The 124,944-nt window shown below is 40.7% G+C and overlaps 4 protein-coding genes and 1 long non-coding RNA gene across 11 annotated transcripts; 1 reads left to right on the forward strand and 4 right to left on the reverse strand.

Moving 5' to 3' along the window:
- The first annotated feature begins 10,513 nt into the window (after nucleotides 1–10,513).
- On the forward strand, nucleotides 10,514–14,341 carry LOC110960778 (protein ABHD15). The gene is made up of 3 exons (XM_051937245.1): nucleotides 10,514–11,594; nucleotides 12,946–13,175; nucleotides 13,279–14,341. Exons 1-3 carry the CDS (start codon nucleotides 10,863–10,865, stop codon nucleotides 13,946–13,948), a joined length of 1,632 nt encoding a protein of 543 aa, XP_051793205.1. The 5' UTR covers nucleotides 10,514–10,862; the 3' UTR covers nucleotides 13,949–14,341.
- Nucleotides 14,342–16,857: 2,516 nt separating this feature from the next.
- On the reverse strand, nucleotides 16,858–43,790 carry taok1b (TAO kinase 1b). Of its 4 annotated transcripts, none has more exons than XM_051937240.1 (21): nucleotides 43,044–43,790; nucleotides 33,870–34,128; nucleotides 33,239–33,310; nucleotides 32,259–32,360; nucleotides 32,136–32,181; nucleotides 31,928–32,024; nucleotides 31,689–31,802; nucleotides 30,188–30,279; nucleotides 29,828–29,921; nucleotides 29,444–29,525; nucleotides 27,593–27,760; nucleotides 27,132–27,338; nucleotides 25,732–25,866; nucleotides 25,234–25,470; nucleotides 24,974–25,102; nucleotides 24,434–24,517; nucleotides 24,068–24,187; nucleotides 23,750–23,989; nucleotides 23,421–23,633; nucleotides 22,853–23,035; nucleotides 16,858–20,949 (listed from the first exon to the last, which is right to left on the reverse strand). In XM_051937240.1, the coding sequence occupies exons 2-21, from the start codon at nucleotides 33,999–34,001 to the stop codon at nucleotides 20,440–20,442; spliced, it is 3,057 nt and encodes a 1,018-aa protein (XP_051793200.1). In that variant the 5' UTR covers nucleotides 34,002–34,128; nucleotides 43,044–43,790; the 3' UTR covers nucleotides 16,858–20,439. The 4 variants fall into 4 exon arrangements, with proteins under 4 accessions (XP_051793200.1, XP_051793201.1, XP_051793202.1 ...); XM_051937241.1 differs by lacking the exon at nucleotides 43,044–43,790 and adding an exon at nucleotides 42,567–42,690; XM_051937242.1 differs by lacking the exon at nucleotides 43,044–43,790 and adding an exon at nucleotides 42,467–42,571.
- Nucleotides 43,791–46,609: 2,819 nt separating this feature from the next.
- On the reverse strand, nucleotides 46,610–63,794 carry smg6 (SMG6 nonsense mediated mRNA decay factor). 4 transcript variants are annotated; one of them, XM_022197043.2, is made up of 19 exons: nucleotides 63,681–63,794; nucleotides 59,327–61,679; nucleotides 58,976–59,168; nucleotides 58,448–58,558; nucleotides 58,118–58,224; nucleotides 57,761–57,839; nucleotides 55,793–55,903; nucleotides 55,214–55,429; nucleotides 53,926–53,987; nucleotides 53,645–53,790; nucleotides 53,156–53,269; nucleotides 52,392–52,566; nucleotides 51,177–51,393; nucleotides 50,845–51,021; nucleotides 50,458–50,625; nucleotides 49,909–50,053; nucleotides 49,449–49,711; nucleotides 49,227–49,308; nucleotides 46,610–49,087 (listed from the first exon to the last, which is right to left on the reverse strand). In XM_022197043.2, the coding sequence occupies exons 1-19, from the start codon at nucleotides 63,769–63,771 to the stop codon at nucleotides 48,957–48,959; spliced, it is 4,941 nt and encodes a 1,646-aa protein (XP_022052735.2). In that variant the 5' UTR covers nucleotides 63,772–63,794; the 3' UTR covers nucleotides 46,610–48,956. The 4 variants fall into 4 exon arrangements, with proteins under 4 accessions (XP_022052735.2, XP_022052734.2, XP_051793412.1 ...); XM_022197042.2 differs by having other exon boundaries at nucleotides 51,177–51,396; XM_051937452.1 differs by lacking the exons at nucleotides 59,327–61,679; nucleotides 63,681–63,794 and having other exon boundaries at nucleotides 51,177–51,396; nucleotides 58,976–59,295.
- A 10,248-nt stretch (nucleotides 63,795–74,042) lies between these two features.
- On the reverse strand, nucleotides 74,043–78,471 carry LOC110953175 (uncharacterized). The gene is made up of 2 exons (XR_002595841.2): nucleotides 78,284–78,471; nucleotides 74,043–76,631 (listed from the first exon to the last, which is right to left on the reverse strand). It is a non-coding gene; the product is annotated as an uncharacterized LOC110953175 (long non-coding RNA).
- Nucleotides 78,472–84,453: 5,982 nt separating this feature from the next.
- Nucleotides 84,454–89,058, reverse strand: ovca2 (OVCA2 serine hydrolase domain containing). The gene is made up of 2 exons (XM_022197044.2): nucleotides 88,647–89,058; nucleotides 84,454–86,104 (listed from the first exon to the last, which is right to left on the reverse strand). The coding sequence occupies exons 1-2, from the start codon at nucleotides 88,798–88,800 to the stop codon at nucleotides 85,581–85,583; spliced, it is 678 nt and encodes a 225-aa protein (XP_022052736.1). The 5' UTR covers nucleotides 88,801–89,058; the 3' UTR covers nucleotides 84,454–85,580.
- Nucleotides 89,059–124,944: the final 35,886 nt, after the last annotated feature.

Raw genomic sequence — 124,944 nt, forward strand, 5'->3', positions numbered from 1 at the left:
TTAGCATGTCTTCCGAAAACAGACAAAAAACATCATTTTTTGACCGAAAATGAACAGCAACCATCATAGTTTAGCATGCCGTCCGAAAATTGTCTTAAAACATCATACGAAAATGTCGTACGAAAATGGAAAAAAACATCATAGTTAAGTATGCAGTCAAAAAATAGATACAAAATGGGGTGTCAGTATAGCTCAATGGGTTAAGCACGGGAATCACGTGTAAGTGCTGGTCTCCGATGCAGCGGCCCGCGTTCAATCCCCGCTGCATGTCTTGCTTCGTCTATCTAAGAAAAGGCCATAAAAATAATACTAAACAAAGTCATAATTTTGTATGTTGTCTGAAAATGAACAAAAAATGTCATAGTTTAGTATGTCAACCAAAAACTGGGTACCTGTATAGCTCAACGGGTTAAGCAGGTATACCATATGTAAGGGCTGGTCTCTGGCGCAGCGGCCTCGGTTTGATTCCTGCTTGCAGCACATTGCTGCACGTCTATCCCCAGTTTCCTGTCTCTCTTTTTCCAATAAAGCAAAGAAAAGGCCATAAAAACAATACTTAAAAAAGTCGTAGTTTAGCATGCTGTCCGAAAATGGTCTTAAAAAAATCATAGTTTAGTATGTTGTCCGAAAATGGACAAAAACATCATAGTTTAGTATGTCGCTCAAAAACGTACAAGAAGTGTCATAGTTTAACATGGCATCTGATAATGGTCTAAAAACATCATAGTTTAGTATGTCATCCGAAAATGTCACAAAAATGTCATAGTTTAGTATGTCGTCCAAAAATGTCACAAAAATGTCATATTTTATTATGTCTTCCAAAATATGACAAAAACATCACAGGTTAGTATGTCGTCCAGCAAATTGGAGCAAGGTGTCTAGATAGCTCAACTGGTTAAGAAGGTGATCCGTAAACAGAACTGTGTCAGAGATGCAGGTTCGATTCCAGCTTGTGATCCTTTACTGCATGGATTTCCTGTTTTCCTCTCTATCCTTGGCGGAGGTCAGTACTCTCTGAGCGCTTTTCTAGTTTAGTATGTCGTCCAAAATGGACAAAAAACTTCATAGTTTAGTATGTCATGCGAAAATGGAAAGTTACTTTTTGTCCGAAAAAGGACAAAAAAGTCATAGTTTAGTATGTCGTCCGAAAATGAAAAAAAAGTTATCTTTTTCCTGAAAATGGACAAAAACGTCATAGTTTAGTATATCATCCGAAAAAGTTTTCCTCAACTCCAGTCCGGTCCACTTTTTTGGAGCGATCCGGTCCACATTTTCCTCAACTCCAGTCCACTCCACTTTTTGGAGCGATCCGGTCCACGTTTTCCTCAACTCCAGTCCACTCCACTTTTTGGAGCGATCCGGTCCACGTTTTCCTCAACTCCAGTCCGCTCCACTTTTTTGGAGCGATCCGGTCCATGTTTTCGTCAACTCCAGTCCGGTCCACTTTTTGAAGCGATCCGGTCCACGTTTTCCTCAACTCCAGTCCGGTCCACTTTTTTGGAGCGATACGGTCCGGAAAACGCCATAGTTTAGCATGTTGTCCGAAAACGGACTAAAAACATAGTTTAGTCTGTTGTACAAAAATGCCACAAAATGTTACAGTTTAGTATGTCGTCCAAAATATCACAAAAACATCATAGTTTAGTATGTCGTCCAAAATGTCACAAAAATGTCATAGTTTAGTATGTTGTTCAAAATATCACAAAAATGTCACAGTTTAGTATGTCGTCCAAAATATCACAAAAATGTCATAGTTTAGTATGTCGTCCAAAATATCACAAAAACGTCATAGTTTAGTATGTCATCCAAAAAATGTCACAAAAACGTCTTAGTTTAGTATGTCATCCGAAAATGAACGAAAAACATCATAGATTAGTATGCTGTCCAAAAATGGACGAAAAACATCATGGTTTAGTATGTCTTCCGAAAATGGACAAAATCGTCATTTTTTGCCCGAAAATGGACAAGCATCATAGTTTAGTATGTCGCTCAAAAATGTACAAGAATCGTCATAGTTTAGTATGTCATCCGAAAATGGACAAAAAACATAATTTTTTATCCAAAAACGGTAAAAACGTCATAGTTTAGTATGTCGTCTAAAAATGGACAGAAAACATCATAGTTTGGTATGTCTTCCAAAAATGGACAAAAAACATCATAGTTTAGTATGTCGCCCGAAAATCGACAAACACGTCATAGTTTAGTATGTCGTCCAAAAATGGACAAAAACGTCATAGTTTAGCATGTCTTCCGAAAACAGACAAAAAACATCATTTTTTGACCGAAAATGAACAGCAACCATCATAGTTTAGCATGCCGTCCGAAAATTGTCTTAAAACATCATACGAAAATGTCGTACAAAAATGGAAAAAAACATCATAGTTAAGTATGCAGTCAAAAAATAGATACAAAATGGGGTGTCAGTATAGCTCAATGGGTTAAGCACGGGAATCACGTGTAAGTGCTGGTCTCCGATGCAGCGGCCCGCGTTCAATCCCCGCTGCATGTCTTGCTTCGTCTATCTAAGAAAAGGCCATAAAAATAATACTAAACAAAGTCATAATTTTGTATGTTGTCTGAAAATGAACAAAAAATGTCATAGTTTAGTATGTCAACCAAAAACTGGGTACCTGTATAGCTCAACGGGTTAAGTAGGTATACCATATGTAAGGGCTGGTCTCTGGCGCAGCAGCCTGGGTTTGATTCCTGCTTGCAGCACATTGCTGCATGTCTGTCCCCAGTTTCCTGTCTATCTTTTTCCAATAAAGCAAAGAAAAGGCCATAAAAACAATACTTAAAAAAGTCGTAGTTTAGCATGCTGTCCGAAAATGGTCTTAAAAAAATCATAGTTTAGTATGTTGTCCGAAAATGGACAAAAACATCATAGTTTAGTATGTCGCTCAAAAACGTACAAGAAGTGTCATAGTTTAACATGGCGTCTGATAATGGTCTAAAAACATCATAGTTTAGTATGTCATCCGAAAATGGCCAAAAAACGTAATTTTTTGTCAGAAAATGGTAAAAACGTCATAGTTTAGTATGTCGTCCAAAAATGGACAGAAAACGTCATAGTTTAGTATGTCATCCAAAAATGTCACAAAAATGTCATAGTTTAGTATGTCGTCCAAAAATGTCACAAAAATGTCATATTTTATTATGTCTTCCAAAATATGACAAAAACATCACAGGTTAGTATGTCGTCCAGCAAATTGGAGCAAGGTGTCTCGATAGCTCAACTGGTTAAGAAGGTGATCCATAAACAGAACTGTGTCAGAGATGCAGGTTCGATTCCAGCTTGTGATCCTTTACTGCATGGATTTCCTGTTTTCCTCTCTATCCTTGGCGGAGGTCAGTACTCTCTGAGCGCTTTTCTAGTTTAGTATGTCGTCCAAAAATGGACAAAAAACTTCATAGTTTAGTATGTCATGCGAAAATGGAAAGTTACTTTTTGTCCGAAAAAGGACAAAAAAGTCATAGTTTAGTATGTCGTCCGAAAATGAAAAAAAAGTTATCTTTTTCCTGAAAATGGACAAAAACGTCATAGTTTAGTATATCATCCGAAAAAAAAATGCCACAAAATGTTACAGTTTAGTATGTCGTCCAAAATATCACAAAAATGTCATAGTTTAGTATGTCGTCCAAAATATCACAAAACGTCATAGTTTAGTATATCGTCCGAAAATGGAAAAAAACTCATTTTTTGTCATTTGGAGTGATCCGGTCCACATTTTCCTCAACTCCAGTCCGCTCCACTTTTTGGAGCGATCCGGTCCATGTTTTCGTCAACTCCAGTCCAGTCCACTTTTTGAAGCGATCCGGTCCACGTTTTCCTCAACTCCAGTCCGATCCACTTTTTTGGAGTGATACGGTCCGGAAAACGCCATAGTTTAGCATGTTGTCCGAAAACGGACTAAAAACATAATTTAGTCTGTTGTACAAAAATGCCACAAAAATGTTACAGTTTAGTATGTCGTCCAAAATATCACAAAAACATCATAGTTTCGTATGTCGTCCAAAATGTCACAAAAATGTCATAGTTTAGTATGTCGTCCAAAATATCTCAAAGACGTCATAGTTTAGTTTGTCGTCCGAAAATGGAAAAAAAAACTCATTTTTTGTCATTTGGAGTGATCCGGTCCACATTTTCCTCAACTCCAGTCCGCTCCACTTTTTGGAGCGATCCGGTCCACGTTTTCTTCAACTCCAGTCCGGTCCACTTTTTTGGAGCGATTCGGTTCATGTTTTCGTCAACTCCAGTCCGGTCCACTTTTTGGAGTGATACAGTCCGGAAAAAGCCATAGTTTAGTATGTCGTCCAAAAATGGACTAAAAACATAATTTAGTCTGTTGTACAAAAATGCCACAAAAATGTTATAGTTTAGTATGTCGTCCAAAATATCACAAAAACGTCATAGTTTAGTATGTCGTCCAAAATATCACAAAAACATCATAGTTTAGTATGTCGTCCAAAATATCACAAAAATGTCATAGTTTAGTATGTCGTCCAAAATATCACAAAAACGTCATAGTTTAGTATGTCATACAAAAATTTCACAAAAATGTCATAGTTTAGTATGTCGTCCAAAAATATCACAAAAATGTCATAGTTTATTATGTCGTCCAAAATATCACAAAAACTTCATAGTTTAGTATGTCATCCAAAAATGTCACAAAAATGTCATATTTTATTATGCTGTCCAAAATATCACAAAAATGTCATAGTTTAGTATGTCGTCCAAAAATGTCACAAAAATGTCATAGTTTAGTATGTCATCCAAAATATCACAAAAGCGTCATAGTTTAGTATGTCGTCTGAAATATCACAAAAGCTTCATAGTTTAGTATGTCATCCAAAAATGGACAAAAAACATCATAGTTTAGTATGTCGCCCAAAAATTGACAAAAAATATCATAGTTTAGTATGTCATCTGAAAATAGAAAAAAATCATTTTTTGTCCAAAAATGGTCAAAACGTCATAGTTTAGAATGTCGTCCGAAAATGGACAAAAACATCATAGTTTAGCATGTCTTCCGAAAACGGACAAAAAACATTTTTTGACCAAAATGAACAACAAGCATCATAGTTTAGCATGCCGTCCGAAAATTGTCTAAAAACATCATACGAAAATGTAGTACGAAAATGGAAAAAAACATCATAGTTAAGTATGCAGTCAAAAAACAGACAAAAATGGGGTGCCTGTATAGCTCAATGGGATAAGCACAGAAGCCATGTGTAAGTGCTGGTCTCCGATGCAGCGGCCCAGGTTCGATTCCCGCTGCCGGTCTTTTGCTGCATGTCTTTCCCCCGATTCCTGTCTCTCTCTTGCTTCGTCTATCCAAGAAAAGGCCATAAAAATAATACTAAAAAAACGTCATATTTTTGTATGTTGTCCAAAAATGAACAAAAAATGTCATAGTTTCGTATGTCAACAAAAAAATCGGGCGCCTGTATAGCTCAACGGGTTAAGCAGGTAAACCATATATAAGGGCTGGTCTCTGACACAGCGGCCCACGTTTGATTCCCGCTCGCGGCACTTTGCTGCATGTCTTTCCCCCATTTCCTGTCTCTCTTTTTCCAATAAAGCAAAGGCCATAAAAAAAATACTTTAAAAAAGTCGTAGTTTAGCATACTGTCCGAAAATGGTCTAAAAAAATCATAGTTTAGTATGTTGTCCGAAAATGGACAAAAACATCATAGTTCAGTATGTCGCTCAAAAATGTACAAGAAATGTCATAGTTTAGCATGGCGTCTGAAAATGGTCTAAAAACATCATAGTTTAGTATGTCATCCGAAAATGGCCAAAAACATCATTTTTTGTCAGAAAATGGTAAAAACGTCATAGTTTAGTATGTCTTCCAAAAATGGACAAAAAACATCATAGTTTAGTATGTCGCCCGAAAATGGACAAAAAAGCATCATAGTTTAGTATGTCGCCCGAAAATGGACAAAAAACATCATAGTTTAGTATGTTGCCCGAAAATGGACAAAAAAACATCATGGTTTAGTATGTCGCCCGAAAATGGACAAAAACGTCATCGTTTAGTATGTCGTCCGACAATGAACACAAAACGTCATAGTTTAGTATGTCATCCGAAAATAGAAAAAAAAATCATTTTTTGTCCAAAAATGGTCAAAACGTCATAGTTTAGTATGTCGTCCAAAAATGGACAAAATGTCATTTGTTGTCTGAAAATGGACATAAGCGTCATAGTTTAGTATGTCGTCCGAAAACGGACAAAAACATCATTTTTTTGACCGAAAATGAACAATAAGCGTCACAGTTTAGTATGTCGCCTGAAAATGGACAAAAACGTCATAGTTTAGCATGTCGTCCGAAAATGGAAAAAAACTCATTTTTTGTCAGAAATTGGACAAAAACGTCATAGTTTAGTATATCATCTGAAAATGTTTTCCTCAGCTCCAGTCCGGGTCCACTTTTTGGAGTGATCCGGTCCACATTTTCCTCAACTCCAGTCCGCTTCACTTTTTGGAGCGATCCGGTCCACGTTTTCCTCAACTCCAGTCCGGTCCACTTTTTGGAGTGATACGGTCCGGAAAAAGCCATAGTTTAGTATGTCGTCCGAAAATGGACTAAAAACATAATTTAGTCTGTTGTACAAAAATGCCACAAAAATGTCATAGTTTAGTATGTCGTCCAAAATATCACAAAAACGTCATAGTTTAGTATGTCGTCCAAAATATCACAAAAATGTCATAGTTTAGTATGTCGTCCAAAAATGTCACAAAAATGTCATAGTTTAGTATGTCGTTCAAAATATCACAAAAATGTCACAGTTTAGTATGTCGTCCAAAATATCACAAAAATGTCATAGTTTAGTATGTCGTCCAAAATATCACAAAAACGTCATAGTTTAGTATGTCATCCAAAAAATGTCACAAAAATGTCATAGTTTAGTATGTCGACCAAAAATGTCACAAAAATGTCATAGTTTAGTATGTCGTCCAAAATATCACAAAAAAGTCATAGTTTAGTATGTCGTCCGAAATATCACAAAAACTTCATAGTTTAGTATGTCGTCCAAAAATGGACAGAAAACATCATAGTTTAGTATGTCTTCTGAAAATTGACAAAAAACGTCATTTGTTGTCCAAAAATGGACATAAACATCATAGTTTAGTATGTCGTCCGAAAACGGACAAAAACATCATTTTTTGACCAAAAATGAACAACAAGCATCATAGTTTAGCATGCCGTCCGAAAATTGTCTAAAAACATCATACGAAAATGTAGTACGAAAATGGAAAAAAACATCATAGTTAAGTATGCAGTCAAAAAACAGACAAAAACTGGGGTGCCTGTATAGCTCAATGGGATAAGCACAGAAGCCATGTGTAAGTGCTGGTCTCCGATGCAGCGGCCACAGGTTCGATTCCCGCTGCCGGTCTTTTGCTGCATGTCTTTCCCCCGATTCCTGTCTCTCTCTTGCTTCGTCTATCCAAGAAAAGGCCATAAAAATAATACTAAAAAAAACGTCATATTTTTGTATGTTGTCCAAAAATGAACAAAAAATGTCATAGTTTCGTATGTCAACAAAAAAATCGGGCGCCTGTATAGCTCAACGGGTTAAGCAGGTAAACCATATATAAGGGCTGGTCTCTGACACAGCGGCCCACGTTTGATTCCCGCTCGCGGCACTTTGCTGCATGTCTTTCCCCCATTTCCTGTCTCTCTTTTTCCAATAAAGCAAAGGCCATAAAAAAAATACTTAAAAAAAGTCGTAGTTTAGCATGCTGTCCGAAAATGGTCTAAAAAAATCATAGTTTAGTATGTTGTCCGAAAATGGACAAAAACATCATAGTTTAGTATGTCGCTCAAAAATGTACAAGAAATGTCATAGTTTAGCATGGCATCTGAAAATGGTCTAAAAACATCATAGTTTAGTATGTCATCCGAAAATGGCCAAAAACATCATTTTTTGTCAGAAAATGGTAAAAACGTCATAGTTTAGTATGTCTTCCAAAAATGGACAAAAAACATCATAGTTTAGTATGTCGCCCGAAAATGGACAAAAAAGCATAATAGTTTAGTATGTCGCCCGAAAATGGACAAAAAAACATCATGGTTTAGTATGTCGCCCGAAAATGGACAAAAACGTCATCGTTTAGTATGTCGTCCGACAATGAACACAAAACGTCATAGTTTAGTATGTCATCCGAAAATAGAAAAAAAAATCATTTTTTGTCCAAAAATGGTCAAAACGTCATTTGTTGTCCGAAAATGGACATAAGCGTCATAGTTTAGTATGTCGTCCGAAAACGGACAAAAAACATCATTTTTTTGACCGAAAATGAACAATAAGCGTCACAGTTTAGTATGTCGCCTGAAAATGGACAAAAACGTCATAGTTTAGCATGTCGTCCGAAAATGGAAAAAAACTCATTTTTTGTCAGAAATTGGACAAAAACGTCATAGTTTAGTATATCATCTGAAAATGTTTTCCTCAGCTCCAGTCCGGGTCCACTTTTTGGAGTGATCCGGTCCACATTTTCCTCAACTCCAGTCCGCTTCACTTTTTGGAGCGATCCGGTCCATGTTTTCCTCAACTCCAGTCCTGTCCACTTTTTGGAGTGATACGGTCCGGAAAAAGCCATAGTTTAGTATGTCGTCCGAAAATGGACTAAAAACATAATTTAGTCTGTTGTACAAAAATGCCACAAAAATGTCATAGTTTAGTATGTCGTCCAAAATATCACAAAAACGTCATAGTTTAGTATGTCGTCCAAAATATCACAAAAATGTCATAGTTTAGTGTGTCGTCCAAAAATGTCACAAAAATGTCATAGTTTAGTATGTCGTTCAAAATATCACAAAAATGTCACAGTTTAGTATGTCGTCCAAAATATCACAAAAATGTCATAGTTTAGTATGTCGTCCAAAATATCACAAAAACGTCATAGTTTAGTATGTCATCCAAAAAATGTCACATAAATGTCATAGTTTAGTATGTCGACCAAAAATGTCACAAAAATGTCATAGTTTAGTATGTCGTCCAAAAATGGACAGAAAACATCATAGTTTAGTATGTCGTATGAAAATTGACAAAAAACGTCATTTGTTGTCCAAAAATGGACATAAACATCATAGTTTAGTATGTCGTCCGAAAACGGACAAAAACATCATTTTTTGACCGAAAATGGACAACAAGCGTCATAGTTTAGTATGTCTCCTGAAAATAGACAAGAAACGTCATAGTTTAGCATGCCGTCCGAAAATGGTCTAAAAACATCATAGTTGAGTATGTCGTATGAAAATGGAAAAAAACATCATAGTTAAGTATGCAGTCAAAAAACAGACAAAAAATATGGTGCCTGTATTGCTCAACGGGTTAAGCACGGGAACCATGTGTAAGTGCTGGTCCCCGATGCAGCGGCCCAGGTTCGATTCCCGCTGCTGGTTGTTTGCTGCATGTCTTTCCCCCGTTTCCTGTCTCTCTCTTGCTTCGTCTTTCCAATAAAGCCCTAAAAATGATACTAAAAACAAGTCATAGTTCCGTATGTTGTCCGAAAATGGACAAAAAATGTCATTTTTTTGTCAGAAAATGGTAAAAACGTCATAGTTTAGTATGTCGTCCAAAAATGGACAGAAAATGTCATAGTTTACTATGTCTTCCAAAAATGGACAACAAGCGTCATAGTTTAGTATGTCGCCTGAAAATGGTAAAGAAAGTTCATAGTTTAGTATGTCGTCCGAAAATGGACAAAAATGTCATAGTTTAGTATGTCGCCCGAAAATGGAAAAAAACGTCATTTGTTGTCCGAAAATGGACATAAACGTCATAGTTTAGTATGTCATCCAAAAATGGTCAAAAAAACGTCATTTTTGTCCGAAAATGAACAACAAGCATCATAGTTTAGTATGTCGCCTGAAAATAGACAAGAAACGTCATAGTTTAGCATGCCGTCCGAAAATGGTCTAAAAACATCATAGTTTAGTATGTCTTCTGAAAATGGACAAAAAACGTCATAGTTTAGTATGTCATCCGAAAAATGAATAAAAAGCGTAATTTTTTGTCCGAAAATGGTCAAAACATAGTTTAGTATGTCGTCCGAAAATGGACAAAAACATCATAGTTTAGTATGTCGTCCAGAAATGGACAGAAAACGTCATAGTTTAGTATGCCGTGCAAAACGTGGAAAAAACCTCATAGTTTTAATATGTTATCCAATACATCACTAAAACATCATAGTTTACAAAATTGTAAAAAATGAGACACACAACTCCAAAGCGATTCAAACCAACTGAAATCAGATACAACATGACTATAATTCCAAGCAAAATTCCAAAAAGTAGACACAAACCAACTACAACAAGACATAAAATAACAACAATCGGACACAAAATGACGACAATGGGAGAGAAAATTACTAAAAATAGACACAAATCAACTACAATGACACACAAAACAACTATATATATACTAACTATATGTATATATATATATATATATATGTTTATGACCTCTTTATGCAGTCATAGTGAGAGTGAATCTGTGAAATACACATTTACAAGAACTGCACCATCAATAGTCCAGCATTGTAACTCCCCATATTTGCAGGTAAACTGAGGTGAAGAATGCAACAGGAATAATCCCAGTCATGCAACAAGGTCAGACACTATAATCACATAGTATGAATGGGACAGATTTGTGGTCTGTGTTTGTTTAGTTTCTATCAGAGCTTGTAGTAAATGATTGATGGAGGGAGGAGAAGGAGTCCAGACACCACAACTTATATTTCCTCCACTTCTCCTTTTGTGTCAGTCAGCCTGGAGTTTAACATGGGTTCCTGAAGCATTAAGTGGTTGATTTTCAGTACAAAACTATGATCTTCTCTGTTTACTAATGGCGTCATTTCTATGGGACTGTTTCCTCTTTTTGCTCCCGTCCCTGCTACTCGTCCTGCTGTCGGTGGTTCTCCGCTGTCCCAGAGTTCAGTGCTGGATGAGGTCGGCCGTCCGAGCTGCAGCCTGGAGGCTCTGGGTCATCATCTGTCTGATCCTGGAGCTGCCACTGGATACAAGAGCATGGACAGAGGAGGCCAAACCACCAGGGTCGGAGTCAGGGTCAGCTCCGGCCTCAGACGGACCCCGACTCATCTGCAAACCCACGGCGTTGGCCAAATATCTGCTCCGACACTGCGGCTCTCTGGGCAGGTCCAGACTGGCCGGCTGGCCCAGAGGAGACCCCCACCTCCAGACCGTATCCAGCCTGCTGTGTGGACAACATGGGGAGACGCTGCAGTTCACCAGAGACCACCTGCTGTTGAGGGACGGGGGCATCGTGGCTCTGGACTGGGCCGTGGGGACGAGGCTGGGGGAGGCCAGGAGGAGGTGGGAAGGGAGGAAGGAGCAGCAGTCAGGGGGGAAGTCTCTGGGCTGCTTCACCCTGACGCCTCCCGTCCTCCTCCTCATCCCTCAGTCCTGGGGAGGGATGACCCCCCACCTGAAGGCTCTGAGCCATCAGGCCATGCTGCAGGGCTTCTACGTGGTGGTGTTCCACCCTCGAGGCACGGCCAGCTGCCCGCTGACCACTGCTCGACTCACCGAGTTCGGAGATCCGGCTGACCTGGAACAGGTACAGAAAGAGAATCTGGGTCCTTATATGTTCAGAGGAAGTATTGCACATTGTGTTGTGCAGAGACAATGGAGTTATTTTCTCCAGGTTCATATCACTGTAAAGTAAATAAATTTGGTCACAGCTGCAATTTAAAATGAGACATTACAGGAGAAATTTTACAAAATAGAAGTTAAACGTTCATTCCACTGTGCTTAAACTAATTGACTAATTATGCAAATTAGCACATGTTTAATAAGTTAATAGTTTATCTGCATATTTAAACAGCATTTTAGAAAACGTGTTTGTAAATGATCAACTAGGGAAGTTTCTTAGTGACATCCACAAGCTCATTTTTACCTGTGAACAATTTCATACAATAAATATGAATGAAATTTAAAGGCTTTTTTTCTTCTACACTGAGCAACAAATCTCCACTTCAGCAGCACCAAACTTTCCAATTTTATTCTTATCTATATTCTGAAAGTTTTGACATTCATGTTTGTTCATGTATCAGTAACAGCCTGATTTAAAGAGTTTCTTCCCCCTATAAACATGACAAAAATGTAATTTTTTTTGGACAATATTTTCAGATTTAATTAAGAGATAAATATACAAATTCCACTCTGAAAAAACCTTCGACTCTAATATGTCAAAAATGCAAATGAATGCACTTTTAAAGATAAAATACCTGATGTGCATCTTTAAAGAAAAAAATCTGAAAACCTGTAATACCAAAAATGAATAGGAAGCTTCTTGTTGACATCTATTTGTTTATTTCTAAATGTAAACAGTCGTTTCCAATAACAATATATGGAATTTAGAGGCAAATTCTAAATTTTATTCCTAAAAATATTATTAAAAAGATTTTTTTTCCGGCTGCTGACAGTATTCTCTGAATTATGGAACAATACAAAGAAATATCCCAAATTTTCTCTGTGAAAACTTTTATTTTAAACCTGGTTTTAAGTGTTTTTTTTCCTGCAATGTAATGCATACAAAGCATACCTTATTTGCAGGTTTAAACATACAATTTCATAAAACTCACTGAAAGTAATCAACTGGGGAAGTTTCATGTTGATATGTACATAAAAATGTCACTAGATTCACTTGTAGCTTTGCTCAGTGTCAAATCATATTTTAGCTCAGCAGTAGCTAATATTGTTTAATGATTACTAGACATACAAGTTAAGCTCAGGCTGTTGGGTATGTATATAATTTGTTTTACAGGAATTTGTTCAACAAACATTGGATATACAGAGATTTAAGGAACCCTTATGTCTTAAGAAAATGTCACTGAAAGCCAATTTTATTCAAAAACCTGGCATTTTAACCTGACAGTGACTGTATCTTTGACGTCTTCCCTCTCCAGGCTGTATCTTATGTCCACAGCCGCCACCCGTCCTCTGTGCTGGTAGCAGTGAGTGAAGGTTCAGGTTCGGGGATCCTGCTCTCCTATCTGGGTGAATGTGGATCCAGCACTCGCCTGACGGCAGCTGCAGCCATCTCGCCTGTGCTTCAGGGTCAGCTGTGGTTTGAAACAGGCATTCCGCCTGTTTATCAGTGGGGGTCACTAGTTCACCGGAAACTGCAGCTCAGCAGGTGAGAGAAATCAGAGCAGAATTAAAATATATTACAACGCAGATATGAATGTAATGTTGTGATAGTAACGTAGATGTTTGTGCTTTCATGTCTCTGGTTTAAGATATAAAAGTTCCTTCAGAGGAGTTCTGGATGTGGATCGAGCCCTCAAATGTTCTTCCCCCAGAGACTTTGAAGAAACTCTTTTCTGCTCTTCAGTCCAGCTTCAGTCAGAAGCTTCTGAGCTTCCAAACTCTGGACTGAAGTCAGGATCTCAGTCCCCGCCAAGCCTGGCGCCCTCAGCGGTCTGGGCACTGGGAGAACGAGCTTATCAAGCCAAGGACTGGGAGAATTACTGGGAGAGGAACGAACCGCTGAGGGATGCAGACGAGGTGGCGGTTCCTGTCCTCTGCATCTGCAGCAGCGACGATCCTCTCCTCCCGCCGGCCTCCACGCTGCCCCTTCAACTCTTCCTGAGCAACCCCTACTTCCATCTGGTGCTGACTGACAGAGGAGGTCACTGTGGGTTCACTCTGGAGGAGGAGAGGGAAGGTAACTGGAGTCACATCGTGGTTCTGGAGTACTTCAGAGTGGTGGCTGATTTCCTGAAAGGGGAGCAGAGGGACGGAGTGCTGGAAGAAAACAGTCCGACCGGGCAGAGGAGCTGGATCAGAAATGTGGTTCCTCAACGTAGGAGGCGAGCCGCCATGATGAGGAGAATGAGAACACAGAATCCTGAGTACATGGACGCTGAGGAAGGAGAGTTCACCTGGAAGAGGTCGTATACACGCTGAAGCAGGAGATCTGCAGAGATATTTGATCAACTACGGACAAATTTGTGCTTCTTACTACACTGCAAAAACAAAAGTTGTTGTTTTTTTTGGTAAAATTCTGGCAGCTGTGGTTGCCAGAATGCTCCCGTAAAATTACCATTTTATACATTTATGGTAAATAAATAAATTGATGTTGTTGATTTTACGGTTAAAAAACATGCTTCATTCGATATTTTACTGTAAAAAAAAGTTTCAACCTTTAAAAATATGAAAATTTACATGAAAATACAATATAAGGTTCGTGTGACTTATAAATATTACTGCATTTTTCCATTATCAGCACAACAGTTTGTGTATTTAACATTAAATATACACACGTGGACAAAATTGTTGGTACCCCTCAGTTAAAGAAGGAAAAACCCACAATTCTCACTGAAATCACTTGAAACTCACAAAAGTAACAATAAATAAAAATTTATTGAAAATTAAATAATCAAAAACAGCCATTACTTTTGAATTGTTGATTAACATAATTATTTAAAAAACAAACTAATGAAACAGGCCTGGACAAAAATGATGGTACCTCTATAAAAGATTGAAAACTATTTGACCAGAGTGACATGATTAACTCAGGTGTGTCATTTAATTGACATCACAGGTGTTTCCAAACTCATAATCAGTCAGTCTGCCTATTTAAAGGGAGACAAGTAGTCACCCTGCTGTTTGGTGAAAAGGTGTGTACCACACTGAACATGGACAACAGAAAGCGAAGGAGAGAATTGTCCCAGGACATCCGAAAAAAAATTATAGACAAACATCTTAAAGGTAAAGGCTATAAGACCATCTCTAAACAGCTTGAAGTTCCTGTGACAACAGTGGCTCATATTATTCAGAAGTTCAAGACCCACGGGACAGTAGCCAACCTCCCTGGACGTGGCCGCAAGAGGAAAATTGATGACAAATTGAAGAGACGGATCGTTGGAATTGTATCCAAAGAGCCCAGAGCAACCTCCAAAGAAATTAAAGGTGAACTCCAAGGCCAAGGTACATCAGTGTCAGATCGCACCATTCGTCGTTGTTTGAGCCAAAGTGGACTTCATGGGAGACGACCAAGGAGGACACCACTGCTGAAAAAAACTCATAAAAAAGCCAGACTGGAATTTGCAAAAATGCATGTTGACAAGCCACAAAGCTTCTGGGAGAATGTCCTTTGGACAGATGAGACCAAACTGGAGCTTCTTGGTAAGGCACATCAACTCTATGTTCATAGACTCAAAAACCAAGCATACGAAGAAAAGAACACTGTCCCTACGGTGAAACATGGAGGAGGCTCAGTAATGTTTTGGGGCTGCTTTGCTGCATCTGGCACAGGGTGTCTTGAAAGTGTGCAAGGTACGATGAAATCTGAAGACTATCAAGGCATTCTGGAGAGAAATGTGCTGCCTAGTGTCAGAAAGCTTGGTCTCAGTCACAGGTCATGGGTCTTCCAACAGGACAACGATCCAAAACACACAGCCAAAAACACCCAAGAATGGCTGAGAGAAAAGCGTTGGACTATTCTAAAGTGGCCTTCTATGAGCCCAGATCTGAATCCCATTGAACATATGTGGAAGGAGCTGAAACATGCCATTTGGAGAAGACACCCATCAAACCTGAGACAACTGGAGCTGTTTGCTCATGAGGAGTGGGCCAAAATACCTGTTGACAGCTGCAGAACGCTCATTGACAAATACAGAAATCGTTTAATTGCAGTGATTGCCTCAAAAGGTTGTGCAACAAAATATTAAGTTATGGGTACCATCATTTTTGTCCAGCCCTATTTCATTAGTTTGTTTTTTCAAATAATTATGTTAATCAACAATTCAAAAGTGATGGCTGATTTTGATTATTTAATTTTCAATAAATTTGTATTTATTGTTACTTTTGTGAGTTTCAAGTGATTTCAGTGAGAATTGTGGGTTTTTCCTTCTTTAACTGAGGGGTACCAACAATTTTGTCCACGTGTGTATGTATTTTTTTTTGCAAAAATTGCAGTTAAAGCTGTCATAAATACTAAAGCATAGGTCCATTAGTAACACAAAAGCACCTCAATTTGACTGGCAACAAACTGTATTCTTCACATGCAATAAATGCAGAAATTGTCATGTTACTTGTTATAAATATTGCAGCACGTTTCCATTACCAGCATGACAATATCATTTAGCCATGAGAAATTGTGTTCTTTTCGAGAATTAAATCAAAAAATGACAGTATTGTTATACATATTACTGTATTTTTCCATTAAAAATTGTGCAGGAGTCGGGAAATGTATTTAAGAGAAAAAAATTCTAAAAACACGCTTTTCTTTCTTTCTTTTTTTATCGTGTTACATATCCTATATCAAATTGATTCGGAGTTTACAGATTTTTACCATCATGGTTTGGCCATTTTTCACTGTAAAATGTACAAACATTTTTTACAGTGTAAATATTTTTGAAGTTGTCTGCAGCTGGAGTTTTAGGACGATGAAAGAAATGGAAAAGGGAAACAACAAAAACAGACAAAAAAATCTTGAGAAAGAAAAATGTACACGAACTACAGTTTTGGAAAAGACTGCTAAACATTCAAACAAAAATTCTTTGAACCTAGATTTTAATACTAGGATAATCATTTTGTATTTATTAGAATTTATCCAAACATGTTACTTAATAAAGCAACAAGTTCTCAGGTGATTTTGCTGCTTTTATAAAACCTTCTGTTATAAAAAAAAAACAAAAAAACAAAACAGGTTACACAACCTGAAGAAGTCTCTCTTTGTCTGGGTTTGAAACCAAACTAAATCAATTAAAAACATTGTTCCTCGGGCATTTCCAAACAGCATTTAAGCTTAGAGTAAAGGTTTTTTGAGGAGCCTGCTGACCTCCTCGCACACAAAACACCATGGGACCAAGAAATATTAAAATTACTTTATTACAGATGATTCTTTATCCAGTAGCCCTCTTCCAACAAAAAATAGTAATTACAAACAAAATATTACATTTATCCCCTAAATTTTGCTTCTGAATTTCTTTTATACATTTTTAAATCACTTTGTCATCTGTAAGGAATATCTTTTCTCTTCTGCTATGCGACATTCAGCTTTTTTTTTTCTTCGTTTTTTTTCTTTGCACAATCTATACAATTTAATACAGTTTAATACAGATCTCTGGACCAGGGAGAATAAAACAGCAAGATCCACCAAAATGACAGGAGATAAAAGGAATACTGATAAACAGACTGTACAGACGTAACCCTGCCTCCCGCCTACTTTCAGCCAATGGCGGCCGCCCCTCAGCTCGCCGAGGGGGGGGATCACAGTAGACTCTTTAATCTGGTCAGTCACTTGTGCAATCAGTGCAACCGATCCAGTTCAGAGCGACCAAGGTCTAAAGCTAGACTCTGCCCCCCGTCCGCCTCGCAAAACACCTGGGAGTTCTAGTAAACACAAAAAGGTCTAAAGAAAAAAAATCTGCCACTCGTTTGGCCCTCTGGAGACATCATCTGGAAAATAAAATAATAATGATCTTTTTCTGGCATAAAAACACTAAAGAGCTGGAACAAAAAAAAAAAAAAAAAAGGTTGATAAAAGATGTTCGGTACAACTTCTGTTTCCAGAACTGAGCCAAGAAAAACAACAGGATTATACGTTTTGAGTGCAGGGTGGGAAGATTTTTCTTGTTTTTAATAAAAAGGCAAAAATAATTAAGTGCAGTGTGAAAATAGTTGGCGTGAAATCTGAAATAACAGTCCAAATAACGCCACTGGACCCCACATGACGGAGAGTAACCATTTTCAGAAACAGAATTTCGCTGTCTTGTGCAAGAATTTGGAAGCAAATCGAGGCGGCAGAGTGCATCAAATATTGTTTTACAATCTTAAAAGACAGCTCTTTTTCGATGTTATTACATCCTTTAACTTGAGGCCTGAGAGTCTTCTAAAAACCACGAAGCTCCTAAACAGAGAGGTCCAGTCTTCTATGTTGGGTAGAATAACGTCAGTAAAACACAGCCGATGCTACAGCAAAGGCTACACCCTAGCTAGGTTTCAAATTATGTGCAAAAACATCCTCATACGCTATTAAACAAAACGTTTGCCGTTTCCTCAAGGCAATCTGACCTAAAGTTGTGTTATCATTCACAACAGAATATCTGTAACAAGTTTTAGAACTCGCAGCTGCAAGTAAGACAGTGAAAACTCAGCGGCTGTAATTAACGTTCATCCCACCGCCGCTGCTCTAAAGCCACATCATTGTGCCCGCATCGCAACTTAATTTGTCTTTGATTTGTCAATTCGATTTCCATATGTTCAAATTCAAAATATACACTATTAACACATTTCCTGTACATTCCACCACTGACAAAACAAAACAAAAAAATCATATAATGCATAATCTTTGCATTTCTGCAATAACACTTCCACCTTTATCTTCTCTATAATCCTTCTTTTTTTAATAGACTTATATAATAATACATCTATATATATATATTTCTTTCTTCTTTTTTTTTTTTCTTTCACTTGAATTGCTCCTTAGATCGGGGAGGGGGCGACGACCACAAAAGGCTCAGGAGGGGAGGAAACGGAAGGCGGGAGGGAAGCAGGGAGATCGGTGGTCAGAACGTGACTTTGTGGTCATCGGGGGGTGAGACAGAGCGGGGTGTCAGACCGGGGAAGGTTGCAGGGGCATGGCAGCGGAGATCACAGCATCACCGCCCATCCGTCCGCGGACGCATTCAGCAGCCACCAACCAGCAGAGGGCCGGGGAAGCTCCTCCTCACACTGTGTTCGTTTGTTTTTGTTCTTTAAAGGGATTCTTAAAGAAAAAGGGGAACGTTTTAGGCAATGTTGCTGCTAAAAGAGACGCCCCGACGCAAACAGTTAATGAGCGTTTCACTTTACATTCGCCTGCTGCTGAGTTTCGTACTCATTTACATCCAACTCAGCTTCTAAATCTGCTATTTTTCCCCTCAAGTTTTGACATTTTACACTTCCAGTCCCACTTTCTTTGCACATGCATCTATCAGCCACATTTGCAAACTGTTTGACAGGGGAATAAAAATCAACAACTTGTGTTTGCATGAGTGTGTGTGAATATGTCTGATTTACTGGGACTGAAGGCCTGCGCCAAAGTGGAAGTCATTGTTAAGTCTTAACACATTAGTTGTACTAGAGGTAGGCAAGCAGGCGTGGATCAGTTTGTCAGGTTTTTTTTTACTGTATCATTAGGAAGGTGCCAGATTAAATGGATAAACTACAGCAAACAAGTGAAGAGAGTGAGCGAGAAAGAACAACAGTTGTGAAGCTTTTCAAGTAGAGGTTAGGTGCTGCTGAAACCCATCCCTGTCCTGAGGGCTGTGGACTCATAAGGCTACAGCGTCCCTCAGACTGTCCGTCAACTGGGCAGGTGTGAGTGAAGCGCAGAGGTCTGTGGAAACCCGAGAGCTGAGCCGATAAAGCTGCAGGAGATGAATGACTTCTTTCTTTCTTTCTGTCCAGCAACACATGCGTCTACTTGGCCATTAACTAAACTGAGCTACTCTGGCACAATTTCTTTAAATACAAAACATGGCTTGAATAGTTATTATGACAAATCTGACTTCTGCACCTTTGCTTTTGGCATCGTAGCATCCTTGCTTTCAGTCCACACATAATTCCAGGGACTGAGAACCTGTGGGGCATTTATACCTGCTAGTATGAGGCTTTATGCTCCAACAAATCACTGCACCACAACTTCTGCACTGCTAAGATTTCCTCTCTGCTGCAGATTAAATGATAGCATACTGCTGCAAATGTAAAGTCAGCGATACACACTTACACTAACTTACAATGACCTTCGTTTTCTGTCTACCATCAGTTTTAAACGCCCTCAGTACCTCCTGAGCCGTTATTTTCCTGTAACTGCACACAAACAATAATCTCATCTGTAACATTCAAACATTAAATCTTGAACTTGAAAGAATCTGCACATCTGGACAAATTTGCAAATGCTATTTTAAAATCTGCACGTTGAACACCAGTTCTCCCCTTACTGACCCTTACTGCATGACATCTTCAAAACTCTGATGCTGCCCACTTAAATGTGGAACAGCATACTGCAAAAAAACTGCAAGCAAACTACTCTCGATAATAAACTCTGGTAGATAATGTGAATATACTACTTTTGTGTCTATGGCAACAGAGACTAACATGGCATAAACAAACACATTAATCAGTACTGCAGGAAAAATGACACTATTGCACTGTGGCATACTGTAAATGGCCCTCAGCCATGTTGGATCAGTTTCAGCTCTTTGGGGTTTCCACAGACGTCTGCCTGCTGTACACTGATGTGAGAGAGAAGAACTGGGCTGAGTTCACCCCGTCTCAGTACGTTAAAGTGTGAGATGTACTGACAGCAAGTGTATGTAAAGGGTGTGTGTGTGTGTGTGTGTACAGTGTAACCTCGGCGCACAAGAGTTTAACTTTAAGACAATTACTGTGTTGCTAGTGTGTGTGTTCTAGGTGTAGGACAGGTGGGATCCGTTGGAGATCTGAGAGGTGATGCTGGCGCTCCTGCTCATGCCCTGTTCATTCCTCCCCCCTGATGACGTCCTCCTCATAGCCTGTGGGCTGTTCCTCACCCCTCCCGCGCCCCCCTGGCTGCCCCTCTGACTCCCTCCTCCGGGGTGGTGGAGACTCCACGGCGGTGGGCCGCCAGCCAGCATCGGGTGACCCCAGGGCTGCTGCGAGCTGGAGCCCCCCTGGTGGTGATGACTGTGGTGGCTGCCTCCTCCGCTTCCTCCGCTTCCTCCGGGCCAGTGGCCTCCCCCCTGAGCCCCCTGGCCTCCTCCGCCTCCTCCCCCCCAGCCTCCCTGGGAGTCAGGAGCCAGGTTGGTGAGCACCATGTTGCTGAAGCCCAGCCTCATGGACTCCGAGTCGAAGGCCTCGATCTCTCGGGCCTGGCGCTCCAGCAGCGAGCGGATTCGCTCCAGGCGCTCGTTCTGCAGGGAGAGCATTTCCTCCTCGATCTGGGGTGAGAAACACGGTGAAAAAAATCATGTTAAAATGACGGTGAAGTGACCCTGCACAGGACAAAAAATACTGTATACTAAAGGTGTCATGGTGAGAAAAACAAAAGAAATACTTCATTTATTAGAGCCTGAAATGGTAAAAACAGAAAAAAACGTCAGATTGTCAAGTTTCCATGAGCCCCTGAACTACTCATCTGTGACATGGAAAATTATCCAGAGCTAAACTTTTTAACAAAATCAATTTATTCTACAAAATTCGCCAAAAACAAACCATTTTCACTAAACAAATTCTGCAAAAAAAAAAAAAAAAAAAAAGAAAAAAATTCAGGGGCATTTTTGCTCAACTGTCAAACATATAAATAGTAAAGTTTCTATGGAGTCACCATTTTTCCACACTTGACACTTGGATGCTGTACATGTTGATTTCATTTTTGTAGGGCATTACAATGGTTCACTCAAAGAAGACATTTTTCAGTTTTAGCTACTTCTAGTCACAGCTGTGTTGTCTCCTTAGAGCAAGGGTGTCAAACATGCGGCCTGTGGGCCAAAACCAGCCCGTCAGAAGGTCCAATCCGGCCCACAGAACGACTTTGTAAAGTGCAAAAATTTCAGAGAAGACATTGACTACAAATTTTGCATTTGTAAAGCTGTAAATTTAAAATAATTTACAGACCTTGACACGTTTTTTGATCATAAAGTAAAATACTAGATTGTTCATTGTTCTTTTGTTTTTTCTCCTCTTCTTGTTTTTTGTCCGACTTGTCATTTGCCTCATGTTTTTGTCGTTTTGTGTTTCGTTTGTCTTGCTTGTGTTTTTTGTCTCATATTTATCATTTCGGGTTTGACTTTATTTGTTGTTTTTCTGTCTTGTTGTCATTTTGTGTCTTTTTTTGTCTTGCATGTGTTGTTTGTCTTATTTTTATTAATATTTTTATTTAATTTTATTTATTTATGAATCGTAGCCCTCTCTTTACTTATTTTTATTTTATTACTTTTAAATGATATTTTAGCCATTTGTTAGTACTTTACTTTATATTTTATTTCATTTTTTATTTAACTTTACTTATTTATTAAGTTTTATGTTCTTAGACTTTGTAGTTTTACGTTTTTATTCCATATCTCCAGTGTTTCCTCAGTGGGGGCCGGCTGCACTGGGGGCTGCAATTGGCCCTGGTTTGGATGTCTCCGTCTTGTGGCTGGCATCTTCTTGGCCAAGTCGGGGGTCTCCAAGACTGTTTTGCTGTGTGGGCCCCTCACTGTCCTTGTGGCGGGGCATGCCCGGGCGGAGGCATCTGGCCCTGTGCTGTAGGCGGCGCCCCGTGCAGTCGGCCCCCTAGCGTTTACTGCCCTGGCTCCTCTGTACTCAGCCACGCGCTTTTAAGATTACTTCATCTGTGTGTGTGTGTGTGTGTGTGTGTGTGTGTGTGTGTGTGTGTGTGTTGGGGTTGGAGATGGGGCGGGGGGAGGGGACTGTTTTTAACATGTATAGCACTTTGTGCTGCATTTTAATTGTATGAAAAAGTGCTCTATAAATAAAGTTTGATTTGATTTGTTTGTCCATTTTTTGTCGCCTTGTGTCTCGTTTTTGTAATATTTTGTCTTGTTTTTGAGATCAAATTGGGCTGAATGTGGGCCCTGAACCAAAATGAGTTTGACGCCCCTGTCTTGGAGGTTCATATCTCGATATTGTAGTTAAAAATGAGCCCACAGTGAGTAAAAATGTTACAGGAGCAAAAAAGGACAGGATTAAAAACATAAAGTGAGACAGAGTAGGTAAACGTCAACACAAGGGGAATCCCATGACCAAAATTCTAAACATAGAAATCTACTGTCTCTCCCAAACTTACTGGCACACATCCTGACTCTAGATAATACGAGGAAAGCCCAGAGCCTTTCTTACTTTCTGCTCCAGCAGAGCCCTCCGCAGAGACACCCTCTGCTCCAGCTCCCTCCTCTCCTTGTCGTGCTGTGCGTCTGTTTGCATCTTGATCTTGCTCTGGTAGGCGTTGAGCAGCTCTAACTCCTGCTGCAGCTGCATCCTTAGAACCTGACATTCCCCCTCCTGAGCCTCATCTAACCTCAGCTGAGGGCAGCCAAGCAAAAGACAGAAAAATACATACATGAAACGTCTTTTCTCAGAAATTCTGCACCTGAATCAGACGATTTGACAGCATTTGTGTGGATGATCAAAGTATTTTTTAACAGCTTTTGAAGACTTGAAAACTTTATTGCCCCAAGAAAGGAATGTGCAGAGCCAAGACAAATACTTAGGAGTTCATTCAAAACATATTTCTGGATTCACATAATCTTAGGCTCACTTACATGTTCTCAAATTAGCGATTTCAGAAAGTAAATATCAATTTTGCTAAGAATTTATTCTGCCTAATTCCTCTATGGCTTTTTTGCATGAAGCAACATTATTAGCTCAGAAATTACTTGTGATTCATGAAGGTTTTGGAGGTACTCACAGCCTGTGTGGAGAGCATTTCATTGATGGAGTGGTCATACTGCTCGGCGAGGATGGCCAGCTTCCTAGTCTGCTCCTCCTTCAGCCTCTTGAGCACGGCCTTGTGGTCGGACTTGGGTGTCGTCTCCAGCAGATGGTTCCTGAGGGCCTTGTACTGCCTGGTCTGAGTTTTGCACGTCTCCTGAAACTGCTTCTTAATCTGAAGCTCCTTGGACTAAAGAAGGAAAAGAAGTGAAAGTGATGGATGAAGCTGTTTAACCCCTGCTGAGTGCTGTGTGTGCAGAACAGCATTCAAGAAAAAAAAAAACGGCTCTCCATCAGTTTGTGTACCTTGAGGCTCTTGGGCTGCTGCCGGACCTCCATGACATGCTTGCGCCTCAGCTCCCTCTCCCTCCTTTTATTGTATTCCAGCTGGTTGGTGAGCTCCGTCTGGTGCTGGGTCCGGATCAGTTCTGCCCGGGCCTTCTGGATCGTCCCCAGATGCCTGAACTCCAGCTCCTGCATCGACTCGTGATGCCTGAGCAGCATAGCGTGTTCCAGGTCCTTCTGAGTTTGCCGCTTGTTCAGCTCCTAAATAAGAGAGGTAATAATGTGAATGCAGTAAGAGTGGTACAGTGAAGGTGGTGGTGTCTGGTTCTTTGTGTGTACCTCTCTGGCCAGGTCCTGCTCCACATTGTGTCTGGCAATGAGGATCCTGCGTTTGAACCTCCGACACTCCAGCTCCAGGTACTGCCTCTGTCTCCTCAGCAGGTTGGCCTCCTCCTCAGCCTGGAAACGGACACATTGTGGCATAAATAATAGCTTACTGCCAAACTTAAGCTTTAAACTCTCAAGAAGACTTGGCAAAAAACAGCATTGGGGCACAGATTGGCTCAGTAGGGTTGGATTTGGACAGTACTTAGATGGAGACGTTTTGTTTCTGTTAGAGATTCTATTTACCGCAAATTAATTACCACAGTGGGAAAGATCATCACTCAGTCCTAAAAGTGTATATAGTGCGTGAAAATCCTTCACCTGGAAGTGCTGGATGTTCTCTTTCTGCTTGGACAGCCACTCCTGCTTCTCTTTCTTGGGAGTCGACTGGTTCTCGCTCAGTTCCTGCCACACAGGTGTTATCATCAGCTCGATTTAGTATTTCAGGGTATTACTTAACAGTTTGTCACAATTTTGCACATTCATATTGATAAGACAAACATGAATGGTCAGCACAAATTTTCTATCACACATTTCTCTGTTATTAAACTAAATTAGGAGGAAGCAGGAGACACTCTGCAGGGCTTTGACAGTCAATTACTTGTTTAAATATTTTCTAAAGCAAAATCAATTGACAATTTGCTGCTTTTCTTTGTCTTGTGTGATAACAAACTGATTATCTTTTTGAGTTTTGGATTGATTGTCAGACCAAACAAGTGATGTGAAGACCTCTCCTTAAACTGTAAAGTCAGGCAGCTTTAGGGCTTCTGACAAAACACATGAACATTTGCTGTCTGAGCAGAGCTGAATGACTAATCCATACAGAGAGCATTATTGGCGAGGGATCGACGTGTGCGTTACCTCTTTGAGCTGCTCCTTGCGTAGTTTATACTCCCTCTTCTGTGACTCCAAGAAGCTGCTGAGCTCCTTCTTCTGTTGCACCTGAATGTGCTGCTGGAACTTTTTCTCATCGTTTGCAAACGTCTTCAGCTGAACCAAACATGAACATTGATTAAGATTCAAAAACAGAACTTGCTTCAGTTGTAGGAAAATGCTATGAAAACAGCAACAGTATATGCATGATCAGTAGGTCGCTGTATTCTGCTAAATGGTCGACATACATCTTTCTCGAGGGCTGCCTGGTGTTTTTTGAGCAGCTTCTCCATCTCCTGGGTGAAGTTGTTCCTCTGACTCTCCAGCTCTTTGTCCAGCCTCAGCCGGTGCTCGTCCATCTCCCCTTTCAGTTTGTTCTCCAGGGCCATCAGGTGCTTCTGATGCTGCCGCCTCATGCGTTTGTATCCCGACATCTGCTCCCTCAGCTCAGAGTCCTGCTCGTGTTCTTGCATCTCACGGGTCACCTATGAGACCAGCACAGTCCACTCAGATTATGAAAAAACACAGAAATTTGACCCTGGTGTTTGTAGAGGGGTTACAGGCATCTATTCAAGCACGTAATGGCAATGCTGAAAGATGTGGTATGTGTAAGACACGCATTATTTCAGTCCTTTTTTTAAACGCAAGTCACAAAATATTTCTATTTTTTCCCTCCGTTCTGTTACACAGCAACTAATGAATGAAATTATGTGTGATGCATGAAGAATAAACAAGTGTGTTCTTACCAGTGATGCTGTGCGTATGGTGGCAAAGTGCTCTCTGTTGCGGTAGTGCTTTCTCGGGGCCTGAGCTGGTGTTGCCTGAGGCTCAGTAGGTTGACTGCTGGCTGCCTGCTCCTCAGTGAAACTCTCCTCTTCCTCCTGATGATGATGAGATAAGGCAACAAAATCAACATAGTACTTTGTTATGGCATATGACAGTGCAGATATTGGATGGAGGCATGGGCAGCATGAGAGGGTTTGAGCCAGAGTGAGAATTAGCCCAAATTGCCAGAAAAACGTCACAGTGTTTTGTGAGAACTTGACACAGCATCCTATCAAAACACAGCTCAACCAATCAGTTTACCAAAAAACATCCTCATTCAAAAAGGAAAAAGGTCACAACTATTCATGAACAGGTTCTGGATTGCACATTCATTTCCTCTTCTTCTTCTTTTTTAAACGAGGCTGAGGCTATGCAGCTTTAGCTAACACACTACATGTTGCGTTGATATCCATACTTCACTCATGTACAGGCTGATATGAAAGTGAGCAAAGACTACAAGACGCATGCAGCCGAACATTTGGTACTAATGTCTGTAAATCTGAAATGACTAAAACAAGCATGACGGTAGTTTATGAAGAAAAAAAATTCACTGGCTTCAGCTTAAATTACACTGTTTTACGCTTTTTGCAGTTTTTTTATTACTTAAATTTCCTGCTAAACAAAATTTGGTCTTGGGTTATGAGACAAAAAAACCATAAAAACCTTTCTGAAAACAGCATCAGGTCTGGAGTCATAAAATGTTTTTCTTTTTTTAACAAAATGAGTCAAAAATATTCGTTTTAAGGGCTATCCAGCAATTTAGCGCTGTATTTTTATAAAGTCGAGAAACCTGCAGGAGATGTCTTTGCCCTTTTGTATAAATGTAACTGGACATATCGGTGTAAATCTATCCTAAATCATGGGCACTATTATTATTATTATCGTTGTTGGTTATAAATGGTAGTATTTTGAAGAAGCAGAATGAATAGATTTACAATCATATTATAAGGAGAAGTGATGGGATTAGATAAGCTTCGACTTCTTCCCACTCCTTTTTGAGCAACTTATTCACTGTCTTTTTTTGCTGTTTTCTTTTTATGTTGAAATGCTAAAAATCAACTTTCAAAAACAAACAAATTGAGACAAAAGAATTATCAGTTGGATTCAGAAGACTGTGACATATGTTGGCGCAAGACTACTATTGGTTCCTACATTTCCCATAATGCAACCCACACCTGTCTTTCACTTCTGAAATGACTGATGTGACCTGACACATGGCGTCACAGATGCAGGAAGACATGACTGTAAACTGGTCTGCATATGAATAATCAGTGCAGTGTTCCTCTAAATCAGTCTTGTGTATCGGTCTCTCTTCACCCACCGGTTTGAGGTGGATGACGGAACTGTTGGACATCACCGTGTGGTCTCCCTCCATCAGGTCCAGCTCACTGCGGCTGTCCTGAGCGGCTTCGTTCAGGCTGTTGACAGAGCTGCTCTGGGAGCTGGCGCTGATGGACATGCTGGGGATGGACTGGTTGCTGCCGACACTGTTCACGGTTCCGGTCCGACCCCCGCCAGGCTCCAGATCCTGGAGACAGAGCGGAAAGACCCAAGAGAAAGACAGCAAGGGAGAGAGAAGGAGCCAGAGAGGGAACACGAGAAAGACCAAGAGACATAGAGGACACAGACAGACACACATTCATACAAACCAATGCATGCTGGGTTATTTTTCACTATATGGTGGAATACCATGAAAGTGGCAAATGTATTTCTGTACCCACACCAATCTGATTGTTGCAGTGCTGCTTTAGATTTCATTTTTACACACAAACATCCACAAACCTCGTCTCCTTCTTGGGTTTCTGTTGTGGGTCCGTTGTGGGCCTCCTGAAGGAGGATCTTCTTCATCTTGCGGTACTGCAGGTTATCCAACTCTCGCACTGCATCCTTGGTTCTTTGAATAAGATCCATCAGCACCGAGTCTGGACGTTCACGTTGCAGAAACGCATGCTGGAGGTCAGAGTGACGGGACAGAAGAGGCAGAATATAATGAATAGAGAAGCCACAGATGAAACAAACAGGACAAATAGGAATGACCAGGAGGAAAACACATCAAACCATTTTCAAAACTCAGAAGATAGTTATCTTTAACTGGCAGGTTTCAAGAAATCGGAATGACTGAGAGGAGACAGGAGATCCACATGTGAAGTTGATTTGTGCTATAAATGGCAAAATTAACAACTGAAAAGTTTGAATAACCCCAAAAAGAGTAACTGTAGCTTTAGCTATTAGTGTCAGAATCCTGGATTTAAATTGGAGATGGATGGATTCTGTGCAACTAAGACAGCTCTGAACTCTCAAGTGTGTTTTTATGACTGTTTACTTCATATTTCTGTCAGTTTTCTAGCTCAAAGACCATTGTCTTTACTTTGAAAACGGACATCATGACCCTGTCTGGATGATAAATAAGACAAAGTAAATCATCTGCTGATACTTGAGTAAAGTTTGCATTTTTATACAGCGAGCACCCAACATGAGGCTTTTCATACACTTACGGGTTAATGTACATGTATAGAACTGTATATATTGTTTAGTGCTGCTACGTGTCAACAGTGCTGATAAAATAAGCGAAATGAGGGAGTTCCTGGGCTCTGATATAATGTTTCAATATTCCATAAATATTACATTTTGTAGGTCTTTATGATGTGAAGTGCCTTGAGATGATTTATGTTGTGGACTGGCATTATGTAAAAAAAGCTGAATTGAATTGAAAATAATCTACATTTTATCTTAATACAAATGTTAACATGCTTTATGTTAGCATTATTTCATCATCACTCTGCTAGGAACTTCATGCAGTCTGGTTCAGCATCATCGCTGCTACTATTCCTGCCGTCTGACTGGAACATGCGTCATCGTAGCTTCTCAGAGAAAAACGATGTTTACATGGAAATGCTTGGATGAATGCTGCAATACTTCAAATGTATACAAGTACAAAAACTATTATTAGATTGTGGAAATGGTGTTCTACACCCTGTTGCATGTTTATCAACAATTTTGAACAGGAAACACATCGATACAAGAGAAAACTGTGTGCTTGAATGTCAAATCTGACAAGTTAAATCAAGGTTAATTAAAACGGAAATATTCTTTTTAAGATTTGTGTCATTCTTCGTGTGCTTTGCTTGGAGATGAAACGAGGTCAGAAGTCCAATTGAAGAAAATAACATTGTAATAGTTTTAATTGGTTTAAATATATATAAATAATTCAATGTTTTGCAACTTAACATTTAAAAAACAAAGACAGCGCACAGTGATTCTGTACCCCAAGGACAACTCCCATTAGTAACAGTGAGTCCATTAGTGGGCTAAATGACAGCTGCTCAGTTACTTAACGATGGAGGCAGAAGTCACATCTCTACAGTAATTACATCTGTGTTCTTCCTGCAAAAGCGAGCTGTGTGTGAGTGCCTCTGTACATGTTTGTTTGTGTGAGTGTGCATGTGTGTGTGTGAATCCGGAAGTAGAGGATTAGTGAATCAAAAGAGAAGCTTATGGGGGACAGAACAGAGCGCGAACATCAGAGAGAGAGAGAGAGAGAGAGAGAGAGAGATTTATCACCAGAGGGCTTGTCAGCCTCCCATCTTAGCACACTGACCCTGCTCTGTTTCTGTGTAGTAAGTGTGCACTTACACCCAACATGTCGTCAGAGTGCGGTCTGTCCTGGGGGATTTTCTGAAGGCAAGAATCGATAAAGTTCCTAAAGTAATCCGTCCTGGAGCAAAGATGATAAGATAATGGGTCAAAACAAAACAGACACAGAAAACCTGGATTTTAAACAAACATTATCATTTTAGACGAAAAACATGCAAGAGAATTACAGTACTGCAAAATCAAAAAAGGGACGCTATTGCATTTTTAAAGTGGCTGTAAACCACTTCTGGATAGGCTTCCACATAACATACAATGTCATCTCTGGTTTGTATCTCTCATTGCTGCGAGTATATGCACATAGCCGGGTAGAAGTACACAGATGATAAATTCTGTCAGTGCGTGTTTGTGTGTGCGACACCTCACCATTCACTGGACTGCAGTGTGGGGCTCTCATTCTGCGCTATGTGGTATAAGGCACTCATTGCATTCATGTTAAACAAGGGAGGCTTCCTCTCCGCTGGAACAAGAGAGACAACAGTGACTTATTCTTATTAAAACACAGGTTTATTAGAAGTAACTGAAGGCTTAGAAACATTTATTTCTCAAGTGATCAGAAGGGAAAATATAGGATTGCTTCACAGCTGAGCTCCAAAAAAATGCAGATTTAACCAAATCTAACATTCACAAAGTCCACAGATTTCTTAGTCACATAAAATAACTGATGAAAAATATTCTTCCTACTGCAGTTCTATCTAAATATCCTACAAACATGCTGTCACCTACCTAATTCTATACAGGTGATCCCTAAGGACCAGACATCCACCTTCCCGTCATACTGGCCCTCATCCATAGCTAGAATCACCTCTGGGGCCATCCTGGATGAAGAGAAGAAAAACAAAGTGGACGTGAGAAACTGAGAAGGACAAAACAAAAAGTTAAAGTAGCTAAAGTATATTTTTTTGGCTTTGTTTTATCTGCCCAAGTGCTCTTGGACATGACATTGAGCCCTACGTTGCTCCTGATGGGAGTGGTGTGTGTGAATGGATGAATGAGAAACACATTGTCAAGGGTTTTGTAGAACATAGCCACGGTAAAAAGACCTTATGTGTGCGGGCCATTTACCAAAAAAAGTGATTGATAGATATAGTCGCACTCACCTACGTAAACAAAAAAAGCATAAGAGTACCTCTATATCTTAGTAACTCTCCACACTAAAAGGCACTGTCACCTTATAATTTAAAATAAATCAGTTTTCATTTTCTCAGTAGTAGGGCTGGCCCGAATAGTGGATTCTGGCCTCCGAATATTCGGGCCCTATTAAAGACGAATATCCGAATATTCATTCCGCCCCATAACCTCAGGGGATTGGGGATGTGGGCGTGGGGAGAGAAGCGGGGCTTGTGGCGGAGACGGCCCGGGGGGGCTGCGGTGGTGGCGGCGGCAGTGGCTGCTGCTTGTGGCGGAGACGGCGTGAATATTCGGATCCGTTCGTCTGGTCTCGGGTCCAAATTTTGCCTTCGTTTTGTCTTCAGTTAAACTGAAGAATTCCCAAACAGCGGAGGTCTTCAGCATCTTGTCTTGTGTTTATGCAATGCAGTGAAGCGTGACGTCAGAGTCGGCAGCAACCTGGCCATTCGGGTGGTGTTTACAAACACGAACGGGGGAGCCGAGATGAGCCGAACACGACGGGATGAGCCGAAGTGGGCCGAAGGGAATAGACGAGCTCCGAATATTTTCGTCTGGGGGGAGGAAGGGGTGATCACATAGACATATGTGGATATGTCATATGTATATATTTTTATGTGATCACAGGACGGGATGGGGGGGTCGGCAGCGGCGGCAAATATTCGGATACCAAAATTAATATCCGGCCGTAGCTAACGAATATTCGGGTCCAGCCCTACTCAGCAGCATGAATAACACAGATGAACTCATCAACTGCATGATTCAGTCACTCTTTAAGACATATTGTGATAGATTGTGCAGCACTGAATTGAATCTTGCACCAAATAATGACAGACACCTCAAAATATATTAGCTTCAACTTTCTAAAAACAGAGGATATCAGAAAATGTCTCATTTCTGAGCAAATGTAGCAATCACAGCACCAAAGCATTTGAATGTGTCAGCAGGCTGCTTATTACTTGTGTGTGAACGCGCAAACCGAGGCAAATCGTTTTCATCAATCAATGTTTCTTTGGGCAGACGCTCAATTAGAGACCTTTGATGAAGTCCCGTGTACACAAAAGTACCTTCCGAAATGCTCCTTTCGGTTTCCACTTACCAGTACGGCGTTCCCACAAAGGAGTTGGCAGGTGAGGCAATGGAGGCAGAGCCAAAGTCTGCCAGCTTGACTTGCCCAGGCTCAGTCAGCAGGATGTTACCTGCCTTTACATCCCTGAGAGGAGAGATAACACATGCATGTCAGAGCAGAGGGAAATGTGGTGGGATGTTAGATTTCATGCTGCTTATTATTAACCCAAAAACATAAAGAACAACGCAGGTAACGCACAAATCCCTCACCTGTGGATCATATTGTGGGAATGAAGGTAGGCCAGCCCCTGCAGAGCACCATGTGTAATGGCAGCAATCTCCACCTCTTGTAAAGGTTTTTTATGAACTGCGGGAGAGAAAAGCAGTCAGCTGATGAAGACACAACAATGCATGCTACTGTATTAGCTCAATCATATATCACATGTCTTTTGAAGTGAACTCTTGTCTTTTTGCTCACCTTCTAACAAGTCAGAGGCAGAGCCGAGACAGTACTCCATCACCAGCTGGAAACAAAAGAGATAAATGTCAAGAAAACACATACAGAATGAGATCATCTTCTAATTGTGTGCAAACAACTCACCCATGCTGTGTGCTCACGGAGGTAACAGCCTTTGTATTCTATACTGTTTGGGTGCCGGATCCTCTGGAGAAACTTCACCTCCTTTATGATGTCCTGCCATTTCTGTTTGGGAAAGAAGCAAGGAAAAAATAAAACGCTTTTCTTCATGTTTGGCACAAGCTTGTCTTTAAGTGCAAATAGGAGTGAGGTGGTTCTCTTTACAGATTATGTGGAATCTGAAATCATCAGCAGAGTGGACTGTATCTGGGACCACAGCAGTGACAACGAGCAGCCAGGAGTAGATTTGTTGAGATGTTAACCGTGGGGGATTTTAAGGCACAATTACAATGATTAATGCCGCAGTCAAACAGATCTTTATCTGGCCTTTTACTGCTTTAAATTAATTAAAGATAACCAGATTATATTATCTATCCTCCACCAAGAAAAGTGGTCGAGTCACTGAGTCTTCAGTGAATTTCAGTTTTGCGGAAAGAAGAGCTTTGCTTTCTCTCACTGTGTGGACTTTGTGATATTCATGATTTGTTGCAAACATTTGCTTTTCTGCCAAGATACGTATGTGTAAAGATGAAAAACAGACTGATCTGATGGGTATAAAAACGGACTTAAGTAATGATCTGATTCGTTTAAAAAACTAACTATAAATGATTTGTGAAATCCTATTTTAAAGAGGCTGCTTTAAGTTGAAATGTTCTTTTTTATTTAAGGAATTCCTCACAAAAGTATGTTGGAGCTATCTTTTACTGCAGTTGCTGAATAAACACTTGCTGCTTCTCTGAATTTCTTGGTTTCTCATCACCATCTTCATTCTATACATTTCTACTGTTGAATTTAAAGTCGTGTTTCTCATTGTGATCCGAGTATAAAACACATATCAAAAGTTCCATTGATGATGTTTAAATGTCAAATGCTTCCTGTGCGGTGTGAAAAACGCTACGTTCAAGTTCGGATTTATCGTATAAATAGAATATATTTTGACTCACCTCATTAGATTGTTTGCCACTGTAGGACATCTTTTTAATTGCCACCACCTCATTCGTGCGCACATCCCGTGCCTGGAAAACACAGAGCTCACTGTCAGTACACATTTCTACCATTATATATACTGCAATATTCTCTGCACATTATGTCTCATCAAGGATGTGGTGCAGGCAGCGTTCAAGAACCAAAGTCAGGTCAGAAAGTTCAGGTGAGTCACATCGCTCCGCTGTATGCTGGTGCTATTAAACCCATTTATCTGCAGGTAAAAATAACTTTGTACAAACTGTTTCTCTTCGTTCCTGAGGATTGAAAAGCTTCACTTTTTTGGAACACTGGAAGGACACTAATGTATTATAAGAAAATATAAGATGAATTTGATTCAGCTGCTAGCTTTAACTGGCATGTCAAATAGCCCTGAGTTAGCACATTATTCACAAAAAGGAACACAGCAGCTGATTAAACAGGGACAAATTTGGATCAAATTTAAATCTGCATTTACTGAACAATGGTGACTCAGACTGACGGTTTTCCTTGAACTCATTATATGACTGTTCAACATGTAGTTTCTGTCCACCGATTAGCTCAGTGCATTTCTCGTATGTGTGAGTCAGTGTGAAGATGAAGCTGTCGTACAAAGTAGACTGCGCCAAAGCTGCCATGGCCGATCTCTCGGAGGTCAGAGAAAAGCTTCTCCGGGTCTTCTTTGAAGAAAAGCTCAGCCACCTCTGGATCCTTCAGGCTCCCTGCCCTTACAGAGGAGGGCATCCTGGTTAATGTAGTCCCTGATCACCCACGCAAAGGGGACGGGACTATCTGGGTGCTGAGCTCTGCCAAAGCAGCCGAAGATTCATCTGCGGTAATGGATGCGCCTGAGGAACCAGCACATGGGCACCTAGATGGACAGAAGACAAAGAGAGACAGACAGGGGTGTTAGTGAGGACGAGATGAAACATGCCGATCTAACGCTGCCAGAGGAAGCGTTTGAAGATAGAAGTGAGACAGTCAACAACCAGATCTGAAAAGGAGAGAAGGAAATCTCAGCACAACTTTGATCTAAAAGGCAGCCAATACAAAATGCTGTGATATATCGTCTGCTTCCTCACAGGGCTCAAGCAGACCACTTTACATTGGCCAAGCTGAAGGCTGTAATTATCTGCTCCAGTGATTTCATGGGCTCATGCAGGTATTTAGCTATATAACTTTTCCAGTTTTCATGAAATCACTTCTAAATTCACTTTGTATTGTGAATGGGAGGAAAAGAATATATTAAAAGGCGACGACGGTGGAGTAACACTACCCTATATTCCTTTTTTATTTAACAACCATCCTGCCTAATGACTAACACACAAATACCCCGACCCCACTGATATGTTTAACAACTGGTGAAACACAAGGGGCCTGAGGACATCCTTAAAATATGCCACAGCAAGTCCCCAGACAGCCGATGCCAATACCACAAACCTTCCTCAAAAAGGTCAGCGGCTCCTGAAGCATTGTGAACACGGTGATTTTTGGCCACACGACACATTTTCAAATGCTGACACCATTATAACTGCAGAGTCATCACCAGTGCATCAATTCAGATTGCTTTAGCAATTAATGCAGATCTGTAAGCTACTGAAATGGCTGGGCAATGCAAATATCCCAGCTCGAGGATTGATTTCACGTCCACAGCTATGCAGTAATGAGCAGTTAGCTGCACTGGATGATCAATTAGGACAAGGGGTCGGATTTTATTGTGTACTCTAAACCGGATGCATCAATTTTGCCCCAGTTAATACATGCAACACGCTAATACTGTGCATACCTGAACATGCAAGTTGTGTACCACACAGTCACGATGCTGGCCGTAACGATGTGAATGCATACTGAGTGTGTTGTACATTATACTGCAAATATTACTGTGTGTGTGTTTAAGTGAGAATTCCATCGCTGGCAGAAATTCACAGAAATAAAAAAGTGTTGCTACTATCTTTAAAGGTGTTACTGTGGAATATACAGTATAAACACAAAAAACAAAGAGTTTGGGATACATAAGGTGTAATGCAACTTAATATTTCTCTGTACTGTAATGCACAGGTGGCACTGCTTTAATGTCCTGCTCATTGTCAGTGTTTGTTTGAAGGGTTTTGTTTAAACTTGTTTGGCCTCATCAGCTTTTTGAAGCTACAGTAATTACTCAGATCTTTTCATCTTAAAGTCTGACATCTACGAGTCAGTGACAGTTACAGATGGGTGACAAATTAAAGGAAAAACAAAAACCTGTGACACTCACATCAAGGTTTCTATCCTGATGTGAGTGGTATCTTTCAGGATGACAATGATCCCATCCACTGGGTACAAGAGACCACTGAATGGTTTGATGAAAGCGATGTGAATCCTGTGTACGGCTTTTCCACCTGATCCCGACCTAACTGAAGACCGATGGGAGATTTTGGCCCATCGTGTTCGACAGCACTCTCCACCACCGTCATTAAAACACCAAAAGAGAGAATTTGTTTTGGAAGAACGGTGGTTTATCCCTCCAGTAGAGTTCCAACGTCTTGGAGAATCAATACCAAGGTGTATCGAAGCTATTCTGGTGGCCCAACACCTTACTAGACACTATGACTACTATGTTGTTCTTTCTTGCAGTTTGTCTCCAGTCTGCACATAATTCTGTTCACAGATCCATTGCGTACTGTTTTCTGGGTGAGTAAAAACAAACCTCAACCAGCAGCATCCAAGTGTTATTATGAAATTAATAGAAACATGTCAAATGAAAACAAAAGCATAACAGGCGACCACATATTCTCTTTCTAACCTTCATAACAGGGTTGCACCTAAAGCATGAAAACTAATTGGACAAAGCACTCTTTCAACTTAATCTAAGGGTCATGTCACCAAAAACAGATAGCATTGAATAAATGACCAGTGGCTACACCGATAGCTTGCATCTTTCATGTTATCTTTGGGCCACAAGGACTGTTAACTTAGTCAGCAGTTGTGTGTACAACCTAGTAGCCTTCCTGTTGTACCAAAACCGCACTGCTCGCTGAATGTCACAAGGTTTGTCCAGCGGAAAAAGCTACTCAGCTGACTGAAAATACATAAATAAACAAAGAAGGGCGATAGTACCAAGACACATAGCGCTCAAGGACAACTTCTTTCCACTGAGATATTTATCTTCGGAAGAAGCTAAAAACTGCTACTGTGAACAAACTTAAGTAACACAAACAGAGGTCCGGTCTGTCGGTGTTGGATTCTAGCGAACAGAGACTCATTCACATGTCTTTGAATTATGCCATAATGCTCGCAGCATTATTAAATAATCACTGCTTGGCCAGTTGACTTTCACTGTTAACATCCATGCAAATCATCTGCAACACATGGAGCTAAAAATTGCTTCTGTGAATGAACTTAAGTACCACAAGCAAGGATCAAGTCTTTATATTTTGGATTGCCGTGAACAGAGACTCATTTCCATTGGTTTGAATTCTGTTATAGCACTTCTTAGGTAATCATTGTAATGCAGACCACTAAATGTGGTCAAACTGTTACATTTCACTTTGAAAGTTCAAGAGAAGCCCTACAAGTCCGAATTTTACTGCTGCTTTCAGGAAACACGGCAGATCAGTGCAAACGCACATAAAGTCCTACATATACAGGTGTGGCAGTTTTTCCTCTGGAGCCGTTGATTTGCACAATGACTTAAAGCAAGACAATGCTCTTAAATATGCAAAAATTTTCATGCATAAAGAAATGTTTGACTCCCCTTAAAAAGTAAAATCAGCAATGGTAAAATGGTAAGAAATGGGATTAAAGAAGAGTTTTGTTCATTGAGGTTTCATTAATTCAAGTACAAGAGACATTTTTCTTATTCAAATGGTCAAATACAGCAGGAAAATGCATGGATTTTAGTCAAAGGTAACACAGAATCATTGCATTTACTGCAAAAATCCATAGTCAATCCTTAAATGCACTTTCTGATTCAGGAAAAACCCTGATGTGCTCTGTGAATCTGCCACGACTAAAGAAAGTCAAAGGACCAGCAAGAGAAAGTCAAAACGAGAAGTGAAACTATGCAATGAACTGTGTTCCACTGATAGACAATATGTGGCATCTTAGTATGTGTTGCCAATCATCTGATCAGCATTTTCCAACAGAGTAGAATCTACACAACAATCTGCAAATGTGGGTTGAAATTTTGGTCATTTTTGTGTGAGACGCAGAAAAGCTGTTGACAAAGTAAAAATCTCAGCTCTGCTCTAAATGATGAAATATATTTGTGTCACTCCCCAAATCAGCGTGAAGTACTGACAGAGCAGCAGCAACAGCAAAACAATGCCAGAAACACCCTGGTGTCAAAGCTTTCTGTACTCTTTCCTGAACCACATAACTTTTCCCAGCCATCATGTGATTGTACTTCCTCACAGACGCTTTGATGGAATCCGAACACACCGATTCTGATCATGGCAACAAGGAGAGGTCATAAAATAAATGTTAACAAGCATGTTATGAGACTGGCATTCATGCTAAAAACACTTAATTACATATAAAATGCAACACAGTCCAGTTTATTTCAACCTGGCATATTTCCCTATTAGCATGGCTATCATGTTACCCTAATTTTGAACTGTCTACCTCTGCTATGAATACTGTTAATACATAGAAAATACGACTTGTCAAACCACTTTAGGTCACTTAAATCACTGCGCCTTTGATGTGCAAATACTGCATATTCCTAATATATGTAGCAATTCTATAGATTTTAAAACTAGATGTATTTTGTTTATAGTTTTGTACAGCAAGTTTATTAGAGTTTCTACTAACTTTAATGTTAATCTGGTTACTAACCTACTGTTTTGTCTTCTTGTTTTTCCTGTTGTTGTATGTAAGCTCTTGAATATTTGAATGTCCCTCAGGATTAATACACTATCTATCCATCTATCTAACCTAGGGACTTGTGGTTTTATTTTCTGAGTGACGTTGGCTAAAGCCCACCCAAATCCTGACAGGCTTATCACTATCGATTAATCAATTATTTGCCAACTATTCCATTATTTGACAGCTGTTTTAATAATTATTTAATCGGTTTGAATATGTCTATACTTCTAATTTCGCCTTCTTACACTTGAATACTTTTGGTTTTCTTTCCTCCTCTATGACAGTAAACTAAATATCATCGGGTTGTGGACAAAACAAGATATTTTGACATCATGTTGGGCTTTGGCAGACACTGACTGACACTGTTTTTCCTTTCTACATTTTCCGATATTGAATGATAATCATTAGTTCTAGCCCTACTAGGAAATATCCAAAGATGAACCACAATCCATTCACTTCATTTACAATAAATTGATCCACCAGGCAGACAAAAATGTAAACATTTTTAGATAATACTGGTACAGCTTCATAGCTTTTTAAAAATCTAATACTGAATATTAATAGAGCGTAAATTCCATTTAAACAGGTTTGAATGAGGCACACTGATATTAACAATCGAGGGCTGGCTTAGTAAACCAGAATCCATGCTCTGTGTATCCAAAGGACCATTCAACCATCAGGAAAGGTCATGTTATAGGGGATGGCTCCGGTCACTAATAACCTTCAGAGTATCTTAATTCGATTTCTTGTTGAAAGTGGGTAACTCAGTGGGATACAAATGGGTTTGAAACTGTGATGGCTTTATTGGATTGACATCTTTGTGCTCCAGTATGCGCAAAAAAAAAAGAAAAGAAACACTTTTGTACAGTCTTTGACACAAAGAAGGATCTAACTACACTAGACCAGACTGAATTGGACTGTGTATATACTTCTAATTGACTAAACAACACAGTAAGTAGGAAGATAAACTAAAATACAATCAGGTATCTGTCTCTCTCACACAAGCTCAATGAAACAGAGGACTGAACACTAAGTCACAAGACTAAATCAAGAAGGAATGAACCGGACGGCGAGATGTGTGTCTGCATGTGTGATTACGAAAAAGAACAGTGTGTTCAAGGAAAGCACTGAAACTTGTTTTGCTTTACTGATGGCGAAAATGGATTCCCTCTTGATGAATTATGTGAATTGATTTCCCCTGTAGTGTAAAATCGGCAAGAAGCCTAATGAAGAGGCAACCAATACACAAAGCTGAGTAGCCAGGGGTGTCACGGGGAGGAAGAGCGAGAGAGAAATGGAGAGAGGGATAATAAATAATCAAATACTTCATTGATTCTTATAGTGAATTTCTCTTAGCTGCACGGGATCGGCTACAGAGCAGTGCTGGAGCAGGCCTGCGGTCTGCTGGTTCATGAAAGCACAGAAAGGATGTGCAGAATAGAAAAGAGACTGGCTGGTTGAAACCTAGACTAAAACACCCATTACAACCACTTAATACAATGTCAATTAACATTATTTATCAGACTATAATGAAGCATTTTGTGCTTAAAAGCTGATAGTCTCAGGTCTCACATAAGCCAGCTACAATCACACTGACAAAGATGTCAAACAACACAATCTTGAGCTATATCATAAAGGTTATCACCCCTTCATGTGCATATAAGGTCAGATTTAATTACGTAGAACCCTTAAATGTTCATGGCACAACTATATCGGTGCTATATTAGTCACTGTGGCTGATTACACTCTATTGGTACATTCTGTTCTTGACTGCAGCTGTCCCCCAGAATACCTGAAATCATCCGCAGGTGAGCACTTCTTCACAACACTGTAAGATTCTAGATGTCCCTTCAATTATCTTTACCTCACTCCCACATACGCACAGCAGCAGAAAATGTATCCTTCCATACATATGCTTTCAAAACGCCCTTCAGCGAGATGCTAAATAATTCAAAATAAGAATGCACTTAGGTGGTACATCTTGTGAACTGATCATGTATCAGCCAGATGTAACTGGTCCTGTCCACGTGAAATACTTCTTTGTCTCTTGCTGGAAAATCCTGACGGTGTAACATTATAACAACTATAGAATTAAAATGGTGCTGAGCCTAAAGAGAAGAAACGGTTCAGTGAGGTGCAGATATTCCACATATCATGAGTCTACCTTAAAAGCAGAAGATTGGAATCTAATCGGGTCCAGCGAGGAGCACAGATTTAAACTGAATTAGCACTAATATCTGATCTGTGCTTGAATCAGCCAACAAACTGAACTGCCATATTGGATTACAGACTGATCATTAGTCAGATTCCCAATCAAAACAACACTGCAACATCACAGCTGTTTGTTCAGAGAAAATGCTAATTTCATGACCTAAATGTGCACCATTATTCAAGCGGCTTACACACCATATTTCAATCCCCCCCCCACCCGTAGATGGAGGGTGGGGTGCCCATGCTCCTGTTTCCCAGACTGATTACAGATCGTGGCTTTCACTGAGAGGAGGAAGTGAAAACTCTCAAGCTAACCAACGTCAACAACAACAATTTATCCCCGCAATGATAGCGACAGAGGAGAGGAATGGAGTCAGAGAGAGAGAGAAGTGTCGTGAGCATCAACAACATACAAAGTTTCCTCTGAACAAGAGAGGCATTCAAACTTTGAAATTTACGGAGTCAATACAGTGGATGTGGTCTGTCAAATCAGATGGAAAATTTACTGGATGCGCTTGATTTAGAACATAATCAATTAGACTGTTCTAAGCTCGGATTAATCATCTAATTTCTGTAAAAAATTTAAGCTGATGAAGATCTTGATTGAAATGGCAATGTTGGCTTTCAACTGTTCAGCAGCCAGTCTTAATAAAAGACCCTGAGCAGGAACTCTTTATTTTTCTATATTTCTCTTTTTTCCAACACATTGATCCTGCTGTGTACAGTATCGCTGTCTGTCCGAAGCCTGATTTAGCTTATACATCTGTGTCACAGACCTCGATTGTTGCACAAAAACTGTTAAAAGAACATCAATAAACCACACTGGTGCACTGGGTCCCTTCATTACAGAACATACAGGCATTACAGCTGATTTAGGAGCAGCTCCACAGCCATAACTCACTTTGTTGAACTGCCATATCAATGAAGGTACCACTCTCAGTCAGACGTGAGGATCATTCTCCTTTGATTAGTCATCATATAAGCCAGATAAAGAAGGATTAAATATAACAAATGCACTGCAGCATTGCAATCAATAAACTAAACAAAGCTCATGCTAGTACAGTTACCATTACATTACATGTTGCAGTTCACTGACAAATAAAGTTACAGTGGCAGTGTGGAACCAGTGCTTGTTTTGCAGTTGCTGACAGTCACTGCCTGGATCTAGACATGAGGAAGCAGGCCAGATTTGCTCCAGTGTCTAATCCATTTTTCCTGGGAGACACTTAAATCCATTATGCAGTTTGCCCATATTCAGCACCCACAGATATATAAATGGCCCACAGCAAAACACAACTTAGCAAATGCTCATCCTGCATCGAGATGTTTGCAGCCAATAACAGCTGCGTACCTCTCATCACTGGCCAGCAGCTAATCCTTGGAAGTAAAGAAAGGGAGCTGCTCCCGTCTCTGAATGCACTGTTGTTCTGACAAGCTTGCAGACACATAAATGAAGAAATGACAGGTGTGCAGATCAGGGCTGGTTACATAGAACATAGAAAGCAGGGACAGACAACTAGAAATCTGTGATAATAGAGAGGATACCTGCCTCTCAGATCAGGCATACTGGCTGCATTTATCACATCAACAAAGATGGCAAGCGGCTCACACTGCAGTGCTTATTTGATAACACAGTCAGTATATAAGGCAGATAGAACATAAAGCATGTGTAGGTGTTTAGGTGTATCAGCTATCAAACCTCGGATACAGCATTAGAGAGATCACTCCAACAGAGCACCACATCCTTTCTAAGATGAATGGTGAACTTGGTGTCACAATGCTGGACTTACATGATTTGCACATATTCAAAGTGTTTCAGATGCTAAATCCTTGTGTAGTTGATCCACTGTACTGTGTCATGCATAAGTTAAGCAGCAAAGTCACAGATAAGCCAAGCAGAAGGGTAGCTTGCTGAGCGATAGCCAGTGTTACGCAATATCAACACAGAAAACTGAGGAATGCGACTCACGTCAGTGCACAAAAACAGCCATCAGCAGCGATGGATGCAGCTCTGCTCGTCGCTAGCAAACAACAAAAACAATCGGAAGCAATGATTTGTCACTGTGCTGCCCAATGCTGCTTGTAAACATAATGCCAGAGCATGTAAGCTCCGTGCGACATGCATAGGAAGAGGCTTGATCAATGTCACCTACCGTCACACAGCTAGCAGCTCAGACAATATGTGACTCATAATGTCCCTAGCAGAAGAGCAAACTTCCCAAACAGACACCCCTGGAGCCCAGTTTCACTCACCGTTAACGTACAGTCACAGCGGACAAAAACAAAACCGAGGGAGTGGCACTGCTTGCAACGATAGTTGCATAAAGCGGATTAGCAAGCTAACGTAGCTAGCTAACGCTGCTTAGGTGAAGCAATCTATGAGCACTATTTACAACAAACACAGCACCTCTCATTTTAGCTCCGTGGCCCTGCTCCCCGCAAACACACAGCATTTAGGGATGTTTCACATTGGCATTCAAATCTAACACCTTTACCCTACACTGGACCAGGGAACTTAGAAAAGGCAGACTAAAATCTGTGGATGCGACAGACCGTACAAGTTGTGACAGCAACTTTTGGGTAGCTGGCGGATAGCAGCCGATCTGGTTGGCTAGCTCGCAAGCTAAGAGACGCTGAAATCAAGTTCCACTGCAGAATTTAGCTCTGGAGAACAAATCTGCCCATCTCTGGTGAACGTTAGCACAAAGCTAAAGTTAGCCACCAACTCACCTGGTCCAAATGAATCCGCGCAGGCTGAGGAGTGGGCTGTAAGCGGCTGATTAATCCACTCACTGGGAACACGGCGGCGCACAGCGGCTGAGGCTAAATCACAGACGGGCAATGCAGTCCACAGAAATCAAAGTGTGAATTTGCTAGCCGATAAGTTAGCAATGCTACTTCGCTAATCTAACTGCATAATTGCCCTACCCATATACAGACGCTGGCCTGAAGCCCACTCTAATTGTCGACTTTAGCTATATCCGCCTTTTGTCATCTATACTGGCCGGCGGTAGAGATAATTTCTACCAACGAGCTGAGCTGAGCTGAGCTGGCTAACGACTGCCAAGCGTTAACTGTCACAACGGGCTGGCAGCAGCAGGCTATTGGCCAACTAGCCGCTAGCGCTCAGCTAGCAAAGTTTCTCTTTCCGATAGGCAGTTCCCTAAAAATGGCGGCGGAGAGAATCACCTCCCTTCCACCGTGAAGGAATCAGGGAGCAAATGAATCGAAAAACACCGAGTCTGAGCGGTGCGGCCGGTTTTAACCCAGAGTACACGTGTGACAGCTTCGGAGGGTCCTGCTGCACCCTGCGGGGTAAATGTTTTGCCCCCTCCCCTAACCTCTACTACAGCTGTGCCATCCAGCAACTGCAAGCTGAGGTGTGTGTGGTCTATGACTGTAAACACATCAGCCCCGGTCCACTTAATCCAGGTATTGGTCATTCCTCTCTCTGCCTCCACCTCTTCCCCTTGTTTGTGTGTGTGTGTGTGTGTGTGTGTGTGTGTGTGTGTGTGTGTGTGTGTGTGTGTGTGTGTGTGTGTGTGTGTGTGTGTGTGTGTGTGTGTGTGTTTGCACTTTCGGTCACTGAGCTCCTAACCTGATTAACAGTTTCAATCTTAATCTGGCCTCTACTATAAATAGACGGTCGTTAAAAACTGTATATATCCCACAACAACAACAGATGTCAGAAAAAATGGTCAACCAGTGTCTCTGGTATGATGGGGGGAGTGAAGTTTACATAAGGGCACCACATTTAATTCTAGTAAACAACAACAATAAAAATAATAATGCAAAAAAGGAGTACTGTGTGATTGTGTACTAAAATATAATTATAATGCTATGATTAGATCCTCTTAGGGACCTCTCTGAACCTATGAAAATATGTAATGTTTACAACACAATGTAGTAACATGGAGTTCTATGAATTGATATAATGGATTATGATTTAATAGTAAAATGCAAATGCAAGATGATTAGCTACACTTAAACTGAATGATTGCTCAACACTTCTATGTGCAGTTTTTATGCTATAGATGTCTCGAATTATTTACATTGTACTGATCCTGCTATATTTACATATCTATTTACTGCATATTGCATTCTCAGGTGCACCTTTCATTCAGATGTTTACGTTGCCACATTCACAACAACTTGATGTCACGTCAGTATGTGCACCACACCAGATTTCAGAGCAGGATTGCACATGTAGCTGTAATCTGCACTGTGAAAATATAGGATATGTGCAATGTGCATGGCAGCAGAGAGGTTAAAGATGGACATTCCACAACAGGCTGCAGGCTCACAACCCAATCAGCTTCCAGAGCAGGGCTTGGAGGGCTTTGATTGGTTGCTCGGCATCCCTGTTGTCATGATGATGGGAATCAGGTCCTGCCTGTGTGGTCTGTATCCAGGCACAGAAGTACACTGAAGCAAATGATACGGATGGATAGGCTGCAGAACTTTCCATCCCCGACGCGCACACACATAGTTGTTTAAGTAATGTAAATACATGACCCCCATATATAATATAACCACAGATAGATGTCAGGTTTGTGCAAACTGCAGCCGGATATATTTGCAGTGTTTGTCCTCTTCTGCAGATGTTACATTGCTGAAGAAACATCTGCCCCAAAGCTTTTAAAAAATTCATTCACAATCTCATGCTGGTTACAGAAGAGAGGAATTATATCATGTGACAGTGAATACTAGGAAGCCTCAAAGCACTCATTCTGAAACTATAAAGTCTGGAAAGAACCAGAGCACATTTAGTATTTTGAAGCAGATCATGTTCATTATTACATTTTTGTTATTTGCCTGTTCTGTTGGGTCTGCACTGTATCTTAGCTGTTCCTCGGGCTGCACAAGATAGAGATCTTAGATGATGCATCTGGAATCTGCCGGATCTATTCTCCCAATTTGGGGAATGCAAACCCAATTACCACTGGAATCACCTTCCACCTCTGTTCCACTTGTTCTTTTAGCCCCTTCCCTATATTCTCATGCTCCTTCTTACTGATGTTACTGTCACCTAGGATTGCCTCAATTCTATTCTATTCAACATGCTTTATTGGCAGAAGTATATTGCAAAAGCATTGATAAGGGTGTTTTATAAAGACAAAATTAAATGGAAATAAATGCATTAAGTGGAATAAAGAGAATAAATAAGAGGCTAAAAATAACAAGATGATGGCAAAAACAAAGAAAAAACTGTAAAAAATATATCAGATTTTGTATGCATCTCCTAACAGTATCAGTTGCTTTTATTGTTGTCAAATGATAACATTTTAGATTAAAGAATTCATATCGAATATTGTTGTACTTGTCATATTTTAGGAGGAGACTGTTGGCTGCCGTGATTTCTTGCCTGTCTCTGCTTTGTACCATGGACAATAAAAAAGATATTCTGCCAGTTTCTATCCATGTATTCATGGTTTAAGGCGAGATCATAATGGAGTCTGTTATGATTTTTGGTTAGATTTCTTTAGTGTCCCTGAAAAGCATTTCCTGTTGGTATAATAATGAGGCTGACTCTGATCAGATCAGTGCATGTCTGAGGCTGATCAATGATGGATGCTATCTGATCACAGAATCTCATTAATCACTGACAGAAGACTTTTAGAGGGAAACAGCTCCTGAAATCTAAATGTGTCTATCAGGGGCTTAATCGAGATGTAACCGAAGTTTAAAGCATTCGTTTAAATAAAACAGCATATATCTGCCCAGTATGCATTGGTCTTTTTAAGTTTAACACGGATCTGCAGACTTTTGTATGCAGGACCTCTGTGGTGCCATCAGTGTCATCCTGATTATTAAGTGGAGAGCAAACTTCACTCCCATTGAGGGTGATTAGTGGGATATTTTAGTTCATATTCTAATCTGCGTGTCTGTGCCACATCTATCACAACTGGCCTCCTCTGCTCCAGACTGATGAGCCAGCAGCTGCTTGTCTGTCTGGAACTTGAAGTCCCACAGGATCGTAGCCCTCCTGTTTTCAGCCATTTTTCACGATATGTCTCATTGGGAGTTTCTAATCAAATGCTCGGCACGATTGCTTTTGTACTCTGTCCCGGCCACTTGGTTATGCAGCTCAGTGTACGTTTACCCAGCGTGCATCTCACACCCTGCTACTATGTGCTGGACTGTCTCGGGGCATCTTTCCACTGTGGGTTGTCTGCTGCCTCCATGTCTCTGGTGCTTTGGAGTCTGTATCTTCTCCTGCTACCACATGAGGGCACACACGTAACAGTTTTGCTCTGATGTGAAATATGTATTTTATCATTTGATTCTCATAGCAGTTTTAGTGATCCAGTAATCTTTCATATTTTATTCTACCAATAGGATACAATTATTCTTAGAGCTGTGTGACTGATGAGTTTTTCATGAAGTGATCTAAATGTACATCAAGCATAATGCCTTCAAATGTCCAGTGATTCTTGAAGATAGTAAAAAAAAAATGTTTTAAATGAGTAGGAAAATTAAATTCAACAATAGGCCTTTTGACAGCAAACAATCTCACAAGGCAAAGCAGGTAGAAATAAGAAAATTAAACTGCATTTAGGTTTCAGGGTGACTCACTGTCATAACATACCAGAAGTATAGTTACCATTTTAGCCTCACCTACTGCCTTTCCTGATTTGACAGCTCAAAAAAAAGCACGTTCTTACAATATCACATTTTTATTTGCTCGTGAATGAGGTGAAAACAATAGCTCTGAAACATTTTTAATGATGTCTGATGGAAAAAACTGACTTAAAGTGATTTTACTACATTTGCTGCAACACTGAAACATTGCAGCAGTGTCACTGAACACAACAGACTGCACTATATACTACAGCAGCACCAAAACAGAGGGTTTGAAAAAAAAAAAATACACCTGTCAGACGGTTTACAAGAATACAGAAACAACTGCTGATGATAGCTGTACAAGCCAAGCTGAAAACGTACAGGACAAATTGAAAGCAGGTTGCGTCTACTATATTCTGCGATATTTTTAGATCCATGACTTTACTGTGATGAAACATACCCAAGGTGGTGTGAAGATTACATCCATCCAAGCAGTCACAAATGCACACAGAAACATACACTGTGGGGCAACTCTGGACATTCTGCAACTGTATCCCAAAGCAACAAAGAGCAAGCAAAAGCACAGACACTACACCTTTATGTTAAACGTTTAACGATGCGTCAGTGAGGTGTTGCTTGAATTTGAAATTTCACAATCTGTAATTTACCACATGTATTTCAGTTTTAATAAAAGAAAATGAAGGAGATGACAGCCACACTTTGAAGAGAGAAACGGGTAATAATGATTAAAGCAAATGCATGAAAAATTAAACTGCTGTGGTGGTATTAACTAAAAAGGAAACAGAAAAATAAAGTGAAACAAAGTGAAAGTCACCAGTGGTACTTGATAATTAAGTTTCTGCAAAGTTATTATCAGTGACTGAACCATCTTCTAAGCTGTCTGATGCAGATCTGGGTCAAAGAATACTGTTTTGTGTCATTGTTTTAAACCATAGATGGGTATCATTTCACTCAAAGGGCAAAATCCAATAAAAGTAGCAGTTTTCAGCAACAGAAAACTCAACACAAACCAACAAGCAAATCTATTTGTTACACTGCCCACAACAAGAAATGAGTTAAGTATTTACAAACACTTTTGCGCCCAGATCAAATACAAAATGGATTTAAGAAATTATGGTTCATGTTTTGGGAAAAAAAAAAACAACTTGGCAGATGCTTATTATCAAAGTCTAAAAAAAGAAAAATGGCCTCAATGAAGGAAACTAAACTTTTTACACATGCTCAAAAACAAGGAAAAGCAACAGTATGATAAATGTTTTTGTTTGATTCTCAAGAAAACATTTTCTTACAACACCCAAACTTAATGTGAACATCAAGCTGGAGGCACAACTCAAGATACAGAACAGGCATCGAGCATTTCCTGGGTTAGCAGGAAATACCATCCCTGACTGTGTTCCCTTGGAGGTGCTGAGTTTGCATGAGAGTTCTTTATTAACCCTCACTACATTCAGCCACTCTGTACTGAACTGACACAGGCATCCAGCTGTGCTTCTCCCCACCTTCCTTTTCTCTCAGGTCAGCGCAGTTCTTAAAGCCCAGCCCGTCAGAGAGGTGTGGAAGGGCCATTCACGGCCTTCACTACTGCTGTCTTTAATCAACGAAATGACCATCGACACTCTCCCTCTCTCTGGCTCATTCTATCATCAGCTTCAAGTTTTAATACTGCTTGCAGAGTGCACACTAAATAGCCGCAGAGGCTGGAGGCTGGACCGGGCAACCTACAAATCAAATCACTCCACTCTACCTCCTTCCTCCATTCCACTCTCGCCCTTCTGAGACTTATTAAGTCCTCCTGCCTCATTCTTGGGAAGCTCACTGATCTTAACACACACATACACGCACACACTTCATCACAAGGGGGGAAAAAGCTCATTGAAACCACCCTGCTCTCTCTACATTTGCTTGTGTTTCATAAGAAGTGGTCTTCTGTGTTATCATTTCCTCTCCCCTGCTATTTCCCTCTTCTTCTTCTTCCTCTGCTTAAGTGTGTCTTCTCTCCTGGCTGAGTGACAAGCAGGCTTCAGCAGTTGGGTTCCTTTGATTCCAGCTTTGTCTGGTTCAGCCCACTTTGGCCCAGCTGAGGAAAGCGGGGATGTCTCGCACTGGGACGTTGCGGGTCAAAGCTTTGACGCGCAGGTTACGGTCATCTGTGAGGAGAACCACCTCCCTCTGGAGCCTCACCGTCCCATCTGTTTATGAGGCAGGGAGCCAAAGAGGAGTACGAATTAAACTCAGAAGACTTTGTTTACATCAAATTATGCAATGTGTTTGCATGTGCGTGAGGAAATGTGAGTACTTTTAAGAATAAACAAGAGTCAATGTTCTTACTTCTCTGATGAGGCATGAAATCTTTTGCCTTGTCTTTGCAGTAGTGGAGGCAGCAGGACAGAATCACATCGTCATTGTTACCCTGAGGAAGAAGAGGAAAGACTAATCCACTGAAAAACAGCACAAACATTTGATCCAAGCAGATTCTGTCTTTTGCTCCACCCCAGCAAAAGAAACAGTCTGATTTAATTTATTTTCTACTTCAGTTTTTTGGGCTCCTACCTGTTGTCCAGAAGTGTCTTCACTGCGGAAGGCAATAGACTCGAGCTGATTTCCTCTGCTGGTCAGGGCTCTGAGGCATGGTTCTCTGGCTTCGAACCCTTTCTCTAAGAAAGCCACTGCCAACCGAGCCTTTTCTTGCACGGCCCTCACGTGGGCTGCACTAACATTATAGTTGCCACGACTGCCGATGCCGCGTCCTCCGGACCCCATACTTCCACCAAAAGTGTCTTGGCCCTTAGCCAAACCATCTAACTCTGTAATCACTGACACAGAGGACACAAACCACACCATTAGTATATATAAACAGACATTTCCTGTTTCTACACTGAACACCAGATTCATGGGCCATTCTCGTCATTTCAAACATCTCACAGGACAACAGTTTAATGCTCATCCACTCCTCTTGAAAACATCCTTTAATTTATTTCCTCTTTTGTTTGTTTGTGTCTGTCAGACTTACCGATCAGTGGCACGACTATTATGTATGTTCCACACTGAAGGAGTTTCTTCAACCCTCCCAAATGATCAATGAATCCATTGGTGTCTGGAACCAAAAAGAGAGGCCTCACTTCCAGCTCCAACTGCCCACTTGTCTGTAGCACCGCCTGCAACACACACATTCAGTTTGACATGAACTTTGCCACATCATGATATGATCACATGATGTAAAAGCCTTTTAGGACGCGAGAAAGAACACAAATTCTTTCTGCATCACCTGAAAAATGACCTTCACACCAGCTAGATATGCAGCACTAGCCCAAAGAGAATTAATAGAAAGTGTAGCTTTTATTTGATAACTTCGTGTTATGAAACCCATTATGAGACAAAATCTCTCAGCATTTACAGTAAAAATTATTTGGCAACAAAACAGAGCATTCTACATGTTTAAAACTGCATTTAGCCCTTGTTTATTCCTATTGATTTTTCATCATTCCTTACTCCAAAATACTACACACACACAGACCAATGATGACTGCAATTTAGTTTCTGATTGCAATGCCTGTTTTACCTGTATCTTATCCCTGCGTTTCTGTTGCTGTGCCAGCTTGTTGGCGAGGATGTGACGTCGCGCTTTCAGCTGTCTGATGTCACTCTCGCTGTCTCCCGCCTCCTCGGCATCCTCCTCTTCTTCTGATGCAGAGAGAGACGACTCTGCCTCCAATATGACGTCATCGGCCTGCAAAACGGACACAGAGGAGGAGGATCAGGGAAATTTTCTGCAATGTAATTTCCACCTTCAACAGCTGCCTCCGCGCTGCAAATTTCATTCCAGCATTTACATAATTTCGTGGTCCTAAAAGTTTGAAAGAATAAAAACACTCAGAGACGAAAAGACCAGAGAGAGCAAAGTGAAGTGGAAGGGTTATTAGAGGAAGAGTAGGAGAGAGGCAGTCACCTCTTTCTCTGTTAGAGAATCCTGCCTGCTCCTCGTATCTATTGAGTGGTTAAGAGGGGAAGTTGCCACAGAGATGTATTTGCCTCCCTTGAAGGCCAGCAGAGGCTCTTCCTGTCCACACAAAGCCTCTAGAAAATACTTCAGCACCGTCACTCTCTTACAATCTGCTGCTATTGCCTGAGGAAAGAGAACAGGGGTGTAAGTGCATGACAATAGAAGGAGTTAATAAGAGGTAAATATGAACTCTGAAGGTATAAAAACAAATAGAATATTCCATATGTAAGGGCATCAACATTACAATACAGTAACATACACCTTTACTTTCCACTCACCATGTCAGTGTGTCTGTCTGTGTAACATGGCTCCTGTGGTGCAGCCAGCAGTGGTACAAAGCCAGCAAGCAGCCGGTCTTCCTTCAGCTGCAGCACCGTCAGCTCCTCATCTCCTTCGCTTTCATCAGTATCGACTTTGTAAAGCGGCACTTCTTCATGGTCCACACGAGCCAGGACATTACAGAGGTCAGCCAGGCACTGCCACACATCAGGGCTGCTGCTGAAAACGGGAAAAGCCACAAATGATGGTGAGGACTGAATATTTAAAAGAACTACCGTGTGCAGAATCCTGGGATGTGTGAAAGTGCTGTGAGCAGACGCAACAGGTTAACTCGTAGATGGAATCTAAAGCAGGCTATAATTAATATTTGCTTTAAGAATATGTTGGATGATGATGTGTATGGATTTATGAACCTCAAGAGAATTATCACCTAAACCCGCAGCTTCTCTTGCTGTTGGCTCAGTGCAAGCGGCTGTCTCTTGTGAAAAACCTCTAAAAAGCTAGCCTAGCTGCGCTAGACCCAGGTCTGAAGACGCAAGGGTCTAGGAACTCTCGACAGGGAGGGAGGCGGGCTAAAAGGTTGTCTTTCAAATCACTCTGCAGCAGTTGGGTAGGTATACAACCAATCAGTGCAACAAATAGGCTGACGTAGTTCCTCGAGGATGGACGGAAATCAGAGGATGCGGGAGTTCGGTGAAGCCTTATTTATACAGTCAATGGGTGAAGCTCAAGTTGAATTTTAGCTTCAAATCTTTAAAGGCTGTGGCCAAAGCCGAGTTGAAAAATAACTGTTTATTGTGCGCAGCCATCTTCTTGTCTATCCTTGTTTCTATGGTTGTTTCCGGTTGTTTCTGTCAGAATCGTCGCGCCTCTGTCGTCACTTAGTTACGCCCGCCTTCTGACTCTACACTTCATGGTGATTCGTCGGCCAGTTTGAGGAGCATCCAACCTCAAGGCTTACCGAGGGTAACTGGACTGACCCTGGCAGAGAATTAAATTCGTTGCCGTGGGTTGTCTAGCGTGGCTAGGCTACTAAAAAGCCTCCTTAGTGCCAAAAGCACTAAGTCACAGTCAGCTGGTTAACAGAGTAAAGAATTCTGAAGGTAAACATCTATAACTGGCAGGTAGTCAGGAACATGACTGGAAATAATTATGTTGCTCTCTAGCTATTGTCTTGTTTCAAAAATGGTTCACTGCAGGTTGAAAGTACTTACTTTATGCTGCACGGTGGCGGGTTCCACTGGTCTGGTTGTCCCAACATCCAGTCAGACCAGACTTTGATGCTTGGCAGCAGTTCTCTAAGCTCCAAAGGGAAGGCAGAGACTCTCACCATACCCTCCATCTCCTCCACTTTACCTTCCTCCTCTCCATCTGCCATGGGGACTGGCTCTGAAACAGACAAAAGAGGATAAGCTTTTTAACTAAAGCACTGCACAGTACACAATTATTTAACATTCTGTGGAAAACAGATTCATTAAAATCACAAAAGCTCAACAGAAGGGGGGGGGGGGGGGTGAGTCCAACATAAAATGTATAAAATGGTATCAAAGCTGTACGAGTAAAGATGGATTATATTTATTGTAAGTTCTCATTTTTATTTGAAGAGACAAACCTCATTCCACTTTGCAGTCAAAAACCAGGAAAGGTTGAATCATTGTTTGTTAAAAAAGTCTTGAAATTCATCCAGGAATTTACAAAGACATTTATCAGTCACATATCCAAACAACAGTGTATTCTCTACAGAACAGCAGATGAGGGGGTCACTGCATGTTTGGACTGTTTATGAAGTAGCTCTATAAATAATCCCTATGCAAGTGCTGTGGGACTGTAGAAGTAATTCACTTTTTAATTTTTCATCTGATACAGACTCTAATACTAATGCCAACTTTATTTCAAAAATAACTGATTTAGATGAACACAGAGGCAGAAGGTTATAAAAAGCTCTTGATCAAGCGTGTGGAGCTCACTGAAAGTGTACCTGGAGGAGTTTCTTTGAGGAGCTCTGTGCAGCGCTGCACCAGCAGGGCAAACATGCCAAGGCCCAGGGCAGTGCTTTGCTCTTGTAAAACGGACCGCACTTCTCCTCCTTCACCTGACGGACACAAGAATTTGAAACAGCACTTCAACAGTGATTTCAGTGCAAGAACAGCATGTGTTTTTCCCTTCTACTTGTTTTGAAGATGGAAAATTTACTGCATGCTCAGTTGCACAACAAAGAACCTGCATGTGAGAACATGAGGTTAAGTATGTTAAGCTATCTCTTCCAGTTCGAACATGCAACTAATAAATGTTTTTTTCTTAAACTGAGTCACATTTTTCATCTATTCCCTGCATTAACATAAAATAAGTTGTCTTCCAGTCAGGTACTCCTATTAATGTAGCACAACAAATTAATGTTTTAACACTATGAAGCAATTTGAACTTTAAAAATGATGGGAACTGCATGTGTCTGTGTGTGCAGCATTACCTCTGCTGTGTGCATTGTGTATGGTGAACATGTTGATGGTGATTATCTGCAGCATGTGTGTACTGCCCAGTAGTGAAGGGCCATGCTGGAGCAGCGTCCGAAACTCCTGCAGAACACGACTCGCTACTCCAGGGAAGGATTCCATGCTGTATGGGTAAGATGCACACATTTAGAACAACACGAGGCAAACGGTAAAATACATTGTATGGATTACTGTGTCATTCCTTCAAGTACACTCTATTCATAAAAATACCAGCTGGAAAACATGACACGTCACTCACCCCACTTTAGTGAAGAGCTTTCCATGTGCATGCAGGAAGCTCAGAATGAATCTCTTATTTAGCTGTAGAAAAAAAAAGAGAAGGTCAAATGAGGAAAATAAAACTATTACTAATCTTTGTATAACACTTTAATTTAGCTACAAACCCGTTAGATGAGAAAATGCATGTTTTCATGCAATAACAAAGCACAAGGAGATGCTCAGAGCTGAAGCAATCTCTTAAATGGACCCACAATTTTGAATAGAAATGGGAGGAAATGGACTGAAAGGCTAGAGAAAGTAGCAAAGAGGATGCCTCTCTAAACAGGACACATTCACAAAAAAAAAGATTGTGTGGAAGCAGACAAAATAGATTTGCTAAAACCTAAAGACGAGAAAATGGAAATAGAACAAAATAACTCTCATATTTTAGTAGAATTGAAGCCATTATCGGTATAATAAACACAGAGGAAACTAAACATAGGCAATAATCGATAACAATCAATTAATCACTGTGTAACACTCAGTCACAAATGAGATCAGAACCACTGCTAAAACAGCTCTGTCACAGAAACAAGTAATTTGTGTATAGCTTGTGTTTTACATCAAGTGATTGTGCATTAGGCTCCGAGTGTCTCCAAAATGTAGGCAAACTACATTCAGTAGAGCCTGAACAAATTCTCTGCAGCCTCAGACAGAACACCAGAGCAGTCTGCTCTGCTAATGTGCTGCTCAAGCTACGTCTTCTGTACAGATATGGCCTAATCCATCCTGTTCTCTCAACTAGCACTCTGATAATTGACAGAAAACAACAGCAAATAAACAGATGGGGATTCAATTACTCCACATACGGACTTACACGAGTTCCCCTAATAAATAGATGGTGAATCATTGCAAGGAAAAACGGAAACAAGAAATGAAAAAAAGTAAAGAGGATTCAAAACATCTTTAAATGTTGGTACAACAATGAAAATAAAAGGCTCAGGAAATGTGGAAAAGTAAAAATGAAATGAGGACAGAGAGAATGAATGAGCTTCAAAGGAAATTAACGTTAAGGACACTGAATGAGAGGACAAAATAAAAGCAAGGGAAAAAAATAAACTAGATTACAAAGAGAGGGGAAATGAAAGTTTCAAAGCGGTGTGGGAGACGTTTGCAGGCATGAATGTGTTTTTGGAAAAAGCCAAAAACTAAAACACTAATAAATAAGCATACGCACAATAAGTGTCTGTGAGTGTGTACATATGAAGGCAAATACGCATTCAACTGTGTATGTCTGAGAGAAGGTAAGAGACAGAAAGAGCTCTTACGTCGGTAGCACTTAGACTGCCCAGCTCTCCGTCCTGTTCAGAGTCTCTGCTGGACTCGCTGCCTCCTCTCTGGGAAGACAAGGTTGTTGCTTGTCCACTGGGGCGAATCCAGATCTCCACACGTGCTCCCTCTTCCCCTCTTCCTCTGCCTCTTACTGCTGGACCCCTGGAGCCTCCTTCGTGCTCCTGCCTCCTCCTTCGCTCAAGCTGCTCTGTCTACAAGAACGAGGTCTGAAACATGAAGCACTGGCTCTGCCTAAAGTCTTAATGTCATCACTAGATAACCTGACCAGTCAGTGAGGTAAAGCAATGACTATTTTTTTATGTCATACATGTTAACATTTAAATTCTGGACTTATCATGAAATCAGTGGTGAGATGTACAAATTATAATCACGATAGCAGCACAGTTAAGTTTTAAATAACTCTTTGAGATTACAGATTAAACCTCTGTCACACTGCTTTAGTCCAAGTTATTTTCTATGACCATAACCAAATCTACACTTTGCACTTTTATTAGAACAGTGACGTCAAATGTTTTTCATTTGTCACAAGTTAATGACAGAAGTGTGTGTCTGACCTTTCGCTTAGCTTCCTCAAACAGACTCATCAGGCTCTCCTTTGCAGTCAGAATGGGGTTGGAAGCCGCCAAGCTGCGCATATAATAATACACAGCATCTAACTTCCGTTTCTGTAAGTGAGACAGAAAGGACAAGTTTTAATTGGCCCAGGTACATGCTAAAAGAGACCTAATCAATCACACAAAACTCCAAACCCAGATATTCCAGATCTCAAATTTTCATAGCTATTTTTCTGTTGTGCAGACGCTGTCCTTGAGCCCACTGAGTTTTAAGCAAAATATCGCACCTTACATTCAAGCGCCAAGTGTCAGCTTTAATTTGCGTGGGTTTTTGTCAATACAGAAGGAACTGTGTGGGAGATACTAGATATTTTAGCAAAAATTGCCCAAAGTTTATGGGTGTAAAAGTAATCAGACAGGCAGCTATGAAGTCAAACATAATCACCATGTCAAATATTTAGCAGAAGATTTTTTCCAGTCAATGATTGTCTTAAGTTTAATGGTTTTTCTGAGGCATTTGTCTGAATCTGAGCACACAGAAAACTACTACACACTTCTGCATTCATGCTGCTGCTTCAACCAGCAGAGAAATCATCATTTAACCCTTTAAGCTGCAGTTAATTCCAGCCATTTTCAGTACAAAAAAATCGCTAATATTCTATTTGTAAATAAAAATATGACGAGAAATACGGGGAATATTGGACGCGCATCGCGAGGTGCATTTCCTTGAAAACGACCCATTCGTGGATTATATACTGACTTCAAGACATGTTTTGGACAAAATAGTTTACTGGCTTGTTTTGTCTGGATGTCCAAGGTTGGATTATGGCCGTTTTTTGTGGAATATTTTCATCTGTGTGTAATAATGAACCCGGAAATGCGAGTCGCGCTGTGTAACAAACCGCCGTGTATAGAGAACGGATGGATGGATATTCGTTGTTTGTCGGACAAATGTGTTTATATTACCCGATGTGGTAATCACATCTGAAAGTGGTTTATACCGCCAAATTCATGAGAATCTAAGCTTTCCATCGGTGTATAATGTTTCTATCATCGAGTTTGCAGCGTCGGTCAATTAAGCGAAATACTTTAGCGCATCTCAAAGTGTACCGCAGGCGGGACACTGAAGCGCACTGAAGCGCAAAGGGGTTAATACCAGTGTCAAGCCACTTCCACAATGCACGTTGACAGATGATATGGTGTGCTTTGGATTATGAACTACTCTTTTTTTCTCCTATTTTCACTTTATATAAGTTTGATATAGGTTGCTTTTTGTTTCAGAAATCCATAGAACTTTATCCCACAGCTTGAATGGTTTCTTTTTGTATGTTTTAGCAAACTGTAACTTGGCCTTTCGGTTTATATGGCCTACCAGAGGAGTGCATTTTATGGCGAATCCTCTGAGGTCCTGGTCATGAAGTCTTTTTCTAATTGCTGATAAGTAAAGATGTACGCCTACACCTTGTAGAGCATTCTTGACTAGCTGTGCAATCACAAAGATTTTTTTCATCCCCATGCTCATGATTTCCCAGCAATCCACAAGACCTTTTCAGTTTACCACAATTTGTTGACAATTTTCTACTTTTTCTTGCACACCTGTTCTTCAGAATGTACTGGTGTCTGATATTACCGAGCAAAGTTTCATATCTGACAGTTAGATTTTTGCTTTGTCAACTCCAACTAAGCCTAAACGGCAGCTCTCATTCAACTCTCCACATGTGAGCTCTCAATGTGGAGAAACGTTTAGTAGACAAATGTAAAATATCTTTTGATCCCTTGCAATTTAGACATTATGTGTAAAAGAATTATGTCTCGAATGCAGGTTTTCGATACTGACATAAACTGACTCAAGTTCAAGCTGAAACTTGACACCATTAGTTTACTTCAGATTTAACGAGCTTAAGCACAGAGCTTCACAGACGAAAAAGGTGCAACTCGAAATGCTTACATCTGGACTTTATCACTTACTGTATAAACTGCCAAAAGGGCCAGCTGGTTGTATGGTCGTCCATTTTTGGGGGCAATCTGCTGGGCTTTCAGGTACCAACTAAGAAAAAAAATTGAAGTGTACTCATGCGACATCAAACTGTGAAGAACATTTTCAGCTTCTACCTAAAAACAAGGTTCTTATCGAATAGATCTAGAGCATCTATAAGAGCCCGAAACTGAGGAAGCTATAAAGGTTGTCATATATTTAGACCTGTATAAAAATGATCACTTTACTGTCTTACAGACAAGTAATGCTTAATGTCAAGACACATCCAATACTCTCATATAAGTATAAAAATGTCAGAATTCCTAGATAATGCTTAGATTATAGCCTACCTCCGAGCCTTGCCATAGTTGGCAGTGTCGCTGGCTTGCTCCCGGTAACGTGCTATGTCTCCCTGACAAATCATACAGCGCTGAGCACTTATAAGCGCATATTTTACCTTGAAAGAGACAGAAACACCAAGGTCAATTCACTGAATGGTAAATGGTAGGCATGTCTAACAAATACTCTCAGCAAGAAAATATGACCTCTGACAGGCTCCATGAATTCAACATTCATGAGTTCTCTGAATGCTACCATCTTACTTTGAAAAAAAAGTCTTCAAAGCATCACATCACTCAATTTTGTTGAATTTACACAAGCTGAAAGGAGTACTGCTTCACCGTTTTGCGTAGTGGCCGAGCCCTGATAGCCATGCCGTCCATGTAATCCTCCAACTTAAACTGGTACATTGTCTGCAGCTTCTGAAGTAGCGCATCAAAGAACAGAGCTCCCTGTAAAACACAAACAATGAAGAAAAAAATTGTTATTTTTATTCCACAATTACTCATCGTTAATGTATGCATGGACAGAAACTTTACACACTGTGAATGTGGTTTTTTTTTGCAGCAGAAATTAGCGCTCTAAAATGATTTTGGGCACAGACACGTCTTTGATATAGGCAGAATACAATAACACTTTGTATTATCTAGTGATATACAATCATACAATTTTACCAATCCCAGTTTCTATCTACATAATAACCACTTTCACAACTGTGTAGACAGTAAAGCCCCAAAGAGATTATTAAAGTGAACTTTTGTCTTGTATCCACTTTCAAGATTACAACTCCTGCACAGACTCGCGCACTTTGAAATTACCCTTTCTGTTGTGGGAAACCCTGTCCTGTCCGAAGTTCCCACATTCCTTACCTCATCAAGCAGAGTGAGCAGCATGTTCCTGATATGAGGGGTGTTGTCATACGTGGGGTCTTTGAGTAGCTGCCGGAAGTGTTCTATGACCTGGTAAAAGACGTTCTTCCACAAAGCCTGATCCACATTCTGAGAGTCTGAGAATTCGATGTCTGTCAGGATGACCTGCTCATACAGCCCCAAAAGATCCGATCTTGAACATAAGATGGCATAATCAGAAGACTGTTTTTAAAGATATACAACTACTGGCTTACATATATAGAGTTTGGTGTTTATTAAAACCAAAGGGCGACTGACAGTCATATGAGTAGAATGAGACAGAAGAAATTTAACACGTATTTATCCACTCACCTGAGCTGGGCCATGCGATCCAGTCCATCAGCACTCACTCTGTCCCTGGACAGCAGGTTACTGAGCTGAAGCTCATGTGCATCTGCAGCCCTCAGCAGCCTCCCCAGCTCCCCTCTAGTTTGCTGCTCTGCCTCTTCAAATGTCAGACAACCTCCTGCACCTGGCTGGGAGTAACCTGCTCCCCTGTAATTCCCACAGAACTGACCCACACCAGCGTTAGGGTATATACCGTTAGGTGGGGCCATTTGGTAGGGCCCCATGTGATAAGGATATGGATAGCGTTGGTTACTGCTGGTGCCGGGATTATGAGGGTTGCTGGAGGGCATGGGGTAGCAATAGGGGTTGTCTGAGTTTTGGAATTTGTAGTAGGCCATGGCAGCAGCCTGTTGGGAACGCAAATGTTCACCCTGTTGGACTGGAGGACTGCCTGCTACCTCATCATCTGTGTCCAGAAAGTGAAGTTGCCCATATCCAGTCCCGCTCTGAAGATATACAGGCTGCTGGAGAGATGAATGCTGTGAAGGTTTAGTGCCGGTAAGAGCAGGTTTCTGGTCGGGGTTATTTGGGTCCCAGAGTCGTCTCACTCCTCCTCCTCGGCCTCCTCTGATCCTGCTCGCTGCTCCTCCCCTGACTCCACCAAAAAGAAGCCTTTGCCCCACTTCAGGTGAATTCGTGGTGTCTGTGCGGGCTGGAAGCACCAGAATTCCCCCGCCTCTCCCACGAGGAACCACCCCTTGCTTGCGATGTTGCGTCTCCCCACTATGTGATGAGGTACCTGACTGTTTATCTAGAGAAACCCTTAGGATTCCCCGACCACCACCACCTTTGTTTCCCTTTGGTCTGTTCCTATCTTCCCTGTGCCTCTCTTCCCCCCCACCTCTTCTCCTCCTCCTCTGATCTTCGGCTCTGTCACTCATTTCACTCGCTTCCTGTGATTCTGTAGATGATTCCTCGTTGGTTGTCCAGCTTTTTAAGTGACTCCTTCGTCCTTCTCCACTATTAACCACCTGCTGTTTGTTGTTATGCCGAGGCTCTGAGCGTAGCCACTTGCTACCTTCCACATCCTTCCCAAGTCCAGGACCATCCAGGCTGGTCACACTACTGGCCGAGCTACTGCTGTAAGTTCGATTGCGTGAGCGCCGCATGTCTGATTTAGAATAGCGTTTTGAGGTTGGTGTTGTGACATTTGCATTATATCTGTTTCTGACACCTCTTTCTACAGTCCTGTCTCCATTTCTTTCTGTCTTGGCATCTTTATCAGCATCTCTGGACCTACTGTTGTTGTTGTCTCCTCTTCTGCTTTCTCGATGATTCTCTCTTCTTTTGCTTTGATGAGTCTCTCCTGCCTTATCTGTTTTTTCCCCATCAGCTTCTGCAGCTTTCTTATCTCTTTCCTTCTCAACCTTACCCTGAGCAGTCTTTCCTCCACTGCCTGGTTCATCTTCTCTTCTGGAATCCTGATTCTTCTCCTTTTCCTTGTCCACTCCCCTTCTCCTGCGGTTTCCCCGTTCTCTCTTCTTCTCTGCCTTTTCATCCCCGTCTTTTGAACTTGCCCCTTGGCCTCTCTTCTCCTTATCAGTTGCATTCCCTCTCTTGCAGCTTAACTCTCCAACATCTTGAGTTGGGCCTCCCGCTTTTCCCTTTTCTTTTATGTTCATTTTTTCAACTTTGCTGGTAATTTTCTCCACTGACGCCTCAACAGTTAACGGAGGTGTTTCCACATCCTGACTTCCTTGCCTTCTGTTTACCTCTTTCCTCCCCTGCTTCTGCATTGGCTTGTTTTGGTTTACTTCCCCCCCTGTACTCAGCGGGGATTCTCGCTCAGTTTTTTGCTCACACTTCCTGGGTGGAGGCTTATCCTGTTCTCTCCCAACGCCGCAGTCCTTTCCCTGGATGTTCCTCCGGCTGCCAGGCTGATAAAATTCTCTGTCAGGTTTGCGAGCTTTTCTAGTCGGCTTCATAGCTCCAGCAGGCTCCTGGTGTTCGCCGTCATTTTCAACAAAGCCTTTTTCATCATTTGAATCCATTTTAGCCTGTGAGAAGCTACCCTTTCTACAGTTCTGAGTATTACTGCCGTCTCCTCTCATCCGGTCTTCATCCCTTTTGTTGGTAGCAGACGCTCCCTCTGTGCACCCTTGTGTCTCAGTTTCATAGACACCCTTTTTTACACTCTGTAATGGTTGCTCGTGCTCATGTGAATCGGCAGCTAGGGGATCTTTTGGACCAGCGTCTCCCTCCTCACTGTCCCTGTGACGTCTTCCAGGTCCAGCTATCGGCTGGTATCGCTGCAGATCAGGACGCTTTCCTTCACGCCTCCTATGCTGCTTGTGTATGTGATGCTCACGTTGTTCCTCTGAAGAAAAAAAAAAAAACAAGATACAGAGATAAAAAAAAAATCTGTCATCAACACAGAAAATGGAATACGGGTAATAAGTAAAACATTCATGCTCTATTTATCTCTTTTTGCCTAGAAATCTACTATAAAATTATAGCAAGTGCTTTTTTTATTTTGATTAATTGACAATAAGAAAAACTGAGAAAAAATAAAGAGTTACTTTGGCCAACAAAGCTTGAACACTATTACGTTTAGTGCAGCTGGTTGTGGTGGCTGCAACACTTTCTTACACTTGATGTATGAACTGCTTTGAGGCATCCAAATCACCTGTTTGTACATACTAGTGTAGAGGTTGGATCTTCTGTAGCTACCACAAATCAACATTTAATTTGCTCCCTCCTTCTCATGATCCTTCTTTAGTTTAATAAAATAAACTGATGAAGAGCACATACATTTCAATCTCATTAAATCAATTTACAGTATATACTGGGCAAAAATATAAACCCAACATGGACCAGTTCATTAAATTCTATCCATTCTTTTTGACACACAAAATAAGTTTTTTGTGTTCCAACATGGGGCATCTTCAAGTGTGCATTACACTGGAAGTGCAAATCAAGAGTGGGGTCACAGATTAGAAATCACAAGTCAGTAACCAGTCACACATTTGCGAAAGATAAAGTTAATGTGGTTGTCAATGTTAACTTGTAGAATGTCTCCCTCTTTCTGAAGGCTTTGGTGAAGTTCAGAGATATTTTGAGGCATGGATTGGGTAAAGTTAAATAGGTACACACATCCATCCAAAGCATCAGAAGATACTTTGGATGGATCTGGTACAGAAGATCCTGGTATCTTCTGCACTAGGACGGCTGAATCGATTTCTTAGATCACAAATGTTGAAGTTGTGGACTTTCTAGTGCCTGTTTATGACCCCAACTCTCACGCCAGAATCCAGCATGTCAATAACCTGTTTTTATTTTTCTCCAGTTGTCAGTGGCATAATTTTATTTCAATACAGCTGCATTTTAGGAGGCCTTAAATACAGTTATAGTAACTGGCCAAAGGAGTCTTTATGTACTGATCATGCTATCTGGTCATTTTCCTTTAAAGTCACACCAGACCAGGGTGCAGTCAAAACTTTGTCATCAGTATAACAGAGCAAAAACTGTTGGTACACAACTGGCGAAACTTGAACCCTCCCTTAAAGATTTCTTCAAGTCTTAAAATCAGTTTTATTGAGGTAGGTAGGTTTTCACAGAGAGAGAAACTGATTTGGTTCATACCAGTATAAAGTGGCAAGCAGAGCGGTTTAAAGAAGAATGACAGATTTAAAATAGAAAGCAAGTGTTGCAAATCAATAGATTGACGACAAATTATCAACATCATAATAACACCAATACGAACATAAAGAATGATACAATCCCAATATAATATTCAGAATTTAATGCTACCTATCATATGCGAATCAATTATTGCCACCTGTTTACAGAATTTAACAAACAGAAAGTACCTGGTGAAAAAGTACACGACGAGTGTGCAGCTGCAGAGACACCTGTAAAACTACTTTTTAACGAAACACATTGCTCTCTTCGTAGAAACGTTTACGAGCAAAGGCTCGAGTTGTTGACTCCTTCTCTAACGGTAACGGAACAACATTACCTTCGGAGTCGCGTCTTCTAGTTCAGCATTACATTCACATATCAAAACGTTTCGTCTTCTACTACAGTTTAAGTGTAAGGAGTAATTTTATAATACTGTAAAGACAGTGTTTAGAGCAGAAATAATAAATCGTGACAATAATCAGACAGAAATTATCTAGATGGTGGAAGTGGGCGTTTAAAACAGACCGCGCGGGACTAAAGAATAGACGGGCACATAGCTAGCTAACAACATTAGCTGCTTACAAACTTAGCAACTCCGTAGGGCCACTTTCAGCTAACTTGGTTTACTTTCTCGCTTGAATTTATCGACTCTTCCGCCAGAGTGGTCCTTCCAAGTATCTGATTCACTTCCTCTCACCTTTCTGACAGTCGGTAATGCTGACTGAATTCGACGCTTCAGCTCGGAGTTCCGCAGCTGAGATTCGCACTCTGTCGAGTTCGTTCGCCATCTTTGCTTTCGCTCAAATAAACACAACAAGTACGGCGGCCCAGTAGGATCAAACTTACTCACTGGGTGACGTCACAAAGGAGGGATGTTGGGTAATGTAGTCCAGCTTCATTTAACGCACAGTAACATACTTCAGGAATGCTTCTGCGTTACACCTACACCAAAAACGTAACGGTTGAAAATGGCTTGTTATAGTAAAAATAAATATTGAATTACTATTTTTGTTGTTGTTGCAGTTGTTGTTGATTATATTATATTGTATGGATTATTATATATTATGATTATAACAAAACATGTTTTTTTGTTTCTTATTTCCCACAGTAGTAACATCTTCCTGTGTAATATAATATAATATAATATAATATAATATAAGATAATATAAGATAAGATAAGATAAGATAAGATAAGATAAGATAAGATAAACTTTTTTGATCCCTCAACAGGGAAATTTACATGTTACAGCAGCTAAATACAAATGAGGAAGGAGCAAGACATGAAATACAAAAAGGCTAAAATCGAACTAAAATTAAACTTACAATAAACACAATGCACATTTTTCTCATGTACAGATGAAGCATGATGAATATACATATGCATATATAGCTGTGTACAGGTATAACATGACAAAAATATATGAATTTACAATTACGGTATGATGAAAAATATACTCAACTGAAGGACCCACACGTGTGTAAAACATTTATACAGAATAGTGGTGCTACAATTCTGTTACTGCACTAAAAAAGTTATGGAGAGAAAAGACCTGGTGTTAACATGATGCTGTTGCACATAAACAGCTCAAAGAGAACAATGCAATATATTGTTGTTGATCTGGAATGGCTAGAAAGAGAAAAAAAAGACACTCAATACTAATAGAATGATTTACATAATATTTATGTCTGTATTTATTGTAAACAATCTCCGTTAAAATAAGATGGAAATGTGTGTCACTGTGAATGCATTTATGCAATTATTACGTAGTCCTTGACCTACATGTGAGGCCTGGGGGGAAGGGGTCTTAAAAGGTCTACACATTATGAAAAGAAACATGGTCACATCTCTTACATGCATCCTACTGTGTTCCATACAATGTCCACTAGATGTCAGGATTGATTTTATTTTTTTGCTCAGCTGTCCTGTTGTCCAACCCTTTTGGATTGGTCCAACACCAAACTTTCTCCCATCTACTTTGTAGTAAATTTAAATTAATGTATTGCACCGTCTTTTCCCCCTCATGTCTTCCACTCATTCACCACTTTGACGTGCACCAATCTTACAAATTGCATGTGGAGGTGTGGAGGGAATGGAACAAGAGAAACAGGATGACTGCATGTGTGTGCGTGCACGTGTGAGGCGGTACGAGGAGAGTTCATGCAGACATCATCTGTGTGGCTGATGGTAGAGTAAACAGCTTCATTTCCCTAGCAACACCAAATTAAAGGGCCAGAGTCTCTTGTCCGTCCTACAGTCTCCCACTCATGATGGGGTTTTTTTCCACCCAGAGCCAAAGTTCCACTATTTCCATACATTCTCCTGCACCATGTCACTAAATCATTCATCCAAAATGCTTCATTCACTTCTCTGGCATGGTAATCAGACCTGTGTGCACTTGTGTGTGTGTGTGTGTGTGTGTGTGTGTGTGTGTGTGTGTGTGTGTGTGTGTGTGTGTGTGTGTGTGTGTGTGTGTGTGTGTGTGTGTGTGTGTGTGTGTGTGTGTGTGTATGTGTGTGTAAATTTCCTTGCAAGAAGTTGGTTTTGCTATTATAATACTGAAGAAAACGCAGGCAGAAAGAATCAAATTAATTATGTATTTATTTATCTACTTAACCAGCACATTGCTTCTCCTTCTACTGTGCATAAAATGCATTTTATATGTAGAGCAGTTGAAAAAAGCTGCAATAAATATCATATAAAGACATTCATGATTTTTGTCAAATATCCCCAATATATGATCATTTGATGCTTTTACTCCCATCGTAAACTCTTTCTCTGCTTTCCAGTTGCAGTTATGTTAATGTGGCATGAACAATAACTCACACTGTGTGCAGAACACTGTTTTGATGTAGTGCTAGCATTGACTTTCTATGAAGCTCTGGCACACCAGGGGTTGTAGAACGTTTCGTGTCTGCAGTGGAGAGATGTGAGAGAGGGGAGGGAGGGGGGGCTGCCGGAAGTGGTGGGCGTGTGTCTCCCAGTGTGTGTGTGTGTGTGTCAGTGAGAGTGTGTGAGTCTGTAAGTGTGTTCGTGTGCAGAGTTGTGATTGTCAGTGCTGCACCACAGTGCAGGTGGAGCAATGCAGGATGACAAGAGACACAGAAGGACAGAGAGGGGGAGGCAAGGAAGGAGAGAAAGAGGAAGCGAGGGAGAGAGGTGAGGAGGCATGATGCAGGAAGGGAGGAGGAGGAGGAGGAGAGACCATGAATACAGATGAGAAAAGCGGGGGAAGCTGGGAGTTTTTGCAGGTGAATTTCTGACACCAGGGGGTTCCTCCAGCTCAATCGTGTCTCGATCTCGCCTGCCCCCATCTCATTTTCTCCCTCTCTATTTTTTCTCTGTCTCTCTCTCTCTCTTTTCGTCTCCCCCCACTGGGACACTGGGAGGTGGGAGGAGATGACTTTTAGAGATGACTGGACTGGAGAGGGAGGAGGACAGATGGGGAAATACAGTCAGTGGGAGTGGGACACTGTGGCTGAGGATGGAGCAGAATGAAAATGCCGGGACTGAAAAAAAGAAAAGGGTTGCAAATAAAAGAAAATGAAAATGGCTGGGAGATGAAAGTGAGACAAGTGAAATGGAATCCACATCTCAAGTAGTGAGAGAGACAGAAATGAAAGAAGCCATGTGTAGGAGAGACAGACTGAGGCCAGAGGCTTGTGTGACGCATATTTGCTGGCACTAGATGTTTGGAGTATATCCATTTCAACTGGTTTTTAATGTATAATTCACAAAAAGAAATGGAAAGGGTGACAGGGAGGAGTGAGCGAAAAGGCAACATGAGATGGAGTACATGGAGGGATGTGTCAACACAGCAGCTAAACACAAGATAGAGAATTTTAAACACACAAGTCTGAGGCAGACAGGAGCACAGATTGTAGCAGTGGAAGCTGCATTTCATGGCCTCATTCGATGAAAGTTTTATTAAAGATGTTAATCATATTTCAAGACTCATGACTCTGTCGAGCACAAAGAACACTACTTCTTCAGCTCTGATTCCACGCTGTGCGTTCTCTAATAGCCCGCCCCAAGACTTCACTGAAGTTAAGTAAAATATTAAAACCAGAAATGTTTTTTAATGTTCCTCTTTTGCTTCAAATGAAAATATCCTATATTTCTGGTGTTTCGGTCTTGTTCTTTTGAATCTTTTGTTGGGATCTCTGTGAATTTCTGTGTTTGAATTATGTTTGGCAGCAGCCAAAACTTGTGTCTTCAAGATTCGAGATTCTTCAATTGAATTCTCCAATTCTTCCACTATCTGGGACCAGTTCCACAGGTCTGCATGGGGGCAATAAGTAACAATTGCTTTTAAGGGCCCCTTTTAAGGAAAAATCTCTCTTGTTATTCTATCCATATGGTGTTTTTTCTAGGCTAGAGGACACATATTAAGTGAAACAAGCAGTCAGAACCGTGATTGAGGGTTTCTGCCTTGAAACTACAGTCTCAAACACTTGGATTCAGACAACCAGCTGAGCTTCTTATGTAATAACTCTAAAGAACCCATCCTGTCAACTTGCAGGGCGGGAAAATCAATAGGCCGTTTTCCAGTGCAGGAACTCGGGGCAGGCACAAGGTGGCGTGGCAAACATTCACAAGAACAGCCCCGTAATCAGCCGTATTCAGCACTCCTGCTTCCATTGCATTGATTCAACAGCTTTGACTGTCAACTCAAAGTGCATCAAAACAACAACAAATTGTAATTACTAGATGCATCTTCAGTTCTATGAGTGTGTAGGAAATACAATAGAGCTTTGTTATGTTAGTCTACATGATGAATTTTACATTGAAAATGGCAGCGTTTCAGAGAACACTGGCAGTAATATTAAGGAAGATGTTGTTGCCCTCTTTGAGTTTATGCTACTGGGATTTGTCTTCTTTGACTTCAACCAATCAGTGACAAGACCCCCACAGTTGTTTTTAGGGACACTCAAAAGCACCTACACTAGACTACTTTTTCCACCAAAAACAGCCACAAAATTGGTTCTATAGGGCTGGTTCTTGTGTTTACAACAGCTGCCCTCAAATGATCTGCTTATTGTTCATATTCCTTCATGTTTTCACTCTAACATTCTTCATGATTTCTTCAGATTCTGGTTTGGACATGTATACCTGAATCACTCTAATATTACAACTTGCCATTGTGTAGCACAGAGCATGGTTGCAGTATCTGAGCAGAGTCATAGGTGAACCGGTGTGCCTGAGTGGCAGCAAGTAGTGGAGGTGTATGTGGAGAGAAAGGGGTCAGGACATCAAAGATTCACCAATTCTAAAGGAAACAACAGTACGGAGTTACATCTAATACTTTTTAAAGTATGAAAGGATTATTTTCATGGAGAAACTTCTAAATACATAACTTTGTTACACGGAGATGCGTTTTTATGGGTTCAATCAATGACTGGAGAGGCACTTTAATGATTGTTTTTGGCATATGTCTCCCTGGCAAGCAGTTTGGATACTGCAACTGAAATTGATTGCGCAGCACGAGTTTGTAATGACTGTCCCACCTGGTGGTCAGAGAAAGTTTGACAAATAAACTTCAGAAAATGTGTTTTTATATCTTATATTGAGACATATACTTCTATGGAAGCACCTGCTTCATTTCAACTGGACTACATACACCGATCAGGCATAACATTATGACCACCTACTGTGTTGGTCTCCTTTATGTTGTTAAAACCCCTCTGATCCAGTGGGATGTGGACACAGGACCTCTGGGGATGTCCTGTGTCACTGGAATGGTGGCAGTGGTCCTGTAGGTTGCAGAGGGGGACCTACCTAGACCAGGCTTATCCTGGCACATCCCACAGATGCTCAATAAGATTTGGATTTGGGGAATGTGGAACCTAGGAGAACAGCTGAACTCTGCCGTGTTCCCCGGGCCACTCTTGAGCAGTTTTTGCGGTGTGTCGGGGTGTATTGTCCTGCTGAGAGTGGCAACTGGCATGAAGGACTGCTGTTTCTATGGCGGGGAGGGGAGTTGCTTGACCTGCAGTGCTCAGGTGGGCGGTACATGTCAAACATACACATGAATATCAGGACTCAAGGTTTCCCAGCAGAACATCGCATTGTAAGAAGATGATCGATGTTATTCACTTCACCTGTCAGTGGTCATAATGTTGTGGCTCATCGGTGTATGTCAGTAAAAAGGGATTTAAGACATGATGTAGGCTTGGAAACTTGAACACAGACACATTCTTGGTCATCTGCACAAAAAAAATCAATTCATCCCCAAACTAAACTTGTGTAAACAGATTCACTCACTCACTCTGACACCCCCTCCAACACATGCGCACACGCAGAAATGACTGCCCACGCTTACCACCCCCCACCCCCTACCCCACACCCACATACACACACACACACACAGCTGGCACTGCACAGTAATTACGTTCAGCATATGAGTTTGGCATAATGTTGTGAAGTTTTGTGTGAGTCACTGTTGGAGTTCGAGCAGATGAGAAGAGACGGCATATGACTTTGTTAGCAGACCATTTCTTGGCATGGTGTGCTACAGATGCTCCGTCGCCGTAATGAAATCACGGGAATAATTTCGTCATGCCATCTCAGGTAAGTCAATTTTGCCGGAGCCATTTAATTGGCTCCTGCGACGGTGGAAACACATGTTACCGAGGAAGAAAACGCGCCACTACACGCGTGTTTCTTCCTCATGTCTGTCAGATAACATTAAAGCAGACTCACATACACATATATGTTCAAAGTTTCTGAGTTCGTTCACAGTATCTTTCTCTTCTCGTGTGTGTGTGTGTGTGTGTGTGTGTGTGTGTGTGTGTGTGTGTGTGTGTGTGTGTGTGTGTGTGTGTGTGTGTGTGAGTGGGTGGATGTGGAGTTACTGCTGTGTGTGAGTGTGGGTTTGTGATCTCACAAATCCTGTAGGCATGAGGAGACAGTGGAGGGAGCGATGAGGGGGCGAGAGGGGTTTCACTAATAAACACCCACTCTTTCCAAACCTCCGTCTCACTCTGACACACACCCCCTCTATCCTCCCCTCCACACACACTCTCCTCCTCCTCCTCCTCCCCTGCCTTCCTTTGACAGAATCCTCATTACAGGCACGTTTGGCAGCATAGAGTCTTCCTCCTCCTCCTCCTCCTCCTCCTCCTCTCTCTGTCTCTATCCCTTCACTCCCTCTCCATCCTTTTCTTCTGCTCATTCTCTCTTGCCCTGCTCGTTGCGTTCGAGCCAGCTTGGCAATCAAAGGGAGAGAAAACACAAATGAGAGCGGAGGGGTGGGGAGAGAGAGAGGATGCTCGCTGGGATTTCAGTATGAGTCAGAATGGGAGAAGGGGAGGTGGGAAGGCAAGGTAGGCGGCTGTGAGGAGAGAGAAGAGAGTATGGGAGGGATGAGGTTTTTTTTTTCCTTCTTCTTCTTTCTCTCTTATCTGACTGCATTCTCTGTTTGGAATACAGATGAGGAGATAGAAAGAGAGCCAACAACTGGGCATGACAAACAGATAAGAGATTTGAACAGGAAATGATCTGCATCTCGATTCATGATCGAGTTAAAAGATGCGCAAGTTGAATGCAGAATATGGCTTGAAGGCGGGCCTGTGGGCTGATCGCTCGGTGTCAGAAAATAGAAGGGAAAGGTTAGAGACTGAATATTTTCTTCAGAGTGCAAATTCAAAAATCATCAGGATGAAACTGGAAAAAAAATGGTTGAGAACGATGAGAAAGACACTATGAAACTGGAGCAGTTTGTGTTTGTGGCGCTGTGGGTCAGTAATGACAAGGAGTGAGTGAGGGATTACTTCATTCACACTATTTCGATCATTCATCCTCCCCACCCCCTCCCACCACTTGCATATTCATGTGGGGTGTAGTATGTGGAAATGGGATTGTGCATGCTTGTGTACACACACTTGTTCAACACTTACCCTCCACCACACGTCAGCACATTTATGCTGCTGGTTGGTTGGAGATTCTACAGTTTGGAGGCCAAATTCTGACTGTTTCACACTCCTCCTCTTCTGCATTGCTTTCTGAGGTAAGTTTTGTCTGAGATAGAGAAAAAAAGAGACACTATTCTTGACCAAAATGTAATAACGGGGTGAGTAAAAGTCAAAGTTGGGAAAATAATGATTTTTTTCCCCCCACTGTACAGTGATACTCATACATCTCAGCAAGCTGCTCAAATGGTGTTATAAATGTAGATATTAAAGTCATGGGTGGATTATCAACATATCCACTCATAGTTGTGTCATCATCGATGCAGTTTCCTTAAAAATATGTACAAAATGATTAAATGGCTGATCTTAACTTTGCATTATTTGTAGCAGTTATGTAACCACACCAACCAGTTTGTGTTGGGAATGTCTAAACAGCCAAGAATCTAAGCTAAGCTAATCCCCCAAATGGCTAGGACTAACCACAGATGGCCAAGAGTCCCTGCGTTTTGTCTGAGGATCCAAGCAGGGAACAACAGTAGAGAAAGGAGTACAACCATGGCTGCAAAGGTCTAGAGCTGCTAGCAAATGGAGAACATTATGATTAGATGGTATGTACTTTAACCAGCAGAGCATCGGGTGCTATGGTGTCTATATTTTGACTAAAATTAAGGTGAAAATATCTCCAGCCTGTTGAAGAAGGTCTCTGTCATTGGATAGGAACAGACTCCACCCACTGACACCTACAACAACCCCAACCTTCCACCTTCAACCCCAACATGTGGGTAGAGGTCTCCAAGTACAGGAAAGTCACTAAACTTTGGCTATCGAGTATTGTCAAATGTTTTCTAATTATTAAGATTGAATTTACAAGCTCAAGAAACTCCTTGTCTTTGAACTGCCGACAGCCTCTCCGCAGGTGAAGGTTAAGACCCATTCAGAGTGCCATTCATAATTTTAAGAGACAGAGAGAAAAAGAGGGAGAGGGGGGAGGATTGGAGGAGTTGGCAGAGGAAAAAGACGAAGAAGCGGGTGGTGGTGATGTAGGCGGATGACCTCACTCAGCACACTATCACTGCGGGGTTTCTCTCTGCTGTGCAGCTGAATGGACAGTTCACTGAGATTCATAAACTGAATGTGAAGTGTCAGTTTAAAGGAGTGTTTCACTTTAAAAGTGCTGAAGTAGGTTTGTGTTAATTCAGGCTGTAGAAAGAGGAAGGTTCACAAATGACATTATGAATAGGGGTGTTTCAATATACCAGAGCTGATCATGTTTGTGACACACAACATGTTACTATTATTCTTTGACTCTCCTGTCGTCCTCATTTACAAGCACCAAAAAATATTGTTTCCTTGTCTGAAAAAAATCCAAAAATTGAGCAAAAAAAATTCTACAAAATTACCTTCAGGAAGAAAATTCCAATAATTCCTTTAAAGTTTCCCTTAAACGTTTTTTTTAAATCCCCTAAATTCGGCAAGAAAATTCTTTTAAATATTTTCAAAAAATGAGTAAAAATCTTCTGAAACTGTCTATCTAACTAACTATCTCAAGTGATTACATATATATCAGTAAAATTTCTAATGTTTTCTTTAAGAACAGTCACAAAAAAATCACCCAAAATCTAGTTATTTGGGATGAGCAACAAGTAAACATAATAAATGTAGAAAATCTAATGTGTGATAATTGTGTTTCTTGTATTTTTATATTTAAATTCTATGTAATATTTTATTTGCATTGCTGTTATAATTATTGTTGGTCATATTCAAATTTTTATTATTGTTATTATTTTTTTATTATTGTCATTATTATGAACAATATGATCTCTTTGGGGAAAAATTTGTCTATGTAGACGTCAGGTCCAAAGAGGATATTTATATATATATATATATATATATATATATATATATACACACACACACACACATATATATTTCCACATTTTCACACTTTAGAACGGATCAATTTGACCTGCAGGACAACAGGATTAAAATTCCCCATCCATACTATGACAATATCATGATTGAGATTCATTTTGGGCGCAGTAGTTGTAAAATTCTGATACTGACAGGCCTAATCAAGAACCTAACAAAGGAGGAATTCACTGTAGGATTAATGGAGACTCAGCAGGTACAGAAGCAGCATTACATCAAAATCTGCAATACATTTCTAACAGTCGATCTTTACCTTTATTTGAGACACTCAGAACTCATCTCAAAGCAGAAGTTTCCCTCCAGATTCTATCTTTAAACTGACAGTGGGCTTTTAATTCAGGTTGAATTATAGTTTAGGAGGCTTTTTACAGTTAGAAAGAGGGAAATCATGTCCACCTTAGAAGTTCAGGCGTGTGGAGGTGGATTGTGCGGCAGACAGGTCATAATCCACACCCTACCTATCAAGCGTTTGGAGGCGTTCAGGGGCTTCAAGTTTTCTCTCAACTTCTTGTGAGGCGTGACTTTCTCAACTCAGTGGAACAGGGTTTTTCTTTTTTTGAGAGGGGAAACAAAAGACAAAAATGATCAATGATGTCCTGTGCCCAAAGTGCGTCTAAATTACAAGCATCTCTCACTGCACACGCCTACGTATGTCTGACACACTTGTTTACGCACGAGGATCTCCCCCAAACCTCCCCGAATGTGTGAGTTGAATTAAGTCGGGACGGTTTTACGCACGACTCCTGTCTTGAGGTTCTTTACTGCGAGTGGAATCTGGGTTAGATATTTGGATCGTTTTTATGCGAGAATGTGAAGGGGAAAAAAACACAAGAGCTGCGCTGCACCAAACATTTTTTGTCACTGGAAGCAGGCAGCTGCAGTGAATCATCACCTAATTTAAACATCACGATTTGCTCTCATGGCTGTGATCAACTGGTGAGCAAAATTTGGACAGATTCGACTTTAAGTGTCGGATGTAGATGTTTGCTTTCTGCTGTCTTTTTGAGATAAGTTCAATATTATCTCATAAAAAAGACCATCGACAGAGGACGGATGCTGTGCGGCTGCTTTAGGATTGCAGTGGCTGATTTTAAATACATCACATAATATCTGTTATGGCCTCAAAGTACCCATCTGTGTGCAATATAATATTATCATTGAGCAAAATCCTCCCTCAGAAGCATGTTTTGGCAACAAACAGACAACAAGAACGTAAAACGACTCCCTTGAGAATTTTTTATTTTTTGCAAAACACGATTATGTAATAAATCGACTATTATAGCAATATTCAGACATGGAAATAGATTTGGAACTCAGTGCTCTGTCCGAAGATGCCTCACATGAATCTCCACCGGAGCTTCTAATATTTGCCATTATCTTGGAGTAAAAAAGCGCCACACACACAGCTACTATTTTCATCCTTGCTTTTTTAAAAAAGAACCCGCACTGTGATTCAGGCTATACTTTTCCTCCCCTTTATAAATAGCTGCACTCCGTTCAATGACGTGGGATACGCACGTACATGTGTAGGTGAATCTTTGAATGAGCTCTCCCTCTCCCTCTCTATCCCTCCCCTCCTCCTCCCTCTCTCCCCTCCCTCGTTCCCTCTCTACTAGTTACTACGGGATCTCTATAAAAAGCCTACGGTTGATGGGAGAGCCCGGTCTGTATGGGAAGCGACTTTGGAAGAAGAGGGAACGACGGCGTCTGTGCGCAAAAAGGCAGTGTGGCACAGATTTGTTCTGACAGTGACGAAGACGGCCGAGCTTAGACACAGGACAGACATATTTCCACAGCAAAGTGCCGCAGCCATGGCCACACAGGGGGAACTTTAAGTGAGGTAAGTTAAATTCCTTCTTTCTACAGATTAGATTATGTGTTTGGGTACTTTATCGAAAGAAAAAATACTTCTGCTGGGCCACTCAGTGCAAACCAAAGGAGAGGATGCATTGGACGGGCCACCCCCCCTTTAAGAAGCCCAGAAGTCTGCTTTAACTGACACTGCTCTCCGGTTGGAAGTTGCTGCAGTGTGACTCATTTTCTCTCCCATGTGGGCAGCGTTCAGCCCGCAACCTGAAAAAACAGAGAACATCTAGAAAAGACAAATTGCAGGAAAATGTCTTTTCTGTCAGAGTCTGGTCCAGTCTGTTCCAGTGTCTCACTCTCAAAGCCTTCAGGGGTGATTATATTTAAATATAGTCTATAAATCAGCGCGCGCCAGTGGTTATTAACGCTCACCGGTCACACAGGTTGCACGAGGTTCCCAATTAAATAGGGAGCCGCTGCTTTCACGCTGCGCTGTTTCCTCCGACGTCCAACTACAGATGCGCAAATGCCATTGTGCAATGTACACGGCACACGTGCACACGCGCGCGCGCACACACACACACACACACGCACAGAGGAGCACACTCCTCAGTGCGCAGTTTTTGTGTGTGCGTGTGACTGTGTGCGTGTCGGAGGCGGTAAGAGGAGGGGAGAGTGTGGAGGTGGTAGGGGGAGGGAGGAGGTGTGGGGGGAGTGTTCCTCACCAAGCCCTCCCATCTGACACCCTCTGGAGCGCGTGGCACCGGGAGGTTTCCGGTGACAGTGATGACATTACAGCCATCACTTTTCTTCCGGTGTGTCGGTACACCGCTCCATCCACCACGCCCCCTCCCTCCTCCTCCTCCTCCTCCCCCCTCGCTTCTCCTCCCATCTTTCTCCCCTTCAAGCGCTTCCGGTCGGCGTTTCCTTTATCTTTTCCCTCCCCCCTCCCCTCCCCAAATCCCACTTCTGTGACGTCGTCAGTCAGTGAAGTCACCCCTGCGTCATTCTTGCGCACTTTGCAGATGATACGCAGTCACCTACTATAACCCTTATAAAGGCATTGCGCTCACGCACGCCGGCAGGCACGCGCACACTGCAGCCTGATCGCTTTTTTTTTCTTCTTTCGGCGACGTGCCCAATGTGAGAGGGTCGTGCGCGCAGATAACACGAGGGAGGAGTGGGTGGAGCGAGTCAATGAGAGCTCCGGTTCATTCACAAGTCTTTGTTGATACAGTAGCGCTGACTTTGATCACACAACTAATTATGTGCCTTAAAGAAAAGCCATCTAGAACACTGTACCTGGCTGCTTTGTGATATTTAAACATCAGCTGTGATAAAAAGCTGTGTAATGGATACTCTGATACCACTTAAACTGCATTTTCTCATCCCTGTGGCGCATTTCTCACAGCCTCACGCGTAAATGTCGATTTAGAAACTTAAGTCGAAGGTTGCGCTTTAAAACACAAACACAAGACTTAAGATTGAGAGTCCAGGCTCAACTTGGCTACATTTCCGTGCAGGATCCGCGCCCTGGCACCCACACGGTTTCTCCCCAGTGCCATGGAAACCGAAGCCAGACCGAGTCACTGCCCACGCGCTCTGATAGGCTGAACTCGGGCGGCGGAGTGGAGCGCGAGCCGATTGGGTAGTGCTCGCGGCGTGACGTCATATGTCCGTAACCCCCCCCTCCAGCATCCCTCAGGTTTCAGACATGTGACGGCACTCGTCACCTGATCGTTGTCATGTATTGAGAAATGAGAGCAGAGGCTGGTTAAGTTGTGGAGGAGAGACGCGCACTGGGAGGTTTCTCCTAACAGCCTGTTTTCTGATTGTAAAAGTCACCATAAATCCAGATTCAGGAGCTGTGACTGTAATCTGCCGTATAGAAGTGAAGCCTCTGCGTTGCCTCTCAGCTGTTAGGGTCTCGGCGGTTCGTCCCGTTCAGCACCGCGGACAGCACCGAGCCAGAGCGCCGCTGCGTCGCTGTCCACAGGAATCAGTGCTGAAATAGAGACACAAAGAAGGAAACCTGTTGCAGAGAACAAAACAATACCAGCATACATGCAAATAAAAGGAAATACAAAAATTTCTATGCGCTAAAAACTGCTTTAATGGTGAAAAGTGACACATTTGCTTCACTTTTCCTCTTTTTCCTATTCACAGTCCCTGCCTAGTTAGCTGTTTGACTGGTATTACAAAACTGTGCTGTGAATGCAGAGCTCTGAAATGTCCCCTATGTTCGGCCAGTGAGTCACTGAGCAGAGATAAGTCTCATAATCATCTAATCAGGGACATCTCCGGTTTGAACAGCAGCTTAGGTTTGCCTGAGGGCGGGAAAGAAAAGTTTTCTTTCAAGTTGCTTCCAGGTTCAATGAATTAGTCAGTAAGTGATCAGCATTCTAAAATTCCTAAACAGAATGACTTGTCTGGGTGTTTGTGAAGAAACCCATGCTCTAGATTGCTGAGTTAAATTCCTATTCAGATCTAATCTCACTCTAAAATAATCGCTTCTATTAAAATATAGAGTTTATTAGCCATCTTTTCTCTTTTTGTTGCTCCACCTCATTCACTCTCTGCTCCGTTTTACACACATGCATACAAGAAAACACTAACTAGGTCAGAGACTAGAAAACAGTGGGTGGATGATGCCTCCTGCCTATCATGCCAAGAGTGCTATTTTCATTAAAAGTTTTCTAGGCTCTTATATAAAACGGCCGATGACTGAATGACTAAAATATCTGTCAACACTCTGTTCCCTTTTTGGAGTTTGCAGAAGTCAATAAAGCATTTTTAGACACTACAGATGGCCTGTTGCTAATGTTGAACCATATGAGTAAATAATGGCATCATCTGTAAAAAAGAGTGATCACAATGGTTTTGTTTTTCTCTCATTTTAAAGCAGCAGAATTATATTTACAGTCATTGTAGGAGTAAATTAGACTAAGTGTGCCAAATGCCAGCTGGACCTAATGTTTCTAAAGATGATTAAAACTTCACTGATGTGTGCTTTTTTGGAGCACAGCAGGGAATTCAGTCACTCAGATATTTCAGATTAAATGCAAAAACTAAAGCCCCAACAGAAGAAATGATCACAATGATGGTGAGGGAATACAAAGTAGTACTTCCTGGTACATCATCTACTCGGTGTAGTCGATTTAGGTCACTGGGATTCCCCTGGTCAACAAACAGTGCAGCCTTCTGATCACCTCTGTTGCAGTAATGTTAAACCTGTATCCTCCCCTCTTTCTGCTGCTGCAGGTTTCCACAAGAGGAGAGTTTGCCCTTCCTGCCATCTCTTCCTCCTGCCAGAGCATCAGCACCTTGGCTTTAGACTGCTTACTGCTTATACAGTGTCACAGTACAGTAACAGTCTACAGTCATGGCTACTGAAGCCTGGCAATGCATCAAACCCCACAGCAGAGACGACACAGAAGAAACCCTGTGCAGTACTTTTAAAATGGCTGACTTGAGAATCTGAAGCTCACTACTCTGTATGTTAGAGATCTCTTCTCTCTGTGTCTCCTGTTTTTTTCCCCTTCTTCTCTCTCCCGCTCAGAAAGGAAACCTGTGTGGGCTTGCATTGGGGGAGTCCTACACCATGTAAGTGCGTAACATTAGCGCTCAAACCAATGAGACCTTGCAGTTTCCAGTTACCATGCCAACTCCAGTTTCTCCTCCACCCTGCTGTCTCCATGGCGACCGTGGCTTTAGATTGTTACTCTAGCAACGGCACCATGGTAACAGTCTACAGCCATGGTCGTTAGGGGCAGGTGTCATCTGGAAGGAAAGAGAAAAGTTAAGTTGCGGCAGATAATTAACTTCACTTTTCAAATTTGCATTTAGAACACCTATAAGAGGCTGTTCATGCAGCAGCAGAGAAGATCTGTTTGAGTCATTCAAGATGCAAGTTTGTTGATGTACAATTCTATGTAATATCCCAAAGGCATGCATAATATGATTTAACTTATACACCAAAATATTTCACAATCAAGTATGCAATGACACATATAGACAGATGCTGCATTTCAAGCTTCCTTTATTAGATAAAGCATGTTTCTGTACGGTGAGATCAGTGAGTACAGTGATGAATGCAACGATCACATGCTGAACGGATGAGTCAGCCAGCTCCAACACCTGCTCCGCTCTCTGTTTATCAGACAAGAGCAGTCTCACTTCAAAGCAGCACAGCCAGGAATTCCCAGTGGGCAGCTCTATAACCTGCAGGCAAACACACACTGGGTCCCACACAGGTGGGCTAACACACACCTATGAGCGCACACGTACAGACGCACACATTCTGTAAGCTGGCAACAAACACTCACACACACTGTCTCACAAAGAATGGACTGGAAACTCGTCCACTTTCTTTCTCAAGCACAACTCTACAATACTCAGAGCTGCACTGCCCTCTACAGGACAGGATTTGCAAATGTCATCTGTCAGTAAAGTTACTAAAGTTTTCCAAGCTGAAACATTTTGAAGCCAACCATGTGTCTGATTCAAGGAAATAAAAGTGAAAAACATTCACCGCTGTGTATTTGTGGATGTTTGTTCAAGTAGCCGCCTTCCAGTGCTTAACTAAACATCAGTTTTATCTGATGTGGCAGATGGCGTTATTAATGGTCTGAGGGGAGAAGTTGATGAAAACAAGACTAGTATTATTTAGAAGACTGCAGATTCCATAGAAAAGCAGGCTTCTGACTGAAATGATATGTGGCAGCTGTCCAGGCTCTTAGATATCCTGGACAGGCAGAGTTTTTTTTAAAGTGAATTTTACAAAAATTAAGAAGCAAATTGTCTGCAAACGTTGTATAAACAATTTTACCATGTTCAGAGCGAAAAAGATAAGCTGCAGTTAACAAATAAAAATACTGATTACACTTTCAGAGCACTGCAATAATGGAAGGCTCATAACGTTCCCTATGAATTAGGATTTAAAGAAGTTTATAGACAGAAAACTATCTTAATCTTCAAACAGTAACCACAGCCATCCCATTTCTGCCCTGCATCACTGTTTGACTAACATTTTTCTCAAATATTCAAATATTTGTTGCGTGCTGATTGACAGAAGAAAACTACAGAAATGAAAAAACAGAAAGAAAAGTTGCTTCAGCTGTTTATCCTCTGCCTCCCTGCACCGTAAAAGCTCATGTGCTGACAGATAAACAACAGCACATAAACTCTTACTGTTCAGGGCAGAGAGGTAAAGTTGCTAAATGCATACATCACACAAACTGCTTTTGGTTTCAGTTTGACAACTGCAAAACAAATTGTTCAGGTATTATAGAAATAAAGCAGCTCAAACACTTGTAAACCCATTAAAACTTCATTTTGCAGCACTTTTGATATAAGAAATGCTGCTTCAAGATGCTTCACATCATAGTAAACCTAGAGTAAGTTTAAAAACAGCAATAAAACTGAAATTTAAGACTGAAAATGAAACCTATTTTAAATGTATCAAAGATTGAGGCCTCATATCTGTGCACAATTAAAGCCACGCAGGCTGAGAAAGTATGACGGTATCAAGGTTTTTTGTTTGTTTAGCTCTAAATTCTCAAAAAAATCTCTGCTTTAGTCTCCATAGAATTCCTCCACTAATACAAGTGAGCTAAACGAGCACAGCAAAGGCTTCTGATGGTTTTGCTGTCATGTCCCTTTTCATCCTGCAGACCTCTTCATAACTGTTAGAAACCAAACAAGATTGCACAACAGTGTTCGCATTTTTTTGGGATTTGTGAGCCAAGACATGCCTCCCTCTCTCGCTCCCTCTCTCTCCATGTGTGTCTCTTTAACCTGACTCCACCACAGTCCTCCTTCAAACTCATGATGACTAATATTTACCCCAACACTGTCAGTTAGGCACCTATAAGGACAGCCAAGCCACAGCTCTCCCTGCCAGAGCCCAGCCATGGAGTCCAAAACAGTCCAGCAAAGCAGACGAACGGCTGCAGATGACATCATACATCAAATAGCCACTGTCCTAACTTAAGATGGACTCGTCAGTGTCCTGAACTCACCTCACGATCACAACCTCTGAACTTAATTACACCTGCAATTAAAGCGACAGTTTCAACCAGATGCACTTCGCAGGCTGAGCGGGTTGAATGACCAGAATGGTGCAGGGCATCAAATCTGTGATTAATTGTGGGATAGAAAGTGTTTCCAGGTCCCCTGTCCATCCAGCAACTGGACAAAGAAATTACAACATGTCAGTGAGACGACACTCTGTTGACATATTGTCACAGTTCTGGATGCATGAGTGGATGAGGACAACAACCAGACAAATGTTGGCTCCAGCCAAAGTACACTGTGTCCACAAAAACAAGAAACCCACAAAGTAGAAGAAAACCATAAGTATGTGAGCGAGGAATAACAAATGACCAAATCGCGCCCATACGGAGGAAAAAAAAAAAGCAGATACACACCCACACACACATGCATAAACACCCGCTGCCTGTTGTCTGGGCCTCCATGTCACACAACTTAGATTCCTGTAGTTTCATGTCATTAGCCGACATCAGCTGACTTTCCTTCGCCTTTTCTGTGCTGCAAATAGCAATTCCATTGACAAGTCTAAATATACTCCCTTTGTTCCCTCTTTCATATGTCAACACATGACAAACATGTCGCATATCTGAGCAGCTCTCACATCAGGAGGCCGCTTTCTTTTCTGTTAACTATGCAGATGCACACACACAACAAACAGGGAGCAGTGGGGGCATGGCGATCTCCCATGTGATACTGGACACGGGCCATACCTCTGGAGAACGTCCAGCATGATGTTACATCACATGCATCTGCAGCAGCATAACAATTTAGCGCGCAAACAGAAACACATGCACAACTTAAATGAATGCATCACTTCAATGTCTTTTCACAGAGGTGTGAAACCCAAACTATTCAACAATCCTCTCCTTCAGCAGCTTCTCTTTGCTGGGATCATGTAGATGACAATGATGATGAAAATCAAAACAATGGCGCAAAAGAAAAACAAAAATTGCATGTAAATCCCCAAGTTGCAGGTCAGGAAGTAGAATTTCCTCTGCTGAAAGTCTTGTAGTGACAGATGATCCCAGGCAGAGCTGTCAGGAGCGGGTTAGCTCTGTCTGGCTGAGGCTGGGCCATGGGATGACCAGGCTCTTTGGAGTTTAAGTGCAAGTCTTATATAGACAAACGCAGCACATGGCCCCTCCCCTCCTTCCGTCTCCCATAACAACAAACGCTCCATAATCAAAATAGAGCCCATCTGTGGTGCGACACACCCCTCTGCCCCCTGCTCCATCCGCTCCACCGGGGGAAAAAGTGATACTTCAATCGTGGCATTAAAAGTTTGAATATGCTGCCCTCACTCTCCCCTTTTTTTTGTTAACCGCAACAGTCAAAGAGTGAAAGAGAAGAGTGGGTGAGGGAGAAAAGGGGGGAGGCAGAGAGAGGGAGAGAGAGAGAGAGAGAGAGAGAGGGAGAGAGAGAGGGAGGGCGGCTAACTCCACCCTCATCTGTCTCTGTCTCTCATTCCTTTATTTCCCGGTTGTTGTGCAACAGGAGGAACGGATTCCTGAGCAGAGAGTCACGGCTCTGTTGTAAAACTTACTGGCAAGAGTGACCCTCTGTGTTTTTCTTTTACTGTTTCCCTCCTCGCTCACTCTCTCCGTTCGTCTCCACTTGTTATCAAAACCATGTGTATGAGTTGAGTGTGTCTGCTGTGAGGTCTTGGAGGGACACAAGGGCCACAGGGGAGCTCAGGAGAGGAGGACTGTGGTGAAAGGACACATCCCAGCTCATTAGACGTCCAAACAGGTGACGTGTTAAGAACATTTAAGGCCGACTGAGAACCAGAGTGTCAGTTTTAACAAGAGATGGAGCTGATGATGAATAGAAGCGGTTTTACAGTGGAGTTTCATCTCAGCATGGATCAAGGGTGGACTTTTCTGGGGGGATATCCAGACAAACAAAGCCATTTTTGCGATAAATGTAACAAGACATGCGATGGGGTACGTTGTGCTGATGACACACAGGATGTGGAAGGGAAGGAGGATGTTGAGGAGGTAGAGTGGGTTGGGAGATGAAAGAAAAATGTAAGGGGAGAGAGAGAGAAAACAGAGGTAGAGAGGAGAGAGAGAGAGAGAGAGAGACGCAGCTCACATCTGGAAACAATTGAACGGACGCAGTCTGACATGCACATGCTTCAGCTATAAAAGAACAACATGTCCTTGAACCCAGCGAGCGCATAAACCTGTCTGTGGAACCCACGCATGAGGCAACACCTTCACGCATCCACAAAATCAAAACCAATCATGGAGATGCATATCCTCTGGATGACTCTCACAGTTACTCCTCGCAGCTCTCACAACAGAGTATGGGAGAAAATGACTCACTAAAGTTGTGTAAAGACAAACCCCGACTATTGCTGCTGCACGTATCACCTTTACATGAGGACAGTATTCCTCCTTATGCACCGTTTAATAAGCAAAAGTCACTTTTAGTAACCATTTGACAGTATGAGGCTGCATTGTTACGTAGCTGTAAAGCGAAATGTGAAAAGCAATGTCATGCAAAAAAATTTACTCAAAGTTATTAAATCAAGGTTTCCAATGTGGCTCTGATAGAAGATTCTTGTCATAACTTTCCACAATCATGGCGGAGTGTTCCCAGAACCTGGAAATGTCAGTCCTCCTCTGGTGTAGAGCTTTCATGAAAGGGAAACTGCTTTAAAGATTTTACTATTAACATCACCAGAGAGAAAAAGTACATTTATTACTATAGGGTGAGTCATTTACAATACATCCCATTTCCACTTAACTCGAATCAATCTAAAGGCCTCAGTAAACATCCATGTGCTCGTTAGATCTTCTGAAACTCTTTCTGGAAGCAGAACCACAGGGCTCACATCCAAAACTGACAATCCTACAATAACACCTGCAGCACACAGCGACGGGTGTGAAAATAAGGTCGTGTTGGAACCTCTTTGCAACTACTTCTGTCGGTTGCATCAAGGCTACACACACGCAAACGACGGTGACGCAGCCAGGAAAAAGCTACGACGGCAGGTTTTTACTTTTGCCTTCTACTGTGACTGCTCTGATTCAAAGGAAACAAATTTGCCTGCAAGTTCTTGTTTGTTTGAAGCATATTGACATCTGTATCTCAATCTATTCTCATTTTATGACAGAAAACAATAATATTTCTGGAGTTAAGCAGGAAGAGCACACAAATTAACACCTAAAGAGCCCTCTGGTGAAATCCTTTTTTTTTCTGCCTCATTAACATGTCCATATGGTGTTTTTATGGACTGGAAGACAAATCATTAGTTGAGTATTTCCTCCTTTGTGATTCAGACTTCCTGCATTTCATATGTAACAAACCAGAGGAGCTAATCCTGTTAGTTTGTGCGGTGGGGCTTTTCCGATCATTATTCTTCAGAATCACTTTCCGGTTCAAACATGTATATTTGGATTTCTACAACAATCCAAGCATACATGTCATGATGTACCACAGAGAAGTTTCACAGTGTTTGATCAAAGTTGTAGGTGAGCTGGTGTGCTCCAGCTGCAGCAAATATCAGGAGGGTGAGTAGAGAGAGAGAGAGATCTGTTCAATCTAAAGCAGGGGCCACATACGGCCTAATTTGATCTCAAAGGGGCCGGACCACTAAACTTATAGCATAATTACCGAGAAGTAACAATAAGTCTAATTTTTTCCGACGTTTTAGTGCAAAGGAGAACAAGTATATTAGAAAAATCTTTATATGTAATGAACTGTCCTTTTAAAAATTATATTAGAAACAACCAGAGATTAAAGTAAGTGCAATTTCAACAACACTATGACTCAGTTTAACATTTATTTGTGTGCATTGTTCATTACAACTGATCACAGTGACTGTACAATGGCACAACAAATTTAGTCACAGATATGTGTCCTGGAATTAAAAAAAAAAAAAAAAATCAAACTTATCAAGATATAGAAATTTTTTTAAGTCTGTTTTCCACATCTGGAAGTAATTGTGAACACCTAAATTAACTCTGCACACCTTTAAAGCTTAAGTAGCAGCTATTTTATACAGACAGTTAAGAAAGTAAAGTTGCCACCTGGCTTGTTTATGTATAAAATGTATATGTAAAATATACATAAAAACTACATACATAACATGGATGCATCCATTAGAAATAATATTCCACTCAACCAAACACTTTTGTCGTGAATCTGATGAGCAACACTGAATTCCACAGAATTTACTACAGCAAGTCTTCATTTAGCCAGGTAACTATCATTTGGCAAGGCAGCTGCTGTGCTGCATTATGGGATCTGTAGTTTTTGTGTAATCGGCGTTTCATATCGTCGGGCCATTAATAACAATAATAAATCAATGTAAAATGATCTCGCGGGCCGGATATAATTGTATTACGGGCCGGATATGGCCCGCGGGCCTTCAGTTTGACACGTGATCTAAAGCGAGCAATAGTGCACTATTTAATGTAATTTTAAGGTGAGAGATTTCAAATCAATGTAATTTTGTTTCATGGAGATAATTTAATCAATACCCAGGGTGGCATTAAAATATATTTTATAACATCATGATTTTACCAACGTTTTAGCCATAAATCCTCAATGATTGTAATAATGAAGATGTTGCTTCGCTCTTGAAAACAAATACAGACCACAGTACTTTAAATAAACAGTCGTCATCTCATTTATTGTTTGTTGTAAGATATTTTCCCTGAGAACGACAGATTGCATCAGAGGAGGAAAAAGAAGATGCATCCAGAGCGCAAAGGTCACGACTCCAAACTTGGCATTTTTCCCAACACGCCTCTGGAAACAATTATGTCTTCACAAGATGTTCCTGAAAATTAAATAATCAACATTCTCCAGTCATATTCAAGTGCTTCAGTCTTCTTGTTTTGTAACCCTTCACGTATTCAGCCTCTGATTGGGTTTCTGTGGCTTCCATTTGTCACTGGAACCTCTTGAGGAAGTCCTGGTATGTTTGCCTGTGGGCAGATGCAGCAGGAACAAAATGGCCACCAGGATGTATGAGGACCTGAGGGTCTTGGAAGGAGGGGAGGAGCTCCCTGCTCATGTTATCGGGGATGACTCTGTCCTCCAGGCCGAACACATGCAGCGAGGGCATCTGGAGGGGAGCGCTGTAGAAGTTTTGATGTTCTCGACACGCACTGCGGAAACCGGCGACCAGGATGGCAAAGCGGAAGTTGAACTCTGGCTCCACTTTTTGCTCCTGAAGAGAGCACAGCATGGCCACAAAAGCAGCTCCCTGACTGAAGCCCAGGATGCCGTCAAACGGACCCTGGGCCTTCACAGCTTCCCTCACAGTCGCCACGCTCTCATCGAGCCCCAGGCTTTCCTCACACTGCTGCTGAGCGCTGAAGCTCCGAGCCACAGTGTCGGAAAACCACCAACCTCTGGAGTCTTCATCTCCTCCAGGTCCAGGAACTGAATCATTCTCCTTCACTGGAACTTCTGAAAACACAGAGGGTGGAAGTGGTCATTCTGCTGAGTTTCAGTATTTAAAATTCAAAGGAAGGCAACACAGAAAGCTGGCTTCCTTAAGACTTCCAGTGTATTAAACAAGAACTGGATCAGTTACTGTATTTTCACGTCACCTTTTGTGTTTCAGTCCAGCCTAAACTCTGCTGGTGTTTACATCTGTTCGCTCCTCTCGTCCTCTCTGTGCTCATATGTTTTACTGCGGCTGAATTCCCAATAAAAATGGTCTCATTTTCAGATGTGTCTATTTCTTTTCTCAGACAACATAACAAGTGAAACAGTGACTGAATTGAAGGTGGTTAAGACTATGTTTGCAGTCAAGTTGCCACACTGATTTTGTAACTGTGACATTACCGAAAAAAAAGAAAAACTCAGCTCACCAATAACAACTACTGTGCTATGAATTCAGTGATATTTTCATGTTAAGTGATCACTCAGAGAGAAAGTTATAAGCTTTAGTTCTGGTCTCACACACTCATTCACACCTGTGTGAGCTCCTCTACAGTCAAATGTTTTGCTCTGCACTGTCAAAGACGCAGAGAGAGTCTTCTTCCTGAAAGGGGGTGTGGCCAACAGAAGGCCACCTGCATTTACAGCTACATTCACTGAAACCGCTCATTTAGAACAGAACTAAAACCAGGTTATACAGTCAAGGTCAAATTAGTCTTCCTTTGTCAGGTCATTCTGAAGAACATAATGATCTGGCCACACCTCACCATCATTCAACTATTGCAGATGCCAAGGGCGTAGGTTTGCATAGGGACAGTAGGGACATAACACTACCAACTTTTCAAGAGGGTCAAATTGTCCCCACCAACTTTTAAGCAACCTTATTTGCATTATATAATGAGTTCAGTGATATAGGTAATTTTGATTGTCTTCCCATATGTTGTAAGGATAGAATTGACCCTACCATTATTAAGTGAATTATTTTCATTATGTTCAGACCAGGTTCAGACTTACATTTACCCCTTTTCACTTGCTGAATGTGCCGGTCCAATCAAACGTGCGTTTGATTGGCTGATGACTTGACACCCCCCCCCCACACACACACACACACACACACACTCACACTCACACAGCCCCGACAGAAATACACAAGAAATAAACATGCCGCCTTATCCGCCCCCTTCGAAGAGGAGGGATATTAGAAGTTTTTTTCGGCCAGCAGCAGCAGCAGACGACACTGTAAGTAATGTAAAAAGACGTCAATGTTGTGGACGTGGGGAACACACTACTAATGTTGCTACTGAAAGTCCGACCTGCATCAGAGTTAGCATAACATTAAACTGTGTGAACTTGCTAACCTGCAAAACTCGAGGAGGAAGCTGCTTAGAGAGAATTGTCCTCCCGTATGTGTTTTCTACTGTTAACGTTAATTAAACTGTGAGAAATGTAGTGAACTCTGCTGGAAAATATAGAACCAGAAAAACATGAGCAAGAAGCTGCTTAGAGAGAGAGGTCCCAGTCTGTGTTTCACAGGAAAGTGTTGACAGTCAAAAAAAAAAAACACATGCTGCTGCTGCTTTTCGTCTTGTAAACGGCCTGGTTTAGAAGGAACAAAGGCCAGAGCATATTGTGACTTTACACTTTTGAAACCAAATACCTATTAGTGCCTTTATTTATTAATTACAATGTATTTAATTACTATCACCTGAACCAATACACATGAAAGTTAGTATCAGTCAATACAGATTTATTTTGCATTGATCATTTAGCTTATCAATTAATTAGGTTCATATTCGTGAGAAATGTAGCCCTGACCCCCGTTCACCCAATCTGTTTGGTCTTATTAATGTCCCGTCCCCAGCAAAAAGTGTATATGCAGGTTATGCTGTTATATCGTCCCTACCAATGTTGAGACCAAACCTACGCCCTTGGCGGATGCAATGAGGTGTTGGTGTTTATTCAAAACAGTGAGAGGTTGAATTGTTTTGGCAGAAAATTTGCATGCAGGGATACCCGCACTGATATTAAATTAAATAATTCACCCAAAACACTAGCAGGGCTGCCTTACAGCATAAACCAACCTTGGCATGATCAGAAATTCAAAGATTGTTGTAGTTTCCAGTATTAAAGAAAGCAGATGGTGGAAGGGAAGGTCAAATCTACCTGAAATGTTTGGCCAATGACAGGCTTTTATCTGCATCCTTCACATTGTGAGTCAAAGCTATGGTAAAATGAACAATCTTTGCAGTGTTTTGAGCAGAAAATGGAAAGAGAGCTTCTGGGGAAAAAGTGAAACCTTAATTTGTTGAAAAACGGCACAATATGGAACCTTTAATGTATTTTTAGTTTCATTTTTGCTTATATTTTCTATTCTTAAACGCTAGCTAGTACAACATCAAGTGAGTATTCTGATCCTACGTCTGTAAACCTTGTTGAGAGCTCTTAGTGGAATAAAAATCGTTTTCAAAGTCACAAAACTTCTCATTCCCTCCATTAAACTTTAAAAGCATAAAGTTCAGTTAGCAGCTACTGCTTTAGCTCCACTTTCTGCTGTGGTCTGACCCACCTGCGTTTCTGTCGTGCTCCACTTTGAGCGGTGCAGTCATGTAAACCAGCTCCACTTGTTTCTTCAGCAGCTTCCGCAGAGCTCCGGTCTTGTCCCGGAACGAGGCTCCGTTCTGCCGGTAACCGTGAACACACAGGACCCGGAGCGGCGCCATGGAGGCTTTAGCCTAGCTAGCTGCTAGCCGCTAACTGCTAAAGCTAGCCGGAGGAGTTAGTTCACTTAGAGCCCTTTCGAGGATTTTCACCTGTATGAATACGAATAACAAGCGTTGTCTTATAGCACATCGCTTTAACGGGTCAGTTCAGGCACACGGTGGGCTATTTTAAAAACTAGAAGGAGTTATTTAAGTCTTTACATCCGGCAAAGTTGTCGAACACCTGCAGAACTCAGAAGCCGGAAGGGATGCAAAGTGCTTCCGTTTGTTCCTTTCAAAGTAAACTCTGTGTTGCTGAACATGACTCATATTTTAAAGAAAAGAGTCAAACAAACAAAGATCTAGTCCACAGCTGCATATGTATATTGTTAAACAGGTGTTGTACCAAAACCGGCGATATTTTATCCGCCACATATTGCAACCAATCCAGCTCTTTTTACCAGTTTAAATACCTAATATAACTATACAATGGTGTTTTCCACTTGCTAAAAAGTGAGTGCATCTCTTATATAGTGACTATGTCACTAATGCATCAAAATGACTGAATCAGTCTTTTTGATACATTATTAGAGTATTATTTAAAATATAATCCCTTGCTTAAAAGGTAGGTTTCCCTGTGTTATCCTTAAAACTCATATGTAAATCATGTTAAGCAAGGACATTAGACATAACAAATACATACAGGCTAAACATCAGAAACAGTAGTATAATCTTACCTATAATAATTTTTAAAAAAATGTGAATGAAATGACAGTGAATGAAATTCATTTTAGAATATAAAGATTTCTTTGGTCACAAGTACAAAAAACGGAAGTTTTCACACAGACATACCTTTACTGTTACAACAGATACACACGTGGACAAAATTGTTGGTACCCCTCAGTTAAAGAAGGAAAAACCCACAATTCTCACTGAAATCACTTGAAACTCACAAAAGTAACAATAAATAAAAATTTATTGAAAATTAAATAATCAAAAATAGCCATTACTTTTGAATTGTTGATTAACATAATTATTAAAAAAAAAAAAACTAATGAAACAGGCCTGGACAAAAATGATGGTACCTCTATAAAAGATTGAAAACTATTTGACCAGAGTGACATGATTAACTCAGGTGTGTCATTTAATTGACATCACAGGTGTTTCCAAACTCATAATCAGTCAGTCTGTCTATTTAAAGGGAGACAAGTAGTCACCCTGCTGTTTGGTGAAAAGGTGTGTACCACACTGAACATGGACAACAGAAAGCGAAGGAGAGAATTGTCCCAGGACATCCGAAAAAAAATGATAGACAAACATCTTAAAGGTAAAGGCTATAAGACCATCTCTAAACAGCTTGAAGTTCCTGTGACAACAGTGGCTCATATTATTCAGAAGTTCAAGACCCACGGGACAGTAGCCAACCTTCCTGGACGTGGCCGCAAGAGGAAAATTGATGACAAATTGAAGAGACGGATCGTTCGAATTGTATCCAAAGAGCCCAGAGCAACCTCCAAAGAAATTAAAGGTGAACTCCAAGGCCAAGGTACATCAGTGTCAGATCGCACCATTCGTCGTTGTTTGAGCCAAAGTGGACTTCATGGGAGACGACCAAGGAGGACACCACTGCTGAAAAAAACTCATAAAAAAGCGAGACTGGAATTTGCAAAAATGCATGTTGACAAGCCACAAAGCTTCTGGGAGAATGTCCTTTGGACAGATGAGACCAAACTGGAGCTTTTTGGTAAGGCACATCACCTCTATGTTCATAGACTCAAAAAGCAAGCATACAAAGAAAAGAACACTGTCCCTACGGTGAAAGGAGGCTCAGTAATGTTTTGGGGCTGCTTTGCTGCATCTGGCACAGGGTGTCTTGAAAGTGTGCAAGGTACGATGAAATCTGAAGACTATCAAGGCATTCTGGAGAGAAATGTGCTGCCTAGTGTCAGAAAGCTTGGTCTCAGTCGCAGGTCATGGGTCTTCCAACAGGACAACGATCCAAAACACACAGCCAAAAACACCCAAGAATGGCTGAGAGAAAAGCGTTGGACTATTCTAAAGTGGCCTTCTATGAGCCCAGATCTGAATCCCATTGAACATATGTGGAAGGAGCTGAAACATGCCATTTGGAGAAGACACCCATCAAACCTGAGACAACTGGAGCTGTTTGCTCATGAGGAGTGGGCCAAAATACCTGTTGACAGCTGCAGAACGCTCATTGACAAATACAGAAATCGTTTAATTGCAGTGATTGCCTCAAAAGGTTGTGCAACAAAATATTAAGTTATGGGTACCATCATTTTTGTCCAGCCCTATTTCATTAGTTTGTTTTTTTAAATAATTATGTTAATCAACAATTCAAAAGTGATGGCTGATTTTGATTATTTAATTTTCAATACATTTTTATTTATTGTTACTTTTGTGAGTTTCAAGTGATTTCAGTGAGAATTGTGGGTTTTTCCTTCTTTAACTGAGGGGTACCAACAATTTTGTCCACGTGTGTATAAAGTTCTGTGTATTTGCATGATATGAATGTGTTAATATGATGAAAATAAGTGGAAATATGTATGAAATGGACTATTATTACAACAGATGAAATCTAAACTTCTTGAGTCATGCTGAAAAAGGGAAAATCATGGTAATTGTTTATTAACGTCCCACCAATATATTTCAAAACTAGTAAACAGCTTACTGTGAAGACACCACTTGACTCCACACCACCACGTACTCAGCTGCATGTGCTGCAGACAGCGCTGACAGACAGCAGGGTCAGAGTTATTTTGAAAGACAAACTATGTGATGAAACTATTTCTAAATTGTAAGAAGCATCTTTTTTCACTATGTTCTGAAAAAAAAATCATATTAACTCATATCAGACAGCACACTGATACTGATAGATTTGTGATATCAGCAAACTGATATATTGGTGACTATAAACACTGTACCCTTTGTGTATAAATGCAAGTATATAGTGTAACTCACAATCTTAATGACAAGAGTAAATTATCTTTTTCCTGGTCTTACTGTGTTGGACATGTGGCGAAAGAGAGCACAGAAGTTTCCTAATTCAGTATCAACTAATGAGGATACATTCATTATTTATGCTGTAAGGCACTCAAAGTTGAGGGAAATTTTACATTTAGAGCAGAGATATGCTATCAAGTTTATTGGGTACACCATCAGTCACGTTTCCTCAGGTGAAACCGCAGTGACTGTCGCAGCTGAAGTTATGACAGCCCTTCACATCAAAACCTTTTTTTTTTTTTTATTACTTCCATCACTGTCTTGCCTGCTCTGCTTTCCTTGTTAAGCTGTAACTCTGATTAACAACTTGTCAAACATATGGCTCATCCCAATGCCGGAGCAATTTATGTTTGTAGTTAACGACATGTTCCATGAGGCTTGGAGAGTTGAAATGATTGGGAGGCGTTTAATCAGGGGAAACTATACCGTCATTCACATCACATTTAATAACATACTGAGATAAATTTGTTAATAAAACACAGCAAAGTTGAACTTCTGAGGGCTGAAATGTAACTAAATGGGTTGAAAGTCAACTCTGACGAGACAAGAAGGAAAACCTGTGTTGTTTAATCATTCAGTGCTGGATATTCCTCGCTACAGTGTCCACTAATTTGCAAATGATTGAGTTGAGAGAATTTAATTTGCAGAGAGTTAAATCATTGGAATTTTTTATTTTAAAAAATCAATTTATGCCTGTTGCAAAGCAGAAAATTACATGTTTCTGCAGCAAAATGCATATCAGTGGAGTTTATGAAAGTTTAGCTAAAGATGCTTTAAGGTTTTTGGATATTTTAGATAAATTTTGAGCTAAACTACAGAACCAAATACAGAAATTCCCTTTTTCCACTAATATTTATTAACTCAGGACTGACTGAAAGCTTCTGGCTTCACTCTTGCTTCATGGAGCCAAACCTTGGTTAGTGATCTTAACCATATGTTTTTGAGAAATGGAAAAATAGTCAAGCAAACAACAACTTCTTTCCAGCTCCTCACATTTATATCAGACGCAGTTTACTCAGAGATCTGGGACAGTGGGATGGACTCATTGCTAGCTGGTGTGAGACTGACCCCTAAAGACACAGATGAGAACATCTTTTGCTACAACATCTCAGACAAACCAGGGAATACGAAGGAGATACTGTAAAAATCACGATCCTTTGAGTACTTAAATGTTTCACATCTCCACAACAACTTCCTAAAAAAAGAGCAACAGAAAACTTCATTTTCAACACAGATAAAAGTAAAATGCTAATTCTAGGCCACAGGAAACTCACTTATCAGACTCTTTCAACTTCAGTGGCAGCGCAGTTCTCCCAAAGGATCTTGTCAAAATACAGGCGTTATCTTTGATCCTGAGTCTCTTTTGACAAACATATGAAGGCAATATCCCCAAAAACGCAGTCTCATTTCAGATTGATATGCAGGAGTTGGCATTTAGCAAGTCCTCTTAAGGTTTTGAGGATGGCCCAAAGCAGTGACAGCCACAAAAGCCTGAAAAAAGGGAAAATAGAGGAGGGGGAAATAAAGAAAGTTTTTATCAGGTTTGCCCTGCTTGGATCCATTGCTACGTCGCCCACCTTTACCTAAAAATCCCCCGGACATCTAATATACACATGTGCTTATGAACTACTGTTGTGCCCCTTTTGATTATCTAATCTTTAAATTAGTTAACGTAGCTGCAGGGCACACCCACTAAGATATTTACTGAGATGTATTGTGAGCCTTTTGTGTGTTATGAAAGAGCTCTGGGTTCAGGGTTTATCCAGCTGAGATGTGGAAGCTGAGCAGGGAGGACACCGACTGCTTTGTAGGTGTGGCCTCGAGGCAAGCTTTTGATTCAGAAAGTATGTTTTCACTGCCTCCGTCTCTTCGCAGGGTCTCTGTCAACAGGAGATTGTTCCCTTTGATGATGATGTTCTAGTTTTTTTGGAGCCATCTCACATGCAGGCTCTGTCAATTAGGTTCAGCAAAGGTCTTTTGTTGCTGAGAAAGCGCACGTGTTGCCTCGCTGTGACGCACATGTTAATTAGGGAAAGTGAAAAACACACGCACATAAACACAAATGCACAACACACACAGGGGACAAGGCTGCTGTTGATGTTCTCCAGCTCTGCCGAGGAGGCATGTGCTGATCCCCCAGGGAGGCAAAAACAGAGAGGGAGGGAAAGAGAGATCTTTAGCGCTACAGACAAAACTGATCCCGTTCATTTTTTAATTTTAATTCCTTCCAGAATGTGTTGCTGCAACATATTACTGGCCGTCCCATCCACACACTTAGACATTTCCTGTTATGCAAAACTCAGCATCCTCATGTGGATCATTAAACACAACGATGCGATTACTTCTAACATCGCAACCCAATAAATATCAAGTAAATAAAAACACATTTAAATGAGAATTCAATCACAAATGGATATTATACGGTTAATTCTCTTAATTACAGCACAGTATAATGTGCACAGTGTTTACATAATGACCATCATAACATCTATAATTAGTCTATAAATACAACAAAAAGCTACAGTGTGCACCATACTGTATGGAAACCTTGTACTAAATAGCAATACAACATCTTATAGCTGTTTTGATACAAGTTTGATGAGGAGTGTAACTGCCTTAGTATTCCAAATCCTAACAAATTCATATCTGTTCAGTTCTGACATTTTACACATGAACAGATGAAAAATTCAATATTTTTTGCTCATTTTGGAGGGGCTAAAGGCTGTTGGAATTACAGTAAATCAAATTAGAATCAGCTTTAGGTTTGAAAAAATTACAGTATAGTTCCAGTTAGCAAAATGTGAAATGAATTCCCTGAAGAAATAAACCTATGCAAGTGGGATTTGTGTCAAAGATTGCGATTTCCTCACATTGAGTGTGATTTGCATTAGTATTTGTGGAATAGCTTTGGGCAAAGGGAGACAGAGTTGCACATCGGTTTGGAGGCAGAGTTGTGTGTTCCAGTTCCCTTCGAGTTTCCCTGCGGTCCACAGGGGGGCAGTGGTGCACTGTACGTACAGGATGTGTTGCAGCAGACCTCAAAATGCTACCAGGAAGCTGTTTGAACAAGTGCATGAGGAAACAAATCCGCTGCAAGTAATTGCATTGACTAATGATCAAGTGTGGAGTCATGCATAACATTTTAAGTAGGAAAATTGAGAAAACACTGTGATTCAAAATGAAATTAGAAACAGCAGATCCGCCTTCCAGATCGAGAATCCCAATAACTGCTAATCCTGTGTTTATTCACTCTTGCTGCTTGCTGATGTCGGTACAGAAAGATCTGCTGCAGACCCTGATTGTGAGGACACACAGGTTAAGCTCCATAGCCAGAGCCAAGAACCAGAAACAGGAGGGAGCAGTCATGTTTGGAGAGGTCATTGTGGCCTGCAGGTTGCATCCTGCGGCGGCAGAACTGTGCTGCCGTCCTCTGCAGCGGCATTATTAGACACACTGTCATTCTGCCATGCAATCCTTGAAGTCTGTAGGCACATAAAGGAGGACAGAGAAGAGTATGACGAATGTCCTGTCTGCTCTGGATCCTCACTGGGGATGGCAATGTAGGCCATACACAATGTGAACGTCCTCGTAGAAAAGCAGATGGATGATCCAAAGCTGCGTCTTTATGCTTATTCAAAGTGTTCGTCTTCAAGCGTTGCTGTTCCCCTCTGTTCGGGGAGACACCACTATGGTTCTTATCGAGACGAGAGTAGCGCCGAAACATTGTGAAGAAAGGCTGTTTTGTTGTTGTACTGCTGACAGCTGACAGATGTTATTATAGGACAAAGGTGACAGGTGAGGCCGCAGAAGTTGGAGAGCTGTCATTCCTTGTAACTCAAAATGTCATTTACCCCTATTATCATTCTTTTGCTAAACAATCCGACAGCTTCCTGATTCAGCAACAATTCATGCATCCACTATAGATAAATCTTCCTTTATCTCCAGGAGCAGCTAATAGCTTTCAGGCCAGTTCGCAGAAACCTTGTCACAATCAAGCACTTTTTCGATCCATTAACACGTTTTTATCCATTAAATCACATTTTCTTGAATTACTGGTGCATGTGTCTCATACAGCATGAGAGGCAGAATGACTCCCCAAACTATTCATTTAGCAAAATGCAAGCAAAAAGATATCATGCCGTCCCACTTTGGGTTAATCTACGCCGTTTTAATTTTGAAATTGTAGAATGAAGCAGAGGTGGGGGACGCATCAGTTCCCTTAAGTTTCATTAAAATCTAATCAGTGGTGTGTGAGATAATGAGTGACAACTGGACAGATGGAAGCTGATCTATAGTTGAATAGGCCTTTAACTGTCACAGCAGAGACTGTATGAAAGCACCATACCCATTCCTTTAGATGATATTTTCAGCTCTCTGAATGAACACGCTTTGCTCATACAGGATGATGCTCGAGTTTACCCGCCGACTATTTCTTCTTACCAGCCTTGAAATGTGAGAGCTACGAGTATTTATTTTAAGCAGGAGTAGGTTCCTGATTGACTCATACAGGAGGGGACTCCTGTGAGATTGGGAACAAGCTGTACTTCACTCAGCTGGTAGGAATGACAGGCATGAATCAAATCTATTAATCATGTAGAAGCAACAGTCAAAGACCCGAAAGACTCATTCTCATTTCCTTTATTGATTAGGTTAAAAAGGAAATTGCCTCATCTTTAACTAAATAGTGTGTATGGATTTATGTGTCTCTGTTCCCTGTGGCTTAATGTACAGTGAATTGAAATATCTTTGAAATGAAGTATTTGTACATCCCTAGCCTGTTACAGTTGACAGACATTTCTGCCATTGCAGCTTTTTTTCCTGTTGGCTCTTATTTGTGTTTTTATATATACTTGTTGAAAGTCTGTCTTTTTTTATGAATAAATCCATAAAAAAAACTCATCTCCAAGGATCAAAGTTAGAAGCTTCCTGCATGAAAACGATTTCTTTCTGCGCTTAAATGCTGTAACTGTCCGTTAATTTGTGATTGAGGGACTTTTGAAGTCGATGGGATATATCTTGCATACATTTTTCTTCAAAGTAAAAAAAAAGTTTTTTATGTTCATGTCTTTGCAAATTCCATAATTTTATATTATGAAGACAACCACTTATTAATAAGAAATGACTGGATATCACTAAAATGTCAACTAAATTACCGTCTGAATTTAATAACAACCACCTTCTAATTAGCTAAACAATAATAAAATGAGCTTATTCAAAAATTGTTTTGATTGTGTTCTTTTTATTAAGTTGAGATAATCATGAAAGATATTTCTCTTTTGGCAATATATCAAATTTTATATGGAAAATAAGAAATTGTATCTATGAGCAATGACTTTCAACTCAGTTACCCATTACAAAAACACCTCTTAAGGAAGTGTGTTAATTCCAGATCACATGACCTGCTCCACATGATGTCATTTCCTCCTGAAGAAAACACTAACGAGACTCCAAGGCTTTCTGAGTTATTTAATATAAAGAAGTGTGTGAGTCAAGTGTGGATTTATCACATGTCAACAGGTTTACTACAATATCTTTATAAATAACTTTCAATTTTTATCTTACTCAACTGTATATATAATATTTAGAAGAATCTTTCTCTAAAAATACAATTGGGAGTTTGGCTATAGGCGGCCATGTTGATCTTAGGCTTGAAAACAGCAAAAATGTCAACTATGATACAAAAAGTCCTGCAATTATTTATCGACCCCTGTGCTTTTCAGACTACCATCAGTAAACTGCATGTTCAAGGTGGAAATAATCAGCCATTTTTGCTCATGATGTTTCTTCTTGCATATAAAAACATCATATGGACATGCTAATGCAGTGAAAGAAATAAATCAATGGACGGGAATCAGTTTTAGCTGTAAGTACTTTTAATAGTGTACAATACATTTTCAACTTACTTAGTTTTGTGCTACAATGCTGTGCTTCTCCTCCACCACAGTTCGGAGGACAACTTCTTCCAATATGTAAATGTTCCTGTACTAGCTGAATGGCTCTCAGCTATTATCCAGATGTTAAATTAGCCATTAAAGCACCAATAAAACAATAAGTTAGATCAGGCAAAAGCTAACCAAACAAGCCAGCAGGCTTAACAGAGGGAAGGATGCATCATGCGATGTAAAACATATACAATGCAGGCAAATGATACAAAACACTGTTGAACACAGTTAGTACAGCCAGTTAAAGCGTGGCGACACGAAATCCTATTACACTGCAGATGACAAAGGTAAACCCAGAAGGGACACAATCTGACAAACACAGACAAAAAACAAATGAAAGCAGACGAGGCAAGGGTGCAGCCACTAGCTACGATGGCAGGTCTAGTTCCTTTTCAATTAAGTTTTAAGATTACATGCAAAGGAACAGTAAAAATTACTGTATTGTATATATTTATTGGAAGTATGTTCCAGAAATGGGGAACACTTATTGTTATAGCTGTCTGACTAAAGGATATTTTCCCTCCTTGAGACAGTAATGTTCCATTGTAATCTTGTTCATCTGTCCCCAAGGTCTTTCTGAAAGAATAAAAGTGGAAAACGGGTCAGATTTCCATCCATCCATTATCTACATACCACGTAATTGTCATTAGGGTCGCAGGGCAGCTGGAGTCTATCCCAGCTGACTTGGGGCAAAGAGAGGGGCCCCTTGAACAGGTCACCAGTCTATCTCAGGGCTACACCGAGAGACAAACAATCACATTTACACCCATGGACACTTTAGAATCACCAATTAACCAAAGCATGCTTTTGGACTGTGAGAGGAAGCTGGAGAACCCGGTGAAAACCCACACATGCACAAGGAGAACATGCAAACTCCATGCAGAAAGATCCAGACTCAGGTCAGGATGCGAACTGGGGATCTTCTAGCTACAAGGCAACTGTGCTAATCACAGAGCCACTGCGCAGCCTTGAGGAAGATTAAAAATAGAGTATATATTAAACCAGCAATGCTACAGCAGTGCAACGGGTCTAGTTAAGAGTTACTTCTCAGTAGGATTTATTTTCATCCAAATTACTGCACCATTTAAAAAACTGGACTATCTAAAAATATGAAGCATTGTTGCGGATTAAACTTCGACAGCAAAAGTTGAAATCAGCTCCATCATGACTGAATAAAATGTAAATTCTGCCTTTAAAATACTGAATCAGTATTATCACTGCAGAATTTATAAAGTATTTTAATAGAAAAAGTTGTGTTTTGGTGTGAGTACTTCAGATGCTTTATATTTTATATTTTTAACTAAGTAAAACTGATTTATAAAGCGTCTTTCACAGATGCAAGATCACAAGGTGCTCTACAACAATAACACTGTTTATGTTTCAGTACGATATTTAAATAGTTCTTCCACTACTGCTGAATTCTATATTTCACACACAAATGATAACATTTTGTGTTTGGTCTTCCCTTACACTGGAAATGTATTCGTATAGGATTTCTTCTTGGTCCAATATAAACAGAAGAAAAAACACAAGGCAAAAACAGCACATATTAATAAAGATTTAATATATATATATATATATATATATATATATATATATATATATATATATATATATATGTGTGTGTGTGTGTGTGTGTGTGTGTGTGTGTGTGTGTGTGTGTGTGTGTGTGTGTGTGTGTGTGTGTAAAACATGCTCAAGTTTCAAATTTCCTGATGTGGGGAAGAGAAAATCTCTTCATCAGCAGTGAAGATGTTTTTCATTGTAGGAAGTTGCCTTTCTGGTGTATGTTTGAAAATGATGCACTGATGCATCACTGTTCAGATTCACAGTCCATTAGCTGCTGCAGCGCTAGCAGAACTTCAATGGATTGCAAGTGGTCCTGATGCTTTTGGCTGCAGGCTTTCATTAAAATATAGATCAAAGAGATCAAATTGATAAAAGTCTAGAAGGGGGGATAAACCGTGTCGCCACCAGAAATTAAATTTTATGATCAGACGCATGGGAATCAAACATTGAACATGGGAAATCCCACTCTTTACCCTCACACCATCACCCGTTTCACATGCAGCTCAATTATTTAATTTTATGCTACACACATTTCCAGATCAAGTAATTGAAGTCCAACTGCTGCATATGCTATAAAACATTAACGCCGTCCCAGTCCTCTGTCAGCATAAAGTAACAGTTAGGGCACAGTGTTGCTGATCTTCTCGAAAAAGGTGCAGCCGATCTGTTGTCTTTGGACAGAGGCCCAGCACTCAGAGAGACAAATGACTCTGAACTTGTGCAGAATAGTGTATTAAGTTGTAGAGAGAACTTTCACTAGTTTGCAGCAGAAGAGCTTGCAGCAGCATAAGTATCCCAAGAGGGGGAAGAGTTAGACGTGGTGGACGCCGAAGATGAAGACGGATGAGATGAACAGAGGTGTAATAAAGAAAGACATCTGTGTCGAACTTGTGGTGAAAGGCCTTCTGGTATGTCGGTTGCTTTGGGCAAATAGGAAACTTAATGGAAACTTGCAGAAGAAGCAAAGAAAAAAACCTCTCATGTTTTCCTGGAGCATTACTAAGAACCCTACATGAAGAAAAAAAAAACAAAAGAAGCTGGCTTGCAGGTTGTTTTTAAAATGTGAAAATTACGGACAAATTAGGTTGTCATCATATTGCTTATAGTTGCAGACAATTTTCCAAAGCAAACAACACTGTCTTTAAAAGGATTTCTGACCTTCTTTACAGTGTTGCTTAATCCAAACTATTAACATCTGTTGACCAATGTGAGTAACCTAAACGCAGCATTTGTATTTTCTCATATTCTATCCATTCTATTCTGTTGACGCAGCATCTCTACAACAGGATAGAAGTTACATTGGGAATGATAACAGACGCGTGGAAAGTGCAGTCCAGCAATCACAGGTCAACGAGTGTGTTCAGATTTGCACTGCGTAGTGCAACACAGAGTTAATGAGGTTGTTGATAGTGGCGTCCTGAAAGACTTGATTAAGTTGACAGATGTTTTGTAGGACAGGATCACATTGACAGACACGCCCATCAAAATCATTCCTCAGATTTTTGATGTCTGGAGAGTTTAGAAAATTTATGGAATTTTCAAGACACATTTTCACCCACGAGAGAGGAGCAGTGCATATTCTGGCGTAATGAGGACACATGTCGTGTTGAAACATCAAAACATGGTGCCCAATTAATGCAGTAACCATGGGTGTGAGGATTTAACGTCTACATCATTAGGCATTAAGATTGCCATTGATTAAAAGCGGACATGTTCTTTGTACATAGTATGTCCCTGCTCATACCATCACTGACATATGACACTGACATCTGCATAGAATTCCCCGGACACGAAACAACGTCTGTCATCTGCTCTGTACCGCTAAAAACGAGAATCATTTGTGAAAAAGACAGTCCTCCATCTCGCTAGCGTTCAACGGATGTCAGTGCCTGCCCACTGAAGCTGATTACAATGTTGTTCTGCTGTTGGATCAAGGTCTTGGTGTGGACAATGAGACTACAAACTGGATCCCCTCAATGCAATTTCTCTGAGTTGGAGCCGTTATTATCTGGTTGTGCACATCAACAGCTTCATCAGCAGTGTGTGTATCCAGCCACAAACATTTTCACAGATGGACAAGCCAGGTGTGACCATCCTGGTTTCATGTGGTGACATGCTATGTTTTTCCCCTTTTAGCTAAATAAAAAAATAATATTCTGCCGGAATAAAAATAGTTTCACAAATTATCTTCAAACACATAAGAACCCAAAACCAACTTCAAACATTGTGGACCGGACCATATTGACAATACATCCAATGCAGGTGAAGAGCGTCATTTCAGCATTTCTGGCGGATTTTAAACTGCGTGGTGCTGAGGATCAAACAGCATTAGACACAGCAGATGGAGAGGCTATTGCATGCTGGTAAAGTAGAGCAACAATGTATAGTTAAGTAGTAAACTTACAGTTTCCTGTGCTAACGCAAGAAATTGGTATAAATCCACCATTACTGTTGTTTCAGGCACATGTTCATTACACAAAGCAACAATGAGCATGTGTGAATTCAATACTATCCATACTTTTCCATGTCTGCATGGATTTACACAAAGTATTTAAACAACTGCACTTAAGAAGGTACAGCTTGAGTTACCTAAAATGTTGACGTGGATAACAACGAAAATGAAGGCCAAGGAAAATGTCCATTTTGTTAAAGATCTCTTACTGTAGGCAAGGCTTGGAAGTGGATTATCAACAGGTGTTTGTCACAACTTGTCTCCAAAAGTCGCAACCCGGAATCATGCTGCTGGAGCTCCACACAGCAGCAGCTCCTGTCAGAGAGCCAGTCTGAATGGAAGTGGGAGAGATTAAGTGCCGCTGAGCCACTAGCGGGGGTGGCTCAATCAGGTGACGACTGGAACAGGCACACCTGGTGTCCAGGTGGAGGGTCGTCACATGTGGGAAAGTGGGACTGAATTTGGGATTTGTACTGAACATGTCTTGATAAAGACCAGGTGTGGTTGAGACACTGGTTAGTAATATCATGGGTGAAGTCATCTTTCAGCCTATATATATCATTTTCATGGTCATCAGCTATCATTGGTGTGCATTCACCAGACAACTCTTGATGATTCTACCTTCTGCAGAGCTACTGATGTCTGTTTTTGCTACACTAGTCAACCTAAAGGGATCTGAAGGAGGCTACCTATTGCATAATAAATCATTCACCACTTTTATTTACCCGAAGGTTTCATCACATGATGATGGAGCTGTGACAGTGTATTGCAGTTCTACATGGCAGGAAATCAAACCAAGTAAATAAACAGCAAGAAAACACAGAAGTGGTAAAAACTGTTTTTTGGCAGGTATTACAATTTGGATAATGAACAACTTTGAAAGCACCAAGAAGAATTAAACTTGCTTCTAAGTGCATTGCCTGCCATGAGAACAAATCCATCGATGCTTTTAACTTAGCATGAAGTAAAATGATAAAAAGGAGAAACACACTGAGAATGACCATGCAGCTCTGCAGCTATGAAGTGTCTTTAAGCCTCTTTTAGTACATTGTTTTGGCTTGATTGCACACATGCAAACTTTGTGACAAAGTAATTTGAACGTTTGAACTTGATATTTTCAGAAGAAACTAATAAAAACAAAAAACTCACATGGATAATTAATTTCTGTCCCTAGTGTCAAAAAATAATTAAAAGAGCTGGGACTTTGCCAAAAACAGACAGATCAGCTGTCTATTAGACAAGCTTAAATCTTTGCAAGTTGACATTTATGTTATAGTGAAATATGTGGAATCCAAAAGGCTTGAGAGTAGAAATGCAGCTGGCAGCAGTGCATGGTTCTTTTACTGACTGTTATGTGGATAAATGCTGGGATGTTGGTCCTTAGAGAGAAATGCCCCATTGCATGGCACATCCGTCACTTTAAGTATCTGCTCTGTTTCATGTCAACAGGCTACAAATTGTAAGAATAAATGATTAATACCTACATGTATGAAAAAGAGACATCAGTGACATGATAGCTGTATCCTGCAGTCTACATGTGAGCACCTGCATGGTTTAGTGGTCACCCAGCTGGGACCTGGTCGTTAGGCAGGGATGACTCCGGCTGTTTGGTAGGTGTGGTTTCAGGACCCGCTTCAAGGGAAGGCAGCTCCCAAATGAGAGAGTGTTTTCAGTGCTGCTGTCTCTTCCCGGCATCTCTGTGATAGTTTGTTCCTTTTCTAGTTTTTCATTCTTAAGGATATGACGCCGGTTTTAGATAGGTGTCACACATAGGCTACGCTTGTTAGGTTTACTTAGATTTAAGGTCTTCTGTTGCTGTGAAAGCGCACACAGAAGTACTGTTGTGTCATGATGCGCATGCCAATTAGGGGAGTTAAAAAACACACCCAGGGGACAAGGCTGCCGTTGACGTTCTCCCGTGCTGATGAGAAGCCATGTGTCGATCCCTGAGGGAGGCGCAGAGAAAGAGAAGAGAGGGTGGAAATAAGAGGGGGTTTGATAAAAAGGCAGGAGAAGGAGGAGGAAAGTGGGGAGTTTCTATACACAGGTGTAAAGTGGCCCTTCCCTGTCACAGTGATTTATGAGGAACAGAAATATTATAATTTTCCTGCTGCAAATCACAGAGAAGGGAGCAAGAGGGGAAGGAGTAAGGAGGTGTAAATGTGGGTGTGCAAGACAAACAGGTCAGGTGGTGGAGCAAATTATACAAAAGCCCAAACCAGAGAGGGAACTTCATCAAAACAATAAGTGGACACAGCAAGAGGAAGCCACATGCTGTTCCTGATCTACAACCTGCGCCTAACTTCTGTATGCATTTCTTGTACCTATGCACATGCTTTCTCTAATAAATAAAGCAATAACACACCAGAATGTTTAAAGGCATGTGACGCTTACTTTGCTCCCTATTGTGGAAAAGGTGGGAGTCTTCATAATGGATTTTTTGCTGTGATGACTCAACTCGGTGTCCTTTTGCAGCTGAGCGCGAGTCACTATGTAGGTCAAGAACAGAATAAAGTTTTCTTCAGACCTCTCAGTTTGAGAATTTTTGAGTTTGTGAGCGAGAGCTGCAGCTCCTCTCTGTGGGATTTCCTGCTTCGGCAAGTTCAGCCGGTACAACAGGGGCAGGCTGGGTTTACATGTTACCGGTGTAGTCGTGTGTACATGTATCCGTTGCTCATTATGTGGCTTTAATTAACCTTATCGCAGCACAACATGCCGTCAGAGAAAGGGACAACAGCGTGAAAAGAGTGATAACCTTGAGTGAAGGTTTCTCTGTGTGACACTCCACGCTTTGCCTCTTTGAAGTATTGCTCTGCGCTCCCTCTCTCACACCGTTATCACATCCATTCATGCACCAGCACATATCTGACACACCTCCCTCCTGTCCAAACACAATCATACCAGCCAACCTGTGTTTATGTACCATCTAGTTCGCTATAGGTTTGTGTTGTTCAGTGCATTACTCTTGTACATTGCGTATGAGCTGAGTATGCTCCAACATGAGAGTGTGTGCCTGTTCTAAGATTTTATTTAACACAATATGTTATAGATTATATTTCAAAAAGAAATATTGGTATCAGTATACACAGTTGGGACTCTCATACTGATATCAATTAATGAGAATAGCAAGAACCATGAGCTCAATCGATCTTTCACGTTGGCAGAGCATTTACATTTTGAGTCTACATAATTCTACAGCGGTTCATTTACACCGGCTGCTCTGGGGAATTCTAGTCAGCACCACCTCTAAACTTTCATTTTGAAAACCTCATCTAAAACTTGTGTCAGAGAAATGTAGGTAATGCGATTTCCACTGTGTTTTCTGGAGCTGTTCTGGTTGTTTTGCAGAGAGTGGAAGCAAGAGAACAATCTTCAGTCAGACACGGGGGGTAAACAGGTTTAGTCGAGCTGCTAAAAAGTTTACCTCTGCGACCCCAGACATTAATTTAATACGTGTCAGATCTTTCTGAGCCACATTAGTCTCTGTTTTTTACAGACATGTCAATATGTTATGCAATAGATACCCGTGGGTGGCGGGGTGCTACTTGAACACAAGCAAAGCAGGGGCTTGATCAACCTCGACTGGGACGCCTGGGTGAGGATGTGTGATGTTGAAAGACCCGAAACACCAAATGACCCCAGAAAACATCAGTGACAGTGTGTTTGGGTGCGTCAACATGACAGATAGTTTATGATACGAGGGAGACATAAAACAAGCAAAAGACATAAAAGGTGATTTGTGATGTTGCAGAGCTCTGTGTGTGAACACCTCTGCTGACTAAAGACATGCAAACTGTAGCATTTGTTCTGAGGCTGCTTTCATTCTGGACCAGTCGCTGTGCAGAAATGTGACTATTAGAAGTAACTGTACTGTCTAAAAAAACGTCTATGGGCTGTATTTGTCTCCTAATTTGCAACAGCATATTCTCCCGGCCGTCTGATGCTCCACGCTGGGTTTCTCTCTGTAGTTTTGAGGAGCAGAAAGAGTCTCTGCTCTAAATATTCAGAGCAAGGAACCAGTGGTGGCCTCTGGGAGCGACAAGCAGGACCCAAATATTTGGCACTGTAAGGGAGGGGGTGTCACATACTGAACTTTTCCTTAACAAATGGAAATACACTGTGACAAGAAGCACTGATTTTTTTGCTCCCCCAAAGGAAAACTTCATTCCTGTGATGTGATATATGACAAAGGTGGAACATAGGGTTCTGTCTGTATTTCCCCAAACCTCAACACAATATGACATATATGGCATTATAAGTGAGAAATACAAAATACGCAAACATTTCTTTTAAAAAAAAATTGCCTGTTTTGAAAATAATATCAATAATATAAGATAATTTCTGTTTTATATATTCTATATGTGGCTTCCGACTGAATTTGTGATCTAAAATTACTCCCAAGGATTTGGTTTCATATACTCTTTTAATTTCGACTCCATTTAAGATTAATTGAATTTCCTGATTTGCCCTAACACCACCAAACAGAGCTGAGAGGATATTCTTCTGTGAAAATGTTCCCACAATAAAACAAAAGGATGCTCTAAATACAACATGCAAAAAAAAGAGACCTTAGGTGACAAAAGTGATTAAATAACATAATGTGATATATTAACAAAGGTGGAACATTCATGCAGCAATGTTCTGTGGACATTTTGAGGATGCTATTGAGGGAGCACATTATAGATTCTAAAGAACATTCTCACAATGTCCCACAATACTGCATGATAACAAAGGAAGAACTTTCTGTTAGGCCATAATGGTGTACCACTGTTGTTACCAAACATTTTTACAACATCTCCTAGCTTAAAGAGGAACATTTTGGGGAATTACAAGAAAAGTTCCTGCTGAAAACATCAGTAGAACTTTCTCAAAGTGGTTCTATAACAAAACTAATCTAGGTGCAATATTGCCACTTGCACATCAGCCAATCTGACTCCCACTCAGGTGTGGCTCCTGTGAGATACTTGCATAACACTAACAATAACACACCTCCCGTCTCGGCACACACACATCCCAGCTTAGTCCACTGCAAGTGCAACATTTACAACACAGCTGCTTGTCATTAGTGATGGATAATAGGTGAAGAGGGGAGAGGAGATCCAGGGGCCGCACATCTAATAATAATGGCATGCAAAGTCAGAAAGCTGGGAGACGTGTGGAGTGATGCAGGAGGAGATGAAATGAAAGGGGGCAGAGGGGGGATTAGCTACAGCTATTAGCAGCTTCTAAAGTAATCACACTCATTAGTTGCTATCAGATTGGGTTAGATGGTTATAAAACAAAAGAGAGAGAGACGCTCAGCGCATACTCCACCAACCTACTTTTTTTCCTTCCCCTCAGCTCATTATGGTGACATGCTGTGCATCTGTTGAAGCCGGTGTTGGAAGAAGTATTCCAAAATCAAAGCAGAGATACCACAATGCATCCAAGTATGGCTCCTTGAATAAAATGTGTTTTCTGACAGTAAGTTTAAAGGATTTACCTTTATTAAAATGTGTTTTGCTTTTTGTAACTTCATCACACCGCACAGAATAATGTACTGACTGTTGTTAAATTAATTTGTTGCCAGTTTTCATCTAAAATTGTGGCCTAAAATCAGAACAGCACTCACATGTCCATATGAGTAGAGCCACTGTTGGTTGCTGTAGTTGTTTTAACTCTCCTGAATGACAGCAGGCGATGTCAGCGTCAGCGATGGGGCGACAAAATCCCTGTTTGAATCTGAGGTTCAGCATCCTGACTCTGGCCAATCTTTAAAATGTACAAGACATGAGGGATGACATTCCCTGATGTCCCGTGTTAGCTGGTCTGTGTATATTTGCTGAGCCACAGGATGGGCACAGTCGCACAAAGATCCAGGAATGCTGGGACATCACTTTGACTTCGACAAAGCCTGACAGCGCAAGAAACAGACAGCCTGTAAACAAGCTAAAAGCTTTGACCACTTTTTAGAGGTAAAACTGAAGGTAAGCAGCCCCAAAATGTCAATAATAACACCTCATTACACAGGAAAAATGTGTCTACAACTTCAGGAGGAACAAAGCGACAAAGCTGGACAGGGAAATGTAGCGACTGACAGAATGGGTACTGTTTGGTTTCACTTTCAGATACGTTTGTTGAAAGTGGTGGTCGGTTTAAAATGTGAATCAAGTGAATGCTGATGTTTCTCACTTTGCAGAAAATAGGAATATTCACTGCATTGTTTATTAATATTTTCGGTATTGTATTCTGGTTCCGTAGGGAGAGGAGTAAAAGTCCAGAGCTGCTGCTGCTGCAGGAAGATTCGAAGTGACCGAGCATTATATGACCGCATATCGCCGAGATGTTGCTGAATTGGTTTTCATGAATAATTTTCACTTTATCCAACAGTGCAGAAAACATATCAGGACAGGCAAAGAGGAAATAAAAAAAAGCAAGAGACAGGAGTAAATTACAGCTGTAGACGAGAAATGTGAGCTTTTAGTAACAAGAATTAAGCGTCTGTTGTATTTGTTCGTAGGCAGCATGTTTTTTTGTAACTCACTGGGAGTAAGCTGACCTCGCTGTCTCGATTTCACCACAAAGTAGGTGTTCATATTGACACACTGCCTGGATTTATGAATGATGCTACCAATTTTGTCTGTGAGTATCTTTTATTAATAAAACAACATTTTACAAGAAGAAGTAGAAATGGAATAGATTGTCCAACATCAAGGATTTACTGTATGTAAGTACTGCACTTCCGACGTGATTTTTGGTGCTTAACTTGTCCTGAAACTTTGAGAAAACCCATAAAGATTGTATATCAAAACATGGAGCTCGAACAGCAATACTGTGATATGACTGTGATATGCTTTTTACGGAATTCTGTAAAACAAAAACAAAAAAACTGTGTTAAATATCCAGATTGAAACGAATGGGAAGTTGGGAGGACAAGAGCCAAAATCCAGCTATCTTCAGGGCCCTGTAGCTCCGGCAAATATTATAGTAGAAACCTCACTGAAAGGTAAAATGGGTCACAAGGCTTTGAATGCGATTCATTTAAATCTGTGTTTTGATATCGTTTATGGTTTATATGCATTTGCAATTCTCCAATTCTAAATTTTGACATGATTTTTATTTTTTAAAGTGCAATTACCCTCGTCTCCCCACAATTTCTACTCTACATGAACAATTTATACAATAAAATTTTGCCATTTTGGTCCTCTTTCAGCCAGTGTCAGTCTCGTTAAGGTAGGATTTACACGTTTTCATATTTTTTCCATATATCACCATGGATCACAGAGTGCAAAACTGTAATTCACGCCCATTGTATTGACACTCCAACGTTTGATGAAAATCAGAAATGAGTCTTTCCAACCCGCCTCCAAACCTATATATTATACAGATTGTACATGATAATTTATCAGCCTGTTTACAGCATTATGCTTGACAACATTAGACATTTTTTTCAGTATGATGTATATTTTTTGAGCTGTCACTGTTTGTTTTAGAGGGTAAATCCTACTATCTGCCATCTGTCTCTGACTCTCTTTGGCATCAAACATGGCTGCCTCTATGGACTATGTTTAATGGTATAGGGTGCTCTATCTGCAGGCCATATTTAACAGCAGCTCTAATGCAACCACAGCTGGTTAGTAATGATGTTAACAAAGCCTTGATTCATGTTGTAACACATCTTCAAGCAATCTCCACAAGCCATAACCTCTGTAGTAGCCCTCCAGATGTGTTGGGTTAATCTTCTAAGAGTGTCTCCACAGTGGTTTAAGGATCTATAGCAGCTGAATGTTTTTTTTTTTTTTAAAGAAGGAACAAGACTCAACCAGGCTAAGGGTAGGACATTCACATATGTGGGTTTTTCAGAGGAAAAGCTCCTAATTAGCTCAGTAAAGTCAACATGATGTATAGGGTGCACTACACTATCAAAAGAAAGTTTTAAAATATTACAAAACACTTACCAGGAACTATGCAGGTATTTCAAAATAAAATGCACTTATGTAAATCATAACTTAAGAATAATTATAGCAAAATATATCCTCCAGCAGAGGCTAAAGTGGCATGCTCCAAATTTCTTCAGACGTTTTCTAGTTTGCATTAATGTCCAAAACAGAAATGTTAATTTTGGATAAATCGAGCATCAAATTCTTGTTTTTATTTTGTTGACATATTACAAAGTTTGTTTGTTTTTTTTAATAAAAAGGATTTTGGATATCTGCTTGATCACTCCATAAATCAAAACATACTGTCAACAGCCAAAGTGAAACATTTTCTCCCTGTTTTTTGAAATAAAATGTTCATAAATCATCTGTAAAATGTACAAATGTTACAAGCTATAAACAGGAACGAAACTTGAAAATTTTAAAAGACTTCTGAATAACGTTCCTATAAATCATTTTGAGAAAACTAGCTTTAAACATGTTTAAATCTTGACAAACCTGCATGTGAACACATGAATGACGAATGAAAAACATTGTTTAAGCAGGCAACTGCATCAGGCAACGCAATGTCAAAACCAGAAAAGCATGATTTCAGTCTTACCTTCACTTGGATTGACATGGACTCCATCTCCATGTTCATCCAGCGTAGCTACAAACACCTACAAGGAAATCAGTTATGTTTAATAAACACATAGGTATAGGAAAGGTTGGCGTTTGTAAACTGCCATAGCAAAAATAGCAAAAAAATGCCATGGCATTTTTCAGCACTTTGTAGCAGATTAACAGAAGGACAGAAGCAAACAAGCAAAGCAAGAATATTTGAACATCAAACTCAGAGAGAGTCTGATCATCTTTCATGCATTATGCAATCGAAAGCTCCTTACTATACACACGTGGACAAAATTGTTGGTACCCCTCAGTTAAAGAAGGAAAAACCCACAATTCTCACTGAAATCACTTGAAACTCACAAAAGTAACAATAAATAAAAAATTATTGAAAATTAAATAATCAAAATCAGCCATCACTTTTGAATTGTTGATTAACATAATTATTTAAAAAAACAAACTAATGAAAAAGGGCTGGACAAAAATGATGGTACCCATAACTTAATATTTTGTTGCACAACCTTTTGAGGCAATCACTGCAATTAAACGATTTCTGTATTTGTCAATGAGCGTTCTGCAGCTGTCAACAGGTATTTTGGCCCACTCCTCATGAGCAAACAGCTCCAGTTGTCTCAGGTTTGATGGGTGTCTTCTCCAAATGGCATGTTTCAACTCCTTCCACATATGTTCAATGGGATTCAGATCTGGGCTCATAGAAGGCCACTTTAGAATAGTCCAACACTTTTCTCTCAGCCATTCTTGGGTGTTTTTGGCTGTGTGTTTTGGATCGTTGTCCTGTTGGAAGACCCATGACCTGCGACTGAGACCAAGCTTTCTGACACGAGGCAGCACATTTCTCTCCAGAATGCCTTGATAGTCTTCAGATTTCATCGTACCTTGCACACTTTCAAGACACCCTGTGCCAGATGCAGCAAAGCAGCCCCAAAACATTACTGAGCCTCCTCCATGTTTCACCGTAGGGACAGTGTTCTTTTCTTCGTATGCTTGGTTTTTGAGTCTATGAACATAGAGTTGATGTGCCTTACCAAAAAGCTCCAGTTTGGTCTCATCTGTCCAAAGGACATTCTCCCAGAAGCTTTGTGGCTTGTCAACATGCATTTTTGCAAATTCCAGTCTCGCTTTTTTATGAGTTTTTTTCAGCAGTGGTGTCCTCCTTGGTCGTCTCCCATGAAGTCCACTTTGGCTCAAACAACAACGAATGGTGCGATCTGACACTGATGTACTTTGGCCTTGGAGTTCACCTTTAATTTCTTTGGAGGTTGCTCTGGGCTCTTTGGATACAATTCCAACGATCCGTCTCTTCAATTTGTCATCAATTTTCCTCTTGCGGCCACGTCCAGGGAGGTTGGCTACTGTCCCGTGGGTCTTGAACTTCTGAATAATATGAGCCACTGTTGTCACAGGAACTTCAAGCTGTTTAGAGATGGTCTTATAGCCTTTACCTTTAAGATGTTTGTCTATCATTTTTTTTCGGATGTCCTGGGACAATTCTCTCCTTCGCTTTCTGTTGTCCATGTTCAGTGTGGTACACACCTTTTCACCAAACAGCAGGGTGAATACTTGTCTCCCTTTAAATAGGCAGACTGACTGATTATGAGTTTGGAAACACCTGTGATGTCAATTAAATGACACACTTGAGTTAATCATGTCACTCTGGTCAAATAGTTTTCAATCTTTTATAGAGGTACCATCATTTTTGTCCAGGCCTGTTTCATTAGTTTGTTTTTTTAAATAATTATGTTAATCAACAATTCAAAAGTAATGGCTGTTTTTGATTATTTAATTTTCAATAAATTTTTATTTATTGTTACTTTTGTGAGTTTTAAGTGATTTCAGTGAGAATTGTGGGTTTTTCCTTCTTTAACTGAGGGGTACCAACAATTTTGTCCACGTGTGTATATACTGACCTTGTTTCATGAGAGCTGTTCTGTTAATGTGTACAGCTGCTGCAGTGAGTTTTGTGTGATGAATGACAAAGGTTGATTTAGAAACATTTATAAATTCCTGACATCAACCTACAGTTTCACAAAAATCTTAAAGCAAAACCTTGATTAAAAAATCTGGAAAATCTGATATTCTTTTTGTTTGACACTTATTTAATTTGATACTTTTTTTTCTATGATTTTACTGTTAAATGCAGTTTAAAAAAAACGGGGGAAATGTAAGACAGACAGACAGATATAAGAATAATAATAAAAGTATGATATGATCATAACCTCCAGAGCATGCAGTTGGTGTATATGAGGGTGTTTATTGAGTTTAACTTTGAGGATTATCACTTGTGACACTTGCTGACTTTTGCCTTGTCCTGTATTTAAATTATATTTTAAATTAAATAATTCAAAAAAATATTATGCAGTGATTGAACTACATTCTCTGAAGTGTCCCTCAGCTCTATGAAGGACATAACTGTGTTGCAGCTCATTGTTTTTAGTTGTAGCCCTGTGACAGACTGGTGACCTGTCCAGGGTGTCCCCTGCCTTCGCCTGAGTCAGCTGAGATAGGCTCCAGCACCCCCCGCGACCCTAATGAGGATAAAGTGGTGTACAGAGAATGGATGGATGTTTTTAGTTGTACACTGCTCATTTTACAGCTTTGTGCCATTCTCACTGCTTTCACTGACCTCATTTTCAGTGGGAGGACGGAGCTGTTGTTAGGTAAAAAAAAACCCCGCTCTATTAAACCTCTGTACACTGTGTGCTCAGCACCTCACAACAGGCAGACAAAGACAGAGACGAGCTGGTGAACATGCTGCAGCATTTATGAGCTAAAGAGGCAGACAATTACTGCAAGAGTTAGCACAGGTAAAAAAATAAATTAATTAAAATTTAAACATTGGATTTAAATTAACCAATGTTACCTTAAAAATGTTAACTTAAGAAAGTTATCACTGGATTTAAATTAACAATCTGGTAGAAACACAGCTCCAGCAAACAGAAGGGTTGATCTATGTCTGCTTGATGTTTAAATGGTGTAATAATAAATTCTGAGTTAAGTCTATATTACATTTGTTACATCGCTGTATGTTTTTGAAGTAAAATTGAGTCCAGTGTCACTTTTGGTCCGAAAGTCATGAATCAAAAGTCTGAATTTGTCCCCATAGGCTTTTCCCCTGGTTGGAGTGAAGAAGAGCTGCCTGATTTTATTCTTTGAGACAATGCAGTTGTCAGAGACAGAAATAAGAAAAAGTACAGGATGACAGTGAGGAGAGGGAACAGTAAGGACTCTCTCCTCAGCCAGGAGGGGCTCGTCTACTTTCACCGATGGAGGTTTTAACTGCTGTTCTCCACAACCTCAGGACTACTTTTGTTATCTATCTGTATTCACAGTCCACTCTGGACAGAAAACACGGTGTTGATTACATTAAATGTGATACAGATCTGGTGCCAGAGCCACTGGGTCAATACAACTGACAAAAGAGAAGACTAAAGACAAGAGTGTTTCTGGCTCACTCAGCACTCCTCTCTCTTTCTCAGAGTCTCCACACACCTAATTATACCCCATACGGAGTCCCAGCACCACAGTACTTCTCACTGCTACTCTCTTTTACTTCAGCCCTATATAACCCTGTCTTATTTCCAACTATTTTAGATTATATCCAACTGAAAATTGCTCTTTATTTGTTCCTCCTCTTTACAGGGTCAACTTGGGCTCAGCAGTTTCTCGAAATGACCGTGGTCTCCTGGGAATTAGATCCATATATCACAAAACAGTTTGAAGCAAATGTTTCAGATCTATTTTCTTTTTCTGTGAATGAATGTGTCACGTCCAAGAACTGCGCCAGACTTGCTAGGATGATGTAGGAGTGAATGGGGAGCATATAAAACACTTGACTCTCACACCAGAGATAGAGTTTGTGTCTGGGATCCTGATCTGAAGAAGCCGCTTGGATGAGAGGTGAAGTGTCTTAAAGAACCTACAAGAGAAGTCCAGTAGATGTTCACTGAAATTTCTATGATTAGCATGACCTGGACGACTGAGAATCTACAGACATCTGGGATCCTTAACTGAAGAAGCCTCTTGGATGAGAGGTGAAATGTCTTCAAGAACCTACAAGAGAAGTCCAGTAGATGTCTACTGAAACTCCTATGATTAGCATGACCTGGACGACTGAGAATCTACAGACATCTTAGATCCGTATTTGGTTTCTGCAACAAAAGCCCTTTTATGAAGATTAGAGAAAGACTCTGGTTTTGCTGAAGTGTCACTAATGTCTCTTTTAACTGTCTTGTAACTAATCCTAACCTAGTGCCTATACGGAACCATAAGATGCTGAATCATGTTATCAATTTATTTAGCTATTGGATTGATGTATTCAGTAGCAGAATGTTTACTGGACCATATCTCAAATATATTAACTAACATTTTTATATTGTTAGAAAAGACAATCTATTGGGCTTTACAGTTTCCTTAGATTGTGTATTTTGTTATTTGGTGTAATGGCCATGCATGATGTTGATGTCCTTATGTTAGTATGGATCAGAGTGGCAGATAAAAACAGTGCACACGTAGCAGGCAAGAATATGACAGATCAGGTTACACTGAATAGCTGAGACCTTTTCAAAATGTGCTTATTTGCTTTCTTGCTTAAAGCTAAGCATGAGGATTAACAGCACTCTAGTATCTGTCTGTTAAATATAAAACTACAGCCAAGTTTAGCTTAGCCTAGCATAAATACTGGAGGTGGGGGACACTATTAGAGGGACCCAATTGACAAAGAAACAATCCTGCATGCGGCCTTTTCAAACTATAACTTGTTGTTTTTATGTTTTTTTTTCCCCAAAAATGTAGGAGTCATGAACTGTAAACGAACTTTACAGAGCTAGCTGTTTGCTCTGTTCCTCATTTTAAGGTAAGCTATGCTAATGGACTCCTGGTATGTGATGGAATGTAACTATTGCAACACTCCCTTCTTCCAGCCTTAGCTTATAAATCTTCACAAAAATAAATCTAATCTTACACTATGTACATTTATTCAAATAGAGCATTTAGTACAGATTTAAGGAACTTAATCTGAGCCTTTTCCTGTTGTGGTTCTTTACCCTTGCTTCATAGTAGTGCAACATATGAAGAGCTTATAGAATAAACCTACAATTTCATTAATACAGCTAAAATAATCAATTTATCAACTGAGGGAAAATTAGCCACTATTTTGATAAGAATTCAGTCATCAGTTATGACGGCATCTCTCACTACTTTCTGAATTTTTATAAACAACTGATTAATAGAGAAAACAACTAGCACGGTAATGCTTTGAAAACATCAGATGCAGTCTTTTACAAAGTAGTTCAAAATGACTTCTACTGAAAAATCCAGTATGAGTGACAATAATCTAAAAGAAGAGTCACGGGACATTTTTTTTCATTAAGCAATGTTACTTTTAAAATTGAAAATACATTTTCATTACACTACTTGCATATATTTACTTCAGTAACATTTTGCAGGACTTTTGTGGAGTTTTACAGTGTGCTATTAGCACTTAGCAGTAATGAATCACCTGTTCTGCTGGCCGCAGCCTCGTATCTGATGTACAGACTTGAGAGTGGTATCAAACTTTTCAGTTAACTCTTGGAACAAAATTACGTCCATTTCTAAATGTGTGCAACTTTTCTTCTTTACAGCTGAGGGGAGCTCTTTTATGAAAAGCTCCATGTGAACTGGTGTGTCACCAACAAAATTCCAATGGTTTTTCTAACATCTACAAAGTCCCCCGCAAATGCCTACTCTCTAAACAGAAAACAAGGATCAAAGCCGGAACAAAGCATACACCAAAAAGAGTAGGGGATATTTTAACAGATTATGGAAATTTAAAACTCACAAGGTAATATGCAAATTACATTTGCTAATTCTCCTACCAAACATGTTTGCAGCACAACCAAAACATTTTCTGCTATTTTGAGATAATTTTCTGTAATTATTCTCTCTTTTAAAAAAAAGAAAAGAAAAAAAGTCATGTCTATAAATTACTGCTTTCGAGAACTGCTGTTCATAAGTTCATCAGGTTCCTCTGCTAAAACCTAAATTTCTATGAAATGCTAACAAAAACACAAAAGACTAGGCAATGAAAGCAAAGAGGTTATCAGAAAGGTTATTATGTCTTTTGTTTGGTACTGCTGGCTCCTAATTTCCCTGTGGTATTCAATTAAACATTATTTATATATTATGTGTTTTCGAATTATTCATGAAGTCTCTTATTGCTTAAATGTTGAGTTATGACTGTTATCCTATTATGTCGCAAGTTTGACGTTTGAAAATGCTAAATGTTAAGATGCGTTGTTTAAAACAATTAGTGAGACAGCACTGCATTCTGGAAATATTAAGGACTGGCAGAGGAGGAAATGGTGGGGGAGGCTAATTACTGGAGGGAGATGGGAGTTATGTGAATTATAGTTGTTTGCTCTGGTCTGTGATATTTAGCTGTTTGTGAGTAGAATCAATGTGTGGAGCAGTGAGGGGCCAAATGGTCTCTTGGCAAAGAAAGCCGTGCACTCAGTGGTGGGTGATGTATTCAGCCTGCAAATGGTTTCTTGCAGTTTTCATACCAGTAAGATAATTGTGTCGTCCAGCAGTCTTTCTTCAGCTTCCCCTTTAATGGTGACACCACTGCCCTGCGAGCACTGTTTTCACAAAGTGCTGCGGAAAAGCTGGAAAAAATGAAGACAACATGTAAGCCCAAAAGGACAAAGGTGGTGATATTAAAAACATACACAGATCGGTCATAACATTAAAACCACCTGCAGATGAAGTGAACCATCATCTCAGAGTCTCACACAGCCCAATCTTTCTGCACCTCGTTATCATTTTGCCATAGGGGAAAAACGCTTTGGCTTGTTTGTATTTCTTTGAGGCAGTCACAATCATAATGAAATAAGCTAAGCCTCTTTGCTTAGCTTATTTCATTATGATTAGCAACAATAGTGATCCTTTTAAACAGTGTTGTAGTGAGCTACTTTACTGTACAAGCCAACTCCTCAACAACACCTCAGAATGGTATATTTTTTGTTTTTGTTTTGCATAGTGAATAGAATTTTGAAAAAGGTAACACATAGATTGGGAAAACAGAGGAGAAAGCCATATGAAATGCACAGTCAGTGGTAGGCTTATACCCATAGTGTACATCTGGTGAGTCAGAATAATCACCTCATTACAGTGCAATCTTCTGCTGGGAAACCTCCTGTCTATTAACTCTGCATAAAGATGGACAAACCCTTTGTACATCCCCTATAGGTTCCCTGAAGAGCAGTTTTTAAACCAAGTGTGGTAGCTCGGGCTGTCACCATCTTGGCATTGCCTGTCTTTCTAACTAAACATATCTAAACATATCTGGGCCATGAACTGTCCCATCATGACATCCACATGTCACTCAAAGAGGTCGCGACCCCTAAATATACATGACTTTTGTCAGAGCCAAATCGAGTTTTATGTTGATTTTCATGTATTCTTTCTTGTTATTAGTATGTGGCTAAGAGTGGGAGAGAGAGCGAATGTGTGTGTATGTGTGCCTATGGGAGAATGAATAGCCATAGGTGTGTTTAACTCCACCCAGAGGAGACCAGAGAGTCTAACTCCACCTGGCTGAGGAAGCTGAAGGCAGACCCCAAGGGGGAAGAATCAAGAACCAGCTGCCACAGCATCTGAGTGTGGCTGAGGTAGGTAAATAGTTCCAAACTATGTGGCTATATCAAGGAAGTAGGCCCTTTTAAAGAGTCTTTAGTTTAAATTTTTTAAATTTTATTTCAACTTATCTGTAATTCGACAACAATATCTGCAATAAATGGTCATTGGGTGAGACTGGATCCACTTCTACTCCTCATGTTTCATCTGCATGTGTGAAGACTAAATCCAACTCAGCTATCAGTAGTAGTCAAGCAGCAAACTAAAGGAGTTTACTGACATTGCTTCTCCAACTTTAAACCTTAATAAAGCTTAAATGGTTGAGCTATATAAAATTCTGCCACTGTACAGTTGTCATAAATGGGGAGCTTTTAGCTGTAGAGACCAAAACTGCTTCTTTACCCCAGGCTGTAAACATGTTTATATCTGCTGTGAAGCTGACATATTAACAGGGATGTTCTATGAGGATTTAATTGATTTTGGGGCAAAGGTCAAGTGGCAATTCAAGGACTTGCAATCTTTGGCATTACTCCAAGATTAAGGCACTGACCTGGACTTCAAATTCCCTAGATCCCAATCTGATAAAGGATCTGCAAGATGTGCCAGAATATGTCCGACTACAATACCCAAGAGAGATCTGCTGCCAGCGTCCTGAAGCCAAACACCAGATGACAAAGGTCCCTGCATGACCCCAATGGGTCAGAGCTGTTGGCAGCATGATAGGACCTACACAATATTAGGTAGGTGGTTTTAATAATGTGGTAAATCAGTGTAAACTTCACATTAGTCTGTGTGACCCACATCTTTGCTCCTGCCACAAAATATATTAACAATGATAAAACTGGGGGAATTCTAATTTCAGTTTTGTCAATTAAAACTGAAAAGACCAAACACATGTGTAGTCCCACAACAACTGATCTGTAAAGCTTGTTTCTCTGTGTCATAGACCTCCATCATTGTTCAAAAACACCAGCTGACATGCTGCCAGAGAGGCTTATACTGGCCATTCATTTGCTGTTGAATATAGTCCCCAGTAAATTAAGCATATAGTTCTGTTTGAGTGGCATGTGGGAAAATAAAAGAAAAAAACCCCCACAGCGCTGAGCGGCCGTATTGCTTTTATTTAAAAAAATGAAATGTGTTATATTTGTGACCCATTTCTAAAGACTTACATTTTTTTAGCAAGAACAAATGGACTTGAGCAAGAAAATTGATTGCTTTTGTTCTATTCGTATAATTAGCTCAAAAAAGAACAGAATATGCTAACTTTTTAATTTAAATGATGGTAAGATTCACTTAGAATAAAATAAAATTTACTCTCCTGATCTGATTTTTTTGGCCGCTTTATGAATGAAAAGTCCAATATTCACTCTCTCTTAATCTCCAACTCCTGAGGAATGGATCTGGTTCTTGAGTTGTCAAGTGGTTCACGATGTTCACCAGGAAGTCGCTAACTGTGTCTTTCTGCTGTCCAGTGCATAGCAGAAAGTTCACAGCAGGATGTAAGAGCTTTGTAGCTAAAGAAAGCTGCCTGCTGTGGCTGAAAATTACCTGAGAGGGATTAAGACCATACTCGACGAGTAAAGTTGTGCACTGGACACCTAAACGATGAGCTGAAGCTCACTATAAGCCTGTAAAGCCAAAGGGAGCAGCAAATCCATGTAAAAATTCTCTATAGGGTCATCACTTTTACATCATCAAATTGTGTTATGTTATCATTTAATAAATTGTTCTTCTAAAAATACAGCTTATAGGCACTTTAGGAAGTAGCTCAGCGTTAATTAAAGAAAATATAATCGCTGTTTATAGCCTTTTAAGAGTCAGATTTACTGCGAGTATATCCCCGTTTGTTGTCTGTAATCGCTGAAATCATCTGTGCATGTTTCAGTGTGTGGGCAGGAGTATGTTTGTCTGTATGAGCACACTCCCAAGGTGAAGGCCAACGGGCTCTCCCACAGGGACCAGCAGACGCATACTGCTGTGAAGCTCCGCAGTAAACACACCACTTTGTCTTCCTCTCTCCTTTTCGCCCTCTCTCTCTGTATCTCATTTCCCCAAACCCTGTAAAACAAGACAGACAGGGATAAAGTACAACAGGGAGAGAAAGATAAACGATAGGACAATCAAGTGAAAGATATGGATTGGGGAGATAAAATAACTCCTTCATTTGGGGGTAGTCTCTGAAGAATAAATGCAGTGTGTGGGCAGACGCTGCTGATGCTTTACAATCTCGCCTATAGTAACCGCTTTACACAATCTATTGAGCATTTCCATCTGCAGCTGTGGCATTGTTCCCACCTGAAATTAAGTCCAACCGAACTGTCGATTGACCATCGGCTGGAATAGCACTGAGAGCTCCACTGGGGGTCTTTTCATATTGTCTGACCGTCCTTTTCTTTCCATCTGTTTAACAAAATGGTCTGTGACTCACTGCATATTTGTGGTTTCTGGAATCATCACTAAACTGGAATTGTGGTTTTTACTGCTGAAATATGAAAGAAACAAGAAAAGACACAGTGAAATTTAAAAAAAAAAAGAAAAGAAAGAAAAAGCTGAATACTGGAATTTGTATTTTAAGTGAGAGCAACTACAGGAACTGAAGAGTAATTGAAGAATACGCTCAGGTTGGAGTCCACACTGAGGACACAGTGAAATGTAAGAGAACGCAACTACAAATTTGCTGTGGTTAACAACATGGTGGTCGATAAGCCTCATCATGTTACCCTTCAGAAGCAAAAAGGGGAGATGGGAGATGGGCTGCTTGAGGTGGAGTGTCTGATTCTGTGTGTGTCTGTGTGTGCTTAGTTGGCCACTGCTGCAAATGAAGGCAGTGGAAAAGACATACGAGTGCATGAAGAGGGAAAGCAGAACAGGGAGCAGACCTTTCCGCTGAAAAGGTCGTCCAAATAGCTCCAATTTTCAGGCTAATCAGAGAGGGACGGGGTGGACACTAATCGGCTGGTCAGAAGGTTGGGAAAGGTCACTAAAAGGTTATAAAGGTCACAGCAGCCCCGCACAGATCACCTGTCCATCATCTCTGCGAGTGACCTATCCTTGCAAGGTGAGCAAGTCAGCGAGACAGAGAGGAGTTATTAATGTCTCTGTGTTGAATACATTTTGCATAGGTGAGGGTAACACAGTATTTACTGAAAATAGGCACGGCTCATCTGGTCAAGACAGAAATTAGCCTCATAAGTGGAGATAACAAGAAGGGAAGCGAGCAATTTAGAGCGGAGAGGCAGGAAAGTTGAAAAGACAGATGGAGGGGCAACTGGAAAAATAGGTTTGCAATTATAAGAAGAGTCTGAGAACTCAGCCCGCGTATATATTTCTCAGAGAAGCTGGACAGGGGAATAACAAACTGCTTATTAGTAAAAGAGGATGGAAATAAGGAAAAAACTTGAACCCTGAGGGAATCTAGTGGCTCTGTTTTGCCCTGAGGGGCATTTTACTGGCATGGTTTGGGTCAAGGCAAACACATACATTGTTCTCAGTTATCATCTTTAAAAAACATTTTCCACAGCCATGAAAATGGTCTCTTCCAGGATGACAATAACCACATATGTAGGCCACTAGGAGTCACTGAATTGATCGATGAAAATGATATGAATAATATATTCTGGCCTTCGCATTTGGTAGATCTCAACAGATTTTCAAGCAGGCTGTTATATTTACTGTGTCTGTGAGTACCTGAAGGTCCAGTAGTCTGACATAAATTTCATCATCTGCCTAAGCATGCTAAAGTCCGCTGACGTCCACATGCAGGTTGAAATTTGTAATATGCTTGACATGAGTGTGCATGCACAGAGTACATAGGCGTAACAGAAGCTCGTACACGGACTATAAAATAGTGCAATCACAGCAACTACACATCCGCTGTGGCTGCAGCTGTTCGTGTGCATGTTTGCATTCTCCACCACAATCATCAGACTTGGAGAATCAATGCCAGGAAGCATCAAAGCTCTTTTAGCAGCATGTGGTGGCCCGACACCTTACACAAAGGCTTTTTATGCTGTTTGTCTTTAATTTCTCACCTGTCTTTAGGAACCTGATGTGAGGCATAGAGTGAAATCTGAAATGGGATCCCTGATGTAGCTCTTCACATACAGAACATTATCGGTACAAGCAAGTGCTATAATTCATGAAAACACTGCATTTCGCTGAGAGAATATGTGAAAAGCCTTGTATAATGGGGATGTGACACAGAGTCCGACATTTCCCAGTATTTATGAAAGATTTTGATTGTTTTACCCAGCAATCAGTTTTAATCATAGGATACAATCCCCAAACAATGGCTGGGAACCTGCCAAACTTACTGGTAAGTAGATAAAACTAAACAACATTTGGCAGATGAATGACTGGATGGACAGATGGTGGGTGACCGGGGTTGACATCAAAACCAGGAAAAAGACCGTATTTGGCTATAAGATTTCACACAAAGGAGTCAGACCTGGTATGGAGATAATTAATTCACTTTATAATGTTGCATAACTACAGATTTTATTTTGATAGAAAATAGCACACGACAGGATGCGTGGATGTTATGAATAAATGGATGAGATGATCTGTTTGTTTTATGTGAGAAGCACTTCTTTCACTGGCTGGATGCTCAGCTATCAGGTACCAAGAAGTGAATGTTTAAAAATCCCCTCCAGACATGTTTTAAGACATTTAAAAAAATACTCTGCTCTGAATAACAATTAGTGTCTGACACGGTTTTCAAACAAAAAAGTTGGATTAGCTGGTTCAGAAATCTTAAAAGCATGTCTACTCTTTCTCTCTCATTATAAAAATCCAGTATCTCTGAATATCATAACACTTTCCTTTTTCAAAAACATGTCTTTTGCTCCACTGAAGTCTGTTCTAAGTGCATGTTCACTGGAGGTTTCAAGTTTCCACATTGGTGTAAATTGCATATTAGATAAGGACTGACTTCAAAACTTGTGATGTTATAAAAAAACGTTGCTCATACAGGTTATCTCACATTTTAAGGTGAGCCCAGACAAACTTTGCCCCTGGCAGCAGATGAGGAAAAACAGCAGTGTGACAACATAGTGACCTTCTGCTTGAACATCTTTGTGCATACGAAGCACAAACATCCACAAAAGTAACAATAAACCACATATCTGCTTTTCTTCTTCCAGACAAACCCAGATCCAACATGAAAATGTTGTCAGAGTTGGAAGTTAAACAGCTTCACAGGACCTCCAAATGTGTTTTGTGGTAAGAAGACACCAAGACATCTGCAGCAGATGCTTTGAGTCCTTAAATTTGGAGGTTCCATAGTTAGAACTTGTCTTTCCAGCACATTTTACAAATGCTTGATTGAAGTGAAATCTTGGGAATTTCGAGGCCAAGTCATGACCTTCAGCTCTTTATCATGTTCTGCAAAGAATTTCTGAACTCTGTATGCAGTGTGGCAGGATACATTATCCTGCTAAAAGAAGCCACTGCATTCAGGGAACATGTTTTCATGAAGGTCTGCAGCTATGTTTCAGGAGGCGGTGCATGTCAGTTTAACATCCACATGAATGCCAGAACCCAAGGTTTCCCAGCAGATCATCACCGCAGTGCATCACACTTCCTCCACTGACTTTTCATCTTCCCACACTGCATCATGCTGTCATCTCTTCCCAAAGTAAACCACCGATCCAACTGTCCACGTGATGTAAAAGAAAATGTAATTCATCAGACAAGGCCACCTTTTTCCACTGCTCTATAGTTCTAACTCTCACATGGCCCTTGTAGGTGGTTCCGGCAGTGGACCAGGGTCAGCATGATCATGTAACAGCAGCTCTTGTGTGGGATCAGACCACAAGGGCCAGCGTTTACCGCCTAATATGAACCACTTAGGTAAGTACTAACCGCTGCAGATCACGAAAATCCCCCAAGAACTGCTGTTTTTGGAGATGCTCTGACATACTCGTCAAGTGATCCCCAATTTGGTCCTTGTCAAAGTTTCTTACATTTGCTCACTTCCCTGCATCCAACTTTCCAGCTTCAAACCCTTGACAGGTTCCACTGTAATGAGATAATCGATGTTTATTCAAGTCACTGCCAGTGGTTTTAATGTTGTGCATATGCGCGGGATATACAGACGGGTGAAAAATAAAGTAAAAACCTAAACCTTCGTCAACTACAATGAGGCGATCTGGTGACTCTGTTATGTTGTGGGGGCATTTTGCTGGAATAGTTTGGTTCCACTTGTCCCCTTAAAGGAAGGGTCACTGCAAATCAATACAAAGTTGTTCTGAGTGATCATCCTCATCCTCTGATGCAACATTTCTATCCTGATTGGAGCGGTCTCTTTCAGGATGGCAATTCCCCCATCAACAGGGCACAAGGACTCACTCAGTGGTTTGATAGATTGATGTGAATCATATGCTATGGCCTCCACAGTGACCAGATCTCAACTCAAAAGAACACCGATGAGTGATTTTAGACTGACGTGTTAGTGCTCTCCACCGCCCATCATTGAAACACAAAATGAAGGAATGTGTTTTGGAAGAATGCTGTTCATCCCTCCAGTAGAATTCCAGAAATTTGGAGAATCAATGCCAAGGAGTTGATCTGGTTGCACAACACCTTACTTAGACGCTTTATGTACATTTTTCCTTTAATTTGTCACTCCTCTGCAATATGTCATCAGCCCCAGATTTAAAATAACTGTGGACCACTTATCACACAATTAAGAGCATTTTTGCATAAATAGCTCACCCTTTAATTAGATATTACAACCATTTAATCTTGAGTATCACCACTGAACAATCCAAATTAAGCCTGACTACAGAGGACTGAACATTGTACATCAGATATTGTGTTACTCAAGTGATTCTTTAAATCTGTCATCATCTTAATTTCATAAAACTATGCAGATTTATTCTAATGGGCCCCAAAAGTGCATTACTTTCAAGTATAAAATTGATGTATTAACCCAAGTATCCAGCACCCATACAAATCACTTTTCTTTTCCCATTTGCTCATGATGAGCTGCTGAATTTGTATAACATTATAACATGGA

This window comes from Acanthochromis polyacanthus, chromosome 17, assembly GCF_021347895.1.
Source record: "Acanthochromis polyacanthus isolate Apoly-LR-REF ecotype Palm Island chromosome 17, KAUST_Apoly_ChrSc, whole genome shotgun sequence".
Lineage (NCBI taxonomy): Eukaryota > Metazoa > Chordata > Actinopteri > Pomacentridae > Acanthochromis > Acanthochromis polyacanthus.

Excerpts from the sequence above, each read along its gene's own strand:
- taok1b (XM_051937240.1), bottom strand. The coding sequence starts at position 34,001 with ATGCCCTCCTCTGTAAGGGCAGGGAGCCTGAAGGATCCAGAGGTGGCT. Across the intron at positions 23,036-23,420 it reads AAATGCTCTCCACACAGGCT|CTGAGGTTAGATGAGGCTCA; the intron begins GTGAGTACCTCC and ends GGCTGCCCTCAG. Across the intron at positions 20,950-22,852 it reads GGGCTCTGCTGGAGCAGAAA|ATCGAGGAGGAAATGCTCTC; the intron begins GTAAGAAAGGCT and ends TTCTCACCCCAG.
- ovca2 (XM_022197044.2), bottom strand. The coding sequence starts at position 88,800 with ATGGCGCCGCTCCGGGTCCTGTGTGTTCACGGTTACCGGCAGAACGGA. Across the intron at positions 86,105-88,646 it reads GGAGCACGACAGAAACGCAG|AAGTTCCAGTGAAGGAGAAT; the intron begins GTGGGTCAGACC and ends CTGTGTTTTCAG.
- smg6 (XM_022197042.2), bottom strand. The coding sequence starts at position 63,771 with ATGGCGAACGAACTCGACAGAGTGCGAATCTCAGCTGCGGAACTCCGA. Across the intron at positions 58,559-58,975 it reads TGCTCACTCTGCTTGATGAG|GGAGCTCTGTTCTTTGATGC; the intron begins GTAAGGAATGTG and ends TGTGTTTTACAG. Across the intron at positions 51,022-51,176 it reads CAGACAGACACACTGACATG|GCAATAGCAGCAGATTGTAA; the intron begins GTGAGTGGAAAG and ends CTCTTTCCTCAG.
- LOC110960778 (XM_051937245.1), top strand. The coding sequence starts at position 10,863 with ATGGCGTCATTTCTATGGGACTGTTTCCTCTTTTTGCTCCCGTCCCTG. Across the intron at positions 11,595-12,945 it reads ATCCGGCTGACCTGGAACAG|GCTGTATCTTATGTCCACAG; the intron begins GTACAGAAAGAG and ends TTCCCTCTCCAG. Across the intron at positions 13,176-13,278 it reads CGGAAACTGCAGCTCAGCAG|ATATAAAAGTTCCTTCAGAG; the intron begins GTGAGAGAAATC and ends CTCTGGTTTAAG.